Source organism: Bubalus kerabau, chromosome 1 (assembly GCF_029407905.1).
Source record: "Bubalus kerabau isolate K-KA32 ecotype Philippines breed swamp buffalo chromosome 1, PCC_UOA_SB_1v2, whole genome shotgun sequence".
NCBI classification, from domain to species: Eukaryota; Metazoa; Chordata; class Mammalia; order Artiodactyla; family Bovidae; genus Bubalus; species Bubalus kerabau.
Window position 1 is genome coordinate 21,415,301 of NC_073624.1, and position 128,421 is coordinate 21,543,721.

A 128,421-nucleotide genomic window follows, 5' to 3' on the forward strand; every position below is an offset into this window, starting at 1 on the left:
ATGGACAGAAGATCCTGGCGGGCTACAGTCCATTGGGTTGCAAAGAGTCAGACATGGCTGAAGCCACTTAGCACATATGATCATATAGTCAGAACCTGCTATCTAATTTGCAAGTGCAAAATAAAAAGAGTGGAGTTCTTTGTTTAAAAAAATCATTAATAATTTCAAGATACTGATGGTTGGGCATTAAGCCAAGTATGAAACCCTTTTCAGCACAGAGAACTGTGCTCCTGAATGGTCTGTATGTCCACATAGCTGATGGTGCACACAGAATCATTTTTATGTCCAGCTGCAGTTCATCATTGTCTGTGAAATTTTAGTATTCTTGCTTCTTGAAGAGGATACTTTTCTGTGCTGAGCTACCTAACAAGAGTTGTTTGGCTTAGCATGAGGCAGGAAATAAATGGACTTTAGGCTTGTCATTTATAACTAGCCTTCTTTTAAAAAAAAATTAAATTAATTACAATTAACTTACAATTACTAATTACTTTACAATATTGCAGTGGTTTTTTCCATACATTGACATGAATCAGCCATGGGTGTACAGTGTTCCCCATTCTGAACCCCCCTCCCACCTCCCTCTTCATCCCATCCCTCAGGGTCATCCCAGTGTACCAGCCCTGAGCACCCTGTCTCATGCATCAAACCTGGACTGGCGATCTGTTTTACGTATGATAACATACATGTTTCAATGCTGTTCTCTCAAATCATCTCACCCTCGCCTTCTCCGACAGAGTCCAAAAGACTGTTCTATACATCTGTGTCTCTTTTGCTGCTTCGCATATAGGGTCATCGTTACCATCTTTCTAAATTCCATATATATGCGTTAGTATACTGTATCAGTATTTTTATTTCTGACTTACTTCACTCTGTATAATAGGTTCCAGTTTCATCCATCTCATTAGAACTGATTCAAATGCATTCTTTTTAATGGCTGAGTAATATCCCATTGTGCATATGTACTATAGCTTTCTTATCCATTCATCTGCCGATGGCCATCTAGGTTGCTTCCATGTCCTGGCTATTGTAAACAGTGCTGCGATGAACTATGGGGTACATGTGTCTCTTTCAATTCTGGTTTCCTCAGTGTGTATGCCCAGCAGTGGGATTGCTGGGTCATATGGCAGTTCTATTTCCAGTTTTTTTTTAAGGAATCTCCACACTGTTCTCCATAGTGGCTGTACTAGTTTGCATTCCCACCAACAGTGTAAGAGGGTTCACTTTTCTCCATACCCTCGTCAGCATTTATTTTTTGTAGACTTTTGGATAGCAGCCATTCTGACCAGCGTGAAATGGTACCTCATTGTGGTTTTGATTTGCATTTCTCTGATAATGAGTGATGTTGAGCATCTTTTCATGTATTTGTTAGCCATCTGTATGTCTTCAGAGAAAAGTCTGTTTAGTTCTTTGGCCCATTTTTTGATTGGGTCATTTATTTTTCTGGAATTGAGCTGCAGGAGCTGCTTGTATATTTTTGAGATTAATTCTTTGTCAGTTCCTTCGTTTGCTATTATTTTCTCTCATTCTGAAGGCTGCCTTTTCACCTTCCTTATAGTTTCCTTCATTGTGCAAAAGCTTTTGTTTTTTTCATTGTGCAAAAGCTTTTTGTCTCATTTGTTTATTTTTGCTTTTATTTCCATTACTTTGGGAGGTGGGTCATAGAGGATCCTGCTGTGATTTATGTCAGAGAGTGTTTTGCCTATGTTTTCCTCTAGGAGTTTTATAGTTTTTGGCCTTACGTTTAGATCTTTAATCCATTTTGAGTTTATTTTTGTGTATGGTGTATAACTAGCCTTGTGTTCCAACTTGCTGAGACAGGAGACAAGTTGTCTCCAGACTAGATATTTATGATGAACTTTCTGTCTGCATTTGGAGATAATAATAGCCACAGGAAGAGGCTGAATAGCTAGGCTTTGTTTCTCATGTTCACTTTAAGATAACAATTATGGCAGAGATAAAGAAGGGCTAAACCTTGATTAAGTAAAAGATCAAGAGATCACATATTTACCATCCTTGAAGAAAGAAGAACCTCCCTGTGCAGAAAGGCTCCTTGAGGTTCAAAAAGGAGGAAGCACCATCCAGAAAATATGTGATGCCAAGCCCCTCCCCTCCCCAGGCTTCTGGGTGAGAATCCATCTTGGAAAAAAGTTGTGCATGCACATTGGGGAGGGGCCTTGGGTATGTCAGCTGTGCAAAAACAAGCAAGATAATTAACCAAATATAAACACAGACCCGGTAGAACTGTCCTGTGTAAATCATTTAACCACCTCTTTACCAAACTCCTCCTCATGAAGGGGGATGCCCACACCCTCTCTCTCTGGGTGCATATCTCTGCCTTGTTTCTGTCTTAAACTGTTTTTCTGAGGGTTTTCCACTTGTGCTGTGTCTCTAATTAAACTTTGTACCTGGTTTTACAGTTTTTGCCTCCTTGAGAAATGCATTTTTCAATGAGGGTAAGGGGAGTTTTGCTTTTGTCTTCTAACCCCTGGTTGACTATCAGCCAGGATTCCAGGTTTTCATCTAGGCTGTGCCGTGTGCTAAGTCGCTTCAGGTGTTTGCTATTCTTGCAACCCTATGTACTGTAGCCTGCCAAGCTCCTCTGTCTATGGGATTCTCCAGGCAAGAATACTGGAGTGGGTTGCCTTTCCCTCCTCCAAGGAATCTTCCTGACCTCAGGGATCGAATCTGTGTTTCTTATGTCTTCTGCATTGGCAGGCAGGGCTGCTGCTGCTGCTAAGTCGCTTCAGTCGTGCCCGACTCTGTGCGACCCCAGAGACAGCAGCTCACCAGGCTCCCCCGTCCCTGGGATTCTCCAGGCAAGAACACTGGAGTGGGTTGCCATTTCCTTCTCCAATGCATGAAAGTGGAAAGTGAAAGTGAAGTCGCTTAGTCGTGTCCGACTCTTCGTGACCCCATGGACTGCAGCCTACCAGGCTCTTCTGTCCATGGGATTTTCCAGGCAAGAGTACTGGAGTGGGGTGCCATTGCCTTCTCCAGGCAGGCAGGGCTACCTAGGTTCAATTACTGAGCAGGGAAGTAAGATCTCGCTTGTTTCAAGCCATCAGTTACTGCTGACTCTCTGAGATCAAGTGGGCTTTGCTCATTTCTCTAAATTCTTTTCATGATGCACTAGGGTGAAATATACCATTTATCCTACTCTTGAAGAAACTCTAGTGTTCAGAATATTTAAACCCAGGCACTGGTCAATCAGAAGAGTCTCTAGTCTGTGTTCTAACTTGAGCATTATAGCTTTATCTGAGCCCTGAAGAAAAAAGGTTGTAGGTATTCCCCAGACCAAACTTCACTGGGAAGATTTTAGATACTAAAGTTCGTAATATTTCCTTAAGCAGGCATGAATAATTGTAACTGAGCAGGACCCTATGGTGGCACAGTGGTAAAGAATCCACTTGCCAAAGCAGGAGACACAAGAGACCTGGGTTCGATCCCTGGGTTTGGATGATCCTCTGGAACAGGAAATGGCAACCCCCTCCGGTATTCTTACCTGGAAAATTCCTTGGACAAAGGAGCCTGGCAGGCTACAGTCCATGGGGTCGCAAAGAGTTGGACATGACTGAGCATGCGTGCGTGCACACATATACACACACACACACACACACACACACACACACACAGCACCCTATGGGGTCTTCCTGGGACAGACCCTCCCCTCATGTCCTCTGCCCACCTCTCCTTTACAGAAAAGGCATATTCTCCAAGCCTCCCTGAGTCACAAAAGCCTGGCTCAAGAATAAATGATTGAATAGATGTAAACATTTAGTGATAAAATAGCTGTTGGGTGAAAGGAACTGATAACAATTTAAAACAGTAATCAGCCATATGGTGGTCACAGAATCTTTACCTCCTCTCTGAATTTCTTAGGTAGTCACATCTGACCCAATATCCTGATTGGTTTCACAGATGCTTAACTCTCTACCAAATAGAAGAAGTTAACTGCTTGATGCCCATGAGTAGTAGCCCCCAGAGCTACTGGAGCTCTAGGATTGATAATGTTAACCCCTGTGATGCCACCCTGGTACCTCACCATCAGCCAATAAGAGAATTGAGAGGATCACACACCCTTACTCCCCTCCCTTGCCTGGCCTTTAAAAATACTTTTCTGAAATGTATCAGAGAATTTGGGTTTTCTGAGCACTAACTGCCCTGGACTATTTGTCTGGTGACTGCAATAAATGCGGTACTTAACGTTCATCACAACCTGAAGTCAGTAAATTGGGTTTACTGCATATGGATGAGCAGACCCAAGTATGGTTTGGTAACAGTATTAGTAATTGAATAATAAATATATTAACAGCTGAAGTTTTTTGGACACCTTTAACAAAATCATAATTTTCTTTCTCAGAACACTTCTGTCACCATATAGATCATGAGAGTGAAAGAACTTAATGTGCTGTAATAATTTGCATGCATGCTCTGTGGCTCAGTCATGTCAGACTCTTTGCGACCTCATGGACTGTAGCCCACCAGGGTGCCCTGTCCAGAGAGTTTTCCAGGTGAGAGTACTGGAATGGGTTGCCATTTCCTACTCCAAGTGATCTTCCCATCCCAGAGATGGATCACACATCTCCTGTGTCTCCTGTTTTGCCAGGCAGATTCTTTATCATTGAGCCACCTGGGAATCCTGTAATAATTTAAGTAATAATAAATTACCAGGAAGTCCCTGATGGTCCAATGGTTGGGACTCTGTACTGCCTTTACAGATGGCCTGAGTTCAATCTTTGAAGGAGGAACTAAGATCCTTCAAGCCACACAGCACTGCCAAAAATAAATTAATTAACCTTAGAAAGTTAATGAGTTGCAACAATTTAGTGATTTCAAACCTACACTAATTATTATTTTACAGTTCTGGAGGTCAGCAGTTCAAAATGAATCTTACTGAAAAAAGATTAAGGTATATTGGTAGGGCTGAGTTCCTTTTGCAGGCTTTAGGACAGAATGTGTCTCCTTGTCTCTTATAGCTTCTAGAGGCCACCTGCATTCCTCAGCTCTGGCCTCTTGCTTCATCTTCAATGCCATCAGCAGAGCATCATCAAATCTCTCCATGACTGACACTTCTATCTTCCCCTAATAAGGAGCTGTGTGACTAAATGTGACCAACCCAGGTAATCCAGAATAATCTCCCCATCTCAAGATCCTTAATTAATTACATCTTCAAAGATTCTTTTTTATTTTTTTTCATGTAAGGTAACAAATACACATGTTTAGGGGCTTGGGACATGGTATCTTTGATGACGGGCGTCCATTGCTTTGTCTACCACATATGTGTAAAGTCAAACAATTAACAAGCTAAAGATTTGTTACTTACATTGAGTTTATTTTGCTCCAAAGACTGTTTTTTTTTTTTTTTTTCCTGTATCTTTCACTGAGTATATTCCTCTTTCATCAGCTACATTAACCGTCCATTCTGTTGTCAAAGTTAGAAAGGCCCAAGGGAAACAGGGCAGAGGTAAACTGGGAGTAAATTTTCATGCCCTTTGTGCTCAGTCATGTCCTACTCATTGTGACCTCTGGACTGTTGCCTGCAGGCTCCTCTGTCCATGGGATTTTCCAGGCAAGAATACTGGAGGGGGTTGCCATTTCCTTCTCCAGGAGATCTTCCTGACCCAGGGATTGAACCCAGGTCTCCCACATTGTAGGCAGATGCTTTACCATCTGAGCCACCAGGGAAGTCCACTGCTCTATGTAATCACATCTCAGTGATTGTTTTATTTTTATATTACTCATTTAGACAGTCACTTCTGTTGGGTTTGTTGACTTAAAAAATAGTCACAGTCTAAAATTTGAGAATTATGTTTTATTTGGTGGGAATTTTTAGGACTTCAAGCCTGGGAGACAGCATTTCAAGTAACTCTGAGAGAAGTGCTCTGAGGAGGTGAGGAGAAGGGCCAGGTTATATAGAAGTTTTACAACAAAGGGCTGGTAGTCAGAACATCCAAAGATTATTGTTACTTAAAGAAAACAAGATACTCCAAGTTAAGGAATTGGATGCTTTTCTATGTATGGGAGGATGCAAGAATCTGAGCTCACTGAAATCCTTCCTTTCAAATGTGTCTCAGTTCTCTGGGACCAGTATTTTGGGTTTTAACATCTTGAGGTTCCTTGGAGTTCATCTTAGGAAGTGGCAGCAGTCTAACGGCTGTTAGAGGGCAGGTATTCTTCTCCTTCCTGAGTTCCCTTAGTGCTCACAGGCTCACACTGGAGGGCTGCAATCACTGACAACTGTGATATCCTTTTTAACTGATCTGGCAGGAAATCTTCCATTTCTCAGGTGGTAATGTGTAACTTGAAGACCTTTTTCTTACCTTTTCACACTCAGTCAATTAGTCACTCACTTCCATCTCCTAAATATAGGCCCAATTAAATTCTTTTGGAAAATAAAGTTTTTATCTTCAATAAAATTAAAATAACTCTCTGTGTACTTTCTCCTCTCACACTGCAGCTCCCTAGGAACCATGTAAAACAATGTCACTTCATCTTATGTGTCATGTCGGCTATCAGGTATAGAGTTTCATAAGAAAGTAAACAAGACAATAAGATTTAGGAATTATAAAATTCACATATTTAATAAAGAGCCTTTGGGTTATTTGGAAAGTTATTTTCTCATACTTCTTCTTTTCTAATGTGTGGTTGAGTTATTTTAAATTTCAGGGGGTTTCCTAACAGCCAGACACATTCTCTTCTCTTTTGCAGTTCCCTTCAGATGGACTATTTCCTCCTTCAAACTCAATTGCCTCGCCCTTTCATATAGCAAATGTCTACTCAAGTTATTGGTTTGGAAATTTATTCAACGCTTCCTTGGAAGACTTTCCACTGAGTAGATATATCTCATTAAGTGCTCTCATAATATACTTATTCCACTGTTTTTTGCAATTTGTCACAATGAATCATTTATACCCTGTTAACTTTGCAGTTTCCTATTAAACTGCTCAGTGAGGCCTGGTGACTCAAAGGTAGTATCTTCAAAAATATGTTCTAAATGGCAAGTGAGTAACCGTACAAATATTCAAGTACTTAGTTTTCAGTTTCTTGTTCTCAGAATGGAGAGAAGTTAAGCAATGTGAAACAGAACTTTCATGATAAATGCATCTAATGCAGAAATCCCATGACCTGGTTTAGTCACTGACCTTTTACTGCCTTAATGGAATTTCCAAATCAGACCATTTACTCTGTTCCTGGCAACTTACAACAAATTTACGTGGTTTCTCACTCAAGGAGCTCATTTTCAATGTAGTTGAACCAACTACATGAGATACATTTAAATCTTTTATCAATGTTTCTGGCTCATGGTAAATGATGATAAACTGTAGCTTTATGTTACCATGTCATGATAATAATGGTAAAAGTAATGTTATTACTTCTGTCAATTATTTGGGAATTCCAAGAATATGCAATTTACTAAGGTTTTGTTCCATTTCTCTTTGACAGAAAAATGATAAAATGATGTAAAAAGGATAAACTTGAAAGTTCATATGTACTTCTGTTTATAATAAAGCAAGTTGAGAGAGGCCAAGCTGATGCTGAGAAGAATTAGAAGAGCCAGACTCAAACAAACAAGTTTTTAAAAAGGCATTGGAAAATTTTCAAGGTAATCGGAGGAACAGTAAAGATTCAGAGAAGTGAATAAACACTTTGAGGTTCACTCTTCTCCTAGCAGTATCTTGGTGAAGGATCACCTGCTCAGAATCTGAACAGGGCCATGGCCAGCAGGCACTCTGCTAGGTGAGATAAAAATCGCTACCAATGCACTTGAAGGACCAAAATCCTGAAGCGAAAAGTGGGTCAAAGAAAGCTTGATATTTTTCCTTTAAGCCATTTGCCAAATGATTAAACTTCACAAGGAAAGAGGCTAAAAAGAAAAATGTGACAAGCAGAGTGGCATTTTGACAGTCATGTAGTTTTGAGAAGAAAAAAAAATCAGATTCACTCTCCAACAAGAAAAGGAACTTTAGTAATATTCCATGCTCTGAGATGGAATTTCTAGAGGGTTTAGTCACAGGTGCTAAGATAAATAAGAAATAATGGAATGGTTGAAAAATGGTAGATAAAATCTTGCAGAAACTGCAATAGACTTAAATCAACTCAGTCTTTATTGGATTAAGACAATATCAATGAATGTAATACTTAGCAGAGGATAATGTGAATACTTCCTGGAAGCAGGTTTCATATTTCATACATGTGTAGGTACACTGACAACATTCAAGCAAAAATTTTCTTATTGTACCAACAGGTAAAACAAACAGACAAATGAATAAATAAATAATAGACACATAGATGACTCAGGTATTAGAATCACCAAACTCAAACTTTAAAATAACTATGATTAACACATTCTAGAAAATAGTTAACAAAAATGATGCATTTTACTAGAGAAGTGGAATCCCTAAATATAAATCAAATGGAAATTTTATAAACAAAAATTGCAATAAAAATTGATGGTTTAACAGATAGGTTTAAAAGCAGATTGATCTCAGCAGAAGACACAATTACAAAAATGTAAGGTAGGTCAGCAAAAATTCCACACTGAAGCACAGAGAAGCAATAAAGAAAATATTATTCAGATATAAGGGTAATAATAAAAATTCTTAATATAGATGCAATTGTACACTCAGAAGCAAAAAAATTGGAGGAAGGCAAAAGCAGTAATTTAAGAGATAGCAATCAATATTTTTCAAAAGAGAAGAAAGACATCAAGCTATAAATTTAAGAAGCTTGGCAAATTAAAAGCAAGATAGACTTTTGAAAATCATACCTAGGAAAACTATAGTAAAATTACTGCAAAACTAAAGGAAAAAAAGAAAAAAAGTAGGTATAGTAAGAATGACCAGTGCCTTCATAATGGAAACAATGAGGAAATGACTTTTTTTTTTTTTTTTTTTTAAAGTAGTGAAAGAACAACAGGGTTCTATCCCTGGGTCAGGAAGTTACCTTGGAGAAGAAAATGGCAACCCATTCCAGTATTCTTGCCTGGGAAATCCCATGGACAGAGGAAACTTGTGGGCTATTGTCCATGGGGTCACAAAGAGAGTCAGACACTACTTAGTGACTAAACAAAAACAACAAACAACAACAAAGTAAGATTATAAAACATGGTACTTGGCAAACTATAAGACATTGATGAAAGAAACTGAAGATGACACAAACAGATGGAAAGATATACTATGTGTATGAATGAAAAGAATTAGTATTGTTAAAATGACCATACTACCCAAGATGATCTACACATTCAATGCAATATCTATCAAAATATGAATGGCATTTTTTTCACACAGAACTAGAATAGATAATTCTAAAATTTGTTCAGAAACACAGAGCCACCTGCTAAATAGTAAAAACAATCTTGAGCAAGAACAAGAGTATCACGGTCTCTGTTTTCAAACTGTACTGCAAAACTACAGTAATCAAAACAGTATGACAATGCCACAAAAACAGACACATAGACCAGTGGAATAGAGTAAGATCTCAGTAATTAACCCATACTTATATGGACAATTAATCTATAACAAATGAGGCTAGGATATACCATGGTTGGGGGGAAACATCCTCTTCAACAAATGGTGTTGGGAAAACTGGACATTTATATGTGAGAGCATCAAACTAGACTACTCTCTCACACCACACACAAGAATAAGTTTGAAATGGATTAAAAACTTAAGTGTAAGACCTGAAGTGATAAATCTAGAAGAAAGCATAGGCAGTATACATTTTGACACTGATCTTTATAATATTTTTTCATATGTATCCTCAGCAAGGGAAGCCAAAGCAAAAGTAAACAAACAGGACAACATCAAACTAAAGAGTTTTTGCAAGCAAAGGAAACTATCAACAAAATGAAAAAGACACCTATTGATTGGGAAAAGATATTTGCAAAATATAAACAAGAAGGGATTAATATCCAAAATATACAGAAAAATACAACTCAACATAAAAAAAAAACAACACATACAAATCATCAACAGGTACACTAAAAGATATAAGCAAGTCAAGCAAAGATTAAATATCACTTCACACCTCTCAGAAAGACAGAAAATAACACGTGCTATCAAGGAGACTGAGAAAAGGGAAACTTCATGCACTATTATGGGAATGTAAATTGGTGCAGCCACCATGAAAAACAGTATGGAGATTCCTCAAAAAATTTAAAATAGAGCTGTCATGTGATCCATCATTACTATTCCTGTGTACTTATCTGAAGGAAAAAAAATACTAATTAGAAACTGGAAATAGAACTGCCTTATGATCCAGCAATCCCACTGCTGGGCATACACACTGAGGAAACCAGAAGGGAAAGAGACACATGTACCCCAATGTTCATCGCAGCACTGTTTATAATAGCCAGGACATGGAAGCAACCCAGATGTCCATCAGCAGATGAATGGATAAGAAAGCAGTGGTACATATACACAATGGAGTATTACTCAGCCATTAAAAAGAATACATTTGAATCAGTTCTAATGAGGTGGATGAAACTGGAGCCTATTATTCAGAGTGAAGTAAGCCAGAAAGAAAAACACCAATACAGTATACTAACACATATATATGGAATTTAGAAAGATGGTAACAATAACCCTGTGTATGAGACAGCAAAAGAGACACAGATGTATAGAACAGTCTTATGGACTCTGTGGGAGAGGGAGAGGGTGGGAAGATTTGGGAGAATGGCATTGAAACATGTAAAATATCATGTATGAAACGAGTTGCCAGTCCGGGTTCGATGCACGATACTGGATGCTTGGGGCTGGTGCACTGGGACGACCCAGAGGGATGGTATGGAGAGGGGGGAGGGAGGAGGGTTCAGGATGGGGAACACATGTATTCCTGTGGCGGATTCATTTTGATATTTGGCAAAACTAATACAATTTTGTAAAGTTTAAAAATAAAATAAAATAAAAAGAAAAGATACATGCACCCCTATGTTAATTGAAGCATTATTTACAATAGCCAAGATATGGAAGCAAGCTAAGAGTATGGATAGATAAATGGATAAAAAAGATGTGGTATATATAATACAATGGAGTATTAGTCATAAAAAGGAATGAAATCTTGTCAATTATAATAAAATAGATGAACCTAGAGGGTATGATGATAAATGAAATTAGAGAAAGACAAATACTGGATGGCTTCACTTTTATATAGAATCTAAAACAAGCATAACAAAACATAAACAGCTATAAATTATGTATAGTGTTACTGATATTGAGAAAAAAAAAAAACAAACACAGGTGTTTGCCAAAAAGGAATGGGGGGTGGGGTGCGCAGAAGGGAAGACATAGGGGAGAGAGATTGAGAGATAAAACCTCTAGTTACAAAATAAATGAGTTACAGTAAGTCCCCTACATACAAAACTTCAAGTTGCAAACTTTCAAAGATGCAAACATGTGTTGACATGTCTAATCATGTAAATTAGTCCACATGTTTATCATATATTGTCACTCTCAGTCATATCTGACTCTTGTGACCCAATGGACAGTATCCAGCAAGGCTTCTGTATCCATGGAATTTTCCAGGCAAGAATAGTGGAATGGGCTGTTATTTCCTACTCCAGGGCATCTTCCTGACCTAGGGATCAAACCCGCATCTCTTGTGTCTCATGCATTAGCTGGCAGATTCTTTACCATTGCACGCCTGGGAAGCCCACAAGGTACTGTACTATAAGGTTAAAATTGTTTTCTTTATTTTTTGTGTTTGTGTGTGTGTGTGTGTGTGTGTACTATTTGTCTGAAAATTATTCTAAATCTATTACAGTACAGTATAGTACTATAAAGCCAATTGTGCTGATTGAGTACCTAGGCTGTTTGACTATGAACAAATTGGATGAACATGCTCTCAAGCAGATCTTATAGGGGACTTACTACGTATATGTATATATATATACTTTTTTTGTGTGGCAAGTGACCTTATAAAAACGTGAGTCTTTGATCAATTTAACTTCGCTTGACATTTTTAGTTACTCAGGAAGTTCTGAATCAAATGGTTAACTGTTGTCTTAGTTCTCTCATGAAAACCTGAGGCAAAATGAACGACATGAATATTGTAGAGAAAGACTTTCTTCCAACTGTATGGATTGCAAATTGAGCTGTATGGAATAAAGGTGGGATTTGAGGTGATAAGGTAATGATGCTGATGGACTCTAGTTTCTACACAGGGAAAATGGTTGATAGGTACAGAGCATTCAAAGATGAGAGATGGAGTGCTAGAAGTCATATATATGCTTATAATTTGTGTAAAAATAGGCAGGTATTGAAATTTTTTCTCTAACAAGGAAGGAAAGGGGACTAATAAGAGAAAGAGGATATAGTCAGGTTAAATTTATAACTGAGAATGAAATGATTAATTTCACTGAGAACAATACATATTGTAAAGTGTTGCACAGATGCAACATATTATTATTATGAAATAAGGTAGAAAATCTATCATGGAAGATTATAGGAGAGAAAACATTACAAGGTAAGTAAAGAACAGTTACAGAAAAAGAAAAGTGAGCAAGTCCAAGTAAAAACTTAGGAGAATGAAATATATTCCAGGTACTATAAAAAGAAAAAAAATATTTGTGTGTGTATGTGTGTGTGTGTATATATATATACACACATATATATATGTATGTATGTATAATGTCAGATATATTTAAATGAGCTTGAAATTAAAAAAAGAAACTTGTATTTGAGATTTTCTATGATGATTTAATGAATGGAAAAAGTGATTTTTGCCTTTTGGGGAAATTTGAGGTGTCATAATTTAGGATGGGAAAATTTATTTTTCCTTGATAAAAGTAGATAGAATGCAATTCAGATGAGGGGAAAAAATTATTTCCAATTCATGTTAAATTATTTATTTCTTCATTCTTTTGGTATTTTGAATAACTATAAAAGCTGCTTATATTTGCTAGATAATTCCAACATTTGTGTCACCTCATCACAGCTTCTGTTGATTTTCTTTCCCCATGCAAGTCCAAATTTTCATGGCTATTCATATGCTGAACAACTTTGGATTGTCTTTTGGACATTTTGCTGTGAGACTCTTGATTTTGTTTAAATGTATGCAGCATATTCAAATATTCTGCTTAAGCAGGCAGTCACTCTGGCTAGGTTCAGGCCTTCTGGGGACTCTGGTTCCAGTTCAGTTTTCAGAGCCTTTATAGTGTTTGGGGATATTTCTTGCAAGTGCATCAACCAATGACCAATATGGAATTTAAGCAATGTTCTAATATGAAGAGTTCAGGTCTCAATGTCTTGGCACATTAGAGTAAAATGTGCAACTTCTGCATGTGTTAGCAGGGGGAGCACAGGAGCTTGTTAATAAGATTCAAAGGTCTCTTTACAAAGTTCCTCGCTCTTCATCATCTGTCCAATACTCAGTTGTTCCCAGAAACTTCTTTTTTTCCATCCTCCTGCTAGAAGTTTGTGACTGCATGGAAAAGTGTCTACCATGCACTTTTCAATTGTGACTGCATCTATAGGACCATATCGCAGGAAGGAAGAAAGAAAGGAGGGGGAAAAAGCAGAGGATTTGATCCAACCTTGCTGGAACTACAGCTCATCTATACAATAAGAAAAAATCTGAAAACCCAAAAATCAGTATCTCTTCTTAGATTGAACAGAGGACTAAGGTTACATGGAAAACCATTGCTGACAAATTGAAGAGAGACACTGGTGGGTACAGAGACCACAACTCACTGGAGCAGAAGCCTGGGAACTGGAAAGTACCAGCTTCCTTTTACAGCAACTCTTCTCTAGCTGTGTGTTCTTACACAACTGGGTGTTCTATAACTCAATCCAATTCGGTTCTGACACTAACTGTAGTCTGTACCAAATCCCACAAATTAAAGACCAATGTCCCTAACAAGACTGCCAGCCACAAGTCAGGTCCACAGGCTACTCACACTTCTGCCTGGATGACTACAAATTTAAGGCTTCCCACAACCCCCTTAGGTTTGATCATTCATGGATACAACTCTCAGAACTTACTGAATGTACTAGACATGTGATAATAGTTTTATTATAAAGACTGCAACTCAGGAATAGCCAAATGAAAGAGGCACAATGAGCAAGGTTTGAGATGGGGGTAATGATTTAATCACTTATGCCTATACAGTAATACTTGGATAAAATGCCCTTTCTTGGCAGAATCCAGGTGCATGCCAGCATGGAGTTTTACCCAAGTGTTAGTATATAGGCATAACTGAGGAAGTCATTGGTCACATGATTAAATGTAATGTTCAGTCTCCCTCTGTCTTTGAAGGTCACAGATCAGGAGGCTGAAAGACTCTACCCTCTAATCACATGGTAGTTGGTTTTCCTGGTGACCAGTCTCCACGCTAAAGCTATTTAAAACCTCCACAATGAGTAATCATATTAGCATAACAAAGATACTTCTCTATCACTCAAGAAATTATAATGCTGTTTGAAGTTCTTTGCCAGGAATAAGGGGTAAAGACCAAGTATATTTACTGCAACACAGGTTTCAACCACAAATTATAGCCATACTAAACCACAAAAACAAAACAAAAAATGAAGCACAGTTTGAAAAGTATCAGAACTTAGATATGGCAGCAATATTGGAATGATCAGACCTGAAATATTTAAAAAAACTGTGACCAATATGCTAATGACTCCAATGCAAAAGAATAGGCACCATGCAAGGATAAATAGGTAATGTAAGGAAAGAAATAAAAATTATAAGAAAGAAAAAAAGAGAAAGGCCAGAAAATCAAAAATACTAACAAAAATGAAGAGTGCCTTTCATGAACTCATTAATAGATGAGACATGGTTAAGGAGAGAATCTCTGAGTTTAGACTATAGTAAGAGAAACTTCCAAAACTGAAAAGTTAAAAGAAAGAGATTGAAAAAAAAAAAACCCCAAATCCAAGAGCTGTGGGACAGCTACAAAAAGTGTAGCATCTATAATGGGGACATCAAAAGGAGAGGAAAGAAACAGAAGCAATATTTGAAATCAATAATGACTGAGAATTTCTCCAAATTAATTTGAACCATACATCCTGGAAGCTCTGAGAACACCAAGCAGGAAAATTGTCAAAAAACAAAACAAAAACAAGAAAACACAAACCAAATACACCTAGGTATATTATAGTAAAACTGCAGAAAATCAAAGATTAAGAAAAATTTTTGAAAGAAGACTAAAGGAAAAAGATGCATTACCACTTTTCTTTACCTAAGAAACAATGTAAATAAGAAGAAAGTGAAGAGAAATGTTGAAACTTTGAAAGAAAAAAAGTCCACCAACCCAGAATTCTATATCCTGTGAAATCACCCTTCAAAGTTGAGAAGAAATAAAGACTTTCCCAGACAAACAAACATTAAGGGAATTAGTAGCCAGGAGACCTGTCTTGAAAGAAGTACTAAAAGAAGGAAGAAGAAGGAAAGAGAGAACAAAAATTATACAGGTCAGAAACTCAGATCTACTTAAAGAATATTAAAGAAAGAATAATGAAGAGAAAATTGAAAATGTATCTTTTGTTCTTAATTGATCAAACTGATAAAAACTTGTTCAAAATAATAGTAACTGTATTTCTTGTAGTTTATGCATCAGTGGAATGAATGACAGTTATGATATAAGGGACAAGAATATAATTAGGATTATTTTGTTATTATAAGATATTATACCACTCTTGAGGTTTTATAATGTTACTTGAAAGCAGATTTGAATTAGCTATAATTTTGTGTTACAAGTTCTAGGACAATCAATAAAAATATTTTTTGAAAGAGAAAGAAGTCCAGTGAATATATGATAGGAGAGAAAATGAAATAATCTAACTAAAACCAACTAAATTTAACCAACTAAAATTTTTCTGTAAGGCAGAAAAATGAAGACAAAAAATGGAAACAAAGAACAGCAGCAACAAATAGAAAATTCTTACAAACATAGTCAATATTAATTGATCTGTATAAATAATCACCTTCATGTCAATGGTTAAATACACCAGCTAAAAGACAAAAATTGTCAGAGTGGAAAAAAATAAGATCCAATTATGTGTTGTCTGTAAGAAATCCATTTTAAATATATGAAGACACATGTAGATTTAAAAATAAGAAAGGGATGGAGAAAGATATTCCATATGAACACTAATTAAAAGAAAGCTGGAGTAGCTATGCTATATTAATTTCATGCAGAGCAACTTCTAAACAAGAAAAATTATCAGGGATAAAGAGGGACATTATATAATTATAAAACAGTTAATTCTCCAAAAAGACCTAAGAATTCTTTACATATGTGCATCTAAGAACAGTGTCAAGATGTACAACAAAAACTGATGGAACTGCTAGGAGAAACAGGTGAATTTGCTGTTATAGTAATCACTGAAGACTTCTATAACCCTCTGTTAGAAATGGACAGATTCAGCAGACAAAATCACAAGGAGGTAGTTGTGTTAACAGCACCATCAACAAACTATATATAAAATAATTGACATTCATAGGCTACTTTATTTAACAACACCAGAATATACCTCTGTCTGAACTTCACGTTGAATGTCTGCCAAGTTAGACTGTATTCTGAGCTTCAAATCATACAGTGTATGCTCTCAGTCTAGTATCTGTCTGTGGCCTGGGGGTTGAGGACACCTACATTAAGGGATTGCGACTGAAACAACAAAGCAACCACTCCATGTCTATTAGAACAGCTGAAATCCAAATTACCAAATGTTGATGTAGAGCAACAGAAAGTCTCATTCACGGCTGGTGAAGTGCACAGTTACCTTGGAAGATAGTTTGGTAGTGTTTTACAAAACTAAACATATTAATCATATAACTGGAAAATCACGTTCCTCGGTATTTATCCAAATGAATTGAAAACCTACATCCACACAAAAATCTGAACATGAATGTATATAGTCACTATTCATGATTGCCAGACCTAGAAGCAATCAACAGGTCCTTCAATAAATGAATTCATAAGCTAGTGCATCCATACTATAGGGCATGTTAAATGACAATAAGAAATAAGCTGCTGCTGCTGCTAAGTCGCTTCAGTTGTGTCCGACTCTGTGCGACCCCATAGACAGCAGCCCACCAGGCTCCCCCATCCCTGGGATTCTCCAGGCAAGAACACTGGAGTGGGTTGCCATTTCCTTCTCCAATGCATGAAAGTGGAAAGTGAAAGTGAAAGTGAAAATGAAGTCGCTCAGTCGTGTCTGACTCTTAGCAACCCCATGGACTGCAGCCTACCAGGCTCCTCCACCCATGGAATTTTCCAGGCAAGAGTACTGGAGTGGGTTGCCATTGCCTTCTCTGAAGAATAAACTATCAAGCTACAAAAAGATATGAAGGTACTTTAAATATTAATACTTATTGCTAAGGGAAAGATGGCCATTTGAAAAGTCGTATAGTATAACTCCAGCTATATGATAGTCTGGAAAAGGCAAAGGAGATGGTAAAAAGATTATTCCCTCATAGGCCAATGGTTTAAGAATTTGCCTCACAAAGTAGGGGCATTGGTTCGATTCCTGGTCTGGGAAGATTCCATATGCCACAAGGCAATTAAGTCTATGCATCAGAACTACTGAGCCCACATGCAGCAACTACTGAAGCCTGCACATCTAGAGCCCATGCTCTACAAGAGAAGTCATTGCAATGAGAAGCCTGAACACCACAGCTATAGAGTCACTCTTGTTCTCCTGAAACTAGAGAAAGCCTGCACATAATAGCAAAGACCCAGGCAGCAAAAATAGATAAATAAATATTTTTTAAAAAGATTACTGGTTACCAAGGTTTTGGGTTGGGAAGAGAGAGAGAAGAATGCATAAGTCCTGAGCACATAGATTTTGGGAGCAGTGGAAACATTCTGTTGTTCGGTCACTCAGTCATTTCTGACTCTTTGCAACCCCATGGACTGCAGCATGTCAGGCTTCCCTGTCCTTCACCATCTCCTGGCATTTGCTTAAACTCATGTCCATTGAGACCGTGATGCCATCCAACCAGCTCATCCTCCATCGTCCCCTTCTCCTCCTTCAATGAACTGACTTTTCATTTAAGGGTCTTTTCCAATGAATTGACTCATTGCATCAGGTGGCAAAGTATTGGAGCTTTAGCTTCAGCATCAGTCCATCAGAATATTCAAGGTTGATTTCCTTTAGGATTGACTGGTTTGATCTCCTTGCTCTCCAAGGGACTCTCAAGAGTCTTCTCCAGCACCACAGTTCAAAAGCATCAATTCTTTGGCACTTGGCCTTTTTTATTGTCCAGTTGTTACATCCATAAGTGACTACTGGAAAAAAACCATAGCTTTGACTATAAGGACTTTTGTAGGCTAAGTAATGTCTCGCTTTTTTAACATGCTGTCTATGTTTGCCATAGCTTTTCTTCTAAGAAGGAAGTGTTTTTTAATTTCATGGCTGCAGTCACTGTCCACAGTGATTTTAGAGCCCAAGGAAAGAAATTCTGTCACTGTTTCCATTGTTTTCCCATCTATTTGCCATGAACTGATGGGACTGGATTCCATGATCATTTTCTGAATGTTGAGCTTTAAGCCAACTTTTTCACTCTCCTCTTTGACTTTCATCAAGAGGCTTTTTAGTTCCTCTTCACTTTCTGCCACAAGGGTAGTATCATCTATTGTGTGGATCAAAATAAACTGTGGAAAATTCTGAAAGAGATGGGAATACCAGACCACCTAACCTGCCTCTTGAGAAACCTATATGCAGGTCAGGAAGCAACAGTTAGAACGGGACATGGAACAACAGACTGGTTCCAAATAGGAAAAGGAGTACGTCAAGGCTGTATATTGTCACCCTGTTTATTTAACTTATATGCAGAGTACATCATGAGAAACGCTGGGCTGGAAGAAGCACAAGCTGGAATCAAGATTGCCGGGAGGAATATCAATAACCTCAGATATGCAGATGACACCACCCTTATGGCAGAAAGTGAAGAGGAATTAAAAAGCCTCCTGATGAAAGTGAAAGAGGAGAGTGAAAAAGTTGGCTTAAAGCTCAACATTCAGAAAACGAAGATCATGGCATCTGGTCCCATCACTTCATGGGAAATAGATGGGGAAACAGTGGAAACAGGGTAGGATTTATTTTTCTGGGCTCCAAAATCACTGCAGATGGTGATTGCAGCTATTTAATTAAAAGATGCTTACTCCTTGGAAGTAAAGTTATGACCAATCTAGATTGCATATTCAAAAGCAGAGACATTACTTTGCCAACAAAGGTCCATCTAGTCAAGGCTATGGTTTTTCCAGTGGTCATGTATGGATGTGAGAGTTGGACTGTGAAGAAAGCTGAGCACTGAAGAATTGATGCTTTTGAACTGTGGTATTGGAGAAGACTCCTGAGAGTCCCTTGGACTGCAAGGAGATCCAACCAGTCCATTCTAAAGGAGATCAGTCCTGGGTGTTCTTTGGAAAGACTGATGCTAAAGCTGAAACTCCAGTACTTTGGCCACCTCATGCGAAGAGCTGATTCATTGGAAAAGACTCTGATGCTGGGAGGGATTGGGGGCAGGAGGAGAAGGGTACGACAGAGGATGAGATGACTGGATGGCATCACTGACTCAATGGACATGAGTTTGAGTGAACTCTGGGAGTTGGTGATGGACAGGGAGGCCTGGCGTGCTGCAGTTCATGGGGTGGCAAAGAGTCAGACACAACTGAGTGACTGAACTGAACTGAATAAAAATAAAGCCTCCAAAAGCTGTTTTATGCTATTTTTATTACCATAAGCAATATCACCACCACCATTATCATTTTTAGTGGAAATATTATAAGGTTACATATTAAAAAAATAGAAGTAATATTTAACTCATCATGGTCATCCTCATGGTTAGCTATCAAAGATTTCTCAATATGATATTTGCTCAGAGTCACCTCTGGACAGAAATCTGGAGCAGAGTGATTACTCATTACTTTCTCTAGCAAAACTTGAATTTTTTAAAAACAAATATGAAAAGGAAAGACGTGTTTGGATTTGGCCAATATGTTTGTCATTGTTATCTGTAGTATTCTCTACTCTGTCAGAGACAGAGTTAAAGACTTTATTTTACTTCAACAATATACATGCAGTGTGACTAAGAGCAGATCAGATGGTATTTTTAATATTTCACAAGACTGTTAGACTACTGTAAAGGCCTTGTGTTACTGAACTGAACTTGGGTCTACTCATCTGATGCACAGCAAAACCAACCTACTGACACCAGCTTGTGGTGAAGAAAAGTAGCGTAGACTACAAAACATTGAGCAAGGAGAATGAGAAGGTAATGCTCAAACTTGAACTTCCTGACCCGTTTCAGAGAAGACACAGAGAAGACTCTTTCAGAGAAGACACTTACAGAGAAGATACTTTCAGAGAATACACTTTCAGAGAAGATACTTTCAGAGAAGACACAGAAAGAGGTTGCAGGGTGCATGATCAGCTCACACACAGTTCTCTGATTGGCTGACAGTAAGTTACCTGGATACTGTTTCAGGAATCGCAAACAAAGCTAGTGGATGTGAGCTATTTCAAATCCTAAAAGATGATGCTGTGAAAGTGCTTCACTCAATATGCCAGCAAATTTGGAAACCTCAGCAGTGGCCACAGGACTGGAAAGGTCAGTTTTCATTCCAATCTCAAAAGAAAGGCAATGCCAAAGAATGCTCAAACTACCGCACAATTGCACTCATCTCACACGCTGGTAAAGTGATGCTCAAAATTCTCCAAGCTAGGCTTCAGCAATATGTGAACCGTGAAATTCCAGATGTTCAAGCTGGTTTAGAAAAGGCAGAGGAACCAGACATCAAATTGCCAACATCTGCTGAGCCATTGAAAAAGCAAGAGAGTTCCAAAAAAACATCTATTTCTGCTTTATTGACTATGTCAAAGCCTTTGACTGTGTGGATAACAATAAACTGTGGAAAATTCTGAAAGAGATGGGAATACCAGACCACCTGACCTGCCTCTTGAGAAACCTATATGCAGGTTAGGAAGCAACAGTTATAATTGAACATGGAACAACAGACTGGTTCCAAATAGGAAAAGGAGTATATCAAGGCTGTATGTTGTCACCCAGATTATTTAACTTATATGCAGAGTACATCATGAGAAACGCTGGGCTGGATGAAGCACAAGCTAAATCAAGATTGCTGGGAGAAAGATCAATAACCTCATATATGCCGATGACACCACCCTTATGGTAGAAAGGGAAGAAGAACTAAAGAACCTCTTGATGAACGTGAAAGAGGAGAGTGAAAAAGTTGGCTTAAAGCTCAACATTCAGAAAACTAAGATCATGGTATCTGGTCCCATCATTTCATGGCAAATAGATGGGGAAACAGTGGAAACAGTGGCTGACTTTATTTTCTTGGGCTCCAAAATCACTGCAGATTGTGACTGCAGCCATGAAATTAAAAGACGCTTGCTCCTTGAAGGAAATTTATGACCAACCTAGACAGTATATTAAAAAGCAGAGACATTACTTTGCCGACAAAGTTCCGTCTAAGGCTATGGTTTTTCCAGTAGTCGTGTATGGATGTGAGAGTTGGACTATAAAGAAAGCTGAGCCCAGAAGAATTGATGCTTTTGAACTGTGGTGTTGGAGAAGACTCTTGAGAGTCCCTTGGACAGCAAGGAAGTCAAGCCAGTCAATCCTAAAGGAAATCAGTCCTGAATATTCATTGGAAGGACTGATGTTGAAGCTGAAACTCTAACATTCTGTCCACCTGAAAGAAGAACTGACTCATTTGAAAAGACCCCGATTCTGGGCAAGATCGAAGGCAGGAGGAGAAGGGGATGACAGAGGATGAGATGGTTGGATGGCAGCACTGACAGAATGGACATGAGTTTGAGTAAACTCTGGGAGTTGGTGATGGACAGGGAGGTCTGGCGTGCTGCAGTCCATGGGGTCACAAAGATTTGGACACAACTGAGCAACTGAACTGAACTGAAGGGCCCTGGATTGGACATTGGTAGGTTTTGAAAACTAGATCTTATCATTAGCTCTTTGACGTTGGACAGATGGCAAGTTTTAATAATTAGAACTTATACACCATGGTATCTGCACTGCCTAACACATGGTGGATGGTTGTGTGTGTGCATGCTATGTCGCTTTCATGTACAACTGTCTGTGACCCTATGGACTGTAGCCCACCAGGTTTCTTTGTCCATGGGATTCTCCTGGCAGGAGTACTGGAATGGGTTGCTATGCCCTTTTCCAGGGGATCTTCCTGACACAGGGATTGGACCATATCTCTTTTCTACCTGCATTGGCAGACAGGTTCTTTATCACTAGCACCACCTGGGAAGGCTGATACTTGACGAGTACTTGAAATTAACCTTTATTTCTTCCTTTACAATACTGAGATAGTAATATTTAGTATGTCTAATTCTTAAAGTGTTGTAAGAATCAAATACATTATTAACTAGTCAGTTGTTGAAAAGGGATCATTACTATAGAAAAGAAAAGTATTATATTTCTTTTTTTTTAGTCTCTATTATTTTTATTTTTTTAAATTTTATTTTATTTAACTTTACAATATTGTATTGGTTTTGCCATATATCAAAATGAATCTGCCACAGGTATACATGTGTTCCCCATCCTGAACCCTCCTCCCTCCTCCCTCCCCATACCATCCCTCTGGGTCATCCCAGTGCCCCAGCCCCGAGCATCCAGTATCGTGCATCGAACCTGGACTGGCGACTCATTTCATATATGATATTATACATATTTCAATGCCATTCTCCCAAATCATCCCACCCTCTCCCTCTCCCACAGAGTCCACACAATGGAGTATTACTCAGCCATTAAAAAGAATACATTTGAATCAGTTCTAATGAGGTGGATGAAACTGGGGTCTATCATACAGAGTGAAGTAAGCCAGAAAGAAAAACACCAATACAGTATACTAACGCATATATATGGATTTTAGAAAGATGGTAACAATAACCCTGTACACGAGCAAAAGAGACACTGATGTATAGAAAAGAAAAGTATTATATTTCTTAAGAACTAGCATGTCTCAATAATTAGCAAACCATATCAGACTATTACTATTTTAACCAGCAAAAGGCGAAACTTAGAGTCTAAATGCTGACCCAAATGTTTGTGTCAGGCTGTTGAAATTCAGCTGAAAACACTGAATTTTCAGGACTAGAAATATAGTAAAGTAAGAAGACTATAATGAAACATAGAAAAGAAGAAGCTATTGAGATCATCAGTTTTTAAAGGAAAAGGCTTAGAAAAAGCTGCTGAGGTCTTCAGTTATTTAAGGAAATTGAATACTGCTGAAACTTTGGAAAGAAAACAAGTGTCTGAAGATAATTTCCATGAGCACTTTGGATGTAGTTGAAAAAACACTATGGTTACAGATGTAAGACAGATTTGATTCACTGTCCCTATGGTTGATTTATTATATCTCCAGCTTATTAAAGCCCATCAACTAGTTAGTGGTAAATGTATAAGCCAGGAGAAAATCTAAGTCTATGAACATAAAAAATTACCTGCAACATAGCAAGATTTCTTCACTCTTCTGTTTCCCAGAGTAAAGAAGATAGATACAGACCTGTCTCTATAGTTTCATCAAGTTAGGTATGAATCTTAGTTTTGATGACACTTTGGGGAATTCAGTTTCTTTTTGATTATGAAGAAGATTAATAATACATATCTTACAGGATAGTCGCTAATATTAAAGAGATGATTTGTGTATCTTGTTTAATAAACTTAAAAATTTTTATTTTTGGCTGCATTGGATCTTAATTGCAGCATGTGCGATTTTCGCTGTGGACACAGACTTCTTCCTGCTTGTGGTGTGTGGGCTCCAGAGCATATGGGCTCTGTGGTTTGCAGCACACAGGCTCTCTAGTTGAGGTGTGCAGATTCAGTAGATGCAGAGTGTGAGCATAATTGGCCTAGGCAGGAATTGAACCTGCATCTCCTGCATTGCCAGGTGAACTCTTAACCGTTGGACCACCAGTGAAGTCCCATGTCTAATGTATCTTATATTTAAAGGCTGAATTAATGTTTGCTTATTTTCCCATCTCTATTCTCTCCAGTCTCGAGGAAGTATCCAGTGGCCAACCAATTGATTCTGCTTCTTCCATTGCAGTTTTCCAATAAAAGGAGGGGCAAATGTGCCTATTTGAACGACAGTGGGGCCAGTAGTGCTAGGCACAACTGGGAGGAAGTAGATTTGTTAAAAAAACAAATGCATATGCCCAGATGAGGAAGTAAAGCTCTCTAACTGATTTTCACATGCACAAGTAAGATACAGAGTAAATTGCTAATTTCTTTTAAAAAACATTTACTTATTTTTAAATTGAAGAATAATTGCTTTACAGAACTGTATTGGTTTCTGCCAAATATCAACATGAATCAACTTTAGGTATACATATGTCCCCTCCCTCTTGAACCTCCCTCCCACCTCCCTCCCCATCCCACTCCTTTAGGTTGTTACAGAGCTTTGGTTTGAATTCCCTGAGTCATACAGCAAATTCCCATTGGCTATCTATTTTACATATGGTAATGTACACTTCCATGTTACTCTCTCCATACATCCCACCCTCTCTTTCCTCTCCCGACCACCATGTCCATAGTCTGTTCTCTGTGTCTGTCTCCATTGCTGCCCTGCAAACAATTTCATCAATACCATCTTTCTAGATTCCATATATATGTATTAGTATATGGTATTTGTTTTTCTCTTTCTGACTTACTTCATTCTGTATAATAGGCTCTAGGTCCATCCACCTCATTAGAACTGACTCAAATGCATTCCTTTTTATGGCTGAGTAATATTCCATTATATATATGCTTCTTTATCCATTTGTCTGTCTGGAAACTATAAACAAGGCGAAAAGACAAGCCTCAGAACAGGAAAAAATAATACCAAATGAAAGAACTGACAAAGGATCAACTTCTATTTCCAAAGTATATAAGCAGCTCATACAGGTCAATACCAGAAAATCAAACAACCCAATTAAAAAGTGGGAAAAAACCTAAACAGACATTTCTCTGAAGAAGACATACAGATGGCTAACAAACACATGAAAAGCTACTCAGCATCACTCATTATTAGAGAAATGCAAATCAAAACTACAATGAGATATCACCTCACACCGGTCAGAATGGCCATCATCAAAAAGTCTATAAACAATAAATTCTGGAGAGGGTGTGGAGAAAAAGGAACCTCTTGCTAATTTCTATTTCCATTCTTATACACAGATAAATAAAGATGTTTCTGATAATGTTTCTAAGTAAAGACACTGTTTAGTTCCTGTTTTCAATCTTTCTCTCATTTGTTGTTATTGTCCAGTCCCTCAGTTGTGTCCGACTCTTTGCGACCCCATGGACTGCAGCACGTCAGGCTTCCCTGTCCTTCACCATCTCTCAGAGCTTGCTCAAAATCATGCCCATTGAGTTGGTGATGCCATAAACCATCTCTTCCTCTGTCATCCCCTTCTCCTCCTGCTTTCAATCTTTCACAGCAACAGGTCTTGTCTAATGAGTTGGCTCTTCACATCAGGTGGCTAAAGTATTGGAGTTTCAGCTTCGGCATCAGTCCTTCCAATGAATATTCAGGATTGCTTTCCTTTAGAATTGACTGGTTTTGATCTCCTTACAGTCCAAGGGATCTCAAGAGTCTTCTCCAACAGCACAGTTCGAAAGCATCAATTCTTCTGTTCTTGAAATTCAGTGCTACTTTCCTTGAAATTCAGTGTTTTCAATTTTTTCAGATTTCTAGGTTTATAATCCTGATTGTCAGCTGAAAGTCTGTTGTAATTATCTTTTTTTAGTGAACCCCTTTTGTCACACAAAGCAAAAGAGACAATGTGTGTTGGGCTTTACCCAGCTGTCTTTTTGAGCCATTCTGTGTGTACTTGCACATGTCTGTCACTTGATGCCTCAACCTGGGGCTTCTTTCTTCTTCCATTGCTTTTCAATCTGGAGAAAGTGCTATGATTCATGGCAGGGAATTTGACTTAAGTATTCTACTCTGTTGAAGTGAGAAGATCCATCACTATTGCAGCGTGATGCTTAAGTTTGTGTCAACCTGGCTCAGCCAAATACGTTTAAATCAAATGTATTTGGTCAAGCATTTTTTTGGATAGTTTTGTAAGGACGTTTTAAGATAAGATTTAAATCAGTGGAGATTGAGTAAAGAAGATTGCCCTCTGTAATGTGGATGGGTCTCATCCAATCAGATGAAGGCCTTAATAAAACAAAGACCGACTACTTTCAAGCAAGAGGAAATTCTGGCAGCAGATGGTCTTTGAACTTGAACTGAAATATCAACTCTTACTTCATTTTGACAGTCTTTGGACTTGAACTGCAACTCTGACCCTTCCCTGAGTCTCCAGTCTGTTGACTTTCCCTGCTGATTTTAAATTTACCAGCCTCCGAAATTACATGAACCATTCTTCAAAGTAAATCTCATACACATTCTATCAGTTTTGTTTGGAGAACCCTAACTGTTATGGGGAATTATTTCCCTACCAAGAAAACGTACTAAAGGGGATAGGAGACAGCAAGAATGCAACATGTATTCTCTATTTCCTTTGCTTCTTTGGCTGGATGATTTGAAAGCATAGGTGTTTGATTAGAAGCTTGCTGGAAACATTGGAAAGAATGCTTAGCTCTTTCTAAAGCCATAACATTTATTGCTTGTAGACTTTTGGATCACAGCCATTCTGACTGGTGTGAAATGGTACCTCATTGTGGTTTGATTTGCATTTCTCTGATAATGAGTGATGTTGATCATCTTTTCATGTGTTTGTTAGCCATCTGTATGTCTTCTTTGGAGAAATGTCTATTTAGTTCTTTGGCCCTTTTTTTTGATTGGGTCGTTTATTTTTCTGGAATTGAGCTGCAGGAGTTGCTTGTATATTTTTGAGATTAGTTGTTTGTCAGTTGCTTCATTTGCTATTATTTTCTCCCGTTCTGAAGGCTGTCTTTTCACCTTGCTTATAGTTTCCTTTGTTGTGCAGAAGCTTTTAATTTTAATTAGGTCCCATTTGTTTATTTTTGCTTAAAGTAATTAACCTCCAATTAAAATAAATAAATTTATATTAAAAAATAAAGCCATAACATTAAACAACTTAGCTTTCTAAAATTTATATGCTTATTTGTAAGATTTATTCATATTCATTATGCATTTAACTGTATAAAATTTAAAACTCCAAAAAACATAATCTACATCAATAGAAGTGCTGCTAAATAAAAAGTGATACTTCCATAAAGTGAAAAAAATATGCATCATTAAAGTTAAACTGTAATGCTGTCATGGAAAGAGCTACAAGACATCAAGGAACTTACTTGGTCATATGATTGTTTTATTTTATATTTTTTTGCGGAAACTCCATACTGTTTTCCACAGTGGTTGTACCAATTTACACTTTTATGAACAGTGCACAAGGGCTCCCCTTTCTACACATTCTTGCTAACACTTGTCTCTTGTTTTTATAATGGCCATTCTAACAACTATGAGACAGTATTTCATGGTGCTTTTGAAATTTTCCTCTGATGATTAGTGATGTAGAATGTCTTTTCATGTGTCTGTTGGCCATCTGTATATCTTCTTTAGAAAAATGTCTATTCAGCTTCTCTGCTCATGTTTTAAATAAAGTATCTGTTTTTGTATCTGTAGAATCTTTTAACAGAAAATATGTGGTTACTGATAAAAGTAAATTCAGTAAACACATTTTAATCTCACTTAGATTTGTTTTAGTCCTTATTCAGGTATTTGCTTTTTCTCATATGTGGTCACACATCATATGATTCTATGTGTATGAAATATCCAGAATAGGCAAAGCAGTAGACACAGGTCAGATGGGGATTTGACAGGGGCTAGATGTCCTGGTGGAGAATGGGAAGCAACTTCTTAATGGGTATGAGGTTTTTTTCTTGAGGTGATTAAAACATTTGGGAAATAGAGACGGTGGTTGTATAACATTGTGGATATACTTCATACCACTAAATTGTTTGATTTAAAAGATCTGATTTTACATTACAGTAACTCCCCTGCATACCAACTTTTAAGTTGTGAACTTTCAAAGATGTGAACACGCACTGAAGACCTGATAGAATTGGAGGCCCGGAGTAAGGATAAAGAGAGACAACACGAAGAAGTAACTTAAGAAATTAAGAGATTCATGACACAGAAAATGGCAAGAGGTTTTTCTTTATTTGAGGAGGCACTGTTAGTTTTTAATAGTATGGACCCAAATGTAGAAGGGGACATGAAGTTTGTAGCAGCCATTCAGGATGAAATAAAGTGCTACCATATCATCTATGATAAGAAAAGAATTACTACCCAGACACCACCAAACTGTTTTTTTTTTTTTTTTTAAGAAGGAACAGAGAATTGAATCCAGCAAGGAACCAGAACTTGTGCCATGAATGTCAGGTGTTCGTGAAGCTGCAATTTGCCCTCCATCTCCTATTGCTGATGATCCTTCAGCTCTACCATCTCCCACCTCCTCTCCCCACTCCAGTCAGTAACTCTTCTTGCCTGTTTTCACTCGATGCCAGCCCCTCTATGCCAGCTGTTGTGCTGTACTACTAAACTTTTCAAGGTAATGTTCTGTAAGACTAAAATTATTTTCTTTATTTTTGTGTTTGTTTTTTATGTATTATTTGTCTGAAAAATACTATACACCCATAGAGTGCAGCATCATATAGCCATTTATGTTTGTTGGGTACCTATGCTAACTTTTTTTGACTTCTGAACAAATTGTTCTTATGAACATGCTCTCAGAACAGAACTCGTCTGTATGTAGAGGTATTACTGCATTCCAATTTTATTTCAGTTTTTAAAAAACTCCTCCAGAGTGGCACTTCTGCAATGTGGAAAAATCCACGTTGGAGGTGATTTCACAATACAAAATTTAAAAATATATATTGTTTAAGAGAGTCAAATGAAGCAACAAACAGGAAAATTCAAATCAGAAGAATGCAATATTATGTAAGTAATGACCTGAAAGAATATATTACAAAATAAAGGAAACAAAAGCAGAACTTTTTTTTTTTTTTTTTGCAAGGAGAATTCAAGGACTTAATTCCTGGGCCAGACTCCAGCTGTGACACCTTGACTTCACATTTTTAAAATAACTAAATGGAACTTTTAGAAATGAACACTCTATTAACTCTTTAATAAATCAAATAAATAGCTAATTAAACTGAAGGGGTAATTAAAGTACTGTAACTTAAAGCTGTGGCCACTGCTGAGTTTTCCAAATTTGCTGGAAAGTAATGCTCAAAATTCTCCAAGCCAGGCTTCAGCAATATGTGAACCGTGAACTTCCTGATGTTCAAGCTGGTTTTAGAAAAGGCAGAGGAAGCAGAGATCAAATTGCCAACATCCACTGGATCATGCAAAAAGCAAGAGAGTTCCAGAAAAACATCTATTTCTGCTTTATTGACTATGCCAAAACCTTTGACTGTGTGGATCACAATAAACTGTGGAAAATTCTGAAAGAGATGGGAATACCAGACCACCTGACCTGCCTCTTGAGAAATCTGTATGCAGGTCAGGAAGCAAGAATTAGAACTGGACATGGAACAACAGACTGGTTCCAAATACGAAAAGGAGTACATCAAGGCTGTTTATTGTCACCCTGCTTATTTAACTTATATGCAGAGTACATCATGAGAAACGCTGGACTGGAAGAAACACAAGCTGGAATCGAGATTGCTGGGAGAAATATCAATAACCTCAGATATTCAGATGACACCACCCTTATGGCAGGAAGTGAAGAGGAACTAAAAAGCCTCTTGATGAAAGTGAAATTGGAGAGTGAAAAAGTTGGCTTAAAGCTCAACATTCAGAAGATGAAGATCATGGCATCCGGTCCCATCACTTCATGGGAAATAGATGGAGAAACAGTGGAAACAGTGTCAGACTTTATTTTGGTGGGCTCCAAAATCACTGCAGATGGTGACTGCAGCCATGAAACTAAAAGACACGTACCCCTTGGAAGGAAAGTTATGACCAACCTAGATAGTGTTTTCAAAAGCAGAGACATTACTTTGTCAACAAAGGTCCATCTAGTCAAGGCTATGGTTTTTCCTGTGGTCATGTATGGATGCGAGAGTTGGACTGTGAAGAAGGCTGAGCACCGAAGAATTGATGCTTTTGAACTGTGGTGTTGGAGAAGACTCTTGAGAGTCCCTTGGACTGCAAGGAGATCCAGCCAGTCCATCCTAAAGGAGATTATTCCTGGGTGTTCATTGGAAGGACTGATGCTGAAGCTGAAGCTGAAGCTCCAGTACTTTGGCCACCTCATGCGAAGAGTTGACTCATTGGAAAAGACTCTGATGCTGGGAGGGATTGGGGGCAGGAGGAGAAGGGACGACAGAGGATGAGATGGCTGGATGGCATCACTGACTCAATGGATGTGAGTCTGAGTGAACTCTTGGAGTTGGTGATAGACAGGGAGGCCTGGCATGCTGTGATTCATGTGGTCCCAAAGAGTCGGACATGACTGAGCGACTGAAGTGAACTGAACTTAAAGCTGAGGATAATAAAGAGATTTAAAAAATGTGAGACATTTAAAAAACTTGGAAGATAGAATGAGAAGATGCCAGAAAACGTTTAATAAGCATTCCATAAGAAATAAGTGAAATAAAAAGATAGAGAGGCAATCTTTGAGGTTGTTGCTGTTCAGTTGTTAAGTCATGTCCAACACTTTTGAGACCCCATGGACTGTAGCCCACCAGGAAATTCTGTCCTTGGGGTTTCCCAGGAAAGAATGCTGGAATGGGTTGTTATTTCCTTTTCCAGGATATCTTCCTGACCCAGGGATCCACTCTGCCTCTCCTGCGCTGGCAGGCAGATTCTTTACTGTTGAGTTACCAGAGAAGCCCAGTATTTGAGGTGTCAATGACAAATAATTTTCCAGAATTCCCATTATTGGCTAATGAAAATATAAATTGCTACAATTTCTTTTAAGAAAAATTTGTCAATATCTAATAAAGTTGAAGAATGTGCATATTCTATAAACTTGTAGTTTTCTACTGGAAAGAAATTCTCAGAATAAGTACCTATGCAGTAATATACTTTGCAGCTTTGTTTGTAGCAGAGAAATGATAGAAATGCATTGGCTGAGTCTTCCACAGGGAAAATCTCCTGACATACTCTGCTTTCACACATTAGGAGATCTGCATTTCATCATGGGGGACAGAGTACAACTCAAAAATTAATCACTATGCTAATTAATATAACTGAGAGGAAAACCTTATTAATAGAGTTAAGAATCAAGTATATGAATAATACTTAAGTCCATCAAAGAATTTATTAATTTTATAAAGACCTGCTGAAACATTGTGCTCAGAATAAAGCTCTTAAAATAAGTACTGTTCAGAAGTGTGTACCATTCTGATCCTGGTTCAAAATCAGTTACGTAGTTACATTCTGCACAATTCTGATGGGTTTGATTAGTTGAGTAGTTCACAAACTATAAATGGTAGATTAGAAGTAAGGGATGAAAATATGCCCAGGGTGGAACATAAGACTACACAGCAGGAAATGATGGTTGGGAAAAAAGAGAAAAAACAATGTAAAGAAGAGGTGTTTAACAAAAAAACTTGTCATTTTGAATCCCTTCCTTTGGAGGTGTATAGTAGTAGGTATTTCTATTTGTCTTAAGTCCATGTTCGTGGAAGCAACCTAAATGTCCATCAGCAGATGAGTGCATTAGGAAGCTATGGCACATATATACAGTGGAGTATGACTCAGCCATTAAAAAGAATGAATAATGCTATTTGTAGCAGCATGGTTGGAACTAGAGATTATCATATTAAGTAAAGTAAATCAGGCAAAGAAAGACAAATATCATATGATATTTCTTGTATGTGGAACCTAAAAAATGATACAAATGAATTTATTTACAAAACAGAAACATACAAACTTAGAGAACAAACTTATGATTACCAGGAAGAGTGGAGGGAGAGGAGGGAGATAGATTGGGAGTTTAGGATTGATATATATATATAGGCTTCCTTGGTGGCGTAAGTGATAAAGAACCTGCCTGCCATATGAGAGACTTAAAAAGACTCTGGTTTGATCCCTGGGTCATGAAGATTCCCTGGAGGAGGGTACAGCAACCCACTCCAGTATTCTTGCATGGAGAATCCCTTGGACAGCGGAGCCTGTCAGGCTATGGTCCATAGGCTGTATATATAGGGAGGATGGAGATGGACATTTCAACCAAGATGTATTCAGTACAGTGCTGGTTCTGGTTTGGAATGCAGGTAGATACGGCCACTCTAAGTGTGGTCACTTCCAGGCAGGCCATTCTGCCTAGCTTGGAGGACCTACTATACCACATCTTCCCACTGGACAACTGATAATCTTCTGAGTCCAGGCAGGAACACCTGGTGCAGACAGATGTACTCCATCCATTCTCCTTTTCATCAGTTCTGTGTGTTCTGGGTCCTGGGTCCATGGGAACAGAACTGTGTTTGCTCCATGCTGTAGCTCACTCCTCATCTTCATCTTTGTTTTCTAATGGTGGGTCTGGCAAATGAAGCCCCAGGGCTGGCAGAGCCAGAGAAGACAGTTAAGGGCCAGTCCTTCAGGGACTCCAGCTCCATCTGCTCAGGAACAATGCCTCCTCCGTCACACATGGATCTGATCCTGGATATCAGCAACTACATCTTCTCCGTCACCCACTGATGCTGACTCTACCTCCTTCTGTTCAGAATCTTGGTTCAGGAGTAGCCAGCTGGTCTTGCTCTCATTTCCTCTGGTTCCTCACTGCTCCAATCCCCAGTGCCTTCTGTAGGGCCCTGGTGTAGCCTGAGTTCCTCAGTCTGATTTCAGAACATGTGGTATCTCCCCCCTAGAACTAGAACTACTGCTGCCAATGGGCAGGTGCCACTCAGTTCCAAAGGTTGAATCCCAGGCCCACTCTTTTCAATGGTCCTGTATGCCCGCATCAGCTCCTGGTCCGTCATTAACCATTCCATCCAAACTCACCTGTCTCATTACCTAGGACCTTGGCTCTCTAGTGAGAATAAAACAGTCAATGGTTTCAAACTATCTGATTTAACTCCTAAATAAGTTAACAAAAAATAGTGTCTGGAACTAAATTAAGGATTCCTTTGGGTTAAACACTTTTAACCACAATTTAACTGTAATGATTACAATTTTCAGCTAACTTGGTACTCGTTTTTACAAAATACATCTTCTAAAGAGTTGTCTATAATCCCCTCTTGACTTGTTCCTCCTAGTCTCTTCCTTGAACCCACATGAATGTCTGGTTTTGTTTGTGTATGGTGTTCTTCTTTTTCTCTACCACTTCACCAAAACTGCTCCTGTCAGAGTCACGGGTGACCTCCCCTACCTTCTGATCCTCTCTCTGGCCAGATGTATCCCTTGGTGGGATGGAATCAACCTCACCCTCCCTTCTGACTGATGGTTGGAGGAGGTGTGTTTCTCATGATGTCTCTGCATATAAGGCAAATAAGCAGGGTGACAATATATAGCCTTGATGTACTCCTTTTCCTATTTGGAACCAGTCTGTTGTCCCATGTCCAGTTCTAACTGTTGCTTCCTGACCTGCATACAAATTTCTCAAGAGGCAGATCAAGTGGTCTGGTATTCCCATCTCTTTCAGAATTTTCCAGTTTATTGTGATCCACACAGTCAAAGGCTTTGGCATAGTCAATAACGCAGAGATAGATGCTTTTCTGGAACTCTCTTGTTTTTTCCATGATCCAGCGGATGTTGGCAATTTGATCTCTGGTTCCTCTGCCTTTTCTAAAACCAGCTTGAACATCAGGAAGTTCACGGTTCACATATTGCTGAAGCCTGGCTTGGAGAATTTTGAGCATTACTTTACTAGCGTGTGAGATGAGTGCAATTGTGCGGTAGTTTGAGCATTCTTTGGCTTTGCCTTTCTTTGGGATTGGAATGAAAACTGACCTTTTCCAGTCCTGTGGCCACTGCCAAGTTTTCCAAATTTGCTGGCATATTGAGTGCAGCACTTTGACAGCATCATCTTTCAGGATTTGGAATAGCTCAACTGGAATTCTATCACCTCCACTAGCTTTGTTCGTAGTGATGCTTTCTAAGGCCCACTTGACTTCACATTCCAGGATGTCTGGCTCTAGGTCAGTGATCACAACATCGTGATTCTCCACTCTTTTCAGCTGAGGTTTACCTGTTGTATTTCTTGTTGAAAGTTCTGTGAAATCTCCTTTCACCACAAAAATAAGGCCAACATGATAGACATTGGCCTCTCTACAGGAAGTACTGGAAAGCTGCTATACCTCCAAACAGTAAAGACTTGTTGACACTCCTATATGCACAGCATCATTAAATCCTTCAAGCTGCATGGTTGATCTGCATGGTTGATCTTCTGTCAGTTGTAAACCTCACTGTCTCTAAGCCAAGTACTCCAATTGGAATTTTGGAAGTGGACAAGGTAATTTTTAAGCAAACAATGTTGGATTTAAAAAGTGCCCTGCACCCATAATAGAAGAAAACTGTGGTAGGCATGATCTATTATAAGAAAACTCAGAAAAATTCTATATCTCCATGGGTTGGAGTGGCTCTGTCTCAGCCCTGAAGGGACAGATGAGACACATTTAAAAAAAGCATGTACACCACCAAAGAAGCACTTTTTCTCATGTGTACAAAGGGGACCTCATGGCTAGCAGGGATCTTGTCTCAGCCCCTCAGTGTTCACAGAGGTTGGCCTTGGAGATAAATTTGTTCCAGGCATATTTGGAACAACTTCCAACTATGGGCCTCCCGGGGCTTACTTGAGGCAGACACATTGACAACAGCACCTCAAAATGCCAGAGGGAGGGTTTCAATTAAGACAGGGAGGGCTCCTCAGAAGATAAGTGGCTTTGCCAAGAACACCAGCCTCTGTGTGTGTGTGTGTGTGTGTGTGTGTGTGTAGGAGGTGGTAGTGGTACATCTTACAGTTAGTTGTTTGGGATAATAGTATAGGAGCCAGGTTTCCTGGTGGGAATTCTTGACTCTTTGTTTAGTGCTTCTGTGACCCTGGGCAAACTACTCAACTTCCACGTAGTCCAATTTTTTGTGTGTGCTCAGTCGCTAAGTTGTGTCTGACTCTTTTGCAACCCCATGGACTATAGCCCATCTGGCTCCTCTGTTTACAGGATTTCCCAGGCAAGAATAGTGGAGTAGCTTGTCATTTCCTTCTCCAGGAGATCTTCCCAACCCAGAGATAGAACCCGCATCTCCTGCATTGGCAGGCAGAGTCTTTACCACTGTACCACCTGGGAAGCCCCACTCCAATTTTACCTGTTGAAAAATGAGCAAAAAAATGTATCTATCCATCTACAGGCAGTTCTGTTTTATTCTGATGCTTATACAAAGGGCCTGAAACCAGCTAGAGGCCAGAATTGAAGAAGTAGCACCTTTGAGCCCCATGGAAGAACAGAACCAGACACCTCAAAGTCCCCAAACTCCCCCTCCAAACAATAGACTTTTGGGGACAGGCTTCTAATGTGCTTACTTGGACAATATTCAGATCTTTCCAGTGTGTTGATCAAGATTTCCAGAACTGTTTTTAGTTAAGAAACAACTTCATGAAACTGCTGACCAAAAGTCCAGTGGAATAACTAATACCTTGGTTTGATCCCTTGGAAGATTCCCTGGAGAAAGGAATGGCAACCCACTTCAGTATTCTTGTCTGGAAAATCCCATTAACAGAGGAGCCTGGCAGGCTATAGTCCATCAGATCGCAGAGTCAGACATGACTGATTGACATTTCATTTTCATTTAAGGCTAAATTAACTGATGAGGGATATTTTACTGTGGTTGTTTGGAATAATGTTGATGGTTTTTAATGCTTGCTGTTTTTGTATCTATAAAGAAGCCTTGTTATTTCTTTCTTTTTTTTTTGGTCTCTGTCACAGTTTTTTTTCTTCTTTTTTTAAATTTATTTTAATTGGAGGCTAATTACTTTACAATATTGTATTGGTTTGGCCATACATCAACATGAATCTATTAAATTGTTAAGAGTTACAGGGAATTAAAAAAGAACCCTTTTTCTTTTTTCATTTCCTGTAACTCTTAACAATCTAATAGATTCTTTGGTAAACTGAAAATGAAACATTTCAAAATGATTTTCCGATTTTTACTGTCTGCCCTTGTCCACCCCAACTTCAGAAATGTTTTGTCTTTACTTCTCATGGAAATACAGTCATCACAAAGTTTCAAAGAAAAGAAAATCCAGAAGCAATACCACATTCTTAGAGAATTCATCTTTTTTTTTTTTTTTAAATTCATCTTTGAGAAGAACAAAGCAAAAAGCATCATCTCTACCCTCTGAAATACTACTCATGAATTAAGAGCCATGTGAATTCTCTTTCAGTCTGTAGAAGCTGTGGATGACTTGGAAACAAATTATCCTGAAAAGTTACCCAACACAGATGTCCGCCTTGGCTACGGGATAACAAATCATGAAAGGTGCCCAGTGTCCACAGTGACAAGTGCTATTTCTGTTTCTGATTGCCCAGAAACGACTGATACAATTTTAGCATTGCATGCTGAAATCTGGAATAAGCTCTTATCCAGGCTTTAAGAGGTAGATAAAAATAAGCTAAGTGCAAAGCCTAAATGAAGCTGAAAACATTCTCTGAAGCCACAAGGTATTCCCCTTGTATCTTTGTAAGATATATGTCTAAATGATCTGACTCAGCCCTTGGCAATTACACAGGAGAGTCCTCACAAAACTCCATGGGAAAAAACCCAAGAAACTAGAAATATAGGTAGAAAAAGCACACATGTCATGATATGACAAGATGGCCATTGACTGTGTAAGAAAATAGAAGTTATTGAAACCAAACCAAGAGAATGATAAAATGAATTGTTTCTTTTCAATTAACACAGAAGATAAAATGACAAATGGAGTGAGGAGAACAGGAACCAGTGTAGGGATGTTGGAAAAAATAACCATGTGGTCATGAAGTTGACAGCCTACCAAGCTATCAGACATGTAAAACTGATGTTTCAATTGTTACAAGGAAAACATTCTAGCAGCTTCATTAGTACTGGATTAAAAAATGGAATCAACTCCAAGTAGAAAGGACATAAGGCAAGATGCACTGTATAATAACAATTTTTTGACTCCTTTAAATTGAATTGATAAAAATATCAGCTGCTTCTTATATGAAAAAGCATTCATTTTATAGACAAGACTACAAACCCAAGTAAGATGTTCAATGAAATTATAAGAGAGTATACATCCAGATTCAGAATGGCTACTCATTTAAACAGAAATCTCACATTGTCATGGGGTCTCAGGAGCACAATGCCACGAGCATGACCAATGGCAAAGTGGCTAATCTCTGAAATCGACTTCCAGGTCACTTAGAGATGCTGGTTCAAAAGTCCATTTGTGCCAAATTTGGAAGACGCAAAAACAATGTTTAAACAATATTTTGGAACTAATACTTTAGATCAAAGTTTTCAAATTACCAGAACAAATCAAGTTTGTTTTTTTTCTTTTTCTTGTAGAAGTAGAAAAGACAATGTGACATCCACAGCTGCTTGAGGTGTCAATACTCCTCCTCAGTTCAGTTCAGTTCAGTCACTCAGTCGTGTCCAACTCTTTTCGACCCCATGAATCGCAGCACGCCAGGCCTCCCTGTCCATCACCAGCTCCCGGAGTTCACTCAGACTCACGTCCATCGAGTCAGTGATGCCATTCAGCCATCTCATCCTCTGTTGTCCCCTTCTCCTCCTGCCCCCAATCCCTTCCAGCATCAGAGTCTTTTCCAATGAGTCAACTCTTCACATGAGGTGGCCAAAGTACTAGAGTTTCAGCTTTACCCTCATTCCTTCCAAAGAAATCCCAGGGCTGATCTCCTTCAGAATGGACTGGTTGGATCTCCTTGCAGTCCAACGAACTCTGAAGAGTCTTCTCCAACACCACAGTTCAAAAGCATCAATTCTTCGGCACTCAGCCTTCTTCACAGTCCAACTCTCACATCCATACATGACCACAGGAAAAACCATAGCCTTGACTAGATGGACCTTTGTTGGCAAAGCAATGTCTCTGCTTTTGAATATGCTATCTAGGTTGGTCATAACTTTCCTTCCAAGGAGTACATGTCTTTTAGTTTCATGGCTGCAGTCACCATCTGCAGTGATTTTGGAGCCCCCCAAAATTAAGTCTGACACTGTTTCCACTGTTTCTCCATCTATTTCCCATGAAGTGATGGGACCAGATGCCATGGTCTTCGTTTTCTGAATGTTGAGCTTTAAGCCAACTTTTGCACTCTCCATTTGCACTTTCATCAAGAGGCGTTTTAGTTCCTCTTCACTTTCTGCCATAAGGGCGGTGTCATCTGCATATCTGAGGTTATTGATATTTCTCCCAGCAATCTTGATTCCAGCTTGTGTTTCTTCCAGTCCAGCGTTTCTCATGATGTACTCTGCATATAAGTTAAATAAACAGGGTGACAATATACAGCCTTGACAAACTCCTTTTCCTATTCGGAACCAGTCTGTTGTTCCATGTCCAGTTCTAACTTTTGCTTCCTGACCTGCATACAGATTTCTCCAGAGGCAGGTCAGGTGGTCTGGTATTCCCATCTCTTTCAGAATTTTCCACAGTTTATTGTGACCCACACAGTAAAAGGCTTTGGCATAGTCAATAAAGCAGAAATAGATGTTTTTCTGGAACTCTCTTGCTTTTTCCATGATCCAGCGGATGTTGGCAATTTGATCTCTGGTTCCTCTGCCTTTTCGCATGTATACCTGTGGCAGATTCATTTTGATGTTTGGCAGAACTAATACAATTGTGTAAAGTTTAAAAATAAAATAAAATAAATAAAAAAAACAAAACGAACAAACAAACAAACAACAACAACAAAAAACAACAACAACAAAAAATAAAACCAGCTTGAACATCTGAAAGTTCATAGTTCATGTATTGCTGAAGCCTGGCTTGGAGAATTTTGAGCATTACTTTCCTAGCGTGTGAGATGAGTGCAATTGTGCAGTAGTTTGAGCATTCTTTGGCATTGCCTTTCTTTGGGATTGGAATGAAAACTGATCTTTTCCAGTCCTGTGGCCACTGCTGAGTTTTCCAAATTTGCTTGCATATTGAGTGAAGCACTTTCACAGCATCATCTTTTAGGATTTCAAATTGCTCAACTGAAATTCTGTCTCCTCCGATAGCTTTGTTTGTAGTGACGGTTTCTAAGGCCCACTTGACTTCACATTCCAGGATATCTGGCTCTAGGTCAGTGATCACACCATCGTGATTATCTGGGTCGTGAAGATGTTTTTTGTACAGTTCTTCTGTGTATTCTTGCCACCTCTTCTTAATACCCTACTTAAAATGAATAAAATACAGTAGTGGGAAGTAATATGTTGTTTTCCGCAGGGTAAACTCCTTCTCTCTCATTAATACATTGAACAACTAATTTTCCTCCCCATTCTCATATTAAAAATAAACAGGAAAAAGCAAAACTAATGATGACATCAGCTAGAAACCTGTAGACATCTATATTCCTCCAATAACTCTAAAAACTGTTCTTCCATGACCATTCTTAAGTTTCTTTGCTTTCAATTTTTACCCTTACTGTAGTGGAAAGGTCACAGTCTTTCTGTGACAAATTTCTTTTACATTTCAAAAATCTGACCTAATACATATTCAAATGTATTTTTTTTTTCTTATTACAGTTCATTCTAAAGAAACCCATCCTGTCTAATCAAAAGAAGTTACTTTCCTTTAAATAAAATATATGAATAGATGATTAAGACACATGCCTCCTGAAGTACAAGAGAACTGTTAAATATTTCACAAGCCACATCATGCTACTGGAGACTATTGACAAAATTCCTTGAACTTGATCTATCTTTTTATTGAAGTCTTCTTATATATTTTTATTGCTGTTGTTGTTAAGTTGCTCAGTAATGTCTGACTCTTTGTGACCCCATGGACTACAGCCCACCAGGCTCTTCTATCCATGGGATTTCCCAGGCAAGGATAGCAAAGTGAGTTTCCACTTCCTTCTCCAAGGGATCTTCTTGACCCAAGCATCGAAGCTGCGACTCCTGAATTGGCAGGCAGATTCTTTACTACTGAGCTACGAGGAAAGCCTCATCTCTTATTATCATTTTGTAATTATTAGGACTCACATCTTATCGACATATTGTTAGATTTATACTTACTTCATTTTCTTTTGAGTAATCATAAATAGTATTCCTGCCAGGAATCCTGCATAAGCCTCTACACCAGCCTCATCTACTAGGGATCAAACGTTAGAAGCAAGAAAAATACAATCTCACAGCCTTTGAAACTGAGTCCTCAAACACAGGTCAAATATGGAATTTTTCATGAAAAAAATTATGTTACTCTAACATTCAATATTTAAGGGAAAAAATAAATGCACAGGAAAGGAGGATAGTCTAGTGAGAAAGTAAGAAAAGATAGAAAATTTATTTGGTAGTCAATCTGTGTTTTCTAGGGAAGAGGGAGTCTTGACAAAAGACATACATTATTCCAGTCTCATTGGAAAGTGTCTCTGTATATATTGGCTGAGAGACTTTTAGTAAGTTAAATATCCTGTACACAGTCTTTTATATCTTCCAATTAGATAGTCAGATTCTTGATATGGGTATCCAGTTCACCTGGAGCTAGCTTTCTCTTACTGTGAGAAGGACAAAGCTGCCTTTGAAATGTATGAAATGCTGCCCCCAGCTGACAGGAATAGCTAGACCTTGACATTGCTAGGAGATGACGTGGCAGTCACAGTCAGGCCTGGATATTTTTCTGTTGTAAAGGTGGGAACATCACCGGACACCAACCTCATCAAAGCCACTCTGTGACCATAAGAAAGTGAAAGAAAATCTCCAAAACAGTGACAAAAAAGCCAAGGCCATCTTATAATTTTCTAATTGGACACAACATTATCTGATTTTTAATTTCTAAGTTTCATCATTCTACAGTGCGGGGAGTGGGGGGGATTGTTATTTTAAGAATTAATGCTTTTGAACTGTGGTGTTGGAGAAGACTCTCGGACTGCAAGGAGATCAAACCAGTCAATCCTGAAGGAAATTGATCCTGAATATTCTTTGGAAGGACTGATGCTGAAACTGAAGCTCCAATACTTTGGCCACCTGGGGCAAAGAGCCAACTCATTAGAAAAGGCCCTGATGTTAGGGAAAGATTGAAAGCAGGAGGAAAAGGGGATGACAGATGATCAGATGGTTGGATGGCATCACCAACTCAATGGACATGAGTTTGAGCAAGCTCCAGGAGATGGTGAAGGAGAGGAAAGCCTGACATGTTGCAGTCCATGGGGTCTCAAAGAGTTGGACGTGACTGAGTGTCTGAACAGAAACAATAATTTTATTGATTGCATCATATTCTATCAATTGAATTTCCCATAGTTTACTTCATCATTCTCTTATTGTTGGATACAGAATATTTCCATGTGTTTACTTTTATAATTATTGAGACAATAAATATACCTGTGCAAATTGTTTTTATATTTATGATTTCTTAAAGTTATAGATTCCTGGGCTTCCTTGGCGGTCAAGTGGTTAAGAATCTGTCTGGCAATGCAGGGAACACTGGTTTGATCCCTGGTACAGGGTGATCCCTCATGCTGTGGGGCAAATAACCCCATGTGCCACAACTACTGAGCCAGCACTGTAGAGCCTTTGAGCTGCAATGACTGAGCCCACGCATCACAACAAAAGGAAGTCTGAGTGCAGTAACAAAGGCCCACCACAGCCAATAAACAAATAAATCTTTAAAAAGATACACATTCCTAAGAGTATAACTTCTTGGCCAAATTATTTAAACATTTAAAATCCTAAGTAGCTAATAGTTATTACTTAAACAATAAGTAATGATTTGTTATCATTTTAGTTATTGCCAAATTATTTTTAAAACAACTTAGATGACCACAAACTATTTCAGAACAGTTAAAGGATGCAATTTAGCATCATTTATATGTTAATTTCGGAGAAGGCAATGGCACCCCACTCCAGTACTCTTGCCTGGAAAATCCCATGGACGGAGGAGCCTGGTGGGCTGCAGTCCATGGGCTCGCTAAGAGTCGGACACGACTGAGCGACTTTGTTTCACTTTTCACTTTGATGCATTGGAGAAGGAAATGGCAATCCACTCCAGTGTTCTTGCCTGGAGAATCCCAGGGACAGGGGAGCCTGGTGGGCTGCTGTCTATGGGGTTGCACAGAGTTGGACACGACTGAAGCGACTTAGCAGCAGCAGCAGCAGCAGCAGCATATGTTAATTTGATAGAACATTGTAGATGTAACTTCACTGAAAGTATGATTTTATCGTCTTTGATTAATAAAATTGAGTTGTACCTCATCAATTGAATTATTATTTGTATTTCCCATTTTATTCTTTTTTTTTTAAACTTTTTTCCCATAAATCTGTTGGGATGTTAATGTTTCTCTTTTCAATTTGTATGTGTTATTTAGAAACTTTGTTTTGAGGTTCCAGAAGCAGAAGAGTAATGTGCAAGGACAGAGTATTTAACATTAAAGAAAAATCTTTTTTAACTCAGAAAAACTTTCTCTTTAAACATAAATCTTTGGGAGGGAGATCATGGAAGAGTTATAAACAAAAAGAGCAATTGTCTGAGCATCCAGGTTGGCCAAAATGAATCTTAACACATTTATAACACTGATATCACAGAAAATGAAGTGAAAGTGAAAGGTGCTTAATTGTGCCCGACACTTTGCAACCCCATTGACTATACGGTCCATGAAATTCTCCAGGTCAGAGTACTGGCATGGGTAGCCTTTCCCTTCTCCAGGGGATCTTCCCAAACCAGGGATCGAACCCACGTGTCCCACGTTGCTGGCAGATTCCCAGCTGAGCCACAAGGGAAGCCCAAGAATACTAGAGTGGGTAGCCTATCCCTGCTCTCGAGGATCTTCCCGACCCAGGAATTGAACCAGGGTCTCCTGCATTGCCGGTGGATTCTTTGCCAACTGAGCTATCAGGGAATCCCCTGGTCCCTTCATATCCTGCCTGAGTTCTTTATATAATTGATGTACTGGAGCTTCCCTGGTGGCTCAGCAGTCAAGAATCCACCGGTAGGAAACAAGGGTTCAATCCCTGATCCAGGAAGATTCCACATGGCATGGAGCAACTAAGCCCATGTGCCACAACTATTGAGCCTGTGCTCTAGAGCCTGGGAACAGCAACTACTGAAACCCTCCTGCCCTAGAGCCCATGCTCCACAAGAGAAGCCACTGCAGTGAGATGCCTGTGCACTGCAATGAGAGAGAATGAGAGAGTAGCCCCTGCAGCAATGAAGACCTAGCATAGCCAAAAATAGATACATAAATTAAAAAAAATTGAAGTATTAACTCTTTGTCAATCAGATCAGATCAGATCAGTTGCTCAGTCGTGTCCGACTCTTTGTGACCCCATGAATCACAGCACGCCAGGCCTCCCTGTCCCTCTACTTGATACTTATTGTTCCATTTAAAAATTTAGTTATTTTCATCTATATGGTTCGATATACTGAGGTTAAGTGAGCCATTTTTCTATTATGCATTTTTTAAAATGTTTTCTTACCTTATAAGGCATCAGTGAAAGTGAAAGTCGCTCAGTCCTGTCTGACTCTTTGCCAGCCCATGGACGATACAGTCCATGGAATTCTCCAGGTCAGAACACTGGAGTGGGTAGCCTTTTCCTTGACAGGTATAAGGCACTGGTATTCCTAGAATATTCCTTTTAAATGTATACCCATGTATAGATTTCATTCATTCAGAAATGACTTTGGTGTTTAGTAAAAAATAAAATAATTTATTTCACAAAATTTTCACCCATTTGACTCAAGACACTGAGCAATGTCTTTATTCTCCATCAATTTATTTCACCATCTTTAAAAGAAATTTAATAGTAATATAAAATAATACATTTATAGATTATCTCTTTTGTTTCATTTATCTGTCTCATGTCAGATTCACATAGAAAACTTGCTAAAATATTGAAACATGTTTAGTATCTGAGGAGAGTATTCACTTGTTATTCCTTTCAGCATTATCTTTGAAATTTTTGATGTCTGTTCTTTTTATCTCAAGTGTTCCAAACACTCAAAATTTTCAAATTTGGGGTTAGCTGAAATATATACTTTTCAGAGTAACATATCTCTTCTTTTTGTTTTTATAATGTTACATGTCATCTGCACAGAAAAGTGTGTTCATAAAATGCATATTTTTTTCCCTTTTTTCTCACCATTGAATTGAGTTATATCTTGCTACGAAATGGGATACTATTAAATTGGAAAGGAGAGCCCTCAGTTTTTGGATGTTTTCATTAAAGAGCTGTCAACCTTCTCTAATATAAAACTGGAGAACAGTTTGATCATGTAGTGATATTAAAATTCTTACTGATGGTATTACCAAATGTTGCTACTCTTCTCCATGAGTAAACCTAAGCAGCCTCTTGAAGCCAGTAAAAGACCATAAATTGTTGATTCAGTTCAGAGGAGGAGGCAGGCAGCACAGTCAAGCCCAAGCCCAAGCAAAGGGGCTTTTTGCTGAAATCTGTATTCCAGCTCTCTAAATGGAGGTATGAGCTGTCTTCTACTCTCAGTTGTGACTTACTTATTCTATGACTTACTTATTCCATCTCAGAGTTGTGGTGAAGCAAGTGTGCAAAGGAATCCTCAGTTCAAGTAGGGGCTCTTCACTGACTTCCTGCATTGTCCTGGTGCCATTTCCTAAGTCAACGAAGCTTTTTCATCTGGGCAGTTTGTCCTTCAATCCTCCAGGCCTAGTTTAAAGACTGTGGTTAGAAATGCTCAAAAACTACTTTTAGGTCACTTCCCCAAACTCTGTGTGTCATGATTCAGGTGGGAAAACTGCCAGTCATGAAGGAACTTACTGAATAGATCCCATCAACTTCATAGCTCTAGAAATTTCTGACATATTGTGACACATATTCAATTTAAAATTTAATTTATGGTACCATGCTGGACTTTCCAGGACTTTCAGCTGGCTCAGACAGTAAAGAATCTGCCTGTATTGCAGGAGACCTGTGTTCAATCTCTGGGTTGAAAAGATCCCCTGGAGGAGGGCATGGCAACCCACTCCAGTATTCTTGCCTGGAGAATTCCATGGACAGAGGAGCCTGGCAGGCTACAGTCCATCGGGTTGCAAAAATTGGACACGACTGAATGACTAACACACTGGACTTTCCATAAGTCATATATATTTGTGTGTATTTTACTGAGAAATTCTAAGAGTAGACAAGTCATTCTTCACCAAAAGTCTCTATCATTTTGAGACATGTGTTGTTATTTACTTTAAGGGCATTTACCTGATCTCCGTAAAGTATTAAAAAATGAGCACACACATGCTATTGCTCTCCTATATTCAAGTTCTGTCTCTCTTTTTTAAAGATATTTTTGATTTTAAGGTCTTTATTGAATTATTACCATATTGAATCCATTTTCTCTTTTGGTTTTTTGGCTGTGAGGCATGTGGGATCTTAACACTCTGACCAGGTTTCGAACCCACACCCCTTAAGTTGGAAGGTGAAGTTTTAACCTCTGGACCACCAGGGAAACCCCTGTTCAGGTTCTCTTTAAACACTATCATCATATTCAGTCTTGCTTCACTTGGATCTTAACATCTACATCTTATGAGCACACACACTGAAGAAGGCTCTTGCTTCTAATTGATGTAAAATGTATTGAGCTAACTATGATTCATTATTCGAAAACACTAGCTGGAGTTCCTTTTGTACAACATCTGGAAGAAAACTGTTATCTTGAATCTAGACCCTCACTGTTGAATCAGCATTCTGCAATGGTGGAAATATTCCATAGCAGTTGCAACCACAACTGTGGCCACTAGCCACTTGGGGCTAGTGGGCATTTGAAATGTGGGTAGATTTAAATTTTTTATTTAATTATAATTGACTTAAATTTAAACACTCAAATGTGGTTAATGGCTACTGTATCGGACAGCAGCTCTAAATGTATGATTTGGATTTAAAAATTACAGCATTTTAGAGAAGAATTTTTTCACTACCATTTTTTTACCACTGATGTCAGGAATGGAGTACAAAATCAATACATATTTGCAAAACCCACCATAATATTGTAAAGTAGTGTGCAAGTCTCTCAGTCATATCCAACTCTTTGAGAGCCCATGGACTGTAGCCTGCCAGGCTCCTCTGTCCATTGGATTCTCTGGGCAAGCAAACTGGGGTGGGTTGGTGTGCCCTAATTAGCCTCCAATTAAAATACACTTAAAAAAAACAAACTTTTGGTTACTTCTTGTGAAAAAGTGATATAGGTATAGATCAGATATTTAGGCATTGATTAGATATTTATTTGTAATGTTTACATAGATGAGTACCTGAACAAGGTATTACTCAAGGATTGATTCAAAAGATCTGGTGCTTATAGTCATTCAGAAGATATTGCATTAGAAAAGCAGTAAACAGGGAGTGAAAAAATAAACCTTGATAAAATTCTAACTAAGGAAAAGCTATGGTATGAAATATAATTTATAGTTATAAGGATGGGCTTTGAAGAGGAACAAGGGAGCCTTGGCGTGGTGACTGATAGCTGTGTAATACTGGCAATTTACATAGAATCTGTGAGCTTCATTCATTTTACTATAAAGTAGGAATGCTTGTTATTGTTCAGTCGTGTTTTGACTCTTTGCAACCTCATGGACTGCAACCCGCCAGGCCTCCCTGCCCATCATCAACTCCCGGAACTTGCTCACACTCAAGTCCATTGAGTCAGTGATGCCATCCAGCCATCTCATCCTCTGTCATCCCCTTCTCCCCAACCCCACCCCCCACACCCGCCACTTTCAATCTTTCCCAGCATCACGGTGCTTTCAAATGAGTCGGTTTTCACAGCAGGTGGGCAACGTATTGGAGTTTCAGCTTCAGCATAAGTCCTTCTAATGAATATTCAAGATTGATCTCCTTTAGGATGGACTGGTTGGATCTCCTTGCAGTCCAAGGGACTCTCAAGTGTCTTCTCCAACACCACAGTTCAAAAGCATCAATTCTTCGGCACTCAGCTTTCTTTATAGTCCAACTCTCACATCCATCGGAGAAGGCAATGGCACCCCACTCCAGTACTCGTGCCTGGAAAATCCCATGGACGGAGGAGACTGGAAGGCTGCAGTCCTTGGGGTCGCTGAGGGTCAGACACGACTGAGCGACTTCACTTTCACTTTTCACTTTCATGCATTGGAGAAGGAAATGGCAACCCACTCCAGTGTTCTTGCCTGGAGAATCCTAGGGATGGGGGAGCCTGGTGGGCTGCTGTCTATGGAGTCGCACAGAGTCGGACACGACTGAAGTGACTTAGCAGCTCACATCCATACATGACTACTGGAAAAACCATAGCCTTGACTAGATGGACCTTTGTTGGCAAAGTAATGTCTCTGATTTTTAATATGCTCTGTATATTGGTCATAGCTTTCCTAACAAGGAGCAAGCATCTTTTAATTTCAAGGCTGCAGTCAACATCTGCAGTGATTTTGGAGCCCAAGAAAAGAAAGTCTGTCACTGTTTCCATTGCTTCCCCGTCTATTTGCCATGATGTGATGGGACCAGATGCCATGACCTTAATTTTTTTTTTTTTTTAATTAGAATGTTGAGTTTTAAGCCAGTTTTCTCACTCTCCTCTTTCACCTTCATCAAGAGGCTCTTTAGTCCCTCTTCACTTTCAGCCGTAAAGGTGGTGTCATCTGCATATCTGAGGTTATTGATATTTCTCCTGGAAATCTTGATTATTATTCCTATTAAAGTAAGAATGATACTAATAGGTTAATAAATTTTAGGATACAATACCTTGGATAAAATAAATACTATACCTGTTAAACTTTTCATATAATTAAGTTCTCCTTGTGTATCTAAAGCATAAAATCATACAAATTCAGAAATATGTAAATGTTAAAGAAGAGCATCCCTGGTACACAGTAAAAAATTACTTTGCTAATCAGATCAGATCAGATCAGTCGCTCAGTCGTGTCTGACTCTTTGCAACCCCATGAATCACAGCACGCCAGGCCTCCCTGTCCATCACCAACTCCCGGAGTTCACGCAGACTCACGTCCATCGAGTCAGTGATGCCATACAGCCATCTCATCCTCTGTCGTCCCCTTCTCCTCCTGCCCCCAATCCCTTCCAGCATCAGAGTCTTTTCCAATGAGTCCACTATTCACATGAGGTGGCCAGAGTACTGGAGTTTCAGCTTTAGCATCATTCCTTCCAAAGAAATCCCAGGGCTGATCTCCTTCAGAAGGACTGGTTGGATCTCCTTGCAGTCCAAGGGACTCTCAAGAATCTTCTCCAACACCACAGTTCAAAAGCATCAATTCTTTGGCATTCAGCCTTCTTCACAATCCAACTCTCACATCCATACATGGCCACAGGAAAAACCATAGCCTTGACTAGACGAACCTTTGTTGCCAAAGGAATGTCCCCGCTTTTGAATATGCTATCTAGGTTGGTCATAACTTTCCTTCCAAGGAGTAAGCGTCTTTTAATTTCATGGCTGCAGTCACCATCTGTAGTGATTTTGGAGCCCTGAAAAATTAAGTCTGACACTGTTTCCACTGTTTCCCCATCTATTTCCCATGAAGTGGTGGGACCGGATGCCATGGTCTTCGTTTTCTGAATGTTGAGCTTTAAGCCAACTTTTTCACTCTCCACTTTCACTTTGCTAATAGACAAGTAAAGAAATCGTCAATATTCCCAAATCCATAAGAATGGAAATAACCTGTTTATTTACAGATGCATGTGAATAAAAGTTCATACCACTTGGTGGCAGTATAATACATTGGATTAAACGGGACTTTAGCACAAGAACTGATTTAGGTACAAATCTCAGTTACCTTATTCAATGATTCTATGAATTGAAGCAAATTTTATAGCCTTTCTAAGTCAAGTATCGGAGAAGGCAGTGGCACCCCACTCCAGTACTCTTGCCTGGAAAATCCCATGGACGGAGGAGCCTGGAAGGCTGCAGTCCATGGGGTCGCTTAAAGTCGGACACGACTGAGCGACTTCACTTTCACTTTTCACTTTCATGCATTGGAGAAGGCAATGGCAACCCACTCGTGTTCTTGCCTGGAGAATCCCAGGGAAGGCGGAGCCTGGTGGGCTGCCGTCTATGACGTCTCACAGAGTCAGACAGGACTGAAGCGACTTGGCAGCTGCAGCAAGTCAAGTATATAGTGGAAATAATTACATCTGTCTTGACTGCATCACATTAAAGCTGTGAGAATCACTTAAGAATTATTTCAAAGCATCTTCAATTTTAACATACTATATAGAAAGTCTCCAAACTTTCATTCACAGAATCACTGCAGTTATGAGGCTGTATAAGAAAGTAATAAATGTCAAAAGCAACAGAAGCAAAACTAATCACTGATGAGCTGACACTTGCAAAATTGGCTGCCACACCCCTGCTCTTCCCACCTGGCATTAGCCTCCATCTATGCCATGACATCAAGGAAGTTGTTGACTGTATTTCGCCAGCTGTCTGATGCTAAAACTTAATGCACACAGAGTGTACTATGCAAAATAACCTTGCTTCCAAAGTATTTAAGATTTTCTGAGAGCTTTGTGATTTGTTTAAATCAAATTAGAAATTAGTTTAAATCACAGGCAAATTTACTGAAAAATGGGAGAACAACAGAATTGTGCAAATTAATACTTTAAATATACAAAATCAACAGGGACACTAAGAAGATTAGTAGCTGCTTCAAAGGAGAATGAATTGAAGACTGAAGTATTAAAAGACACTCAATAAAAATAAAATCAGAGAGGTATTCTTTTTTGCAAAAGTGACACATTATATGATTATGTTATAAAACTCAAATAAGAGCTACAGTTACGCTACTCTGCTATTATAAAATCAGGTTGAAAAATAATGTCCCTCCTAAAATCTCAACACTTAATTCTTTCCATTCTAAAGATTATTGAATATATACAATTGTGGCTTAAATCTTAAATATAAGATAAACAATTTTCCAATAGTATCGTGCATTATTTTTCAAGATAAAGCCTACTGAACTCTCCTCCCCCACCATTTATTATGAAATGTTAGTTTTTCTTTTAGATCATGCAAGTGTACTTTATGCAAGTGTACTTTATCTAGTATTCAACTATACAATGAGGACTTCCAGTATGTTTTAAGATGATTTATTTCGGAAAAAATAAAGTTAGATTTGGAAATTGATAAAATAATTCAATGTGGTTAGATACATATCTTGGTGAGCCTTTGTTTTCTTTTTGTTTTTTTTACTCTGACTTGGTATCAACTGTGCTTTTTCTCACAAACGAATGGAGAAACAGCTAATGCTCTCAGATGGACTGTTTATTTATACACATAAGAATTTTTTGCAAATGCTTATTGACAATATATTTTCTTTTTTCATACATTGTTTCCTCATGTTTTCTTCTAGTTTTATATTGCTATTTTTTTAACTGATTAGAAAGAACCCCTCGTATATTCCTCGTAGTTCCTTATTTTATATATACATTTCAAATGCTTTCTGTGTTACTAGTCTTCAATTTTTGTTATAGTGTACACATGATTTACACTTGATTTTTGGTATTTTTCTTTATTGTTCCTTTTTTTTCTTTTTGAGAAACAGCAACAATATACTTTTTTTAAAATTGTTCCTTTCTTTTTTGACAGTTATGGAGGATCATTCTCTACCTAATGTATTTCTCTTTTGGTCTAGCCTCCACTTGACTCATTGCAAAAGACCCTGATGCTTGGGAAAAACCAAAGGCAAAAGGAGAAGAGGGCGGCAGAGGATGAGATGTTTAAATAGCATCACCAACTCAATGGACATGAATCTGAGCAAACTCTGGGAGATGATGAAGGACAGAGAAGCCCGTCATGCTGCAGTCCCTGGGGTTACAAAGAGTTGGACTGGACTTAGCAACTGAAGAGCAACAATCACATGACTTGATGGTTCTATGGCTGTACAAAGACCACTTTGTTCTGCTCTCTTTTGCCTAGACACCCTCAATTTTCTAATGCTCTTTTTGATTATTTTACTTGTCACAATGTTGCTTCCTCAGTAATCTGTAATCAGGAGAATGTCATTCTTGGTTGAACCAGATTCACAGTAGGTGATCAAAAATGATTATTCAGACATAAATATTCACTGGTAAAGTTTCTCGTAGGATGAAGGAAATTTAAATAGAGACATTTAGGTGGTGTAGAATAAGTATCTTTGGGAACATTGTTTTATTTATTTTTTAATTGAAGGATAATTGCTTTACAGAATTTTGTTGTTTTTTGCCATGAATGAGCCACAGGTATACATAGAAATTATGAAGGAGCATGTTGAAGGGTCCAGACTCTACATCAGATAACATGGATATAAATTCTAGCTCCAACACTACATTAAGTTGATCATTCTCCTTGCCACTCAGTTTCCTCATCTTTAAAGTGGGAATAATAGCCCTGAGAGAGTGGTTTAAATGGTTGAAGGAGATGGTGCATCTCCAAAATATAAGAATGCAATATTACTTTAATTATGTCATTTAAATAAATTATAAAAATCTTTATTTTTGCTATTTCCAAGTAGGTGAATACCTCTCTCATCTTTTTCATTCTTAGCTCTAATCATTTGTATATTTACAAGAACAAATTGCTCTTTACATTCCCTGGGCTTTGTCAACTCCATTAGTGTATTTTTAAAAGCTACATTTGTTAGGTATTCTGCTAGATGATCTAAATCCAAAGATTAAAACAAAGTTATCCTTTATATTTACAAAGATAACTTTAGTATTCATATGGTAAGTAAAAGGATATAAAAATTCATACAGTAACTGAATGATATTGGAGTCAACCTTTAGCTTTTTACTCTGCTCTTTTAGTTAACACCATAAAATTTATTCTATAATATTATTATTTCCTTTCTTTCAGGGCTTCCTTAGTAGCTCAGCTGGTAAAGAATCCACCTGCAATGCAGGAGACCCCAGGTGGATTCCTGGGTGAGGAAGATCTGCTGGGGAGGGAATAGGCTACCTACTCCAGTATTCTTGGGCTTCCTGGTGGCTCAGCTGGTAAAGAACCTGCCTGCAATGCAGGTGACCTGGGTTGGGAAGTTCCCCTGCAGTAGGAAACAGCTACCTACTTCAGTATTCTGGCCTGGAGAATTCCATGGACTGTAAAGTTCATGGGGTCACAAAGAGTAATATTGGGATCTGAATGATATTGGGGTCAACCTTTAGCTTTTACTCTGGTTTTTTAAATTAACACCATAAATTCTATTGCTGTAATATTATGGTTTCCTTTCCTTTAAAGCTTCTATCCTTTTTCTTCACTTCTTTTCCATATTCTGTTCCCTGCTGATGCTGCTGCTAAGTCGCTTCAGTCATGTCTGGCTCTCTGCGACCCCATAGATGGCAGCCCACCAGGCTCCTCTGTCCATGGGATTCTCCAGGCAAGAACACTGGAGTGGGTTGCCATTTCCTCCTCCAATGCATGAAAGTGAAAAGTCAAAGTGAAGTTGCTCAGTCGTGTCCGACTCCTAATGATCCCATGGACTGCAGCCTACCAGGCTCCTCCGTCCATGGGATTTTCCAGGCAAGAGTACTGGAATGGGGTGCCATTGCCTTCCCCCTTAATCCCTTATAGCCCCTTGAAGAATAGTCTTGAAGGATCCTTCCTTTAATTCCAAACTTCTCTTTTTTCCTAGCAATTCTTTTGGCAATACACTTGGCTCTCAACCACTTAGTTTTCTGATTCATATCTACTTAACACACATGCTGATCTAAATTATTATTTTTTTGTGCAAAATTTCAAACAAATCATGAAAGCATATTTGAAAAAATTTTAGGTGAACCACATTCTTCAAAATACTTCAGAGAAATACCATAAGCATTGTTTGAGAGGAAGTAAGCTGCCAGGAAAGGAAGAGATTGTGTATCCTTCTATAGTTGCTTTTCTTTGATGTAGAAAAGAATAATTTAGAAATTTGCACACAACTCTTGGCCGAAATTAAACTAAGTGTGTCTAGAATTCAAAGCATAAAATAATCTCTATTCTGTTACAGTGGAAATAATATTTTTGCTCATGTAAAAAGCCAAGCCCACCACTTGTACTCTAGAATCCATCTCCTCTTGATTTTTCTGAAAACATTACTTTTGCAATTATTTCTCTTCCACCTTTTTTGCAGTGTTGATTTTTATCTTTTCACTGATTCAATCCATAATCATTAAAGAAAAAGCAACCTAAAGGAACAAAAACCCCCATGCTCTAAGGTCCACCATATTTAAAATAAAATAATTTCCCTTGATCATATATTTTCCTCTAGCTATTATTCCATTATTCCTTCATTCTTCTCAGTATATATGTCAAAAGATTTGGCTAAATACACACTCTCAAATTCTTCATTTTCTGTTGTTTTTTGAACTCATTCCATTCTCTTCTCTTCACAAAATCATTTCTGATCAATATCACTAGGGACTTCCACATTGCCAAGTTAATGGCCATTTAACTATCCCTGTATTTCTTGACCTCTCAGCATCCTTTGACATAGTTTGCCACCTGTTGCTTAATAAAAACTTTCTTCTCTGTGTTTCCAAACACATCTCTTTCTTTTTTCTCTGACATCCTCAGCTACCATTTCTTAATCTCACTTACTGGCTTCTTCTCTCTTTTAGCTCTAAATGTTGGAGTTTCTCAAGGACAGTACTTAGCACTGTAAGTACATGCTTTGAGTGAGCTCATTCTGCTTCATATATAGTTCTTTTTCTTGAGTTACTGGTACAAATATCTAAATGCACACTAAGCATTTCCATTTGGATGTCTAATAGGCATCTCAGACTTATGTCCAAAATCAGATCACTCTTTTTCCAAATACAACTCCTCATTTCTTTCCTCTTGTCTTCTTGATTTTAGACAAAAGTCATATTTAATTTCTCTTATTACACACTTCTCTTGTGGCTCAGAGGGTAAAAAATCTGCCTGCAATGTGAGAAACTGGGTTCGATCCCTGGGTGGGGAAGATCCCCTGGAGAAAGGAATGGCAACCCACTCCAGTATTTTTGCTGGAGAATTTCATGGGCAGAGGAGCCTGGCGGGCTACAGTTCCTGGAGTCATAAAGAGTTGGACTCGACTGGGTGACTAACACACAGAAACATACATGACACATTCACTCCTTCTGTAATTTCCTTGGCTTTTTCTCAAAAATAAATTCCAAAGATAAGAATAACTGTATCATATAGAAAAACACCATTATTATACTTCTTCTTTTTTTTTTTTTGAGATTTAGAAATTTTTCTTTGATTTTTTTTAAAATTTTATTTTATTTTTAAACTTTACATAATTGTATTAGTTTTGCCAAATATTAAAATGAATCCGCCACAGGTATACATGTATTATACTTCTATATGTGAGATGCAGTGAGTAATTAGAGGGAAATCTGTGTCGTGAAATGGATACACTGGAAAGAAGTAAGTAAAATCTAAAATCAGCTTTAAATTTCCATTAGGGAACTAGAGAAGGGAGAATATTTTAAACCTAAAAGACACAGAAAAAAAGAAATAGTAAATATTTGAGCAGAAATAAATGAAACAAGAAAACAATAGAGAAAATCAGGGAAACCAAAAGCTGGTTTCAATAAGATTCATCAAGAAGCTTGGTATCAATAAGATTCATCAAACTCCAATCAGGATAAGAAGAAAAGAGAGAAGAGAGAAATTACCAATATCAGAAATAAGAGCTTTCATGGCAATAAAAACATAACCTAGATATACCAGAGACAATTTTATTCCCACAAATTTGATAACAGATAAAATGTGTCGATTCCTGGAAATACACAAATTATAAAAATTCGTACAGGGAGAAATAGATAAATTGAATAGTCCACATCTATTGAAGTAATTGAGTCAATTACTAGTATCTTTCCAAACCATAAAAAAAAAAAAAACAAACCCAAAGCCAAATGATGTCACTGGTGAATTCTACTAAAGTTGTAAGAAAGATGTAGTACCAATTCTCCACAATCTCATAAAGGAAATAGAAACAGAGAAAACACCTCCTGAGAAGACATTCTATGAAGCCAACATTACTGAAAGTAGAACGAAGACATTAAAAGAAAGTAAACCCACAGATTTACATCTCTCATGAACACACCAACAAAACAGTTAAAAAAAAAAAAAACTTTGCAAATTAAATCCAAAAATCTACAAAGGAAGTATACATCATGAACAGTTGGATTTTATTTCAGGTTTGCAAAGCAGGTTCAACATTCAAAAATCAATAAATATAATCCAGTCAATAAGCTGAGGAGAAAAGCGTGTAATCAAGTCAGCTGGAAGAAAAAAAAGTGAAAAAATCAATACCCATAAGCACTCTGAGCAAATAAAAAGCTTGATAAACAACACTTATTTAAAATCTACTGTTAACATCATGTTTCATGGTGAGGTACTTTTCCTTTTAAGCTCAAGAAAAAGGCAAGATGTCTACTCTTACCTCTCTTATTCAGCATTGTATTAGAAATTCTACCTCATGCAAGAAAATCAAGAAATAAAAGACATACAGATTAGAGAACAAAAACTAAAACTATTTCTTTTAGCAGATGATATAACTGTCCGGTTAGAGAACCCAAAAGAATCAACATAAAAAATTCTTGGAACTAAGAAGTGAGCACAGAACATTTGCAAGGTTTAAGGTTAGTAAATAAAAAGTCAATTTCATACATATATACCAGCAATGAACAACTTGAATTTAACATTTAAAAATCCCATTTACAATAGCATCAAAAATTGAAATATTTAGATATAAATCAAGCAAAATATGTACAGAATCTATATGTGGAAAACTATAAAGCACTGATAAAATGAATGACATCTAAGAAGATTTAGATCAATGGAGAGATATTTCATGTTCACATATTTCATGTTCACATGCCTTATAATATAGTCAACTCATTTTTGAGAAAGACACAAATACAATTCAATTGAAAAAGGAATGGGCTCCATTTAAAATAAAAACTTCTGTTCTGTTAAAGACACTTTTAAGTCACAAAACAGTAAAAAAAAAATTTGCAAAATATGAATCTCATTAAAGGACTTGCAGTCAGTGTAAATAATTCAATACTCAACAAAAACTGGCCGAACAATTCAATCAAAAAATTGGCAAAAGATTTGAAAAGACACTTCACCCAAGAAGATATAAAAATGGAAAGAGCACATGAAAAGGTACACCTGTTGCTAGGGAAATGCAAACTAAAATAACAATGAATTTCCACTAGGCACCTGCTAGGATGCTAAAATCAAAAGTTCTGACAATACCAATTGCTGATGAGGATGGGAAGCAACAGGGACTCATTCTTTGCTGGTGGAAATGCAAAGACATTCAAATTGAAAGACAACTGACATTTTTTTTTTAATAAAACTAAGCATAGTCTATCATATGATCAAGCAACTACTATTCTAGGTATTTACAAACTGATTTGAAAACTTATATCCACAAAAAAACAGCACATGAATGTTTATGGCAGATTGATTTATAATTGCCCCAAACTGGAAGCAGTCAAAATGTCTTTCAATAGGTGAATGAGTTTGCAAACTATGGTACTCAGATGATGGAAAGAGCGATAAAAAAGAATGAGCTATCCAGCCACAAAAATATATAGATAAATCTGAAATGCATATTTCATATTAAAAGACATTAGTTTGAAAATGCTCTATTTTACATAATTTCATTGATGTGTTATCTGGATAAAGCAAAACTGTAAAGAAGGTAAATATTGTCAAGGTTTGCATGAGAAGTAAGGTTGAAAAGTGAAACACGGGATGTTTCAGAGCAATGAAACTTTATTCTGCATGATATTGTAATGGTGTATTCATTACATTATGCTTTAGTAAAAACCCATGAAACTCACAGAATTTTATGGCAGAAAAGTGAATTTTAATGTACGCAAATTAAAAAGATCATGAAGTCTACTCTGTAAAATGGACAAGTGTTTTACTTGTTTAGGATGGGTGAGAATGGGTGTGGGTCTCCTATGACATGGAGGTAGAGTAAAAGTCACCATGAGGGGATACCAGGCATCTAATGAAACCCCCTACAACTATCCCATTACCTAGAATTAATAGTGATATTTGCGTTGAATGGATGTCCTACAAAGGCATGATTGTAGCAAACTGTGAGAAGCATCCACCACTGTTTAGAGGGATTTTTCTGGTGAAAACTTCCTGAGTACCTGTGAATCATTGTAGACTACCATGCTCTTATCTGGTGCCTACTTACTGACTTATCAGCCCAGAAAAACTGGGTGTCAAATTCATGAGACATTAGTAAGGTTTTCCCTATGGTGAACGAGTGATCACTGGTTGAATGGCTACAAAAGGAAAAAAGTAACCCTTCTGCTGCTGCTTAGCAATATGACATCTTTAGTTGAAAATTCTTAGTGGAATATGGCAGATATAGTTACTGACAAAGAGAAAAGCCAATGCTATATTTTAATGGTTTTTGGTACCATTTCCTTTTCTGTAACAGATTATAGGAGTAAGATGCACTGATGCTGTGAAGAGAACAAAATCTTTAAAGCCTGATGTACAGCTGCCAGGAGTAGGTTAACATTACAGTCATTCAAGATGAGACAGGAAAACATCAGCACAGCACTGGTGTTAAACGGGAACTAAGAAAATCCCTGAATGGGTTAAAATGGCATATAGAAGAAGAACCAAATGCAACACCATCACAGGGACTCAAAAGAATTATCCATCATGATGAAGAGGTCCTGTTATTCAGACCAGAAATTCAATAATAGGGACAGTAAATAGAATTGAAAACAGACACAGACTTCCAAACCTAACTTCATTGCATGTAATTAAAATCTCAGAGGAGTATAATGTGACAAGATATGGGGATTTTTATGCATGATTCCAGTGCTCAAAAATCACAAAAAACAATCTTATTTATAGTAATGCAACTTAAGACAATATTTGATATTTCAGTGCCAGTATACATATTCAGTGATGACATCTTCAAGACGACCCCAACAGAGTTCACTCAGTTAGTCACTGTGTATGGAGTAGCACTGGGTTTTTCTGTGTTGTTGAATTATGCACTAACAATGAAAAAGTAAGGAGACACTTACAGATATGTATATGAGAAAGTACTTGTGTTTGCACAGGAAATAAATCTCAACATTGTGAGATAAATCACTGTGCATGATGGGTTCTGAGATTGCAAATACAAATACAACTTGATTATACCAGATGAACAAGGAAAAGGATGCTTGTTTTATTTGTCACAATCACTGTGGCAAAAAAATCTTGTTTGGGAGAGCATATGAGTATATTACTATAGTTATTAATAGCCAACACACCAAGTGTTCATCCATGCAGTTTGGAGTTCTATTTCTGCCCTTAGAGGACATAAATGAAATTTTAAATACATTATGGAGAAGGCAGAAGAAAAATGAGATGACTTAGTGGATTATGTTTAGAAAGTATGAGTCTATGGAAGCAAGGCAGAGGCAGAAGAAGATCAAAAGCTCCAAGAGTTCCACCAGAAACTTGGAATGTTTACATATCAGTATTAAATGGCAACCACAAGATGAACAACAGAAAGTTGGAATTGCAAATTTCAACAGCTGATGGTAGTTCATCGTTTTTCAATTTGGAAATTAATTGAAGTGTTAAAGGTGAATAGCAAAACAATGAAAAATGATTGCCCAGATTCTTTGTATTTACACTTGAATATGGCCACCAACAGATAACATTGTCACAAAGATGGTGACAAAATTTGTATATACAAAATTATTAACAGATACTGCAAATATAAAACCAATAACCAGGTCCATATACACTTGAGAGCAACCACTTCTTGACTTAAAAGTAACCCTGCCAAACTTCACGGTAAGAAAGAATAAACTTGAAATCCATAACTGGCAATGAATTACAATAAAAATAACTCAAAAAACATTTCAATGAAGTTAATGTTTGTATTATTTAATGAATCATGGACCAAATGTCTCAATGGATGTTTTTGACAGGACCAAATGTCTTGTGAGGGATAAAGTATGTATACTAGAATTGAAAAATTAAGGAAGTTACTGGTGATGCTGATAACCATGATTCTCACTATTGAAGTGGGAGGTTGTAGAAATTCAAAGGAAGAGATTAGCACAATCCATGTTGTAACGTATTCGATTTGGCAGCATCAGCATAAACTTGTGGAGCCAACTGAAAAGCTCCCTATGGTCAAAGATTGAACCATGTGAACAATAAAATCAAGTAACATTAGATTGTCCCTCAAGACATAAAATGAATGTGAATGACTTTCATTGATATAAATGACTGAATGAATAAGTAAACGGAACACTAGTCAAACATCCTCTGCAGAATAAATCTAAATAATTTATGTAAATTGTCTCTTTTGAAAAAGTTGGAACATGAATCTCCACTGAAGTGCGGGCTGAGCATATTGACTTCCTTCTGAAGAGTACTTTGTGGAAATGGGGAAAAGTGAGTAATTTTGCAGTAGTTAAACCTGATGAACACCATTATAGTCAAATGACCAGTCACCCTCATTAGTTATGTTGATAAAAGTACCCTTCATCAGATGTGCTAAGAATGATTACTTATCCCTGTGGTCTTCCTCCAAAACCTATGTGTGTCAGTCATTCTGTCATGTCTCGTGTGACCTCATGGACTGTAGCCCACCAGGCTCCTCTGTTCATGAGATTTTCCAGGCAAGAATACCGGAATGTTGCCATTCCCTTCTCCAGGGGATCTTCCCAACCCAGGGATCAAAACATAGATTTCCTGCCTTGCAGGCAGATTCTTTACCATCTGAGCTACCAGGGAAGCCCTCTGAAAATATATGACCTAGTATAATGATGAGAAAAACGTCAGACTACCTCAGCTTAGGAGCATTTTGGAAAATATCTAATCAACATTCCTCAAAACTGTCAAAATTCAAAAAAAGAAAAAAGTGAGAAACTATCACAGTAGAGATATCCTAAGGAGATGTCAGAACTAAATGTATTGTGGTACCCTGAATGGGATTTATCCTTGAATATAAAAAGGTCTTAGGTCAATACTAAGGAAGAAGTACTGGACAAAAAGTGAATAAAGTATAGACTTTAATTAAAAATAATATATTAATATTGACCCATTAGTTCTGACAAATGTACTAATGCAACATGTTAATAATAGAGGAGGTGGAGTGTTGGGTATATGGTAACTCTGTAGTGACATCACAACTCTTCTGTAAATAATAAAACCGTCTTGAAAGAAAACATTTATTTAAATAATGAAGTTCCTCTCATTCTCCAACCATATCCTTTGTGGTTTCACAGCTCTAGGCTTTGTTTCAGTGCCACAGCTTGTAGGCACTGACTGCTTTTAATCAAGTGATGTCTCTCTTTCCATCTCATTCAAAGATGGATTATTCTGTTTATAGGATGTTTGGACAGATGCAAAACACAGAGGAATCAATGATGCAGAAGCCAAGGAAACATCCCTATCATTGCCAACATATGTGGACATGCAAAGGTAAGAATCCATAACCTTCCACGAGGCCACAGATTATACAGCTAGAATTTTCTATTGGTTTTTTAGTCTTAGATTTTTAATGAGAACTTTTAAGAACTAGAACTGGAGTCTATTATTCAGAAAATTCATAATCTTATTCTGAAATAATCAGTTTACATACATGTCTCCCCATTAGACTGTGCAGTTTTCTATTTCTGCAACCCTTCTATTCAGTCTAGTTTCTGGCATATAATTATATGTTTATAAATATTGTTTAATTGAAAGTAATGAATCAGATCTGACTTGACCTATGTTGAAAATTAAGAAAGTATTATAATGCTTATTTTGTTGAAGCAATGTTATAAAGACTGGCATCTGAGTTTTGCTTCATGAACTGATATAAATATATAACTGTTAAAATATTAAAAAAATATTTCAAACAAAATTTAGAAAGATGGATGGCTATAGTACTTAATTTTGCTTATGTTTCTACTTTAGACAGTAATTTTTAATATGATTCAATTCTTTTGATACTTTTGATATATTTTTCCCTTTTGGGTGTCAATTTGATATATTTTTCCTTCCTGGGTGTCAATCCCACTGAATATTATCTATTTCCAGTCCAGATGTACATAAAGGTAAATGACAAATTTTAGTGGAAATATTTTGACTACTTGATTGTCTAATAACCACCCATTTGATTATTATGTGAATTATAATTTTGGAACAGAAGTGTTAACATAAGAATAATATTCATTCACTAATACTGGTGAATTCTACAGAGTACTTTGGTGGTTGGTAGTGAGAATGGGGGGAAATGTTGAAATGATTACAAAATTCTAGTGATACTAATAAGTTCTGGTGATAACAGTTCTGGGGGTATAATGTACAACATGATGACTATAGATATCAATTCTGTACCATATACTAGAAAGCAGCAGTGAATGTGCATCATCGAAGTTATCACCACATCTGCACACAAAATGATAACGATGTGAAGTGAGGACTGCATTACTATGGTTGAACCCATGTCTCCTGCACACATCTCCTGCATTGTAGGCAGATTCTTTACTGCTGACCCACCAGGGAAGTCCCAATCACAGCCCAATGTATGTGTATATCAAATCACCCTGTTATAAACTTTAAACAAAGTGTGATATGTCAATTATATCTTAATCAAGCTGAAAAAATTTAAAAAACAATGAAGTAAATACTTAAAAACCAAAACAACAAAAAAAACCCAGAAAAATATATTTAATTATTAGATAAAGCATACTGGTGTCTTAGACTTCCCTGATGGCTCAGCAGTAAAGAATCTACCTGCAGTGCAGGAGATGCAGGAGATGTGAGTTCAATTCCTGGGTCAGGAAGATCCCCTGGAAAAGGAAATAGCAACCCACTCCAGTATTCTTACCTGGAAAATTCTATGGACAGAGGAGTCTGGCATTCTACAGTCCATAGTGTTGGAAAACGTGAAACATGACTGGGCATACACACGCAATTGATTCACCTCTTATTTTGAATTGATAAAACCAATTCTTTAAAGATAACTAAATATGTGTTCATGGTAACAGAATATGTACAGAGATTGTAGATTTCTTTCCATCACATTAATGTGTACTCTCAAAAGTTTGACATTTGTATTGTCAAGTACAAGTTAGCATTTGTCGTTGGCACATGACAACATCCACCTCCACAAGAATTAAATCATGTGTTGCTGCTGCTGCTGCTTTTCAACACATCCCAAAAACAGTTTGGGGTAGAGAGCAGAGTGCACACATCTCCTCTGTGCTTGAGTGACAAGTCTTCGGATAGTTAAATATTTTCACGATCCAATTTTATGAGCCCAATTCTTGTATTTCTCCATAGCTAGAAAAACTCTAAAATCTGTCACGGTGAGATGACTGTTTCTGTGACTAGCAAAGCTTCACAAGAATAGCAGAAATCTTTTGGAAAAAATACATGCTTGATTGCACACATTCCACCTTCACCAAAATCACTTATGTACTGACCTTCCCCTTGCCTCTTTGGAGCAACTTTTCAGAGCCATCTGAAATGCTCTCTCCCAGGCTGCAGTCCTCATTTTGCCCCAAAGGAAACTTAACTTGTAACTCTCTAATGTAGTGCATTTTTTTAAGCCAACAGTTTGACATATTTTCAAGTTTGTTTTAAATGCTTAAATGTTTCAGAAAGAAAAATTAATCATTACAGATAGCCCCAAATGTCCCAAATGGCATCACACTGCTCTGAAACTGACCAGCATTTCTGTGGTTACACTTGTTGCCACAGTGATAGGACTAACTGTTTGGGGTGAGTAAATTAAAGCTACACATTCAACTATAGAGATTAGTATGTTTCCTTTGGAGTTGTTTTTTTCTTTTTATACATTTCTCTAACTTTTTCAGAATCATTGTTCACATTTACCTAATATTCTCTTCCAATATTGTTTTATTTATGTTGGTATTAAATGACAAGGTTGATAATTTCATTAATTATTAATCATTTCCCCCTATATAGAGCAGGTAATAAATGTGATTTATACTCTGCTAGAAATTTTGTAATTAATTGGCAAACTATGGGTTTGACAGTCACAATTTGCTGAAGTTTTATGTTTTTGCAAAAGCACTTTGTTGAAAAAGATTTACACAATATGAGAGTTGGGAATTGAGTTTTATTTGGGGCAGAAGGAAGACTGACTCCTGGGAGGCCGTGATTCAGATAGCTCTGAGAAGCTCCTCCAAGGAGGAGCGGGGGGAGAAGCTAGATTATACAGAAGTTTTGCAACAAAGGGTGGGTAATCTGAACACCAAAAGATTATTGTTAATTACAGAAAATCAGATATCTCAAGTTAAGGAATTTGGCACTTGTTTATGTATGGGAAGATGCAAGAGTCTGGGCTCACTGAAATCATTCTTTTCATATGCATCTCAGCTATCTGGGGCCTATATCCTGTATTTTCATATCCTGAGCTTCTTTGGGGCTCACTCTCACAGGGAGTGGCTGCCATCTGATGGCGGTTAGATAGCAGGCATTCTCCTTCCTGAGTTCCCTTAGAGCTCACAGGCTCACTTTGGAGGGCTGCAATCGCTGATGATGGTGACATCCTTGTTTACTGATAAGGAAATACTTCATTTCTCAGTTGGTTAACAATGTAGGTTTGACAGTCCCAATCTATGAACTGAGGTTTTATATTTTGGTGAAAGTACTTAATTTTATGAAAGCTGATTTGGGAGAATGGCATTGAAACATGTATAATATCATATATGAAACGAATTGCCAGTCCAGGTTTGATGCAGGATACAGGATGCTTGGGGCTGGTGCACTGGGATGACCCAGAGGGATGCTACGGGGAGGGCGATGAGAGGGGGGTTCAGGATGGGGAACACGTGTATATCCATGGCAGATTCATGTTGATGTATGGCAAAAGCAATACAATATTGTAAAGTAATTAGCCTCCAATTAAAATAAATAAATTTATAATAAAAAAACAACTTACGGAGTTTACATATGACGATATTTTGAAGTTTTGACAAAATTTATCAGCTGCTTGAAAATTTAAGGCTGAGTTAAATTTAAGATTTATTATACAATGAGCTCTACTTCAACAAGAGCTACAGTCTTACCTATTATTGTTTCCATTTGCTGCATCCTATTACATGTTAGGAGTTGTGACAAATATCTTATACTTACTAACTTTCAGCCTTCCATCAACTCTAAGTTAATTAAATATTTCCCCTTTTTATATATGAAGAACCTAAGGAAAAGAGAAGCTACATCACTAGTTCAAAATCACACAGAATTCTAACCTATTATACCAAACAGAACCGTTCAACTTCAGCTTCTTCAGCGTTACTGGTTGGGGCATAGACTTGGGTTACTGTGATATTGAATGGTTTGCCTTGGAAACAAACAGATCATTCTGTCGTTTTTGAGATTGAATCCAAGTACTGCATTTTGGACTCTTTTGTTGACCATGATGGCTACTCCATTTCTTCTAAGGGATTCTTGCCTGCAGTAGTAGATATAATGGTCATCTGAGTTAAATTCATCCATTCCAGTCCATTTCAGTTCTCTGATTCCTAGAATGTCGACGTTCACTCTTGCCATCTCCTGTTTGACCACTTCCAATTTGCCTTGATTCATAGACCTAACATTCCAGGTTCCTATGCAACATTTCTCTTTACAGTATCAGGCCTTGCTTCTATCACCAGTGACATCCACAGCTGGGTATTGTTTTTGTTTTGGCTCCATCCCTTCATTCTTTCCGGAGTTATTTCTCTACTGATCTCCAGTAGCATATTGGGTACCTATCGACCTGGGGAGTTCCTCTTTCAGTATCCTATCATTTTGCCTTTTCATACTGTTCATGGGGTTCTCAAGGCAAGAATATTGAAGTGGTTTGCCATTCCCTTCTCCAGTGGACCACATTCTGTCAGTCCCCTCCACCATGACCCGTCCGTCTTGGGTGGCCCCACACAGCATGGCTTAGTTTCATTGAGTTAGACAAGGCTATGGTCCATGTGATTAGATTGGCTAGTTTTCTGTCAGCATGCTTTCAGTGTGTCCACCCTCTGATGCCCTCTTGCAACACCTACCAACTTACTTGGGTTTCTCTTACCTTGGAGGAGGAGTATCTCCTCACCGCCGCCCCTCCTGACCTTGAAGGTAGAGTAGCTCCTCTGGGCTCTCCTGCGCCCACGCAGCCATCACTCCTTGGATGCGGGGTAGCTCCTCTCGGCTGCTCCTGCGCCGTCGCAGCCTGGCACTCTTGGCTACCGCCCCTGACCTCGGATGTAGGGTAGCTCCTCTCGGCCACGCTTCTGCGAGGTCCGTCACAGCCAGCAGGCTTCTGCTGCGCGGTCCGTACAGACCTTTTAGAACTAACACTCAAAAGATGTCCTTTTCATTATAGAGGACTGGAATGCAAAAGTAGGAAGTCAAGAAACACCTGGAGTAACAGAAAAATTTGGCCTTGGAATATGGAATGAAGCAGGGCAAAGGCTAATAGTGTTTTGCCAAGAACACGCACTGGTCATAGCAAACACCCTCTTCCAACAACACAAGAGAAGACTCTACACATGGACATCATCAGATGGTCAATACTGAAATCAGACTGATTGTATTCTTTGCAGCCAAAGATGGAGAAGCTCTATACAGTCAGCAAAAACAAGACCAGGAGCTGACTGTGGCTCAGACAATGAACTCCTTATTGCCAAATTCAGACTGAAATTGAAGAAAGTAGGGAAAACCACTAGACCATTCAGGTATGACCTAAATCAAGTCTCTTATGATTATACAGTGGAAGTGAGAAATAGATTTAAGGGACTAGATCTGTTAGAGTGCCTGATGAACTATGGACAGAGGTTCATGACATTGTACAGGAGACAGGGCTCAAGACCATCCCCATGGAAAAGAAATGCAAAAAAGCCAAATGGCTGTCTGGGGAGGCCTTGCAAATAGCTGTGAAAAGAAGAGAAGCAAAAAGCAAGGAGAAAAGGAAAGATATAACAATCTAAATGCAGAGTTCCAAAGAATAGCAAGAAGAGATAATAAAGTTTTCCTCAGCGATCAGTGCAAAGAAATAGAGGAAAACAACAGAATGGGAAAGACTAGGGATGGGATCTCTTCAAGAAAATTAGAGATACCAAGGGAACATTTCACGCAAAGATGGGCTTGATAAAGGACAAAAATGGTATGGACCTAACAGAAGCAGAAGATATTAAGAAGAGATGGCAAGAATACACTGAAGAACTGTACAAAAAACATCTTCGTGACCCAGATAATCACGATGGTGTGATCACTCACCTAGAACCAGACATCCTGGAATGTGAAGTTAAGTGGGCCTTAGAAAGCATCACTACGAACAAAGCTAGTGGAGGTGATGGAATTCCAGCTGAGCTATTTCAAATCCTGAAAGATGATGCTATGAAAGTGCTTTACTCAATATGCCAGCAAGTTTGGAAAACTCAGCAGTGGCCACAGGACTGGAAAAGGTCAGTTTTCATTCCAATCCCAAAGGAAGGCAATGCCAAAGAATGCTCAAACTACCGCACAATTGCACTCATCTCACATTCTAGTAAAGTAATGCTCAAAATTCTCCAAGCCAGGCTTCAGCAATATGTGAACCGTGAACTTCCAGATGTTCAACCTGGTTTTCGAAAAGGCAGAGGAACCAGAGATCAAATTGCCAACATCCGCTGGATCATGCAAAAAGCAAGAGAGTTCCAGAAAAACGCCTATTTCTGCTTTATTGATTATGCCAAAGCCTTTGACTGTGTGGATCACAATAAACTGTGGAAAATTATGAAAGAGATGGGAATACCAGACCACCTGACCTGCCTCTTGAGAAACCTACATGCGGGTCAGGAAGCAAGAGTTAGAACTGGACATGGAACAACAGGCTGGTTCCAAATAGGAAAAGGAGTACTTCAAGGCTGTATATTGTCACCCTGCTTATTTAACTTATATGCAGAGTACATCATGAGAAATGCTGGACTGGAAGAAGCACAAGCTGAAATCAAGATTGCTGGGAGAAATATCAATAACCTCAGATATGCAGATGACACCACCCTTATGGCAGGAAGTGAAGAGGAACTAAAAAACCTCTTGATGAAAGTGAAAGAGGAGAGTGAAAAAGTTGGCTCAAAGCTCAACTTTCAGAAAATGAAGATCATGGCTTCTGGTTCCATCATTTCATGGGAAATAGATGGGGAAACAGTGGAAACAGTGTCAGACTTTATTTCTGGGGCTCCAAAATCACTGCAGATGGTGATTGCAGCCATGAAATTAAAAGACTCCTTGGAAGGAAAGTTATGAACAACCTAGATAGCATTTTCAAAAACAGAGACATTACTTTGCCTAGAAAGATCTGTCTGGTTAAGGCTATGGTTTTTCTAGTGGTCATGTGTGGATGTGAGAGTTGGACTGTGAAGAAAGCTGAGCATTGAAGAACTGATGCTCTTGAACTGCGGTGTTGGAAAGACTCTTGAGAGTCCCTTGGACTGCAAGGAGATCCAACCAGTCCATTCTAAAGGAGATCGGTGCTGGGTGTTCTTTGGAAGGACTTATGCTAAAGCTGAAACTCCAGTACTTTGGCCACCTCATGTGAAGAGTTGACTCATTGGAAAAGACTCTGATGCTGGGAGGGATTGGGGGCAGGAGGAAACGGGGATGACAGAGGATGAGATGGCTGGATGGCATCACCGACTCAATGGACGTGGGTTTGAGTGAACTCTGGGAGTTGGTGATGAACAGGGAGGCCTGCCGTGCTGCAGTTCATGGGGTCACAAAGAGTCAGACACAACTGAGCGACTCACTGAACTGAACTGACACCAAACAGGTGCAAATGTAAATATATATTTTTTTAAATTTTTATTATTTAGATAACTTGTTTTTGTTGTTTCTACTTACATTTTCCTAAGTGAAATTCTCTGAGTCTCTAAACTTATTATCCTTTGTCAAATTATAAGGCTAAAATGCTATAAACAGATGTCCTCTCAATCAGTATTTCGTAAATTTGTTTGCAGTTTCATATTATCCGATGCAATGGACATGACCTTGGGCAAACTTTGGGAGATGGTGAGGGACAGGGAAGCCTGGCGTGGTGCCATCCATGCGGTTGCAAAGAGTGGGCAACTGATCAACAACACTGACAGATAATTAAAAGGCCAAGGCTTATATTTGTAGGAATCTAACTAGTGTTACTACTTTTCTTCATTTCTTAGTAAGTCACCTAAGCATATATTCCTGCAGTGACAACCCCAGCAAGAGGTTCAGTAGTGAGAATGGAACCAAAGATTCCAACTGCATGAATCTTTCTCCCAGGAAGCAGCACAACAGTACAAACTTCATAAGTAAGTGGTTTTATTTCATTGTGTTTTGGGGGAGGAAAACACCAGTTAACAGAAGAAAATGGTTCATCTGTGTGCATACGAGAGCTAACAAAAGAAGTGGCTGGCTAAATGGTCAAAGTTAATTGTTTGTATACTTATGCTTCAATAAGGAAAAGAATTGTTCCTTAGTCACTAAGTCATGTCCAACACTTTGTGACCCCATGGACTGTAACCTGCCAGTCTCCTCTGTCCATGGAATTTCTCAGGCAAGAATATTAGAGCAGATTGCCATTTTCTTCTCCAGGGGATCTTCCCAACCCAAGGATCAAACCCACATCTTCTGTATTGGCAATGGATTCTTTATCACTGAGCCACCAGGGGAAAGAAAGACAGAAGAAATGACTCTGATGGGAAAAACAATATGGGTTTTTGGGAAAGACAAGTGGGTTTTTCAGGACACATTGGAACTAATGAAGTTTGTGACAGTGTCTATTTTAGCAGGCATGAGTAGTCTTTCCCTTTTCTTCGTGCCCATAAGATTTCCCCAGAGAAGGAACTTAAGGTAAGTTTCCTATCAGTTTCTTTCATGGGAGTTGTTTTTACCCTAAAGAGGGTATTCATGGCAGCCTCACTTCTCAGAAGGTAACTGAGCAGGACCCCATGGGGCCTTTCTGGGTGGGACAGAACTTCCCCCAAATCCTCTGCTTTAGCCCCTCTCTGAAGGGTCTAGCTAATAGTATTTGGTACGTATTTCCAGAGGTGTTTTGTAGATGTTAAAAAACCTCCCCCTCTCCAACAAATGGAAGATGTTAACTACTTGATGACCTTGAGTACAGAGCCCCAGGCCTGCTGGAGCCTAAGAACTGATGATGTTCACCCTTGTAACACTGCCTTATTCCCTCACCATCAGCCATCAGAGAACTGTGCATGAGCTGATCACAGACCTTGCAACCTCCCTTCCTCATCTGGCTTTCAAAAGTTCTTTGCCAAAATCCTTCAGGGAGCTGTGAGTTTTTTTTAGGGTAGAAGCCACCCTTCCTTGCATGGCCTTTCAATAAACCTTGCTCCAGACTGATGCTTTGCTTTGCTTGACACATGACCTGAAGTTAACAAGTTAGCTTTTTGTCTGATAAGCAAAGCTCAGAGGAGGCTTCTTCCTGCATCTGTTGAATCTGAAGTTGTTTTTCAGCTTAAAATAATTCTCATATAAAAATGGAATATTTTAGGCTGGTGAATTCAGATCCTTTTCAGTATTTTGAAGATGATTTTCTTATTGTAATTATTCACTTTGGTTCCTGGAACTGAACTCTGGTTCCCGTTAATCTGTTCAGGTTCACTACTTAGGTTTAAGTACTGCTCACTTACCTTGCAGCTGCTAAAACTCTTCAATACCACTGTCTCCAGCAGTCAACTTGTTGCTACTTCGAATGTTACAATTCTCTTACTAGTCAACAAACATATCACTATCTCTTCCTATTTTTCAAATTCTTAATTTATTAATTTGACATCACATACTTATTAGGCAAATATAAAATACTTGGTTTAATGATGAGATGGCAAAAAACTTAAGAAAAAGTCCCTACCCACAAGATGCATATGTGTGTAATGAGAAATAGTAAAGATATAATCAAATGCCTTTTTCATGTGAGGTTTAACTGATGAAACTTTTTCCTGACAGAGGTCTAGAGTAGCTTCCTGTGTGAGGCATTAGAAACTTGAAAGGTAAGGTGAGCTCAGGATGTGGAGTGTGGTTAAGGATGATATGATAATAGATATTGTTTTGGAGCAAAGGGCTTGCTGCCTAACACATGTAAAATTCCATACTTGGCATCAGCTTTTGAGAGAAGGAGAAGCTTTATCGTGAGGTCAACCAATAAGGAGATAGCAGACATGTCTGTTAATCTGTCTTCCTAATCTGAGTTTCAATCATGCTTCTATGAATTAGGGGAGGAGGGTGGTATGTGAAATTTCTGATATGGCATGTGTTGACTAAAGAAATATTCACAATCTGAAAGTCAAGAGTTTTGTTTTATTTGGTGGGGATTTTTGGAACTCTGAGCCTGAGAGGCAGCATCTCCAGTAACCCTAAGAGAACTGCTCTGGGGAGGTGATGGGGTGAGCTAAGATATATAGGAGTTTTGCATCAAAGGGCAGGTTATCAGGCAGTCCAAAGATTACTGTTAAATAAAGAAATCCAGAAATCACAAGTTAAGGAATTTAGCCCTTTTCTATGTATTTGTTGCTGTTGTTCAGTAACTCAGTCATTTCTGATTCTTTGTGACGCCCTTGGACTGCAGCACAGCTAGGCTTCCCTGTCCTTCACTATCTCTTAGAATTTGCTCAAACTCATGTCCTTCATGTCAATGATGCCATCTAACCATCTCATCCTCTGTCAACCCCTTCTCATAGCTTCATTTAAAAACTTAATCATACACTACTTTGTATAAAATATATAACTAAAGAGAACCTTCTGAATAGCACATTTAGTGCTCTGTGGTGACCTATATAGGAAATAAATCCCAAAAAAAGAAGGGATATATGTATATATGGGCTTCCCAGGTGCTGCAGTGGTAAAGAATCCACCTGCCAGTGCAGGAGGCACAAAAGACATGGATTCAATCCCTCAGTTGGGAAGATCTCCTGGAGTAGGAAATGGCAACCGACTCCAGTATTCTTGCCTAGAAAATTCCATGGACAAAGGAGTCTGGCAGGCTAGAGTCTGTGGAGTCACAAAGAGTCAGACAAGACTGAGCACACACACATATGTATATGTATAGCTGATTCATGTTGCTATACAGCAGAAGCTAATATATTTCAAACCAACAAAAATTAATTTAAAAACCGTCATGAATCAGGTATTAGAGTACAAAACTCACTATTTTTTAAAAATATAGTGGGAAAAAGTTAAATTTTAAAAAGTCTCTTTACCCATTCCTTTCTTCCCTCCCTCAGTCTCAGGAATTAGAGATGATCTAGATAAAATATTCTTGAGGAAGGTGGTAGAACCTTTACATCTCAAGGCACACAGAGAGAAATGCAAGTTTCTCCTAGAAAATTAGCTTCCACCAACTGAATATGTGGGCTTCCCAGGTGGCTCAGTGGTAAAGAATTCACCTGCCAATGCAGGCGATGCAGATTTGATCCCTGGGTCTGAAGATCCCCTGCAGGAAGAAATGGCAATCCACTCCAGTATTCTTTCCTGGAAAATTCCATGGAGAGAGGAGCCTGGTAGGCTACAGTCCATGCGATCAAAAAGAGTTGTTCATGACTTACCATTAAACAACAACAGAAACTGAATACGCAAAAAGCAGTTTTAGGATGCTCAAACAGTTCCATTTTGAGCATTTTTGGGGCAAGATTTCCTTCAATTTCTAAATAGCCATTCTTGTCTCCAGGGGATATTCCCCACCCAGGGATCAAGCCCCCATCTTCTGCATTGCAGGTAGATTCTTTACTGTCTGAGCCACCAGGGGGTTACCTTTCTAAATAGCCAATTCAGTTTAAATTTGAAGAAGTAACATCACTCACTCACACTCACATACCTCTCCTCAGATGACCTTGAATCAGCATTTAAGTTACCATAAGGACTTGCTAAGGAATGTCAATACCAGGAAGAGAGAGCAGGATTTGGACTCTCTCTCTATCTCACACACACCCACATGCACACAGAGAGTTCAGATTATATGTGCTAATATACTATGATAAAAGTACACATAGTTGATTTTAGTTGCATTTCTTATATAACAGAGAAATTAAATGCAAAATTGCACATATTAAATATTTTTATTTTTATTCTGTTAAATGCCTGTTCATCCTCTTTGCCCTTTTTGCAAAAAAAAAAAAAAAAAAAAAAAGGAGTGCTTATTTTTTCTTATTTATATGTTTATTTTAAAATATGAAAATTAACCTTTCTCATAAGTTATGATCATTTTCTAAGTAAAAAACCCACCTAAAGCTATACGTTTTTGCTTATTTGCATAGTTAAATGCCATGAGTTATGCTAAAATATATGTATAGTCTTGATGTTGAGATGGGACTGTTGATGGCCAAAATCCTGGCTTTCTCTGCCCACCAAAGCCTAATAAAAAATATGGAGAGTTTGGAGGAGATAGAAAGGTGGCTTTAATTCTCAACCAGTGGAGAGGGCAAAACAGTAGGCTCATACCTCAAAAACTGTGTCCCCCCTCCCATGAAGAAATGAAAGAGTTATTCACTCAGTCTTGTCCCGTTCTTTGCAGCCCCATGGACTGAAGCCCACCAGGCTCCCCTCTGTCCATGGAATCCAGGCAAGAATACTGGAGTGGGTAGCCATTTCTTTCTCCAGGGTATCTTTTAAGATGCAAGGACTCAGCTTGAAGTACAATTATTATTAATTTTTCTGAATATATAAATAAATTCCTGAATATAGATTTATTTTCTGAGTATAGATTTTATTCATTTCTGAGTATAGATTTATTTTAATGCTTTTTTCCCAAGTTTTTCCTTTTCATGGTGATATGTCTGGAGGTTCTTGGGGCATAGAGATATTGGGATCATGGTAAACATTTTGTTTTACAAAGTTACTGATAAAGTATGCTGTGAAACATATTATTCTGCATCAAATGTGACTCTGAAAAGGACATTTTATTTTTCAGAGTGGTTTTCCCCTGATACCTTTTAGATATCTAGGCATTTAGCCTCTCTGTTTAGGTTTTTCTATCTCCTATCTATTTCTAAACTATATGACCTTTAGTAAGTTATTTTAGTTGCCCTCTTTATTCTTTGCTTAACCTTAGCTTTAGTGCCTTTATTTCTGAAATGTGGAACATGAAGTTAATAATTTTATGTCATAAATGTCATATAAAGAAAAACATTTTATACATTCATATGAATAAAGAACTCAGGAAATTACTTAATTGTAGCCCTTAATAGTAGGGACAGGGAAGACTGGCGGGCTGCAGTCCATGGGTTTACAAAGAGTTGGACACCACTTGTGTGCTTAGTCATGTCTGACTCTTTGTGACCCCATAGACTGTAGCCCACCAGGCTCCTCAGTCCATAGGGATTCTTCAGGCAAGAATACTGGAGTGGGTTCCCGTGCCCTCCTCCAGGAGATCTTCCCAATCCACAGATCAAATCCAGGTCTCCTGCATTGCAGGCAGATTCTTTACTGTCTGAGCCACAAGGGAAGCACAAGAATACTGGAGTGGGTAGCCTATCCCTTCTCCAGGGGACTTTCCTGACCCAGGAATCATACTGGGGTCTCATGCATTGAAGGCGGATTCTTTATCAGCTGAGCTACCACTTAGCTACTGAGTAACAAAAATGACTATTTCTGGCATTTATCTCTTTGTCTGCCAAGAGTCAGAAGTGACTTAGCAACTGAACAACAACAATCTCTTTAAAGACTATCAGTGGAGGAGGCGTTCATCTCTTAAAAGTGAGACAAAATATTTTTTAAAAGAAATTGTTTACAAAATTAGTGCCAAAATTGATTTTGATATCCAAACCTTGTTTTCAAGTCTATTTCTTCTTTTTTTATGTTTTAGGAAACCCTAGCCAAAAGTTATGCCTAATGGCTGGGTGCAGAAGAAAGGGAAATGCTATAACTTTTTCAAAACCTATCAATCATGGATCGATAGCCAAAAATTCTGTTCAACAATGAAATCACATCTCTTGGTGATCCAAGATAAGGCTGAATTGGTAAGAGCTCATTTGCCATGAAAAAGGAAAAAAAAAAGCCCTTTTAAAACTAAGAGAAGAGCTTCTGTGTGCTCAGTGGTGTCTGACTCTTTGTGACCCCATGGACTATAGCCCACCAGGTTCATCTGTCCATGGATTTCCCAGGCAAGAGTACTGGAATGGGTTGCCATTTCCTTCTCCAGGGAAATCTTCCCAACCCAGGGATCAAACCTGGGTCTCCTGCATTACAGGCAGATTCTTTACCGACTGAACCACCAGGGAAGCCCAGAGAGGTGCTCATCAAAGGCGCTACTCATATCTGACAATATTCCTGGTATCTTGGATAGGACAGATGGAGGCTCCTTAGTGTTATTATTTATTTTCCCCATAAACATCAGTCTTCTTCAAGACTGCACATTGGTAGGCAAAAGGATAGCTATCTCTCCTTTGGGAAGACATTAATTCCTAGTTTTTGCTTCAAATTCTCTTTGCACCCCTTCATCAGTTGCTGTGTATATCATCCTCATGAATTCCATTAAGTAGCAAATACCTTTACACAATATATGCAAGAATACTTCGGAAACCTTTCCATATTAATTTCCTACCTTAAGTATGTAGAAAACCTCTTCAACCTTCTTAAGATTTTCCTGATTAGGAGGATAAATAGCAAAACCTTTTAAAGTCTAAACAAAGGCCAGAAGAAGCTGTTTTAATAGTGTAACAGTTCATTTCCTCTGGATCCCTGTCACAGGATTTCTTACAGAGCAGTATACAAGATGGAATTTACTTTTGGATTGGATTGAACATTTCTCATCCACAAAATACGTGGACCTGGCTGGATGGCACCCCATTAAATCTACAATTGTGAGTGTTTGGCATTTGAGTGTGTGTGTGTGCCCAGTCATGTCCAACTCTTTGCGACCCTATGGACTGTCGCCTGTCAGGCTGCCCTGTCCATGAATTTTCCAGGCAAGAATACTGAAGTGGGTTACACTCCAGAGGATCTCCCCCACCCAGGGATTAAACCAGGGTCTCTTGCATCTCCCTCATTGGCAGGCAGATTATTTAACACTGCATCACCTGGCATTTGAGTACTATAGGGGGAACTTAATAGTTCAACAGCCAGTCCCTACTGGGGGCTGCCTGAACCTGCAGGGAGCCAACTTGTTCCTACAGATTGAAGACTTTAATCTTTGTTAGTGTGTAAATGATCAGGAAATTTGCCTTAGAGAAACAGACTCCTAAACTAATTTATTTTCATATTTGGCTTTCTTTTAGCTTACAGATAATGCTAGAGGTATAAATGGAAAATCATAATCAATGCAAAATTCTCTAAATTTAAATTCTTATTATGTATTTCTTAAGAAAAGAGGTTTACAGAATAATTCTTATCTTTTAAATTGGAATATAACTGCTTTGCAATGTTGCATTAGCTTTTGCTGTAGTACAGCATGAAATGGTCACATGTATACATATATCCCCTCTCTCACATGCAAAATGAAGATCTTAGAAGACTGCTATGATCTGCATGTTTGTATCACCCAAAAATTCATGTGTTAAAATCCTAACCATAATGTATTAATACACCATGATGTATTAAGAAATAGGACCTTTGAGAGATGCTTAAATCATGAGGGTGGAGCTTTCACAAAGGTAGTTTCCCCCACCCCAATAACGGGGAAATATTAAGGAAAAAGTTATATGTAACACAACAGACAGCCATTTGACTCTCTTCAAATTCTATTATCCCAATAAACAATATCTGTATCTATTTTATGTACCTCGTTCATTTCTGTTTAAATTCTATGGGTAGAGAGTACTGAATCTTTGGGGATTCTGTGCTAATCCTCAAAACACAGGCAGAAGGTTTGGAGTGTCCAGGGCAAAAACTTCTACTCTCATTATCAAGGCTTGGAGGATCATTAAAAGTTGATTTAACTTCTTGAAAATTTGAAATTTTGTGGTATCTCGTAAAGAGATGTGATGTGGAGGAAACGAAGAAAGAAAATAGAGAAGTTTGAGAGTGATACAGCAGACTTTAGCAGGCTGGCTGAGGGGGGAAGTAAAAATTGCTCAAAAGAAGGAAGTCACCCAGCAAATGAATATTCTTAACCAGAGACTATTTACAATATCTTGTGTTAAAATTCGTACTCTGTACTCACATATGCCACAATCTCTGTACACCCTCCACACTAAATTAACTTAAAAAATTTATCTTTGATTATTTTTAATGGATATCGCCCAGCATATTTTTTTCTAGAAAATCAGCATGACCCTTTTTTATTTTTAAATATTTTATTTTTAAGTTTGGTTGGAGTATAGTTGATTTAACATGTCCTATTTGCTTCAGACAGAGAAGGCGATGGCACCCCACTCCTGTACTCTTGCCTGGAAAATCCCATGGATGGAGGAGCCTGGTGGGCTGCAGTCCATGGGGTTGCAAAGGGTCGGACACGACTGAGCGACTTCATTTTCACTTTTCACTTTCATGCATTGGAGAAGGAAATGGCAACCCACTCCAGTGTTCTTGACTGGAGAATCCCAGGGACGGGGGAGCCTGGTGGGCTGCAGTCCATGGGGTCGCAAAGAGTCGGACACAACTGAAGTGACTTAGCAGCAGCAGCATCATTAGCTTCAGATGTACAGTAAAGTGAATCAGTTATGCATATATCCACTCCTTTTACCATTATATTTTTCGTATAGAATGTGATGCTCTGCCACCCACATGCAAACCTGCTTAGAATTATTAATTTGCTAATCTGATTAAGTTGAGTATTTTCTGATTTCTAAGGTATTTTGCAGCTTATTTGTTTAAGACAGGAAAAGTTGGTTTGAACATCATGGAAAAACAGAATTTAGGGGAAGTTTCCTTCTTTTATGTTAAGGATAAAGAATCTGGGTATATCCTTATACACCCACATGCACAGAAATTTTCTTGTTGAAGTGTCTATGTGAGTTTACAAATTTTAAAAGGGAGTTGATCTTTTGTAGAAGCAAAGAGGCTCATTACAAACAGTGAAAAAAGATTTTGGAAAGGTCTCATTCTATTCTGGCTCCTATAACAAAATACCACAGGCTGGGTAGCTTATAAACAACAGAAATGTATTTCCCACAGTTCTGGAGTGTGGGATTCCAAGATAAAAGTACCTGAATGATCTTGTTTTGTTAAGAGGATTCTTCTTGGTTTGCAGCCAGAGCCTTCTCAACATGTTCTCACATAGTGGAAGGGGCTGGAGATCTCTCTAGAACCTCCTTTGTAAGGAAATAATCCCATTCGTGAAGGTTCCACCCTCATGACTTAAGCATCTCTCAAAGGTCCTAATTTCTAAAATATCATTTTGAAGTTAGGATTTTAACATATGAATTTTGGGGTGATACAAACATGCAGATCCTAGTAGTCTCCTAAAATCTTTAGTTTTTTCATGATGGGATGGATTGGGAAACCAATGTTTCTTACATTTTAATTTTCATTTTAATTCCACATAGTAATGATATTTACAAATGACTGTTTAGGTTAGAAAACTATTTAGAGGAACTCCTTCATTAAATAAATTGCTTTTAATGTGCATTTGCTCTCTAAATATTGCAATGTCTCAAAACTCCAGATTGGAGAGTACATTCTTCCTAAGAAGAGAGAAAACACAAGATACACAGAGTTGTGCTTTTAGCAGAGTGAGAACAGATGTCTGGGAAAGAGTCCAGCTTTCATGGGAGTCACTAGCATGTTGCCTTTTCCTCCATAGATTTCAAGTTCTTGGCGAGGTTGAAGATGATGCTTGTGCTTTGATAACAAAAAAGGGTGTTTTTTTCTGAAAAGTGCCCCATTCAGAATTACTGGATTTGTCAAGGTTTCGTTCCTTCATCTACAGACAATGACCTCTGAATTGATCACAGGTATAAATCTTCCTGTTTAAAAAAAGTATGCATTTTTGTGGAAACACTTTGTTTCTACAACAAATATTATTGTGGTAGTGCTGATAATAGTGTGGACGTGGGTCACTACCCATCAAGGCAATGACTCTACCTGAGGACTGAAATGACATTTTCATAGTCATCTCTCATGAATGATACTGACTGTTTCAGACAGAAACTATTGCTTTGTGTCCTCAAGAATTCTCTCCCTACACCTTGCCTTCACCATTAATGGAAAAACTTTTTACTTTTTCAAAGACAAGCCATTGGATGTTACATTTTCGAATTTTCTACCATTGAATCTACACATTTGTCTGTGTCTTGTCACTTTTTTCTCTCCGTTTCCAAAAAGAAAAAAAAAAAAAAGCCATACTTCTTTCTATCTAAATCAGATCTCCAAGTCTACGGTCAGGATTGCATCCATTTAAGTTTTTTCAAGGAGATCCCTTCCTTGATTATGCCTTCTTTAACCTCTCTCTTCTTATGCCTTCCTTTACAAGAAAATTGTTCATTAACCACATGCGTCTTTTGGTTTCCACCCAGTTTTCCTCATCCCTTTTAAGTCAAATTTCCTAAACATTTTTATACTTGCCTTCCTCTTTCTGTTCCTCAGTCCACATTCTAAAATGTAGTTTGTGCTTTTCCTACTATTGCACTGAAATGTTCTCTCCACACTTTAGACTAAATATAGTCAGGACTGTTTACTTTCACTTTATCTCTCAGCAGTGTTGCTCATTGTTGACCTGGCATTCATTTTTGAAATATTTTTTAACCTTAGCACCTATGATGCAAAGTTTTCTTGAAATTCTCTCTACCTGTCCAACTAGTCCTCTTCAGTATTTTCTGCAACATCTATTCTCTCGTCTGGTCTCTTAAATAATGATATTCCTCAGAGTTCTTGTGGATCCTCTATTACACGCAACTATTGGCTAAACTCATCCACTCTATAACTTCAATTGCTATCAATTTATTTTATTTTTAAATAATTTTTATTGACGTGTAGTTAATTTACAATGTTGTGCTAGTTTCAAGTGTACAGCAAAGTGAATCAGTTATCAGTTCAGTTCAGTTCAGTTGCTCAGTCATGTCGGACTCTTTGCGACCCCATGGACTGTGGCATGCCAGGCTACCCTGTTCATCACCAACTCCCAAAGCTTGCTCAAACTCATGTCCATCGAGTCAGTGATGCCATACAACCGTCTCATCTTCTGTCATCCCCTTCTCCTCCTGCCTTCAGTGTTTCCCAGCATCATGGTCTTTTCCAATGAGTCAATACTTTGCATCATGTGGCTAAAGTATTGGAGTTTCAGCTTTAGCATCAGTCCTTCCAATGAATACTCAGGACAGATTTCCTTTAGGATTAACTGCTTTGATCTTGCAGTCCAAGGGACTCTCAAGATTCTTCTCCAACACCACACTTACAGTTATACATATACATATATTCATTCTTTTTTTAAAGAGTCTTTTTTACATATAGGTCATTGCAGAGTATTAAGTAGAGTTCCTTGTACTATACAGCAGGTTCTTATCAGTTATACATATAAAACAATTAATTTTATTTGTAGTTGAGTGTATATGTTGGGGCTTCCCTGGTAGCTCTGTGGTAAAGAATTTGCTTTCAACACATGCGGGTTCGATCCCTGGGTCAGGAAGATCCCCTAGAGAAAACCCACTCCAGTATTCTTGCCTTTGAAATCCCATGGATGGAGCAGCCTGGCAGGCTACAGTCCTTGGGGTCACAAAAGAGTCGGACACAACTGAACTACTAAACAAGGATGTATATGTCAGTCCGAATCTCCCCAATTCATTGACTACTCCCAAACCCATACTTCTAGCCCAGACCTTATTACAGAGGATTGCCCATTGGACATCTCTATATACATCTACATCTCAAGACCCATTAACTAATGAACTTAAACAGATTAGCTTAGTGGATTGGTAGCAACATGCTCACTCTAGTTCAAGCCAGAACTTTTGGAGTCAACCATGACTTCCTCCTTCTCTCTCTCAATAATCAAAAATTCTTTTAAACCCTGTCAATTTTATCACACTATTATTTCTGGAGTCTGTCTCTATACAGACTTTATTAATCACCCAATCATCTTGGATTATTGCTCTAGCTTTTCTGTCTGCTGCAGTCCATTCTCCATGTTGTCATCATGGTTTAGATTCTTTGAACCTCACATCCCCTACATTACTTACCACCTAATTTCCTTCAGTGGCTTTTCACTGTTTAAACCTTTTACCAACTCCTCCAGCCACTCTTTATTCCTCCCCCACCTCCATGCTGGTAATGATGCAAGCACACTAACCCTGTTTCGGTTCCTCAAATGTGGCATGCTGTCTTTTGCCTCTAATCTAATTATATGTTTGCCTCAGCTCAACAAACACTGTTCCCTTTCTCACTCTTCTGTTCAACTCTTCCTTATTTTTCAGGTCACCAGTGAAATGTCATTTGCAAGAAAATACTTCTGTGACTATTGTCCACTCCAGGCTAAATTGTAAGGATTTAATATATATTTTCATAGTTCCCTGTGCTGATTTTAATCTTAACATTTAAAATCTTTTTTTTTTCTTACCCATTGTTTAATTATTCATATTTCTTCATGTGCTGTAAACTCTGAAAAGTGAATAATCCTCATCATTGTGTGAACAAGATGTGTGATTCATACTGGTAGATAAGTACTTTTTATGTTATCAAGTATGTATTTGCAACATGTTCCCCAGCATCATTTTTACTTGTTAGGTAGACTTTTCCCTAGTTTTGATAAACAAAACTTGCATACAGAGAAATAAAGTCACTGCTGTTTTTTTTCTTTTTTAAAATAAATAGCAGTGTTAGATTTACAGACTAATAAATAAAAATTTCCGGGTTTCTTGCTTGTTTGTGCTTTTAACCAAGAACCTACATTGAGGCTTGGAGCTGAGAGATTACTAATGTTTGCTGATTGACTTTAAATTCACCAACAGAACTATTTTAAGGTCTTAGATCCATTAACAGCAAAATTTAAAGATCATAAAAGAATTTTAAAAATTTATTTCAAGTTCATATGTATAAACAGAAATAATTATAGCTTTGTAGGGAAAGAAATATAAAATGTTCAACTCAAAAAATTTAAATGCAAAGAGCATAAAACTATGCTTACTTAATATAACAAATGCAAAAATATGTACCGTTTTATTAATATGAACATTTGAGAAATGTCAAAAAAATTGATAAACGTTACAGTTGAAGGGAAGGGGAGAAAGATTAAGAGATCTGAGGATCTCTTGTTTCAATGATTTTTGAAACACTGGTTTTGATGCAAACGTTTAAACATTTAAATATTAAAATATGAAAGAATTAGTCTGTTTGCACATTGAGTATTGCCTTGGAAAGAAAGTGAAAGTCATTCAGTCGTGTCCAACTCTTTGCTGTCCGACTCTTTCTTTGCTGTCTGTCCGACTCTGCTCTCCGTTCCACTCTTGGCTCTCCGTTCGACTCTTTCTTTGCTGTCCGTCAGACTCTTTGCTGTCCGTCGGACTCTTTGCTCTCCGTCCAACTCTTTCTTTGCTCTCCATCCGACTCTTTGCTGTCTGATTCTGTGACCCCATGGATTATTCAGTCCATGGAAATCTCCAGGCCAGAATACTTGAGTGGGTAATCTTTCCCTTCTCCAGAGGATCTTCCCAACCCAGGGATTGAACCCAGGTCTCCCACATTGCGGGCGGATTCTTTACCAGCTGAGCCACAAAGGAAACCTGAGACTACTGGAGTAGGTAGCCTGTCTGTTCTCCAGCAGATCTTCCCGACCCACGAATTGAACCAGGGTCTCCTGCATTGCAATCTATGCCTTACATCAAACCAAAAACACAACTCCCAAGAAGATAAGAGAATCGATAACTAAAATCCGAATAGTAAGCTACCCATAAGTATTGAATTACTATTCTGGGACATCCGTCCATAGATACCACATATTAATGGAGTTCATATCCCCATTTCCAAGTGAGCCCTCTTTTTTTCCCAACAAATTGAATGATAAGGTTTGAAGATTTATTAACCACTATTGCTGTCGAGTTACTTAAATCCTGTCTGACTCTTTGTGACACCATGGACTGCAGCACACCAAGCTGCATGTGGTTCTCCAGGCAAGAATACTGGAGGGGATTGTCGTTTCCTTCTCCTAAGTGATTCCTCTCAAGTCAAATGAAGTGTCACATGTTCACTCTCACGCAATGATGAGGTTATATTTCTCATTTTTCTCCATTTACATTCAGTAGTGTTGAACACTTTGGGTTTCCCATTAATCATTGTAAAAATTAGCATGTTACTTTCCTGCTTTATTTATGCTTATTAGTATATAAATACATATATACATGTGTATCTTTATATTTACATGCATATGCATTATACTTAAAGTATAATAAAAATTATAATCAAGGATAAAAAAGTTTTCACTCTTAGAATTTGTCTTCTCATAATTTGAGAAATTAAATGTCCAATTCTAATCATACTTATCTATTATCGCCCCCCAATGGACATGTGAGAGAATATTTGTGATTTTATTTAAAAAACACCAAAACTCTCAATTTGTTTTTACAAAGTAACTTTATTTTAATACTAATTCATACACTTAGGGCAGGCTTTTAAAAAATCTATGTCACTAAGTAATGAAAGAGCATTAGGCCCCATAAAAGCCATGAGTCATACAAAGGGATTTTTTGACATTGTTACTCTATTGTTAGAGAAGGCTGATACAATGACCATATAATTTTTAAAATCATAACTTGAAACAGTGTATTTTTCTATTTGATTTTGGACACTCCAGTATTAGAAGGCTTACAGGTCTAATATGTGAGTATTGCAGCATCTATATCCTAGAAAATATGCATTGTTCTCATTTTATGCTTCTGCAAACATACGTGAACGGATTTATGTGTCTGAAGTTAAACTGTTGCTGCACCGGTGCTCTCAGAGGCCCAGATTCAGCTCTCTGACCAAACCAAGATGACCTTAAACTTCACCTAAAAAGCAATAAGTAATATAGAAACAAATGATTTTTTCATTAGGCAGATAACTGTCGTCTTTGCCACCATGCACTTTTCCTCGTTTTGTCATGTGAGCTTACAGCTGAGATCTGTGCACCTCTGTCTGCATCCGTGTCACATACCAGCCCAGACTCTCTCCTGAATTCTAGAACTGTACATCCCACTTCCTGTGAAGCATTTCCCCCTGGAATTCCTGCCAACTCCTAAAATTCAGTAATTCCAAAATATCCTTTTCCTGCTGTGTCAGTTAGTAATCCCACTGTTCCTCTGATTGACTTCCTAATGGGAAACATGGAATTTATTTTTTTTAAACATCTATTCTTCATTTCATTGTCTGATATTTTCTGGGAGTTTATCTCTGAAAGAGTTTCTGAGTCACTTCACTCGTCTCTATTCTTCCTACCACCATTTCTGACACTGCTCTTATCGTTTCTTCTTTCAATCAATTGAAAAGACTTTCAAATAATTTCTTGACCCTTCAAGTATCTAGTTAGAGAAATAACCTAAAGGTACTTGAAGTTTAGAGCATCAGTTCTAAACTTCACTACTTCAGTTAGTATAGCAAATAATTCCCCTTGAATCTGGCCCTGGGTCTCCTTCCCTCTTTTCCTCCCTCCCCGATCCCCACTCTCAGCTCCAAATTTTATTCTTTCCCCTCTCATTCTGGTGCTTCCAGACATTTATAGCTTCTCAGTTTTGTAGCATTTGCTAACCTCATATATGCTTTTCACTCTGCTGCCAGTGTTTTTCCTGAAAATGTTCTTCCTTGAATATCTCCACTTTCTTAACTTGTCAATTAAAAAATATCTTCTCTAGGCACCTCTTTCTCAAATTTCGGACACTTTCTTTCTTGTGCTACCAGTGAACCTTGCATGCTTCATATCCATTTGATTTTGTACTTCTTACACTGATAATTCAGTGTTTGAAGGTTCATCTATTCAGTGTCTGCTTTTCTAAACAAATTATAGGCAATGCTAAGTTTCTTGTCCCATTTATTCTATTCTAGTTTTCAATTAAAATAATTTTATTTACTCCCAATACGGGAGAACAATGAAGTAATAACACAGCACAAGCTGTTAAAATTAAGACCTTAAGAACAAAGTCCTGAGTTTTCTAAGAAACCATGCAATGGTTGGTTTTAATTAGGAAAGAGATTTTCTCTTTGTCTTTTATGTGACTCTGTATGGTTCTTTCCCCTATTCATGTTGAGATTGAAATAATCAAATAAACATTTATAGACAATGGGAACGAGGAGAGAACAGAGAGGAAAACAAAATGAGAATGAGGGTGAGAAGAGAGCTTAGAAAAATGGAAATTGATATGGTTGATAACAGAAGATGTAACAATGAGACTCTGCTAAGTTATTTTCCTAAATTCTTACAAGTCCAGTATGTGTTCTCTTTTTACAACTGTTTAAATTTCTATCAATGAGTATACATGAAGCACCCATAGGATGCAGAACACAGATTTCACAATTATTTCAAGAAAACAATGTTTTACAAAGAGATATTGGTAACCTTGAGTAACCATGAAGATAATATCTTCATGTACAACTTAATTTCATTTTCTCAAATAGAGAGCAGTTTGCGCAGCAAGGTTCAAATCACTTCCTCACCCACCTGCTCCCCAAAGTTGTACTATTCAGGATGTCCATCGCACAATAGGTCCTTGGCATTCACAAATAGCACTCTGCGAGTTCACATTGTTTACTCATCACGTTGATTCTGTCACATGACAGTCTGAATGTGAAATCTTTTTATTACTATTTCATTTTTTCTTCTATGTGTTCGGTGTGTGAAAGTGATTCACTCAACTAGTAAGTCAACATGTTATGCACTATTCTTGTGTTGAACTACACTACATTATTCATGAGTGAATCTCATGAAGTTATGCAAATATTGCAAAACTAAAAGAAAATCAACTAGGACTGATAATGAAATTAACAGTAAAAATATCAGAATTCTTACTTAACAAAACAAGCAATTTTGAATGACATTAGTCAATTCATATTATTAAATCTCTTGAAATGTCATCGAAAATTTTCATACATATTTTAATGTATTACCTATCAGATTTGATTCTAAAAGCAATTTGGGAACTTTTAAATAAATATGGCATATACATCTTGAATGCCAAGAATGTAACAGATTTACAAAAATTGACTTAGAGGTTTTGAGTGAAATATCAATGAACATTTCTAAGCATGAATTTCATGTACCTTTATATTAACATATCTATTTCTGAAGGAATAAAAATTACATTTTAGGTAAAGTATGTTAAATCTAGGCTGGCTTAACTTTTTGATGTGCATATGTCTGGTTTGCTGCAAATCCATTTTCTAACTAAATGGGTACTGGCACTGCTGATCCCAATTTTGTGTAAATAGGCACATTCACCAATCCCAATTATTTTAAACCTGAAACAAAACACAAAAGGGAAAAAAAAAAAAAAGGGCCACAGAATGAGTGGATACTGAAGAAAATTATTGTCTTCTCTCAGATTTTATTCTAACCCAACATCATATTATTTGAATATAAAGCAAACTGAATTCATATGTTTTGCCTGTCCTAAAACATAGCTTTATAAACTGTATAGTCCTTGGAATTCTCCTGGCCAAAATACTGGAATGGGTAGCCATTCCCTTCTCCAGGGGATCTTCCCAACCCAGGAATCAAACCCAGCTCTCCCACACTGTAGGCAGATTCTTTGCCTTCTGAGCCACAAAGGAAGCCCGAGAATACTGGAGTGGATAGCCTATCTCTTCTCCAGGGGATCTTCCCAACCCACTAGTCAAACTGGGGTCTCCTGCACTGAAGGCAAATTCTTTACCAGCTGAGCTACCAAGGAAGCCCTTATACACTCAAAATATCAATAATCTATATGATGAAGAAGGGAAGGCTCTATTACCAAATACATTTTAAATGTTGTATAATATTCTAATTATTTAACATCTTTGAAAACTAATTTTTATTTCACCTGTATTATTATGGAATAATACATATTACACCTCTCACAGTTTCTGTACAGGTTGGATGGTACAATGATTATATGAAACATTGTGTTTGGAATATTATGGGCTTTAAATAATTTGTAGAATAACTTGTGTTACCATTTTGCTTCCTGGGCTCATTTTTTCTCCACCAGACGGAAACTTCCAGGAGAACAGTGTATGGATTATAACTCAGATCTCTCCATGATGGGAAAGGCTCTAAGCACCAGTTTCAGGGGTGTCAGTTATATACTCAGGACTTACCAGTCCTGGTTGTATAGCATTCCATCAATCCACTTCCAAGTCTGCCCTGGTTTTCACCTCAGTCCAATCCAATATTGAGAATGGTCAGAATATCGCTTCAGGAAATTCTTTAATAAAGAATATTTATAGAATAAATAGCAAATGCCTCCTTCTTTTGAATTTTTTGGTCTAAGTCATTATACATAAAAAAAAAAACAAAAAACAAAAAACACAGACTTTCAGATTTGGAAATGATCTCAGGGTGACTTTGCCCTTCTCTGGTTCATGACTCAATTCACAGGTTATGTTACTTTTGTAACAGCTTTTGTAACAAATTGCATTGGGTAGCTTTCTCTCTTTTTTACTTTCTATACGAGTTTTTATAAAACAGAAATTAATTTTTCCATGAAGGCTTGATCTAACTTGATCAAATCTTTGTAGGTTTGGTGGCTTTTAGGATGGGAGAATTTTGTTCAGCAGTAAATTGTATTGAATAGTTATTGGTTCATTCAGATTTTATATATCTCTGTATTTATTCTGATACATTATATTTTCTGTTATTTATTACCACTAACCTAGCTTGGACTGTAAGGAGATCCAACCAGTCCATTCTAAAGGAGATCAGTCCTGGGTGTTCTTTGGAAGGACTGATGCTAAAGCTGAAACTCCAGTACTTTGGCCACCTCATGCGAAGAGTTGACTCATTGGAAAAGACTCTGATACTGGGAGGGATTGGGGGCAGGAGAAGAAGGGGACGACAGAGGATGAGATGGCTGGATGGCATCACCAACTTGATGGACGTGAGTTTGAGTGAACTTTGGGAGATGGTGATGGACAGGGAGGCCTGGTGTGCTGCGATTCATGGGGTCGCAAAAGACGGACACGACTGAGTGACTGAACTGAACTGAACCTAGCTTTTTGGGTTGGTTTGATTTTGGTTAATAATTGCCTTGCATATCTTTTCTTTGTACTTCTTCTCTAACTTTCCTGTGTGTGTGTGTGTGCATTAGTTATGTCTCTATAAGTAGGACATAATTAAACTTCATTGTTTTTTAAAGCCAATCTAAAAATTTTTGTCTTTTAAGAGATAAATTAAAAATATTTACATTTTATCATGATTTTTGTTATATTTGGATTTATCAATGTTGTGTTTTATTTATTTTTTCATCTTTAAATTTATTGAATTCTGTTGGATTGATATTTTTTATGTCTTTATTTGTGGAGAAGGAAATGGCAACCCACTCCAGTGTTCTTGCCTGGAGAATCCCATGGACAGAGAAGCCTGGTAGGCTGCAGTCCATGGGGTCGCACAGAGTCGGATATGACTGAAGCGACTTGGCAGCATGTTTTTATTTGAACACCTTTTTTAAACATTTTTTATTCTTTCATGATTACCACTGAATTCTTAAGAAATATGCCTATCTATCTATATATATATATATAGTAATTTTTAGATTGTCTATGTATAAACAATTCTTTAAATAACTGTTTGGACAATTATCCTTTTCTTCAAGGTCTTCTAACTGGGTGCCATAATTTTTTTACAGCTCCATAGTTTGTAATTGTATTTCTTAGGCTGAGTAGTCTTTTCTCCTTTTCTGTAATCAGTCTTGTCTATTCAGAGAACCAGTTTTCCTCCTGTATATCCTCACTTATTATTTTGTTCTACTCTTTTTCTCTTATGCTTATTTTATTAATTTAACAAATAAATAACAAAGCTTTTGTTCTGTTTCCATATCCATCTGATATTTCTCATTTTCCCTCTGCTTTAATCTCATAATTTATTATTCTATGGAATAGAATTTATAACTTTGCATTTTTCCACCATTCTAATGTATTCATTTAAACATTTTTACCAGAATTTTCTACAAAATTAATGTTAATGTGGGTCAATTCCTCTTCTGTCTATTCCTAGTAGAGCAAATTGTCAGCAAATGTTAAATATGTCCCTATGCTCCTTAAGGTCTTAACCATTCTGTCTCTTATCACCTCTGGCATTCTACATCTCTACTGTTTCTGTTTCAAGGCATTTCGTATTGTACACTGTTGAATTTTTCTACTTTAGACTTTTTTGTACCCCAGAGCTCCTAGATCATCTTGGCTATAACAACTCATGCACTAATTCTCTCCAGCATCTCTGACAAACTGTTTTGATTCTGCTTATCATTGCTTTCATATAGTCCCACAAAAAGCAACTTTTATTTGATATAAAACAGGTAGATTAATATCAGTTCATACTGAGAGCTTTGTTATAACTTTTCAATTCTGAATTGTGGAAATGGTTTTAGTTTTTCTGAGTTTCATTGCTATAATTCCTTTTGAAAATGCTATTGTTCTTATTGTTAATTAGTCACTAAGTCGTTTCCAACTCTTTGTGACCCCCATAGTCTGTAGCCCTCCAGGCTCCTCTATCCACGGGATTTCCCAGGCAAGAGTACTGGAGTGAGTTGCCATTTCCTTCTCCAGGGGATCTTTCCAACCAGGCATTGAACCTATGTCTCCCACATTGGCAGGCACATTCTTTACCACTGAGCCACTAGGGAAGCCCTTGAAAATATACAGCCTAGGTACTTATGTGGTTGAACTTCTTTGAAGAACAGTTGTGGTCTTTCTCATGGGCAGTAGTATTTAAATTGCTTTACATGGGGCCAAAGGAAAATGCCTCAGAGTGTAACTTATTTCTAAATAGGAAGGGAAAGTCATCTCCTAAATGTTGCCTGATAAATTACCATGAGGATTCATCTGAGGTGACCTGTGACATGAATGAGATCTGACTTGATATGAGCTCTTTCTATGGTTTGAGTAAATATGAAAGTAGGAGCCCCCTCTCTGCTTACCAGAGGGTCTTTTCTGGACCATTCTTATTCTCCACACCAGATATAACCTCTGAAAATATAATTATGGTTCAAAAGCACTGGCTTACCAGTTCTTTCGTGGTGTTGAGTACAGCAAGAGTTGCATCATGAGAGGCACAGAAGTTCTGGCTTGCTTCCCAGGTGGTTGTATTTTCAGAAAAATAGAAGCACTTTCCTAGGAAACCAATCCAGCCTTCCAAGCATGATATGTGTTCAGAGGAAGATTTGCATTTTTCAACTAAAAATGATTGAATAATATATTAAGTACTGAAGGAGGTGGAAATCCATTAATTTCAAACAGTTGTTCATTTGAATAAAATTCACCAGGTTAGCCCTTCTGTCTGATGGTATTAGAGTTCATCATTCCTAAATTTCTATACTCCTATTTTGCTAGGTTGAAAGAAAATCTTGATGAATGCCACTTAAGTAGATGCTGTTATTGCTCAAACTGGGGCTTGATGTACTTCTCAAGTGATATTTCTTTCTAGGAAGTCACTCTCATTTTCATGACCTTAACTATTGTATATGTACTGATATTAGTAAACTGATATGTCCAACCCAGGCCTCTCATCAGGCATCTCCTCCATATAACAACCTAATAGATACTCATCCTCTCAACAACAAATGTTCAGGAGTACACATTATTTAGTATGGCTATTATATTAGATGCATATTTTTTAATGCATATTGAAAGTGTATAAAAAAGCATATTAAAAAGCAGAGACATCACTTTGCCAACAAAGGTCTGTATAGTCAAAGCTATGGTTTTTCATTAGTCATGTACAGATGTAAGAGTTGGACCATCAAAAAGACTGAGCACCAAAGAACTGATGTTTCGAATTGTGGTGCTGGAGAAGACTCTTGAGAGTCCCTTAGATTGCAAGGAAGTCAAACCAGTCAATCCGAAAGGACGTCAACCTTGAATATCAATTGGAAGGACTGTTGCTGAAGCTCCAATACTTTGACCACCTGATCTGAAGAGCTGACTCATTGGAAAAGACTCTGATGCTGGGAAAGACTGAAGGCAAAAGGAGAGGGCGTGGCAGAGGATGAGATGATCAGATAGCATCACCAACTCAATGGACGTGAATCTGAGCAAACTTGGGCATATAGTGAAGGACAGAGGAGCCTGGCGTGCTACAGTCCATGGGGTTGCAAAGAGTCGGACATGAATTAGGGACTGAAAAATAGCAACAACAAAGTTATTCTCATGTTATATAGGAGGAAACATAGGGTTATTTCATGTTAGATGTCTGAAATTACCCTTAATTCTGAGCTGAAGTATGAAAGGCACAAGTACTATGAAACATTTTAGAGGAGAGTTAATACGAACATATATGGGAAATGGACCACCCACCTGCTAAAATTGTGGCCAGTGTAATTATTAGGATCACCAGAAAGATGACGACTGTGATCATTTTAGTGATACAAAATTTCTTTTTATTTTCTTTTGAGGGTTCTTGTGATTCCATAATAAGGTTGGAACAAATAACATCTCCTATAGAAAAATTAATCAGTTCTTTATTACTTATGTGACCTTATACTGTTGTAGAATTTGAGATTAATATATACAAACCAACCACATTTCTATATACTACCATTTATCAATAGGAAATTAAAATATAGCTTACCATTTACAATAGCATAAAATATTGAATGCTTATGGATTTATGTGTGACAGAAGACATATAAAACCTGTACAATAAAGATACAAAACATTACTGAAAGAAACTGAAGACAAATAAATGGAAAGATACTGTCTTCATGCTTCAGAACACACAGTAATGTTATGATGTCAGTATGCTAAAACTAATCTGTACATTATCACAATCATACACAAAGTTCTCAGCATTTTTTTTTTTGAGTAGAAGTAGGTAAGCTGTTTTTACAATTCCTATTGAAATGTAAAAAGAACTAGAATAGCCACGTTTGAAAGAGAACTAAATTTGAGCACAAGTATTACCTGGCTTAAAGACTTATTATAAAAAATACAGTTGCCAATATAGCAGTAGCAGCAGCAGAAATAGACCCACACATGTGCAAACACCAGATTTTTGGCAAAGATGCAAAAGAGGATACTCATTTTGATAAACAGTGCTGGAAATATTGGATATCCATATACAACAAAAGACTTTTTAATCCATACCACATCCCATATGAAAAAACTAATTCAAAAAGGATCATAGAAATAAATGTAAAAGCTGAAGCTATAAAAAGTTTCAGAGAAAACAGGAAATATTTTTTTGTTGTTGTTATTTTGGATTAGAGAAAGATTCAATCCAACCAAAAAACTTGATGTCAAAAAAATAATAAATTGGACTTGTATTAAAATTCTGCTCCTCAAAAAACAGTTTTAACAAAATGAAAAGTTAAATCAGAGACTGGAAGAAATATTTTCAAATTCAAAGTCTGATAAAGGTCTTGGGTCCAGAATACATAAAGAACTTGATACTTAAGAAAACACACAATATAACAAAAATACAAACAAGGTGTAACAGACATTTCATGAAATAAGAAATATATAGATGAAATATATAGATGGCAAATTACGACATAAAAAGATGTTCAGCATTATTAGTCATAAAGAAAGTGCAAATTAAAGCTAAATTTAGAAACTACTATGTACCTATTAGAATAATTAAAGTTAAAATGTCCGACCATAGCCAAGTATTAGTGAGAATATAGAAGAACTTGAACTCACTCATTCATTGTGAGACCATTTTGGAAGGCACTGTAAAAATCTCTTAAGAAGCTAAATATACACCTACGATATGATGCATTATATCTATGCATAGGTACTTCCCCAAGGGAAATGGAAGAGTATGTCCATACAGAGATTGGTACCTAAATTTTTATAGAAGCTTAATTTGTAATAACCCCAAACTGTGGGTGAATAAATAAATAGTGTTTCATCCATATGAGGGAACACTAGTCAGCAACAAAAAAGAAATGAACTACTGATACAAACAATGACATGGATGAATTTTATAATAGTTATACTGAACAAAAGAAGCCAAACTGAAATGAGTATATACTGTGTGATTCCATCTATATCAAATTCCATAAAATGCATATCTATCTATAGTGTCAGAAATTTGATGTGTGATTCTTTCAAGGAGGGCATGCTGAAATTAGCAAGAGAAAAATATAATAAAGGGATATGAGAAAATTTTTGGTGTTAATAAATATTTCATTATCTTGAATACATTTATAGTTTCTTGTATATTATCATGTACATCAAAATCTATCAGGTTGTACACTTTAAATATGTGCATTTTAATGTAATGTCAGTTTTCTCTCAATAAAGCTGTTAAAATAATATTAAAATCAGGTATCTTTAATTCACAGTGTGTATCTGTTTATAGTGTTTATAAGCTCCCTTAGATACACAGCTGGAAATAATTTGGCATGGATAGGAGAAATGAAATGCTGACTCCCTCTGGAGGGTTAGGATTCAGAATTGAAAGCAGAAACTCACAAACTATAAATTTGTTTATTTCACAAATAGAGCAAAGCGCCTGTCACACCTGTGCTTCTTACCTGAAGATTGGGAATCTCCTACACTTGTCAGCCTTTTGTGGTCATTCATGTTTCTTTCTGAGTAAGATTAAAAAAAAAAAAAATACAGACAGGCTGGAGTGAACACACTGGTTTCAAGATTCCGGCTCAGTATCAAAACTTGCTTCAGTAATTTCATGGAAGACAATCTCAAATGAGAATACAATGTTAAGGCAATCTAAGATGAGAATATCATGTCAGGGAAATCTCAAATGAGAATACAACAGTAGTATATAAATTATAATAAAAGTTCCTCAGAATCTGAACTGCTTCCTTTTTGGCACACGCTATCCACAAATCATTATCAGTGCAGCTTGAGAAGCTACTAGAGAGGGCTGGCAGCTGAAATAATTCTTCCAACTGCTGGATTCAGTGTGAAGGAAGTGAGGTTCAGTGGTTTATTAAGCCAACAGGTTAAGCCTTCATACCATGACCCTGAACTTCACATACTTTTAGTTAATTTGACCATTATAGCATATTAAAAAGTAGAGACATTACTTCGCCAACAAAGGTCTGTCTAGTCAAAGCTATGGTTTTACCAGTAGTCACGTATGGATGTGAGAGTTGGACTATAAAGCTGAGCACTGAAGAATTGATGCTTTTCAACTGTGGTGTTGGAGAAGACTCTTGAGAGTTCCTTGGACTGCAAGGAGATCCAACCAGTCCATCCGAAAGTAAATCAGTCCTGAATATTCATTGGAAGGACTGATGCTGAATCTGAAACTCCAATATTTTGGCCACCTGTTGCAAGGAGCTGACTCATTTGAAAAGACCCTGATGCTGGAAAAGATTGAAGACAGGAGGAGAAGGGGACGACAGAGGATGAGATGGTTGGGTGGCATCACTGACTCAATGGACATGAGTTTGAGTAAACTCCGGGAGTTGGTGATGGATGGGGAGGCCTGGCGTGCTGCAGTCCATGGGGTCACAAAGAGTCGGACATGACTGAGCGACTGAACTGATTATGGATCCCAGCCACAGATCCAAGCCCCAAAGTTTTAATGGCAAAATAACAAGTTTTGAAAGTGAAAGTTACTCAGTCGTGTGACTCTTTGCGACCCCATGGACTTAGTCCATGGAATTCTCCAGGCCAGAATATTGGAGTGGGTAGCCTTTCCTTTCTCCAGGGGATCTTCTCAACCCAGGGATAAAACCCAGGTCTCCCACATTGCAGGTGGATTTTTTACCAGCTGAGCCACAAAATAGCAACTCAGACTTTTGAAAAGAACATGATTTTGCTTTAGTAATAATAATAATAACAGAAAAAAATCATATCTAATATCTTTTATGTTTCTTTGACAGTAAGTCTAGTTCTAAGCTTTTAACTTTTATGAAGTAATTTAAACTCACCATAACATTTTCAAATAGGAGCTTATCATTATTATTAATTTTTGATGAGGTAACTTCCTTAATGTAACAGAGAGGTTAAAGTTTTCTTGAAGTAACACAGTCAATATGGGGCAGAGGTTGGCTCTGATCATTTAACCATTTTGCTCTCTTCTACTGCTTCTCTCTGTTTAGGAGTGTTGCCATGAATGCTCTGATGTGCTAAGCTTCTCCTTCCAGATTTAGAAAGCAGACCTCCCTCAGGTTCAACAACAACAAAAGTACTATGCTGTGAGCATTTTGCTAAGATAATGATCACCAAGTTATATTATTTGACAGAAGTGAGGATGAAACCATGGCAACCTGGATTTCAAAGTCACCTCCTTGAGAGGCAAGCAAACAGTAATGGGTTGGCATTTTTTCAAAGTTGGATTGTAAGGCATAGAGTTCCCTAAGCTTTTTAATGTGTGAACATTATTTTGCATCCTGCAAACAATTATTTCAGGAGCTGGGCAGATTTTGTGTTTGTGTGCACACGTATGTGCATTAAAGAAAGAGAGAGATTAGGGAAACTGATGGCTAGATTATGTCAATCAAGACTTTACCTGGAGCACAAATTATTCCTAAACTTTACATGCTGTCTTACAATTATACGTTTTGCTGGAGTACCACTCAGCTATTGCCACATTAGTGCTCTATTATAAACCACACCCTAAACCCTGAGCACTTACCAGACTGTGCTGCGTTGGTTGAGTGCTATCCCACAGAAGCTGGCAACTCTGCAGCTCTGCCTCACACTGCAGCTTGTCTCTTGTTATCTTTGTTATCCTCCTGTCCAGGTTGAGGCAGCAACAGCTGCTCCAGAAGCACTTCTCCTAGAGATGTCAGAGATACAAAACACTAATCCTAGCCACTCACCAAATTTCAAGTCACTGTTACTATCCCATTGGCTGGTGCTCCTTTCTGGCTGACCACAAACCCATGGGAAGTACCCTTGACTTCTAGTGAAAGCCATACCACATGTTTACAAGGACCTTTTTGGGGACATTTGTGCATGCTAGGTCGCTTCAGTCATTCCTGACTCTGTGAGACCCTATGGCTCTTCTGTCCATGGGATTCTCCAGGCAAGAATACTAGGGTGGGTTACCATGCTCTCCTCCAGGCGATCATCCTGACCCAGGGATCGAACCCATGTCTCTTACATCTCCTGCATTGTCAGACAGGTTCTTTACCACTAGCAACATTTGGGAAGCCCTTTTTGGGGACAGTAATCCACACAATGCAGCTTGCTGGAGCATTTACGGAGCTCTCCTGCTCAAATCTGCTTTATCTACCATTGGTCTGGTTTTGTGTTTTAAATCAATCTTGAATCTTTTTTTGTTTGTTTTTTAATTAAGGAGTTTACCTTAAGGATGAGATGTTTGGATGGCATCACTGACTCAATGGACATGAGTTTGAGTGAACTCCGGGAGTTGGTGATGGACAGGGAGGCCTGGCATGCTGGTCCATGGGTTCACAGAGTCGGACACGACTGAGCGACTGAACTGAACTTACATAAGAAAGCTGTTTTCAGTCTGTTGGCATCCTTTAGGGACAATAGTGATAGGCAGTTACTTATATAAGGTAAGGTTCATCTTTTTTCAAAATGATTTGCATATAAACTTTTCACATTTCTCCTGTATATTATCAATTCCCTTTCAAATTTATCTTTTGTTAAACAAAGAGTGACCAGAAACACTTAATAATGGACAGATCACAAGCTTAATTTTATCCCTGAATCATCCCATAACATCCATCTGGTTATATAATTTTGTGTATGCTCATTTGCTTCAGTCATATCTAAGTCTTTGTGACCCTATGGGCTGTAGCCTGCCAGGCTCCTCTGTCCCTGGGGATTCTCCAGACAATAATACTGAAGTGGGTTGCCATGCCCTCCTCCAGGGGATCTTCCTGACCCAGGGATCAAACCTGAGTCTCCTAAGTCTCCTGCACTGTAGGCAGATTCTTTACCCTCTGAGCCATCAGGGAAGCCCATATAATTTTGAAATTACTCCTTGTTTTAACTTTGAAATTGTTTGCTAAATGGTCTTTAAACTTATTCAATCAACTCAGCAATCACTATTCTACAGGCAATTCAGGAGAAAACTAAAAGAACTCTTTTCTTTCCAAGTCCATATCTTGCCTTCTGGGCTCATATAGTCACAGATATTCTCTCTGTGGTCCTCTCAAGTGCTATTCAAACTATTTGTAGCTCAGTGATACCTTTACAGGTATTTGACATCTATTAGATAAGTTTCAGAGCACTGTCCCTACAGAGGCAAGATGAGGAATCATAGAAAATTATATTAGCTCTCCAATTTAATTCTCAGGGTTCCCTGTTCTAAGATCTTACTGAAGCAATAATTAAAAAAAAAAAACAAAAACAAAACTCCCATTTACAGCTGTATGAGGGAAAGAGAGGGCCTGGGACAATGACGAGCAACCAAGAACCTCAGAGCCTAAATGCAATCAAACCTAACCATGGGTCTATATACTTGAGGATAAACAAAAAAGCAAACACATAATCTCCCAAAGAAAAAAGGCAAATGCATGGGTGAGAAGTGTGGACTCCGTAGGGGCTGAGCAAACTGGAAATACCTGGAAAGGTCAAGCACAGACCTTAACTCTCTTCCATATCCCTAGGAATGTCTTTCTCCTTATTTGCTCATATTCTAATCTGCCTTTATTATCCCTTCTCAAAGTGTTCATAAAACTTACTTTGTTGTTGTTATTTAGTCACTCAGTCTTGTCCAACTCTTTGCCACCCCCATGGACTGTAGCCTGACAGGCTTCTCTGTCCATGGGACTTCCCCAGGCAAGAATACTGGAGTGGGTTTCCGTTTCCTTCTCCAGGGGCTATTCCCCACCTAGGGGTCAAACTCTTGTCTCCTGCATTGGCAGGCAGATTCTTTACCACTGAGTCACCAGGGAAGCCCTAAAACTTATTTGGAACTTTTCATGTATACATTTTATGAGCTTTGTTTTTATATGTGTATTCCTTCTTTCTTTTAATAAATATTGTTCAAAAGAATCAATGTATAAAATCCTCCAGGATAAAGAATTTTGCTACATGCCCAAAGAAAGGAAAGACCAGTGCTTCTGAATTTCTTCATTGCCACCCACCTTCCTCGTAATGTTAAATGCAGTGTACTTGCTACTGCAGATGAGATGTATATTATAAAATGTTAGAGGGGGTAGTATTGCCACTTAAATTACATCATATTTTTAGAATAAATAATGTAAAAACTCACCATGACCAGTCATTTTATGTGAGATATCTTTTTTCTCATGGAGAAAAAGTGTTGTTTATTTTAATACTTCTTATTTATTAAATTAATTATTTCATCTGTGCGTTTCTTTACTTCTTCTTTTCCAAAAGGGAAAGTAAAGTTTGAGGTAAAAAGTGTGGTATATAACCCATGGCCTAAAATAATTTGTCCAAGTTTTGAAAAAATACATTTAGCATGTTTTTCTCTTTTTATAAATTATTATTATTATTATTATATTATATTATTACTAGAAATTATTCTCCCTAGTGGTCCAGGGGTTAAGACTTTGCCTTCCAATGCAGGAGGTGTGGGTTTGATCCTAGTCAGGGGGCTAAGAGCTCATATGCCTCTCGAAGATCTCACATTCCTCTCGCCAAAGAAACAAAACATAAAACAGAAGCAAAGTTGTAACAGATTCAATAAAGGCTTTAAAAATGGTCCACATCAAAGTAGAAAGAAAGAAAGAGAACCACAACAACAAAAGAACAAAAGAAAAAGAAAAAATTATTCTCCAAATCTCATATCATGGGCTTTCAGCTACTTTTTTGCTTTGTGGGCATAGAAAGACTAACTGTTACTCTTTGCTACATAGTAATTTTTCATGCACAATCTTTGAAGCCACTTCTTTAATTTCTCTCTGCCCTATCTACTTAATTTTCTTATTTTTTTTACAAGCATGTTTTGTCTGGGAATAGCTTCCAGCATTTTAATTTTCCTTTGGAGAAAATTCTCTCCCAAATCTAATCTGGACCCATTGGAATTGCCACATATTGGCACTCCCCTACCTGCCAAGGGTTATGCACATAAACTAGACTGATCAATTAGAGTTTTCCGTCTCTCCTAAACAGAAACTATTTCAGAAATAGATATTGTCCTAAACTAAGTCTTTCTTAATTAACTTTTGTGTGTGTGCTTAGTTGCTCAGTCATGTCCAACTCTCTGGGACCCCACAGACTGTAGCCCTCCAGGCTCTTGTGTCCATGGAATTCTCCAGACAGGAATACTGGAGTGGGTTGCCACTTCCTCCTCCAGGGGATCTTTCAGACCCAGGAATCAAACTTGTGTCTCCTGCATTGCAGGCAGATTCTTTACTAGCCCTCTTAATTAACTTACCTGATATTTAACATATGAACTCTGGGAGAGGAAAGGCATCTCTCTTTCTCTAGGTTAGGAAATATAAAGAGTTAAAATGCATAAGTTATTTTCCAGTCTCATGAAGAAAGCAATGTACAAATGAAGTCCAGATCCATGGGATAAAAAAACAAAAATATAGCAGTAAGTGCAGATCCCTGGAGAAACCAGTTGAGTTCCCACATCCAGCCAGAAGACAGAGCTGGTGAAACAATATGCTTTCCTAGGTATGGCAGAGTTGATGTAACTCCTATGTTTTATAGGTAGGCCATATTTTAGTATATGCATTTTACAGACCAGAAATCAAAAGACTGAATAAGTTAGTTTCATACAGCTAAAACTAGGATGTCTGTACCCATCTTATATGTAATGAAGTGAAGACTCTTCTTCCAAATTTAAAAAATTGCACTTGCATGTTTATTATAGTAAGTGTGTACTGGATAGATATCTAGTTCCTGTTTTACTTAAGAAATAAAATAATGTCTTTGTAGATTGATCTAACTATCCAACCCTAGAGCAGTAGAATATAGTAGCGGAAATTAGAGATTTTTGAAGAAAGTGACTTTATTTCTACCAAACCAGAAAGTTGACTCATAATGAGAACAAATAGTGGGAAGGGATGGAATGTTATGGAAATGGATTTCTAACCTCAATTCTCAATACTGAAAGACAAACTTCTGGTTTCACTTCTTACATGGAAATGTGTGAAACTGCAATTTTCTTTCTGGGAAGTCCCTGTCCTACTGCCAGAAAGGAGTTGGAGGTTTGACTGGTTTCTGAGCACCTTAAGATTGAGGATATTCACTTTATTCATCGACTTATTAATTCATTTATTTGAATGCCTCCTCTGTTCATAGCTTTGTGCTTAGTGCTATAGGAGATGCAAAATATACAGTTCCTCAGGGGAGAGTAATAAATCAGGCTCCTTGTATTCAGTAATCTACTGTCAAAACATTCTGGAAGTACTCAGGTATAAATCCCAATCTAGATATCTGCTAACAGAAGAAATATCCTGGAGTTGACTTAAAAAAAGAAATAAAACAAATCAATCCCCACATTTATATCCACAAAATTTTATTTTAAAAGTTTATGAGTTGATTTAAAAAACATATACACTTAAAGAAATAGTTATTAATTATCAGGACCAAAGAAAGGAAAGTAGTTTGGTATACTGCCATTTAAAAAGTCGTGTCCGACTTTTTGCGACCCCATGAATCGCAGCACGCCAGGCCTCCCTGTCCATCACCAACTCCCGGAGTTCACGCAGACTCACGTCCATCGAGTCATTGATGCCATCCAGCCATTTCATCCTCTGTCGTCCCCTTCTCCTCTTGCCCCCAATCCCTCCCAGCAACAGAGTCTTTTCCAATGAGTCAACTCTTCACATGAGGTGGCCAAAGTACTGGAGTTTCAGCTTTAGCATCATTCCTTCCAAAGAAATCCCAGGGCTGATCTCCTTCAGAATGGAATGGTTGGATTGCCTTGCAGTCCAAGGGACTCTCAAGAGGCTTCTCCAACACCACAGTTCAAAAGCTCAATTCTTTGGCGCTCATCCTTCTTCACAGTCCAACTCTCACATCCATACATGGCCACAGGAAAAACCATAGCCTTGACTAGATGAACCTTTGTTGGCAAAGTAATGTCTCTGCTTTTGAATATGCTCTCTAGGTTGGTCATAACTTTCCTTCCAAGGAGTAAGCGTCTTTTAATTTCATGGTTGCAGTCACCATCTGCAGTGATTTTGGAGCCCAGAAAAATAAAGTCTGACACTGTTTCCACTGTTTTACCATCTATTTCCCATGAAGTGATGGGACCGGAGTCCATGATCTTCGTTTTCTGAATGTTGAGCTTTAAGCCAACTTTTTCACTCTCCAATTTCACTTTCATCAAGAGGCTTTGTAGTTCCTCTTCACTTTCTGCCATAAGGGTGGTGTCATCTGCATACCTGAGGTGATTGATATTTCTCCCGGCAATCTTGATTCCAGCTTGTGCTTCTTCCAGTCCAGCATTTCTCATGATGTACTCTGCATATAAGTTAAATAAACAGGGTGACAATATACAGCCTTGACGAACTCCTTTTCCTATTTGGAACCAGTCTGTTGTTCCATGTCCAGTTCTAACTTTTGCTTCCTGACCTGCATACAAATTTCTCAAGAGGCAGGTCAGGTGGTCTGGTATTCCCATCTCTTTCAGAATTTCCCACAGTTTATTGTGATCCACACAGTCAAAGGCTTTGGCATAGTCAAGAAAGCAGAAATAGATGCTTTTCTGGAACTCTCTTGCTTTTTGCATGATCCAGCGGATGTTGGCAATTTGATCTCTGGTTCCTCTGCCTTTTCGAAAACCAGCTTGAACATCAGGAAGTTCACGGTTCACCTATTGCTGAAGCTTGGCTTGGAGAATTTTGAGCATTACTTTCCTAGCGTGTGAAATGAGTGCAATTGTGTGGTAGTTTGAGCATTCTGTGGCATTGCCTTTCTTTGGGATCAGAATGAAAACTGACCTTTTCCAGTCCTGTGGCCACTGCTGAGTTTTCCAAATTTGCTGGCATATTGAGTGCAGCACTTTCACAGCATCATCTTTAAGGATTTAGAATAGCTCAACTGGAATTCTATCACCTCGACTAGCTTTGTTCGTAGTGATGCTTTCTTAGGCCCACTTGACTTCACATTTCAGGATGTCTGGCTCTAGGTCAGTGATCACACCATCGTGATTATCTGGGTTGTGAAGATCTTTTTGGTACAGTTCTTCTGTGCATTCTTGCCACCTCTTCTTAATATCTTCTGCTTTTGTTAGGTCCATACCATTTCTGTCCTTTATCGAGCCCATCTTTGCATGAAATGTTCCTTTGGTATCTCTGATTTTCTTGAAGAGATCTCTAGTCTTTCCCATCCTGTTGTTTTCCTCTATTTCTTTGCATTGATAGCTGAAGAAGGCTTTCTTATCTCTTCTTGCTATTCTTGGGAACTCTGCATTCAGATGTTTATATCTTTCCTTTTCTCCTTTGCTTTTCGCTTCTCTTCTTTTCACACTTATCTGTAAGGCCTCCCCAGACAGCCATTTTGCATTTCTTTTCCATGGGGATGGTCTTGATCCCTGTCTCCTGTACAATGTCACGAACCTCATTCCATAGCTCATCAGGCACTCTATCCATCAGATCTGTTTCTCTAGCTCTCATGATTGAAAACATTGAATATGTCAATTCCTTAGGGTTGAGAAATTTATTTTTCTAATATCTGAAAGTATATTTCTTACATGGAATTTTCTGTATTGAGATATAATAATATTAGACCACAAGCTTTTATTTTGTTGTCATTCTGTCACCAAAATGCAAGTGGTTCCTCCAGGACTAAAATAATTGTTAATGATTGATGCTGTTAAGATTTGTGGATTAAGATGTATATATGATGCATGTGATGAATTTGTACAATGCTGTCCAAGGCAGACTGCATACCAAGAATGGCCAGGATGTTTGATTTACAGGAACAGGGGTTTTGTACTACAGGGGTTCAAGTAGAAAACAGCAATATTGATTTTGAATATCCTGCCCAGGTTCACCACTGTTCCCCAAACTCTCATCTTCTCTCAACTAAATTTGCCGTCTGGCCATTAAGCACAATATAATTAAATAGCTAAGGATAGACTCTGAAACCAGGTAATCTGAGTTTAAATTTCAGGTCTGGCACTTTCTAGATGTGAGACCTTGTAAAGTTTACTCCAATTCTCCAGAATGTTTCTTCATCTTTAAAATGAAAATAATAGGCATTTTGCTGGTGGTCCAGTGATTAAGACCCTGCACTTTCACTGCAGGGGGAGTGGGTTCAATCCCTGGTTGGGGAACTGAGATCCCATAAGCCTGGTAGCCAAAAAATTGAAAAAATAATTGAGAATAATAACAGTGTCCACTTAGTAGTTTTTTTTTTTTTTTTCTATGAGGGTCAAATATATTTAAGATTTTTAAAGCTCTTAGAACTATGCTAAACAAATACTAAGTGCTGTTGTAAGTGGTGATTTTTCAGTATTTGAGCTTGGGACCCCAGAGAGTGAGTTGTTTACAGCAAATATGGGATTATTTGAGTGTTAATCTTCTATTTGTTCAGTTAACATCTGAATTACTGTTTATTTCAACTCTTCCAAGTATTCTGATAAAATGAATTTCTACTTCATATCTCTGTGGTCGATTCTTTTTCCAAAAAGCATCAGTTTCTAGTAGCCATGTTGATCTTGTAATATCCTGGTCTTTCTGTCCTTTGGTTGGCATAGCTCTGACTTTCAATCCTCTTTCTGTGGCCACAATTCTTATTATAACAACCTAATTCTCACCCTCTGTGTGTCAGTTTTATAGTCCATGTCTGTATTTAGAGTCAGGTAGTACAATTAATTTCTGGTTAATGATAACTGTAGAATTGTGATGAAAGCCTAGCTTACTCACATGTTTTCACTGTTTTTTTTTTTTTTTTCTTCAAAACTTAAGACTAATTCAACTGTTTGATTGGCCTGTACAAGCAGTTAGGAGCATTGGGTAGATGAACAAATGGTAATCTAACTAGTGGTGAATGAGCTCTATGTTCTTAACACTTCTGCTATTTGGGAATTTAGGATTACCTCCCTCTGTAAATCCTTGACTTGAATTTTAAAACTTGTAAATTGGCCTCAAACTTGCTGAGGGATTGATGTGTATGGATGTCCATATTGATGTATATGGATTACAAATAAATTATAATAACACAGATGGTGACATTTGTACCAAATGAGAAAAAGATTCTAATCTAATTGAATGAAAATTCCTTCAGAACCTCAAGTTTTGTTGCTTTTGATTTATTCCGCTAGATATTTGATGAACGTTCACTTGATTGTTTTCTAACATAAAAATCACATTGCTACTGGGAGATTATAATTTATAAGCTTCTGTAAATGCTAGAATCCTTCCATACATTTATTTATTTTTCTACTCATTCAGCAAGCATATTCAGTGTATACAGTACTTGAGATGAAATGCATAACATTTGATTAAGCAGATCCTATTCTAAAGCTAATCTTTAGTTCAGTCAGTTTGGTCACTTAGTCATGTCTGACTCTTTGTGACTTCCTGGACTATAGCACCCCCATGAACTGTCAGGACTCCCTGTCCATCACCAACTCCTGGAAATTACTAAAACTCATGTCTTTTGAGTTGTGATGCCATCCAACAGTCTCATCCTCTGTCATCCACTTCTTTTCCCGCCTTCACTCTTTCCCAGCATCAGGGTCTTTTCCAATGCATCAGGTCTTCGCATCAGGTGGCCAAAATATTGGAGTTTCAGCTTCAGCATCAGTCCTTCCAATGAATATTCAGGATTGATTTCCTTTTGGATGGACTGGTTGGATCTCCTTGCAGTCCAAGGGACTCTCAAGGTTCTTCTCAAATACCACAGTTCAAAAGTATCAATTCTTTAGCGCTTAGCTTTCTTTACAGTCCAAATCTTACATCCATACATGACTACTGGAAAAACTATAGCTTTGACTAGATGGACCTTTGTTGGCAAAGTAATATCTCTGCTTTTTAATATGCTGTCTAGGTTGGTGATGATTTTCATTCAAGTAGCAAGTGCCTTTTAATTTCATGGCTGCAAGTACCATCTGCAGTGATTTTGGAGCCCAGGAAAATAAAATCTGTCACTGTTTCCATTGTTTCCCCATCTATTTGCCACGAAAGTGATGGGACCAGATACCATGACCTTAGTTTTCTGAATGAGGAGTTTTAAGTCAACTTTTTCACTCTCCTGTTTCACTTTCATCAAGAGTTTCTTTAGTTCTTCTTCACTTTCTGCCATAAGGGTGGTGTCATCTGCATACCTGAGGTTATTGATATTTCTCCCTGCAATCTTGATTCCAGCTTGTGCTTCATCCAGTCTGGCATTTCTCATGATGTATTCTGCATATAATTTAAATAAGCAGAGTGACAATATACAGCCTTGATGTACTCCTTTTCCTATTTGGAACCAGTCTGTTGTTCCATGTCCAGTTCTAACTATTAGTTCTTGACCTGCATACAGATTTCTCAAGAGGCAGGTCAGGTGGTCTGGTGTTGCCATCAATTATAGAATTTTCCAGTTTGTTGTGATCCACATAGTCAAAGGCTTTGGTGTAGTCAATACAGCAAAAGTAGATGTTTTTCTGGAACTCTCTTGCTTTTTCAATTATACAGTGGATGTTGGCAATTTGATCTCAGGTTCCTCTGCCATTTCTAAATCAAGCTTGAACATCCAGAACTTCATGGTTAATGTAATGTTGAATCCTGGCTTGGAGAATTTTGAACATTACTTTGCTAGTGTATGAGATGAGTGCAACTGTGTGGTAGTTTAAACATTCTTTGGCATTGCCTTTCTTTGGGATTGGAATGAAAACTGACCTTTTCCAGTCTTGTGGCCACTGCTGAGTTTTCCAAATTTGCTGGCATATCGAGTGAAGCACTTTCACAGCATCATCTTTTAGGATTTGAAATAGCTCAGCTGGAATTCCATCACCTCCACTAGCTCTGTTTGTAGTGATGCTTCCTAAGGCCCACTTGACTTTGCATTCCAGGATGTCTGGCTCTAGGTGAGTGATCACGCCATTGTGATTATCTGGGTCATGAAGATCTTTTTTGTATAGTCCTTCTGTGTATTCTTGCCACCTCTTCTTAATATCTTCTGCTTCTGTTAGGTCCATACCATTTCTGTCCTTTATCGAGCCCATCTTTGCATGAAATGTTCCATTGGTATCTCTAATTTTCTTGAAGAGATCGCTAGTCTTTCTCATTCTATTGTTTTCCTGTATTTCTTTGCACTGATCACTGAGGAAGGCTTTCTTATCTCTTCTTGCTATTCTTTGGAAGTCTGCATTCAGATGCTCATATCTTTCCTTTTCTCCTTTGCCTTTTGCCTCTCTTCATTTCACAGCTATCTGTAAGGCCTCCTCAGACAAGCATTTTGCCTTTTTGCATTTATTTTTCTTGCAGATGGTCTTGATCACTGCCTCCTGTAGACTGTCACGAACCTCCATCCATAGTTCATCAGGCACTCTGTCTATCAGATCTAATCCCTTGAATCTATTTGTCACTTCCACTGTATAGTGGAGTGGATAAGAAGTTCATGATCTGAGCCACAGCCAGCTCCTGGTCTTGTTTTTCCTGACTGTATAGAGCCTCTCCATCTTTGGCTGCAAAAATATAATCAATCTGATTTTGATATTGACTATCTGGTGATTTCCATGTGTAGGGTCTTCTCTTGTGTTGTTGGAAGAGGGTGTTTGCCATTGTTAGGTAGGTAGAATAGGGAAAAGGAGTTCAAAATGGCGGTGGCTAAACGACAAGGAAAGTCAAAGGAAGGCCCAAGGACCAGAGTGAAGACTTCAGGCAGAACAAACAGCACTCCTGGCTAAGCCCAATTTGCATAGGGCAGGCCCAGGTGGAGGAAAAAACATATAAAAGGAGGAGCCAAAGCGCTTTCTCATGGACTTTTTCTCGCGCTTGCGTGTGCTCTTTCTCTCTCTCTCTCTCCCATGTGTGTGTGTTCTCTCTCTCTCTCTCTCTCTCTGTCTCTCTCTCACTCTCTCTCTCTCCCTCCCCACACACTCCTCCACTCTCTTCCCTTCAAGTCTTGGATTCTCCTGCTATCTTCTAAATAAAATGGAGCTGTAACACTGATTTGCCTAAGAGCTGTAGCACGGTTTGTCCAAGACCCAAGAGCTGTGCGCGCTGAGGGCTTTAAGGTCCGTTGCTCCAAATCTTTGTTGTGACGAGACAAAGAACCGAGGAACATACACTCGCGTGACATCTATGGTGCCGTAACTCGGATTTAACCTGGCTGAAACAACCTCTGCGGGGAAGAGGCCAAACACAGCAGGAGCCTAACTCAGTGAAGCTCCCACGCTAGAAGTGGAAGGCAAAGAAACCCAGTGCAGGGGAAGGCCCATCGTGCTGGAAACCGGGACTGTGAAAACCAAACTCAGCAGAAAGCTCACGTGGCCCAGTCTCAGATTCCAGAAGACCTCTGGTTAAGGTAAGAGGTCATCGCTCCTATGACTGGAGGGACCTTTACAATCTCTTGTTTCTTGTTTCCTCGAACCTCCCGTGAACAGGCGGGCAGCAGGGGGCACAACTGAGGGACTCTGGAGAGGCTACTCCTCAACATGTCCCAAAGGTGCTATCTGCTGAGCCCCAGTAGCTGTTACCCAAGCTGGTGGGGGTTCTTCTGTCCTTTCTCTTCTCTGTGCCAAGGATCAGACCAATGAAACTGTGAGCACCAATCAGGTATTTAGCAAATTTTCCAGGGGGCTACGAAGGGGATTCCTTGGCACGTTTTTCCCACTGCTTTTTCCTCCTGTCCTTCAGCTCTCTCCTGGGACTCAAGCCCGGCCAAAACTAATGAAACTCAGGCTCTGATGTCTCATTGCAAAAATTTATTGAGAGACAAAGCGATAAGAGGTGGATTTGTTAGGATCCAGAGAGAAGCCACTCTTCAGGGTGTGAACCATTGCTGAGGGCAAGGGCTGGGGCCATGAAATTAGGGCTGGCTAGGTTTTGTGAGGGGGTGGAATTCATATGCTAATGAGCCAGAGGATCATCCCGGCCATTGGGGAACCACCCACTGCTCACTCTTTTGACCGTGCCTTGGAGCTGTCCTGCCACCTCTGGATGTGTCTGTTGGCTTATAGATTGGGGGTTAAGCTTTATTTGAATCGTCTTGGACCCAATTGATTTTAATTGGTTTACATTATACCCTTGTGCTATGTTATTCTTTCAAAGGTTGTGCTCTGCCCCCTTCCCTCCTGTTTCATGCTCTTTTCCTGAGCCCCATCCAGACCCACAAGGTTGCCTCTACAATATTCTGGAGAGACAACCAGAAAATAGCTGGCCTTAGGAGGGAAATACTCTACAATATCCAACCCCCTAATCCTACCCAATACTGGTCACATTGGAGACCTTGGGGACACCCAAACTCCAGTCTGGGGGGTCCCAGGAGGTCATCACGCCTTGACCTGCCTAGGGATCGGTCTTCGAAAGGTTGTCATGCCTCAACCTGTTCGGGGATCCTCTAGTCCCAGGGGTCCCAGGAGGTCGTCATGCCTTGACCTGCCCAGGGACCCAATTCTCGGGAGGCCGTCATGCCTCAACCTGCCTGGGGATTCGATCTCTAGGAGGCTGTCACACCTCAGCCTGCCTGGGGATCAGCACCCTGACCCAGGGACGCCTGGCTCTCAGGTTGCAACAGTTCTGGGTAGGATAAGCTTCAGAAAGACTCACCCCTAAGGAAGTCTACCTATGGAAACAGAAAGGAAGCCTATTACTTGTGAGACTGTGCCCAGTCTCAGCAATAACTTAGGAGCCCAATGAGAACCCCATTGCCTTTCTGGAGAGGCTAAAAGAGGCACTCCAAAAGTTTACCAACCTGGACTTAGACTCTTACGAGGGATGGGTGATTTTAAAGGACAAATTCCTGTCCCAATGTGCATCAGATATCAGAATTAAGTTACAGCAGCTACAACAGCAGGACCCTGCTGCCTCTTTAGATGAGTTGGTCCAGACAGCCACCAATACCTTTTATAACAGAGAACAGGAGGAGGCCAAGGCCCAGCAGAAGGAGAGAAAGAAAAAGACAAGGCATGCCCAGATGCTGGCTGCTCTCCAGAGAAGCCCTATGGCAAACCCCAAGTCCTTGAAGGACAAGGCACGAGACAAATGCCTGATCTGTAGACAGGCGGGGCATTGGGTCAAAGAGTGTCCAAATCATGACAAGTCTCCTAGAACAGCTTGCCACAAATGCCATCAACTGGGACATTGGGCGGCACTCTGCCCTCGAGATCCAAGAGCCTCAAGGTCAAGCGCCAAGCCTACCCTCACGATGGTTCAAGAGGACTGAAGCGGCCCGCTCCAGCCAGCCTGCCTGTCAGATAACCATCACGGGGCTGGAGCCAAGGGTGCAACTGGATGTGGCAGGTAGGTCCGAGAATTTCTTGGTTGACACAGGGGCTACCTACTCTGTCTTGATCTCCTACTCCGGAGCCTTCTCCTCCCAAACCTGTACCATTTGGGGTGCTACAGGAAAAGCAACTACTAACAGATTCACCTGAGCACTTCTTTGTTGTTGGGATGGACAAATATCTTCCCACCAGTTTCTGGTGGCCCCTGAGTGTCCTACCCCCTCATTGGGAAGAGATATACTCACTTAACTGGGGACCACCCTTGTGATGGGAAGTTTTTCAGCCCCTAGAGCTCTACAGCTCCTGGTTACTACTGAAGAACCCATTACACCTTCAATAGAGAGGGACGAAAAACTATGGGAAGACAAAATTAACCCCCAGGTGTGGGACCAGGGGATTCCTGGACGAGCCCACCAAGCTGAACCGGTCATCTTTGTCCTGTAATATCCCACTCAGTTTCCTAACCGGAAACAATACCCTCTCAAAAGAGAGGCTCAGAAGGGACTACAGCCTTTAATAAATAAATTCCTTGCTTGTGGGCTAGTGGTCCCTACCAGTTTGCCATGTAACACCCCAATCCTTTCAGTAAAGAAAAAAGACGGAACCTGGCGAATGGTTCAAGATCTCCAGATCATAAATGAAGCTGCAGTCCTCCTCCACCCCACAGTACCCAATCCCTATGTAATTTTGGGAGAAATCCCACCCAGTGCCGAGTGGTTTACAGTCTTGGATCTCAAAGATGCTTTTTTTTTTTTTTTTGCATACCACTGGCTAAAGAATTCCAATACGTTTTTGCCTTTGAGTGGGAAGCCCCAGGAGAAAAACACCAACAGATGACTTGGACAGTATTACCTCAGGGGTTCAGAGATAGCCCCCGCCTGTTCAGACAGGCCCTTAGCCTGGATCTCCTAGATCTGGACCTGGGACCTAATGGGAAAATATTACAATACGTAGATGACCTACTAATCTGCTCTCCAGATGAGAAAAGTGCCCAACAACATGCAATTCAGGTTCTAAACTTCTTGGCAGAAAGTCTCCCGTGCTAAGGCACAGATGGTCGAGACAAAGGTCACTTACCTGGGAGTTCAGATTACACACGGGTCCAGGAGGCTGTCCTCTGATCGGGTACAAGGAATCCTCCAGTTGCCCTCCCCCTTGACTCGAAACAATTGCGAGCTTTCCTGGGGCTAACTGGTTATTGTAGAATCTGGATACCCAATTATGGTCTAATTGTCCAGCCTTTATATGAAAACTTAAAGGGATGAGATGATTCAATCCCACTGATGTGGGGAACTCCTCAAAAGAAGGCAGAGGCTACACTAAAACAAGCCTTAACTCAGGCACCTGCCTTGAGTTTGCCAGACCCAGAAAAAGCATTCCAACTTTATGTCCATGAAAGAGAGGGAATAGCCTTGGGAGTGTTAACGCAAAGGTTGGGATCTGAGCCTCAGCCTGTAGCTTACTTATCCAAGAGGCTCGATCCAACTTCCCAAGGTTGGCCCCCCTGCCTTCGAAATCTTGCAGCTATTGCAATTATGATAGAAGATGCTTTAAAACTCTCCTTTGGGGGCAAACTATTTTTACCAACCACCAAGTAAAACAACTCCTAAATGGGAGAGGCCATTTATGGATATCTGATCAAAGAATCCTCAGATATCAAGTAATGCTGATAGAAAATCCAGACCTCACTATATCCCTTTGTGAGGTTCTTAACCCAGCCACCCTCCTACCTACCCCCGAGGGCTCTCTCCCCTTTCACTCTTGTCTAGATACCTTGGACCACTGGACAAAACCCCGAAAGGGATTTTCAGAAGATCCTCTGACCAATCCTGAGGAAATCTGGTACACTGATGGAAGCAGCTTTGTCTTGGATGGAAAAAGAAGAGCCGGGTATGCAGTAGTCTCCAATTTTGAGACCATAGAGGCTAAGCCTCTGCCACCAGGTACTTCAGCCCAATTAGCTGAGCTCATAGCCCTGACTCGAGCTTTAGAGCTGGGAAAAGGAAAAAAGAATAGCCATATACACTGACTCCAAGTATGCCTTTCTGGTGCTACATGCACATGCGGCTATTTGGAAAGAAAGGGACCACTTGACCACCCGAGGGTCCCCAATCAAATATGGTGATCAGATTCTTCGACTCTTGGAGGCAGTCCATCTGCCCACTGAGGTTTCAGTCTCCCACTGTAAAGGACACCAAAAAGGGAACACAGAAGTGGCACGAGGGAACCAAGCAGCTGATCAGGCAGCTAGGAGAGCAGCATTACAAAACCATGACCTAATAGGGATTGCCACCTTAGTTCCACAGACTAATTTGCCAGAAACTCCTTCACAAACTGAAGGCAAGACTCTTAAAGCTAAGAGCAAGGGCTTTCAAGAAGATCATATGGGGTGGTTCCAAAAGGAGGGACTCCTTTTTCTGCCTGGAAACCTCCAATGGAAGTTGGTTAACTCCTTACATACCACTATTCATTTAGGAGAAAAGGCCCTCCAAAGATTACTAGAAAGGTCCTTCAGAGGAACAGATTTCCAAACAACTATAGGACAGGTGGTGAACTCTTGTCCCACTTGCCAATTAAACAACCCCCAAGGAGCTCGAAGACCCCAGCTGGCCCAGCCCGTCCAACGACGTGGGGCCTACCCAGGAGAGGACTGGCAGATGGACTTCACCCAGATACCAGTTTCTCAAGGGTATAAATACCTATTAGTTATGATAGATACATTCACAGGATGGATTGAAGGCTTTCCCACCCGGACTGAGAAGGCTGAGGAGGTGGTAAAAAAAACTGCTCCATGAAATCATTCCAAGATTTGGTCTGCCCAGGTCATTACAAAGTGACAATGGGACACCATTTACTTCTAAGGTCACCCAAGTGGTCTCGAAAACATTGGGCATTACTTATTATCTCCATTGTGCCTGGAGGCCTCAATCTTCAGGAAAAGTAGAAAGAGCCAATCAATTCTTAAAATCATCGATAAAAAAGATAACCCAGGAGACCTCCCTAGGATGGAAAGAGGCTTTACCAATAGCTCTCCTCCGCACCCACATTGCCCCTAAAGAACAAGCTGGTCTTAGTCCTTATGAGATGCTATATGGGAGGCCTTTTGTTTATGTCAATGACCTCTTCCTAGATCCAGAGGTTCAGACCCTCCAGTCTTATACCATGGCCATTGGGCAATTCCAACAGGATATATGCTTGTGGGGTATGAACCAGGACCCAAAAGATTCTAAAGAGTCACCACTATATGCTCCAGGAACTCAAGTCCTAATTAAAGTCTGGAAAGATGAGTCCCCAAAGGCTCAACTCCAGCCCACATGGAAGGGCCCCTACCCTGTAATACTTTCTGCCCCCACAGCAGTCAAGGTACCAGGACATGACTCCTGGATTCATTACTCATGAGTCAAGCCATGGAAGAAAACTGAAGAGGACACTCAATACACCTGTGAGCCCCTGGGAGATCTCAGATACCTATTCAGGACTACCAATGAGTGTCATTCTAATGAACACCTCCCAAAATCTGGTTGCTGGGAATAAGATTTCTCAGGATAACTCTAAAGAGCCAACACAGCTTGACAGAGACTGTACTCCAAAACAGAGAGGAGATAGATCTTCTGATCCCTGAACAAGGAGAGACTTGAGCCATCCTGGCCATGTGAATTTAAAATTGACCAATGTCCCTACTAGTCCTTGTTATGCTATATTGATGATGCCTATGATTATTCCATGTACTGTCAGTTGTCTAAACTGTTTTGTCTCTGCCCAGGTCAACCAGCTACAACATGCAGTACCAGTTCAACAAAGATATAAAACTACAGCCGACCACGGAAAATATCACACACCCTTGGACACTGCTATAAGGACTCTGAGGATTGAGACTAGCAAAAGGGGGAGGCCCAATACCCCTCACCATCCCAGTTCAGCAGGAAGTAGCCAGAAAGACCTCGACGCCCCTATTCCCAAAGAATTGGGCCTCCCATCTCTTGAGGGGGGAATGTTAGGTAGGTAGAATAGGGAAAAGGAGTCCAAAATGGCGGTGGCTAAAAGATAAGGAATGTCAAAGGAAGGTCCGAGGACCAGAGCGAAGACTTCAGGCAGAACAAACAGCACTCCTGGCTAAGCCCAATTTGCATAGGGCAGGCCCAGGTGGAGGATAAAACATATAAAAGGAGGAGCCAAAGTGCTTTCTCACGGACTCTCTCTCCCGCGTGCGTGTGCTCTTTCTCTCTCTCTCTCTCACTCTCTTTCTCTCTCCTGTGTGTGTGTGCACTCTCTCTCTCTCTCTCTCTCTCTCTCTCTCTCCCCCTCTCCCCCTCCCCACGCACTCCTCCACTCTCTTCTCTTCCAGTCTTGGATTCTCCTGCTATCTTCTAAATAAAATGGAGCTGTAACACTGATTTGCCTAAGAGCTGTAGCTCGGTTTGTCCAAGACCCGAGAGCTGTGACGCGCCTAGGGCTTTAATGTCTGTTGCTCCAAATCTTTGTTGTGACGAGACAAAGAACCGAGGAACATATACTCGCATGACACTATGACCAGTGCATTCTCTTGGCAAAACTCTATTAGTCTTTGCCTGCTTCATTCTGTACTCCAAGGCCAAATTTGCCTGTCACTCCAGGTATCTCTTGACTAATCTTACAATCTCTTTTTATCTCACAGACTCATGTGTCTGTTTAGCCCATAAAATCAAGTTAGTTTTCTTCTCAGAGGTATTGGATAGAAATAATTTCTATTAGAAAACATGAGATTGAGAGATTAATAAACTCATTGTTGTTAATAATGGACGGACATGTATTTTGTTTTAGTTTCAGTTCTCTTTGTGGTACAAAAAATTAGTATCAAACAATGTATCCAAAATAAATAAAGGGTAATATAAACTTTGGTCATTGTTCAAATAAGTATCTAATCTGATCGGTAGTCACTAAATCATGTCTGATTCTTTTGTGACCTCATGGACTGTAGCTCATCAGGTCCTCTGTCCATGGGCTTTCCCAGTCAAGAATACCATGATGGGTAGCTATTTCCTTCTCCAGGGAATCTTCCCCTGGAGATCAAACCCAGGACTCCTGCATTGGCGGGCAGATTCTTTACTACTGAGCCACCAGAGAAGCCCCAAAAGAATATAATATAGCTCTAAAATTGCAAATACTGACACTGTACTTTATAGCATGTATAGCAACATAGAATAGGTCTATGAAATGTTGGGAAGTAAAGCACAGAACACAGAATTGTGTAGAAACACTGTTATTCTTCCACTGCACTGTCTGGGGGTCATGGTGAATCCTCATATTTCCCAGTTTTTACAGTTTCTGGATTTAGGTATTTTTTCAGCAATACCAACAGACAGTTTGCCTGACTGCAGGGGCCTTAATATCCCCTCTGCCCTTCTCCCTTTCCCAGTCTCTGAAAATCCAGATATACTTCCTTTATTTCTGGAAATCACCAGAGATGTTTTCCGGTGTGTGGAATCACACACTGTATGGCCAAGCTCTGAAGACAGATTAGGGCACACTCTATGCTCTTGTCTCTGTATCCATTTGCCTCTCTTGAGGTCAGAGTTTTTTAAAGTTTTTTTCTCTTATTCCTTAAGCTTCTTATAGGGTATCAACTCATTGTCTTTTCCCCTTTTTCCTTCCTTATTACTAATCTCTAGTAGAAGTCAGTTACCGATTGTTTTTAAATTTTCTGTTTTTGAAAATCGAGGTATTCTTGATGTACAACAGGATCTTAGTTTCAAGTATATAGCATAGTGATTTGTTATTCATATTGAGAGAGTCATTTCCTAGGCAAGTTGATGGTAGTCTAGAGGTCCCCAAGGAGAGAGGGGTCTGGACTTCTCAAGGAGAAAGGACAAAGAAAGGACAAACTGTTTTTCCTCTACATTCCTTAGGATTATATAACAATAATGTATCCTGCCTGAGGACAGTCTCTGGATTAAACCTTCTGGCTAATCCTGTTATCTTAAAATGTAAATTATGGGAGTAGGTCTGGTCTTTAAAGTGAAGTTGCTCAGTTGTGTCCGACTCTTTGGTACACCATGGACTATAGCCCACCAGGCTCCTCTGTCCATGGGATTTTCCAGGCAAGAATACTGGAATGGGTTGCCATTTCCTTCTCCTGGGGATCTTCCCAAACCAGGGATTGAACCCAGGTCTCCTACATTGCAGGCAGATGCTTTAACCTCTGCATCACCAGGGTCATTACAAGGATTATATAATAAAAATGTATCCTGTCTAAGGACAGTCTCTGGATGAAACCTTCTGGCTAATTATTTTATCTTAAAATGTAAATTATGGGAGTAGGTCTGGTGAAGTCTTTACAACCTCCAGACATTTTTGGATTCATTGGAGAGTATATAACTCCATTGCTAACACTAGCAAGGAGGTACTCTTTCTACCCCCTTCTGATGTCTATGTCAGAAGCTTTCTCTATTTCCGTTATACTTTAATAAAACTTTATTACACAAAAGCTCTGAGCAATCAAGCCTCGTCTCTGGCCCCAGATTGAATTCTTCTCCTCCAGAGGCCAAGAATCTCGGCATCTTTGAGTGGTTCAGCAACAACCTTTCAATATGCGCCATGAAACAATCACAAGTGTAGCTCACATCCATCATCACACAGAGTATTTTCTCTTGTGATGAGAAATTTTAAGATCCACTCTCTCAGCAACTTTCAACTATGCAACATGGTGTTATTAACTAGAGTTGCTATGCTTTACATGACAGCTATGGGATTTACAGAATTTATTTGTTTTATAACTGGAAGTTTGTATCCCTGACTTCTTTTATCCTTCAACTTCTTTTGCCCACCTTCCACCCTCTGCACATGGTAGCCACCAATATGATTTCTGTATCCATATCCAGGAACTTTTTTGTTTTTTAGATTTCACATATGAGTGAAGTCATATGATATTTGTCTTTCTCTACCTTGTCTGATTCATTTCACTTAGCATGATACTCTCAAAGTCCACCCAGCTTGTCACAAATGGTAGTTTCATTCTTTTTTATGGCTGAATTATACCCTTGTTTATATGGTACATTTTCTTTATCCATTCAGACACCAGTGGACACTTAGGTCATTTCCATATCTTGCCTGTTGCAAGTGCGTATGAAGGTGCATATATCTTTTCAAGTTACTATTTTCCTTTTTTTTTTTGGTTGCACTGCATGGCCTGTGGGATCTTAGTTCCCCGACCAAACATGGGCCTGTGGCAGTAAATGTTCAGAGTCCTAACTATTGGACCACCAGGGAGTTCCCTCAAGTCAGTGTTTTCATTTTCTTTGAATAAACATCTAGAAGTGGGGTTGCAGGATGGCATGGCAGTTCTATTTTTAACTTTTTTTAAAAAGCTTTCTCTCAACTCTTTGATTTTATTTTTAATTTTTTATCTCAGTGTTCTAAGCCTTAGGAAACTAATTCCTCATGTTAAAGTTCTAGATCCCCCCCCCCCCACCCCCCGAGGGATAGTTGCTTTACAGAATTTTGTTGTTTTCTGTCAAATCTCAACATAAATCAGCCGTAGGTATATATATGTGTATATATATATATATATATATATATATATATATATACACATACATACATGCATACATCCCCTCCCTTCTGAACCTCCCTCCCATCTCCCTCCCTATCCCATTCCTCTAAGTTAATACAGATCCCCTGTATGAGTTTCCTGAGCCATACAGCAAATTCCCATTGGTGATCTGTTTTATATATGGTAATGTAAGTTTTCATGTTACTCTTTCCATACATCTCACCCTCTTCTCCCCCTCCCCATATCCTTAAGTCAATTCTCTATATCTGTTTCTCCATTGCTATAAATAAATTCTATGTACCATTTTTCTAGATTCCATATATGTATGTTAGAATACTATATTTATCTTTCTCTTTCTGACTCACTTCACGCTGTATAATAGGTTCTAGATTCATCCACCTCATCAGAACTGACTAAGTTGTGCTCCTTTTTTTGGCTGAGTTAATATTCCATTTTGTATATGTACCACAACTTCTTTATCCACTCATCTGTCGATGGACATCTAGATTGCTTCCATGTTCTAGCTATTATAAATAGTGTTGCAATGAATAATGGGAACGTGTATCTGTTTCAACCCTAGTTTACTCAAGGTATATGCCTAAGAGTGGGATTGCTGGGTCATATGGTGCTTTTATTCCCAGTTTTTTTTTAAGGAATCTCCATATTGTCTTCCATAGTGGCTGTATCAATTTACATTTCCACCAGTAGTGCAAGAGCATTCCCTTTTCTCCACACCATCTCCAGCATTTATTGTTTGTAGACTTTTTGATGATGGCCATTCTGACTGGTGTGAGGTGATATCTCATTGTGGTTTTAATTTGCATTTGTCTAACAATGAGCAATGTTGAGCATCTTTTCATGTGTTTGTTAGCCATCTCTTTGTCTTCTTTGGAGAAACGTCTGTTTAGGTCTTTCCCCCATTTTTTGATCTGGGATGTTTGTTTTTCTGGCATTGAGTTGTATGAGCTGCTTGTATATTTTGGAAATTAATCCTTTGTCAGATGTTTCATTAGCTATTATTTTCTCCCATTCTGTGGGTTGTATTTTCACCTTGTTTATAGTTTCTTTTGCTGTGCAAAAGCTTTTAAGTTTAATCAGGTCCCACTTGTTTACTTTTGTTTTTATTTCTGTTACTCTAGGAAGTGGGTCATAGAGGATATTGCTTTGATTTATGTCATCGAGTGTTCTGCCTATGTTTTCCTCTAAGAGTTTCATAATTTCTGGTCTTACATTTGGGTCTTTAATTCATTTTGAGTTTATCTTTGTGTGTGGTGTTAGGAAGTGTTCTAATTCATTCTTTTATGTATAGCTGTCCAGTTTTCCCAGCACCATTTATTGAAGAGGATGTCTTTATCCCATTGTATATTCTTGCCTTCTTTGTCAAAACAAGGTATCTATAGGTGCATGGGTTTATTTCTGGGCTTTCTGTCTTGTTCCATTGGTCTATATTTCTGCTTTTATGCCAGTACCATACTGTCTTGATGACTGTAGCTTTGTAGTATAATCTGAAGTCAGGAAGGGTGATTCCTCCAGCTCCATTCTACTTTTCTCAAGACTGCTTTGGCTATTCAGGGTCTTTTGTGTTTCCATATGAATTGTGAAACTTTTTGTTCTAATTCTGTGAAAAATGCCATTGGTAATTTGATAGGGACCACATTAAATCTGTGGATTGCATTTGATAGTATAGTCATTTTCACAATATTGATTCTTCCTACCCAGGAACATGAAATATCTCTCCATCTGTTTATATTGTCTTTGATTTCTTTCATGAGTGTCTTATTATTTTCTGTGTATAGTTCTCTTGTCTCCTTAGGTAAGTTTATTCCTAGATATTTAATTCTTTTTGTTGCAATGGTGAATGGGATTGATTTTAATTTTTCTTTCTGATTTTCCATTGTTAGTATATAGAAATGCAAGTGATTTCTGTGTATTGATTTTGCATCCTGCAAATTTGCTAAATTCACTGTTTAGCTCTAGTAATTTTTTTTATAATATCTTTATGGTTTTAAAGCACAGGTGGCTGCGACGGGCACGCTAAAGTGCAGGCGGCTGTGACAGGCACGCTAAAGCGCTGCCAAGAGGAGCTACCCCACGTCCGAGGTCAGGGGCAGTGGCGGCGAGTGCCAGACTGCGACAGCACAGGAATGGCCGAGAGGAGCTACCCCACGTCCGAGGTCGAGGGGGGCGGCCGAGAGGAGATATCCAGCGTCCAAAGTCAGGGGCGGTGACGAGAGGAATTACCCCACCTCCGAGGTCAGGGGCAGCAGGCGGGAGGAGCTACCCCACCCCGCTAAGCCCGAGGTCAGGGGCAGTGGCTGGGAGGACCAACCCCACACCGTGGCTACGTGGGCACAGGAGGGCCTAGAGGAGCTATCCCACGTTGAAGGTCAGGAAGGGCGGTGGTGAGGAGATACCCCTCGTCCAAGGTAAGGAGCATTGGCTGCGCTTTGCTGGAGCAGCTGTGAAGAGATAGATACACCACGCCCAAGATAAGAGAAACCCAAGAAAGACTGTAGGTGTTGCAAGAGGGCATCAGAGGGCAGACACACTGAAACCATACTCACAGAAAACTAGTCAGTCTAATCACACTAGGACCACAGCCTTGTCTAACTCAATGAAACTAAGCCATGCCCGTGGGGCAACCCAGGATGGGTGGGTCATGGTGGAGAGATCTGACAGACTGTGGTCCCCTGGAGAAGGGAATGGCAAACCACTTCAGTATTCTTGCCTTGAGAACCCCATGAACAGTATGAAAAGGCAAAATGATAGGATACTGAAAGAGAAATTCCCCAGGTGAGTAAGTGTCCAATATGCTACTAGAGATCAGTGGAGAAATAACTCCAGAAAGAATGAAGGGATGGAGCCAAAGCAAAAAGAGTACCCAGCTGTGGATGTGACAGGTGAAAAAACCAAGGTCCGATGCTGTAAAGAGCAATATTGCATAGGAACCGGAATGTCAGGTCCATGAATCAAGGCAAATTGGAAGTGGTCAAACAAGAGATGGCAAGAGTGAATGTCGACATTCTAGGAATTAGCGAACTAAAATGGACTAGAATGGGTGAATTTAACTCAGATGACCATAATATCTACTACTGCAGGCAGGAATCCCTCAGAAGAAATGGAGTAGCCATCATGGTCAACAAAAGAGTCTGAAATGCAGTACTTGGATGCAATCTCAAAAATGACAGAATGATCTCTGTTTGTTTCCAAGGCAAACCATTCAATATCACAGTAATCCAAGTCTATGCCCCTAACCAGTAACGCTGAAGAAGCTGAAGTTGAATGGTTCTATGAAGACCTACAAGACCTTTTAGAACTAACACCCCAAAAAGATGTCCTTTTCATTATAGGAGACTGGAATGCAAAAGTAAGGAAGTCAAGAAACACCTGGAGTAACAGGCAAATTTGGCCTTGGAATACGGAATGAAGCCGGGCAAAGACTAATAGAGTTTTGCCAAGAAAATGCACTGATCATAACAAACACCCTCTTCCAACAACACAAGAGAAGACTCTATACATGGACGTCACCAGATGGTCAACACCGAAATCAGATTGATTATATTCTTTGCAGCCAAAGATGGAGAAGCTCTATACAGTCAGCAAAAACAAGACCAGAAGCTGACTGTGGCTCAGACTATGAGCTCCTTACTGCCAAATTCAGACTTAAATTGAAGAAAGTAGGGGAAATCACTAGACCATTCAGGTATGACCTAAATCAAATCCCTTATGATTATACAGTGAAAGTGAGAAATAGATTTAAGGGGCTAGATCTGATAGATAGAGTGCCTGATGAGCTATGGATGAGATTCATGACATTGTACAGGAGACAGGATCAAGACCATCCCATTGGAAAAGAAATGCAAAAAAGCAAAATGGCTGTTTGGGGAGGCCTTACAGATAGCTGTGAAAAGAAGAGAAGAGAAAAGCAAAGGAGAAAAGGAAAGATATAAACATCTGAATGCAGAGTTCCAAAGAATAGCAAGAAGAGATAAGAAAGCCTTCTTCAGCAATCAATGCAAAGAAATAGAGAAAAACAACAGAATGGGAAAGACTAGAGATCTCTTCAAGAAAATCAGAGATACCAAAGGAACATTTCATGCAAAGATGGGCTCAATAAAGGACAGAAATGGTATGGACCTAACAGAAGCAGAAGATATTAAAAAGAGATGGCAAGAATACACAGAAGAACTGTACAAAAAAGATCTTCATGACCCAGATAATCATGATGGTGTGATCATTGACCTAGAGCCAGACATCCTGGAATGTGAAGTCAAGTGGGCCTTAGAAAGCATCACTACAAACAAAGCTAGTGGAGGTGATAGAATTCCAGTTGAGCTATTCCAAATCCTGAAAGATGATGCTGTGAAAGTGCTGCACACAATATGCCAGCAAATTTGGAAAACTCAGCAGTGGCCACAGGACTGGGAAAGGTCAGTTTTCATTCTGATCCCAAAGAAAGGCAATGCCAAAGAATGCTCAAACTACTGCACAATTGCACTCATCTCACACGCTAGGAAAGTAATGCTCAAAATTCTCCAAGCCGGGCTTCAGCAATATGTGAGCTGTGAACTTCCAGATGTTCAAGCTGGTTTTAGAAAACGCGGAGGACCCAGAGATCAAATTGCGAACATCCGCTAGATCATGGAAAAAGCAAGAGAGTTCCAGAAAAACATCTATTTCTGCTTTATTGACTATGCCAAAGCCTTTGACTGTGTGGATCACAATAAACTGTGGAAAATTATGAAAGAGATGGGAATACCAGACCACCTGATCTGCCTCCTGAGAAATTTGTATGCAGGTCAGGAAGCAAGAGTTAGAACTGGACATGGAACAACAGACTGGTTCCAAATAGGAAAAGGAGTATGTCAAGGCTGTATATTGTCACCCTGTTTATTTAACTTTTATGCAGAGTACATCATGAGAAACACTGGGCTAGAGGAAGCACAAGCTGGAATCAAGATTGCCAGGAGAAATATCAATAACCTCAGATATGCAGATGACACCACCCTTATGGCAGAAAGTAAAGAGGAACTAAAAATCCTCTTGATGAAGGTGAAAGTGGAGAGTGACAAAGTTGGCTTAAAGCTCAACATTCAGAAAACGAAGATCATGGCATCCGGTCCCATCACTTCTTGGGAAATAGATGGGGAAACAGTGGAAACAGTGTCAGACTTTATTTTTCTGGGCTCCAACATCACTGCAGATGGTGACTGCAACCATGAAATTAAAAGACGCTTACTCCTTGGAAGGAAAGTTATGACCAACCTAGAGAGCATATTCAAAAGCAGAGACATTACTTTGCCAACAAAAGTTCGTCTAGTCAAGGCTATGGTTTTTCCTGTAGTCATGTATGGATGTGAGAGTTGGACTGTGAAGAAGGCTGAGCGCTGAAAAATTGAGCTTTTGAACTGTGGTGTTGGAGAAGACTCTTGAGAGGCCCTTGGACTGCAAGGAGATCCAACCAGTCCATTCTGAAGGAGATCAGCCCTGGGATTTCTTTGGAAGGAATGATGCTAAAGCTGAAACTCCAGTACTTTGGCCACCTCATGTGAAGAGTTGACTCATTGGAAAAGACTCTAATGCTGGGAGGGATTGGGGGAAGAGAAGGGGACGACAGAGGATGAGATGGCTGGATGGCATCACTGACTCGATGGACATGAGTCTGAGTGAACTCCAGGAGTTGGTGATGGACAGGGAGGCCTGGCATGCTGCGATTCATGAGGTCACAAAGAGTCGGACACGACTGAGCGACTGATTTGATTTGATCTGATCTGATGTACAGTATCACGTCGTGTGCAAACAGTGAGAGCTTTACTTCTTCTTTTCTGATCTGGATTCCTTTTATTTCTTTTTCTTTTCTGATTACTATAGCTAGGACTTCTAGGACTATGTTGAATAATAATGGTGAAAGTGGACACCCATGTCTTGTTCCTGATCTTAGGTGGAATGGTTTCAGTTTTTCACCATTGAGAATAATGTTTGCTGTAGGCTTACCATATATGGCCTTTACAATGTTGAGGTGGGTTCCATCTATGCTTGGTTTTTGAAGATTTTTAGTCATAAATGGGTGTTAATTTTCTCAAAGGCTTTTTCTGCATCTATTGAGATTATCATATGGTTTTTAATCTTTCAATTTGTTAATGTGGTGTATCACATTGATTGATTTGTGTATCTTGAAGAATCCTTACATTCCTGGAATAAACCCAACTTGATCATGGTGTTTGAACTTTTGATGTGTTGCTGAATTCTGTTTGTTAAAATTTTGTTGAGGATTTTTGCATCTATATTCATCAGTGATTTTGGTCTATAGTCTTCTTTTTTTGTGCTGTCTTTGTCTGGTCTTGGTATCAGGGTGATGGTGGCCTTGTGGAAGGAGTTTGGAAGTGTTCCTTCCTCTGCAATTTTTTGAAATAGTTTTAGAAAGATAGGCCTTAAATCTTCTCTAAATGTTTAGTAGAATTCTCCTGTGAAGCCATCTGGTCCTGGGGAGATTTTTGATCACAGCTTCAATTTCAGTGCTTGTAATTGGGTTGTTCATAATTTCTATTTCTTCCTGGTTCAGTCTTGGAAGATTGAACTTTTCTAAGAATCTGTTCATTTCTTCTAGGTTATCCATTTTATTGCCATATAGTTGTTCATAATAGCCTCTTATAATCCTTCGTATTTCTGCATCATCTGATGTAACCTCTCCTTTTTCATTTCTAATTTTGTTGATTTGATTCTTCTCTCTTTTTTTCTCGATGGGTCTGGCTGAAGGTTTGTCTATTTTGTTTATCTTCTCAAAGAACCAGCTTTCAGTTTTGTTAATCTTTACTATTGTTTCTGTCATTTCTTTTTCATTTATTTCTGCTCAGAGCTTTATGATTTCTTTCTTTCTACTATTTTTGTTGTTGTTGTTGTTGTTCTTTTTCCAGTTGTTTTAGGTGTAAAGTTAGGTTGTCTATTCAAAGTTTTTCTTGTTTCTTGAGGTAGGATTGTATTGCTATAAACTTCCCTCTTAGGACTGCTTTTGCTGCATCCCATAGGTTTTGAGTTGTCATGTTTTCATTGTCATTTGTTTCTAGAAACTTTTTTATTTCCCTTTTGATTTCATCAGTAACCTGTTGGTTATTTAGAAACGTGTTGTTTAATCTCCATGTGTTTGTGTTTCTTACAGTTTTTTTCTTGTAATTGATATCTAGTCTCATAGTGTTGTGGTTGATGAAAATGCTTGATACGATTTCAATTTTCTTAAATTTACTGAGGTTTGATTTTGCCCAATTGTGGTCTATCCTAGAGAATGTTCCATGTGCATTTAAGAAGAAGGTGTATTCTTCTGCATTTGGATGGAATGTCCTGAAGATATCAATGAGATCCATCTCATCTAATGTATCATTTAAGACTTGTGTTTCCTTATTAATTTTATGTTTTTGTGATGTGTCCATTGGTGTGAGTGGGGTGTTAAAGCCTCCTACTATTATTGTGTTACTGTCAATTTCTCCTTTTATGTCTGTTAGTATTTGTCTTATGTATTGAGGTGCTCCCATGTTGGGTGCATAGATATTTACAATTGTTATCTCCTCCTCTTGGATTGATCCCTTGATCATTATGTAGTGTCCTTTCTTATCTCTTGTAATCTTCTTTATTTTAAGGTCTATTTTGTCTGATATGAGGATTCCTACTCCAGCTTTTTTTTTTTTTTGCTTCCCACTTGCATGGAATGTATTTTTCCATCCTTCACTTTTAGCCTATATGTGTCTTTAGGTCTGAAGTGGGTTTCTTGTAGACAGCATATATAGGGTTCTTGTTTTTGTGTCCATTCAGCCAGTCTGTGTCTTTTGGTTGGAATATTTAATCAATTTACATTTAAAGTAATTATTGATATATATGTTCCTATTGCCATTTTCTTAATTGTTTGGGGTCGATTTTGTAGATCTTTTTTCTTCTTTTGTATTTCTTGACTATATAAGTTCATTTAACATTTGTTGTAAAGCTGGTTTGGTGGTACTGAATTCTCTTAACTTTTGCTTGTCTGAAAAGCTTTTTATTTCTCCATCAATTTTGAAGGAGATCCTTGCCGGGTACAGTAATCTTGTTTGTATATTTCTCCCTTTCAGTACTTTAAATATATCCTGCCATTCCCTTCTGGCCTGCAGAGTTTCTGCTGAAAGATCAGCTGTTCAGTGTATGGGATTTCCCTTGTATGTTACTTGTTCCTTCTCCCTTGTTGCTTATAATATTCTTTCATTGTGTTTAGTCTTTGTTAGTTTGATTAGTATGTGTCTTGGTGTGTTTCTCCTTGGGTTTTTCCTGTACGGGACTCTTTGTGCCTCTTGGACTTGATTGACTATTTCTTTTTCCATGTTGGGGACATTTTCAACTATAATCTCTTAAAATTTTTTCTCATACTCTTTCTTTTTCTCTTCTTCTTCTGGGACCCCTATTATTCGAATGTTGGTGCATTTGATATTGTCCCAGAGGTCTCTGAGACTATCCTCAGTTCTTTTCACTCTTTTTACTTTATTCTGCTCCTCAGAAGTTATTTCCACCATTTCCTCTTTCATCTCACTGATTCGTTCTTCTGCTTCAGATATTTTGCTATTGACTCCTTTTAGAATATTTTTAATTTCAGCAATTGTGTTGTTTGTCTCTGCATGTTTATTCTTTAATTCTTCTAGGCCTTTGTTAGTTGATTCTTGCATTTTCTCCGTTTTGCTTTCAAGGTTTTTGATCATCTTTACTATCATTATTCTGAATTCTTTTTCAGGTAGTTTGGCTATTTCCTTTTCATTTATTTGGATTTCTGTGTTTCTAGTTTGTTCCTTGCTTTGTGTAGTATTTCTCTGCCTTTTCATTATTATTTTTTTTAAACTCATTGGGTTTGAGATATCTTTCTCCCAGGCTTCAAGGTTGAATTCTTTCTTCCTTTTGGTTTCTGCCCTCTAAGATTGGTCCAGTGGTTTGTGTAAGCTTCTTTTAGGGTGAGGTTTGTGCTGAATTCTTGTTTGTTTTTCCTCTGATGGGCAAGGCTGAGTGAGGTGGTGATCCTGTCTGCTGATGATTGGGGCTGTATTTTTGTTTTACTTGTTGTTTAGATGAGGTGTCGTGCACCAGGATGGTATTGGTGGTTGGGTGATGCTGGGTCTTGTATTCCAGTGGTTTCCTTTGTGTGAGTTCTCACTATTTGATACCCCAAGGGTTAGTTGTCTGGAGTCAGTGCTCCCACTCCAAAGGCTCAGGGGTTGATCTCTGGTAAGGAACGAAGATTTTGCAACTGGTTTGTTATGATATTAAGTGAGATTAAAACAAATATCCAAAAATGAGAAACCAAATATGAACCCCAGACAAATGGCAGTTAAAAATGTAAATAATAATTAAATTAATGGAATATACACACATATATATATATACACCAATAAGCAAAATCAAACAGTTCAACAAAAATAAAGTACAGTAGATTGACCCAGTGAACAAAGGAAAGCAAAAATTATATTTACCAGTTAAGAACAAAACTAACTAAAGCAAAAACTGGAAAACAATACTAAAGCAAGGTGCCAAGTGGGGAATAAAGCAATGAAAAGAAAAATAACAAATATGTTGAGAGGAAAGGAAAGAAAGAAAAGAAAGAATAGATATGCAAAGTTAATAGAGGTAGATGAAGAAGATTTACATACATTAAAGATTAACTGCAAGGGGGAAAGAACATTAAGAAAAGCAAACAAAGAAATAAATGTAGAAAAAAATAATAAGTTTAAAAAAATTAAAACAAAATTATGAAAAAGAAAAAAAATAAACAGAAGAAGATAGAAGAAAGGGAAAAAGGAAAACTCGACAGAACTGCAAAAGTCCAATATAGAGGCAGAGGTTTATAACAATAAAAAATGTGACTGAATAAACACATACACACCCATAAGCAGAATCAAAACTGTCCAACAAAAATAAAAAGTACAATCGAATGACCTGGCAAACAAGTGGAACCAAAAATTATGTCTACCAGAACAAAAATAACTAAAGCACTAACTGGAAAACAAAACTAAAGCAAGGTGTCAATTGTGGAATAAAACAATGAAAATAAAACTAACAAATATGTTGAGAGGAAAGGAAAGATGAAAAGAAAGAAAAAAATAGATATGAAAAGTTAGATAGAGGTAGATAAAGAAGATTTATATACATTAATGATTAACTGCAAGGGGAACAGTACAGTAGGAAAAGCAAACAAAGGAATAAATGTAGAAAAAATAATAATAGGTTTAAAAAATTATAATTAAAAAAAGAGAGGGAAAAAAAAGGAAAACTCCCTAGAGCTGCAAAAGCCCAATGTAGAGGCAGAGGTTTATAACAACAATAAAAATGTGATTGAGAAAAAAAAAAGCTCAAAAGCTTAATTAGATTTCAAAGTGCCAATAAAATCGACAACTATAATGGGGGGGGGCGGGGAGTGTGGGAGCAGGAAAAAAAAAAGAAAAAAATTCTAAAGAATCTACAGAACAAGTCAAAACATAGGAATAATAAATGTTTTTCTTGAGTCACAGCTGTCAGAGTCTTTTCCCTCACTGGGAGTCACAGTCCACCTCACCTCCCCAGGATGCCCTCCAACACTGTCCTTGATCTCTGAACCTACTGTGGGGGCAGCTCAGATTCTAATCTGGTCCTCCTCCTGTGTGTTCTTGTCTCCAATGTCCACAGCTATCAGAACTAGTGCATTTTCTTTTGTGGGAGTTCTCAATGACCTTTTATATATTCCATAGACACAGGGTCTGCCTAGTTGATCATGTGGATTTAATCTGCAACTTGTACAGCTGGTGGGAAGGTTTTCGGGTCTTCTTCTTTAGCCACACTGCCCCTGAGTTTCAACTGTGGCTTTATTTCCACCTCTGCATGTGGGTCGTCTACTGGGGTTTGCTCCTGAGGCTACCCTGGAGGACTTAGGTTTGCCCCTGTGAGGGCCAGGTGTAGAGTGGTGCAGCTGCTTGGGCCCAGGGGTTCTGGCAGCACCAGGTACTCAGGGGAGTTGGCAGCTAGCGCAGCAGGAAACACAGTACTTTAGAAGGGTATGGCAACCAGTATTGGCCAATGCGCTCCAGTATTTTTGCCTGGAGAGCCCCCCTCCCTGACAGAGAAGCCTAGCAGGCGACAGTCTACAGGGTCACAAAGGGTCGGACACAACTGAAGTGACCCTGCGCGAATAGGCGCAATACATTTTTGCCTGTGGCAGCTCTGCCCCAGTGAGAGTTGAGCCTGAAGGTGGCGCAGTTGCTTAGCTTGCAGGGGCCCTGGCAACGACAACTGTGCAGGGACACAGACTGCCTCCACCACAGGAGTTATGGCCCTATCAGAGTCTTTTTTTCCGAGCCTCTTGCGGCTGGCAATCAGAAGGCCTCTTTGGCCAGTCTTTCTCTGTAGCTCAACCCATTTAGGCACCTGCAAGGTTTCCTTGCCTGGGGTCCTTCCCTGTTGTTCGGTGAGTCAGGCACATAGAGGGCCCCCCCCACCCCCCGGCTGGGGTCCTACTCTGCAGACCGGCAAGTCAGGCATTTAAGGGCACCCAGGGTGGGGTCCTACTCTGTAGTACAGTGCATCAGGTGTTTGATGGGCCCGCCTCTCTATTGGTCAGCTGCTGATGCTGGTGTGTGGGGGAAGAGAGGCTATGGTGATGGCTCCACCCGGTCTTACACTCACATCTTTAATTCACTTTGCACTAACTTTGTTTATGAAGTAAGGCAGTGGTTCAGCTTCACTACCTTTCATGTGGCTGTCCAATTATCCCCACACCATTTACTGAAGAGATTGTCCCTTCCTTTTGGGTATTCCTTGTTCCTCTGTCATGAATTAATTGACCATATACATGTGGCTTTATTTCTGAGATCTCTATTGTGTTCCATTGATCTATATGTCTGTTTTTATGCCAGTATGATACTGTTTTGATTACTATAACTGTGTAATAAACTTTGAAATCAGAGAGCATCATGCCTTCAGTTCTGTTCTTTCTCAGTTTCTTTGGCTACTCTACATCTTCTGTGTTTCCATACAAATTTTAGGATTTTTTTGTTGTTGTTATTCTATTTCTGAAAAATGCCATTGCAATTTTAACAGAAGTTACATTGAATCTCCAGATAGCTTTGAGTAGGAGGGACATTTTAACAATATTTATTCTTTCAATGTATAAGCATGGAATGTCTTTCCTTTTATTTGTGTTATTTTGTTTCTTTCATCAATGTCTTAGTTATCAGTGTACAGGTCTTTCAGCTCCTTGGTTAAATTTATTCCTAGGTATTTTATTCTTTATGATACAATTATAAATGTGATTGTTTTCTTAATTTCTCTTCCTGATAGTTTGTTATTAGCATATAGAAATGCAACATATTTCTGTATATTGATTTTATATCCTGCAACTGTACTGAATTCATTTATTAGTCCTACAGCTTTTTGGTGGAATCTTTAGGGTTTTCTGTATATAATATCATGTCATCTGCAATAGTGTAAGTTTTACTTCTTCCTTTCCAATATGAACGCATTTTCTTTCTTATCAGTTGGGTTTTCCAGGTGGCTCAGTGGTAAAGAATCTGCCCGCCAAAGCAGGAAGCGTGGGTTTGATCCCTGGTGGGGAAGATCCCCTAAAGAAGGAAATAGTAACCTACTCCAGTATTCTTGCCTGGGAAATCCCGTGGACAGAGGAGCCTGGTGGGCTACAGTACATGGGGTTG

General features: G+C 38.7%; 2 long non-coding RNA genes and 1 pseudogene across 2 annotated transcripts; 1 reads left to right on the plus strand and 2 right to left on the minus strand.

Annotated features, from left to right (window-relative positions):
- Window positions 1-32,212: 32,212 nt before the first annotated feature.
- LOC129625684 (male-enhanced antigen 1-like) lies at window positions 32,213-32,892 on the minus strand (annotated as a pseudogene).
- A 14,675-nt stretch (window positions 32,893-47,567) lies between these two features.
- Window positions 47,568-74,571, minus strand: LOC129641375 (uncharacterized). The gene is made up of 3 exons (XR_008709312.1): window positions 74,524-74,571; window positions 65,044-65,373; window positions 47,568-47,697 (listed from the first exon to the last, which is right to left on the minus strand). It is a non-coding gene; the product is annotated as an uncharacterized LOC129641375 (long non-coding RNA).
- Window positions 74,572-74,658: 87 nt separating this feature from the next.
- Window positions 74,659-86,208, plus strand: LOC129641376 (uncharacterized). The gene is made up of 4 exons (XR_008709313.1): window positions 74,659-74,782; window positions 77,662-77,812; window positions 80,267-80,331; window positions 86,003-86,208. It is a non-coding gene; the product is annotated as an uncharacterized LOC129641376 (long non-coding RNA).
- The last annotated feature ends 42,213 nt before the right edge of the window (window positions 86,209-128,421 follow it).